Source organism: Parasteatoda tepidariorum, chromosome 2, assembly GCF_982258835.1.
Source record: "Parasteatoda tepidariorum strain Cologne lab strain chromosome 2, Ptep-v5.0, whole genome shotgun sequence".
NCBI classification, from domain to species: Eukaryota; Metazoa; Arthropoda; class Arachnida; order Araneae; family Theridiidae; genus Parasteatoda; species Parasteatoda tepidariorum.
Window position 1 is genome coordinate 107,553,923 of NC_141756.1, and position 144,179 is coordinate 107,698,101.

A 144,179-nucleotide genomic window follows, 5' to 3' on the forward strand; every position below is an offset into this window, starting at 1 on the left:
ACTTAAAATATAGGAGTAGCAGCAGTCTCGGAAATATGGCCTCAATAGTTTGGACCCTTTAATGTTAATTTTACTTTTAGCGTATTTCGCCACATCTCGAAAAATATTTAAGCAAATTGAAGAATTTTAATTATAATTATTAACTTAGTTTAGCCAAAGATAATTCCATACAACAAATATTTTTAGTGAAAACTTATTATTTTATTTAGTAGTAAAAATAATTGAATTGTACGGTATACAATTTTGACATTATTTTAAAAATTGTATTTTTGCCTGGAAAAATAAAAAATTTGAACAAAATTGATGGAATAATTTCTAGAGAAAATAAATTTTAAAAATAAATCTTCTTCAAAATTTGATTTTTCAGAAACTACTCGAATGATTTCGTTAAAATTTTACATTTAGAAATTTACAACTGCATTCTTTAAAATGATCCAAAAACTTATATACCTTACAATTCAATAGTTTTTTTGACTATTACTATTAAATAAAAAAAATTATATATGCATACTAAAGTTATATTATACATTGAATCCTTAAAAAAAATTTTATAATTATAAGCAAAAACTTTTCAATTCGCTTAAAAAGTTCTCAGACTAAAGGTGAAATACATAAAAGGTAAAATTAACATTCAGGGGGGTTAAACTTTGGACGGGTCTCTTGACCAGACTATTGGGACTATATTTTCCAGAATATCGCTAGGTCCTATATTCTAGGAGTCAAATTCAAAACCATCAACAAAAAAAGTATGTTCATACAGAGAAAATACATTTATGTGTGTGACTTAAAACATCCTCTGCACTACTTAATCAGCATATTTGAGGTCACCCTCTTGAACCATTAAGATTGAGTCCTAAGAGGTGAAGATCCGATCATATTAAATCAAAAGCTATTCAGGGTTGTCCTTTTTATTTTGCGCACTATACATAAGGTAATTTAATCAAAATCTTTTATATAAAAATTAACTAAAATGAGTCATAAAATAAGGAACATAAAAAGTTTGCTATGCTACTTCAAAAAGAAAGAGTTTGCTTTTCTTCTCTACAAAAATTAATGATTAATATCTCATAAAATGTATAAATTAATTTAGAGTAAATAATTTAGTTGAATTCTGAATAGATAATTGTTGGCTGACCACCAAAAATTCGAGAAAGTATGTTTAAATTTTAATAAAAAAAAATCCTATGAAAACAATTTTTTTCTAAATTGGAATGAGAAAAAGCTTTTAGAATTTAATTTAAAATAGACAAATACATAACTTACTTCTGACTCAAGAGGAACTGGTAGAAGAAGGAGGGCTGGGATTAAAACGTTGATCCGTCAGAAGAGAATCAGTGTAGCTCACCTGCCGAGAAACAAAATGTTCTCAAGCAATGAATGTCAGATGCATAAAAATACAATTTGAACAAAAATATAACCTTCAGAACAAGAATACTTTGAAATAAAAAGCATTTTTGGAGAATCACACTATCTTATATTCTTTTGGTTTTATTATTAGCCAGTCAAACATTTATAACAGTAACATTTCCTGTATCTTGCAAGACAAATTAATTATGAAATTTGACAGCCTTATATCAGCCACCAAAGCTTCATCTAATGCTCGCCACAGCACATATACTGATAAAGAACTGTTATTCATAGACTTCAGAGATAAAATTTAACATGAAATTAATATTTAAATGCAATATAGTGTTTTTCTTTCCTTAAAAAGAGAATAACTTCATGAAACAAGAAAGAAATTGAAGTAGTTATCACGTTGTAAAATAAATAAAATACTACCATAGCAATTAAAAAATAATTCAATGTATTAGTAGTAAACTCCTTTCTTTCTTTTTTTTTACAAATAGATCTGTAAGCTAACAAATATCACTACTGATGTCATAATGTCATATTAAAAATATTTGAATTGTCAAAATTAAATTCAAAACAATGGGCAATGCTTAACTAGTCAGAAAATTCTATTTTGTTTGCTTATCCCGCTTGAACAGTTCATAATAGAAAGCTATAACACTGACCTTCTTAGTGCTTTAAGTTATAAATATGCCAAATTTCCTAGCTGTTGGTACACAGACTTAGCATGTCTTTTGTTTAACATAGCCTTAGAAAAAGTTATAAGAGATGCTGGCAAAAATACTCTAGGTACTATATTTAATAAATCAGAGCAGATTTTAGCTTACACCGATGATGTAGACATCATCACAAGATCTAGGACTGCACTTATGATAATGTGGAGAAAACAAAATATATGTATTGTGGTATAATGGGAAATACCCATAAATTGTTTGAAATAGATTCTTTTAAATTTGAATCTGTAAAAAATTTTACTTATCTAGGATCAGAAATAAACTATCATAATGACATTAATCCTGAAATCAGAAAAAGAATAATTGCAGTCAATCGCTGCTTCTATGGTTTAATATCATAGTTGAAATCTCACTTAATGAAAAGAAAGACGAAGATTTCACTTTACTTTATTAGGTATTAATCAAGTCAGTTTTGACTTATGATTCAGAGACATGGACTTTAACAAAAAGGGAAGAAAAGTTATTAGCAACCTTCGAAAGAAAGGTCATAGGAACCATCTTTGGCGCTATCCTCAATAACAACAACTGGAGAAAAAGATATAATTTTGAAATATATAAGATCTTTAATAGTGATGATATCATTAAATCTATTAAACTAAGTAGAATGAGATGAGCCAGGCATGTAGTGAGAATGAGCCCAGAATGAACAGCATTAAGAGTCTTTAATGCAACCCCCTCCAATAAAAGGCCAAGAGGAAGGCCCAAAATGAGATGGAAAGACTATGTGGATGAAGATTTTACCATCCGTTAAAGTAAGGAACTGGAAACCAATTGCTGGGAGAAGGGCAGAATGGGAAAAATGAGTATTTACATCATATTTACTCCGTTAATCACAAAGCTAAGGAACTAATAAAACTAGGAGTCTTTATTACTTAGAATTAGAAAAAAGTTTATAGAATCATTCTATCAAAATAAGTGAACATGAAAATATTTAGAGTAAAGCTGTTAATTGTTTCAAAAATTATAGAAAAATGTAGATATTTTAAGTTCAATGTGAGCTTTTGCAGCTATCTTGAATTTACAGAAGAGGTCAGAGTGGTACAAAACTTAAACTATGCTATCTTGACAGGGAGGAGTAGTTTTTGATGAATTTGTTCATGTCAATAGAACCAAAAGTTTAATACTTAATGTGTTAAGCATCTGATGCTGCTGTCTGGGCAAGTGAGGTAATGTTTTGTAAGTTTCCTTTATTCTAAATTGAACACGATCAAAAGAAAATAAATAATTAAAAATTCTGTTTTTAAATCCGAACCAAGTTTTTGGTGCCAGAACAGAATTTGAAGACATTCAAATAGTCAATGATAAAATAATAATTTCTCTCAAAAGACAAGAGCTTTAAGAACCTTATATTTTAATTTGCACTTCTCAATGCATAGCTGTCAAGCGAAGTTATGTATTTTTTCATGTGCTTTTTTTTTTTTAAATAATATCAAAAAAGGCAAGACCCAAAAAGCTAGACTTTAAAATTTAGAAGTAATAAGATAATGATAGAAGAAATAAGTGTGTAAAAAAATACAATTTTACGCATTTGTGTGCTTAAAATTGCTATTAAATAGGTCCTGCATATTGTTTTGTTCTGAATATAATTTTAAAAAAAAGCCAAGAATACAAAACTAAAAGTTTTCATATAAAAACTTTTAAATTACCATTTATTTAAAAAAAATTAATTAATATGCATCAGATATAAAAACAAGTAAAAGTATTGAAGTTTGGAAGTTATAAGGGTTTTTATATGCAAATAGGTTTAACTAAACATATTTACTTTTTATGCACAAGTTTGGATTTAGCAATTTTTACTGTACTATGATCATTTTAAGAACTCAACGAACTTTCCCAGGGTGTGTAGCCAAGCATCTCAAAAATAAGTGAAAAAAGTACTTTTTAAGCACTCAAAAAATATTTTTAAGTCCTACATACATTTACAAAATGTGAAATAATTTTTAAAGACCTTACATGATCCTGATAAAATAACTAGTTTCTAACAAAGAACTCAAAATAATTATCATCATTACTTTTCCTCATATCTCATAAGGATAGAACCCATAGCTTGTCAAGATAGGAACACAAATCCCCAACTTTCTTCCAGTTGGCTTTCTAAGTAATATAAACATGCAGTACCTAGCTATTTTACAATACCTAGACACTTTAATAGATGCAGACATTTTAAAATAGCTGCAACTGTTTGGAAGGTAGATACTTTAACTTTACTGAGCACTATGTATATATACTGTATTAGATTATTTCTTTATATAGAAGCTCCCCTGATTTTGATGTACTTTAATTTAGGACAAAATAAACATATGCCAAACATTTAAATGGTTTAATAATATCTGACTCTTACTAAATAAAATTATCCTTTTAAAATTATACATTTAGTTAGTATTTGAATACGGACTTATAAGTTTAGAAGTCTAACAAAAAGTTTTTATAATGAAAATTTAGGGTCAGTCAGTTTTCAAAAAAACTTTTCTTTTGAAGGTCGATACTTTTTGCAAAACAAGCTTATTTTACTAGTAAAATACATGATTATTATAATTTTATGCTGGAATATTTTCTTAATATTTTATTTAAAATCATATGAACGATTATCTTGACTTGAAAAATAATAGACTGCACTTGAGAAAAAAAACAGAATATGTCATACAATACAGACTTTATAGTAGGCTAAGGAAAAATTAAAGAAAAAATAAGAAATTTTCTTTTGAACAGCAGACATATGCCTAACTACTTTTAAAAAAGACAAAGGGCAAACTAAAAAACATATAATTTGGTCTACTGAAATATATAGAAAAATAATTTATTGATTTGCTGAACAATTAATTTGAATTTCTCTGTTTTATGATTGTTTCGAAATTGAAAGTTTTTCCTGATATTGCAGAATCAATAAAACTCATAGTTAATGACTCATATCAACAGGTAAAATTCAAACATATATAGCTAACAATTCAGATTATTCTCATCAAGAATCATATAAAAGTATCAGTAGAATAAATCGAAATAATCATTTTAATGGTAACCAAAAACAAATTGGAAAAAAAAAACTGATGGGTAAAGTTTAAAAAAAATCAATTCAGCATCTTCAATCTCATGTTTTTCTAAAACAAAACAATTTGAGACTATAAAACAAAAGCTTACTAGAAAGTGATGATGCAAATCAAGTTTATTATGGGGATTGATGGACTGAAAGAAAATATTAGTGAAGAAACTATGTTTTGTGCCTCTTACAGAAATCAAGGCATTTGAGTTTGGATAAGCAATTATACAACAGTATCGGAAAAAGTCCATGAAGCTAATGTGATCGTATGGAATTGCATGAGAACAAATGAAGATGATTTCATTTTCCAACTAGCCCCACATCATACATTAAAATATTTTAAGATCTCGCTTAACACAAAATTACAATGCCACAGTAGCAAGTTATTACCAATTTCCCAGATCTTACCCAAATTTTTGGATATTAAAGAAAAAACTATAAGAAGTTGCTCTAATAAAAAAAGTTGAGCTAATGAAAAGCAATAGGACTACTATGACTTGCCAAACACTTGTTTATTCCATGCAACATTGTTTATATGCAGTGATCAAAGTTAAAGGTGATGGTAAAAAATAAGACACTTTTTTTCCACCTTTTATAAATGAATTGTAGTGTTTTTAATGAAATATTTTGGATCACATACAATTTCATTCTTATGTTTTAGTTCTTTTAAAAATAACATTATATATATATATATATATATATATATATATATATATATATATATATATATATATATATATATATATATATATATATAAATATATATATATATATATATATATATATAAATATATATATATATATATATATATATATATATATATATATATATATATATATATATGATTCATGCATTATTGGAATTAATTAAGATCAAGTACTTGTATAAATACAACAAAAAATTTGCTCCCAGGGGTATAATTATTTTATTATGAGGTATTTAACAAAAGGAACAATCAACATATCACAATTTTGACCATAATAAGTAATTAAAGTTAGTAGTGCAAATGAAGAAGCCATTTTTTAACTAAAACTTTTCTTCAAAAGCAAATTTTGTGATTTTAACTACAGTGAAACCTCCTGTTATGGACACTCCTGCAAAACGGACGCCTCTCAATACGGACATATTTTTAATTCCCCGGGAATCTTCTATGAATAAACCATTACGTACATTCTCCGCAAAGCGGACACTCCCGTAACCGGACGCGGACAGTCATTTTGGTCCTGAAACGTTGTTTTTTATCTCTACAAACCGGACACTACTTTTTCTAAATAAATTGCAAGCTAAGAAAATTCAACTTTTCACCATTTTTAAAGCATGTAAATAAAACTTTTTGCCTTATCCATAACTAAAAATATTGTTAAGCTATTTCACCAGCGAAAAATCAATCTTTCTCCTGTCACCTTGCCTTATCTTTGTAAAGAAAGGAGAGAAAATGGTACTGCACTCCTGAAATAATTCTGACATCGGCATCTTTTGATCTTTTCATCTGGACCACACAGGTTATGAGACCCCTCAAGTTGAAATTGCTTTTCTCAATGCTTCTTCCCCATTGAAAATTTCTTTAATTTTCTTATCAATTTGAAGACTGTATTTAACACAACTGGGGTAAAAAAAAAGAAAACAGAAGTATAATCTTTGAGATGTTTATATAAATGAAACATTTATTCAGACACTTGATAGCTGATCAATTGTGAATAATCATCTCCATAAGTACTCATGACTTACAGGTATGCATTACTTTTTTTTCTGTGAATCATAGGAGGTTTATTTTCCAAGAAGGTATTATCCATGTTCCCTATCAAATGATAAGTAGGTGTAAGGGGATGTGAACCTAATTATTGAAACGGACTGAGGACAGTACGCTCCTATTTGGTATCATATGTCTAACTTGAGTATCTATGCTAATAGGAAAATTATATTTATTTATCTGTAGCTACATCCAGAATTATGTATTTATATATAACTTCTTTATATATTCTTTTTTATCTTTCTTATTGTTTAAATAAATATTCTTGTAGATATTTACAGTATCCTTGTAGATATTATTTAATAATTTCTACATCTTTGAGAATATTCAAAAAACAATTTACGGTGTTAAATTTCGTTATTAGGGTACCCTTCCCGTAAACGGACAACTCTCATAAACAGACAAATTTTTTGGTCCCATGAATGTCCGCTTAACGGAGGTTTCACTGTACTTGGTTTATGTTAATGTTAAACTAAATACTTTTTCGGTAGAGAAAAACCTATTACTTTTGCTCAAGAGTACGTAGAAAATCTGCTACAAAAATAATTTTATTTAAAAGCAGACAATATAAGTTAGTGATATAGAACAAGTAATTAAAGATCTAAAACATATTTACAAATAAATCCGTTTTCTGAGTAATTACTTAATTAACAGAAAAATTATTAAATTTCGCATAAGAATTTTGAAAAACTCAATAAATGCTTTTATGAAAAAATTTATACTAAAAATAAACAATATTAAACAACGAGAAATAAGTTTTATTTCTTTGAGAATTCATAATTTATCTAATTAAAACTAAAGTATTTTATTTATGTAAATGTTAATACAGTAGAGAACCATTTATCCGGTATCCAGATAACCGGGAAAAATTTGATTGGTTTTCCCGCCATTTTAAACTAGAGCGATTATGAAAAAAAGCAGAAATTGAACTCATCCTTGAAGTTGAGTAGAGGAAAATGTAAGGAAGGGGAGAATTTTTTCCCCGTTTACCCAGAGAAACTTCATTTCCTCCGTGACCTTGAAGGCAGGGAAGGGAGGAATGTTTTATTTTCTTCTTTAGGCCGTCAATCAAGCTCAAGGGTGTGGCACGCTGATTTCGTTTTCTGTTTGATTTACGAGGGGGGTGGGGAAAATGCATTGCATGCATATCAGTGAACAGAAGATGAAAGAGAAAAATATATTTATCTATTTGACATCGATTAATAAAAATAAAATCTTTTTGTTCTGAATAAATTCTCATTCTTTGGAAGTGTGGTATCATTTGCAAGTTTTTATTGATGTGGAATCACATCTGCTATAATTAAATATTGTGTTTTTATCAACAAAAAAAAAATAAAAGAATTGTTTATTAATTTAAACATAGGATTATTTTATGAAGCAGATTACAGCTTTGTTTTTCTGATTCCACTATGTTTGATTTTTTTTCTTTTCACGATAAATTTCGCACTCAATAAATTACTTCTTTTTATACATAAATTTTATCCTTAGGTTTTTTTTTTAAAATTCTGTTGATCTTGCCTTGTTCCGGGTTTTAATATTTATGCTAGTGCCTTTTTTAACTATCGGTTCGATAATTTTCAAGTGTTTTTATTTAGATTAATGTTTTCCTTTTATTTTATTGTTTCCCCTGTATAATTAGGTTTGAAATATATTGCGTTATTTAACCATTGGTTTTGTTTATATTAGTTAATTTAGGAATTGTTATGATTTAAAAAAAATAAATACGAGAATTTTGTATTTTTTAAACTTGTTTTTCTTGTCTAAACTTGCAATTTTTTTTATTCTTTTAAATGTTATTTTCCTACCATTTTTTTTCTTTTTAAAGTTAGGAGTGCCTTTCTTTTTTCTCTTACTTTATGCATTACACTTTTTCCTTGTAATTCGGGTTCGATAAAACATTGATTAACGACACTTTTTGGTCGATCCAGAAAACCGGGAAATTCAGACATCCGGGATGCGATATTCCACTATGACTAACTCTGGGGCACTTCTTCGCCAAACTGCGCGATAACTGCTTAATTGTTATGCGCGCATATCTACGAAAGAGTCTGTGGCAACCCTTCACTGTAAACAAGGAGCATCGTCTTTTTAAACTTGATTATCGTTTTTATTTTTACTATCGTATTTATTTTTATTTAATTTTTCCCTTCTATTTGAGCTTAGTGTTGATAAAAGATGCAAAGAATAATTGTTTGGTTGAATACCTGATACATGCAGAAAAGATGCAGGCAAATATTTGGTAACCAATTGCGACTCGTAAATTCTATTTCGGCCAAAATACTATACATTGATTATAGTTTAAACAGCTTTTTAAATTAAAGCATTCTATTTGCAAGTTTTCCAAAAGATATTAAGTATAATTACCACTTTATTATAAATGTTAAATTTTAATAACGTAAGAGAATATACATCTTAGAAACAACTTTTTACCATGCTATTTCTTTTTCCATTTTTGCACATTTTTTCCCACAATATGTAAATATTTATTATAACATTGGGTAAAGGAAATCAGATGGTTATCAAATTTATAACTATATTTAAAATTTAATTAATTTAATATGCTTTTGTATTTAAAAATTAATAAACACTAAAAATTTATTATGCATAAATACAACTGTAAGATTACCCACCACTAGATGGCGCTACAAGATATGAACAAAACTTAAGAATTAATTAAAAAAGAATCTCTCTCGTTTTAGCGTGGTGTAGAAAGGATTAGAATGTTTTGGGAAGGAGAGAAGCGTTTTTGACGATGTCATTTACAATTATTGTTATATACTTAATTTTATGTTTGTGATGTAGCATAATTAGGTGTTTAAATAAATTTGTTTTATGCCAAGAAAGGTTTAGCGTGAAAATTATTTCACACTATGAAAATTGGAAAAGAATCTGCAAGTTTTACTACAACCCATGGATTTTGTTGCTCAAAATACATCAATTGATATCGAAATGTATTTATGTTTGACCAAATCGAATATATTTGGTTTTTGAGGCAAATAAGCAAAATAATTTTTGCATTATTACTATTAATTCTAATTTACCATATCTTTTTCACTTCATAAATTCTAAAAAAAATGTAGTTTCTCAGAACATAATCAAAGCCAAATGATTTCAAATGTGTTTTATAATTAAAAATTCAAGATAATCTAAATAAATGAAAAAAATTAAAAAAGCACTTTTAAAAATGCATGTGCATGAGAGAAAAGAATTCTCATTTCATTTAAATTTTAGTACATAATCATTAAAATAAAATGTACTCATTGAATTGCAGCATATTTAGTATTTCTCTCAACATTTTGTGGTTGTCTAAATGCTACACCATATAATTAAGCAATATATTTTATTTGTGAATCAAGTTCTGTTTAAAAATTTTTACTCTTTAAACAAAATTAAACGTGATCGCACCCTAATTAGTGTATAATTACAATATTTTATGTTTCACCTAAAGATTTAAAAAATGTGACTGACCCAGTTTGAACATTGTAGGTTAATACAGTGGAACCCGCTTAAAAAGTTCCCTTTTAAGAAGTTATTTTTTAAAAAAACCAATTACCATAATGTTAAATTTACTTTTATAAGAAGTTTTTTTCCCGTTTAAGAAGTTTCCACTCCTAATTTCAATTTTTTAAAATTTTATTTAAAATGTCTTATTTAGTTTTAACTTGCCCTTACAAACACATGTATGGGTACTGACCACTGACCTTCATCACTCCTTTGTTACAAAGAAAGGTGACTTATCAGGAACAGGTGTGAGCAAAGGAATGTGAACCTTTAGATGAACTATGAAACTGATAAGAATGTAGGGAATAGCTTTGTCATTGTGTCCACCTTAAATGAATAGCCTGGTGACTCACGAACTTCACTGCTGTCCACACCCATTCAATAACTGAAGAGAAAGATACATCTAAACATTTAGCAGCATTTCGTTGAAAATTTTCTTAGTGTAGGCGCTTATTGTTATCTTAAAAATCATCATAAAAAGTTTGATTTTTGTGGAAAATGTCCTGTAAAGGCATTAAGCGTAAAGCTCTATCTATTGATGACAAAGTAAAAATTTTAAAAGCTGTTGACAGCTATCCTCAATTAACACGAGTTCAAATAGCAAAAAATTTAGATCTTCCTGTTACTACGTTAAATGGCATTATTGCTAAGAAAGACATCATCTTAAACTCTTCTTGTTCCGGTGCATCCCAGAAAGTAAAAAAGTGAAGAAAGGAAAATACGAAAATATTGAAGAGAAACTGATGATATGGTTTAAACAAGCAAGATCCGCCAACATACCTGTCAACGGAACTCTTCTTAAAGGAAAAGCATTAGAGATTGCGGAGAAATTGAATGTTGATTTTACGCCTTCCAATGGATGGATTGATCGGATGAAAAAAAGAGCTGGTCTAGTTTATAAAACAATTAAAGGAGATTGTAACAGCGTTGATTTACAAGAAGCTGAAGAATGGAAAGCTAAATTACCTGAAATTATTTCAGGGTATCAACCAAAGAACATTTTTAACATGGATGAATGTGGACTGTTTTTCAATCTTTTACCAGATAAAACTTTTGCCTTTAAAGGTGAACCCTGACATGGCGGAAAAAACAGTAAAGAACGTTTGACAATTTTAGTTGGGGCCAGTATGAATGGTATAGAAAAATTACCGATTTTAGTTATCGGTAAATCGAAAAAACCAAGATGCTTTCGAAATGTTAAGTCACTGCCTTGTGATTATGACAGTAATCAAAAATCCTGGATGACAATTAAAATTTTTGAAACGTATTTGAAAAAATTAGACAGTAAGATGCGAAAAGAAAAACGAAACATCATAATCTTCGTAGACAACTGCGCTGCTCATTCCAAGGAGAATAAGTACACTAACATCAAGTTGCAGTTCTTACCACCAAATTCTACTTCTGTTCTACAACCAATGGATCAGGGAGTTATTAAGGTATTTAAGCAGCATTATAAAATGCGACTTGTGAAACGGATGCTGGAAGGACTTGAAAATACTGGAGAGCTAAAAAAAGTCAATATGTTAGAAGCGATTGAGTTAATTGTATCAGCATGGGAATTAATAACACCATCTGCCATTGCTAACTGTTTTCGGAAAGCTGGATTCTCTGACGGAGATACAACTGAAGAATATCTCTTAGAAGCTGAATATGAAATATCAGATGAAGACGAAGAAACAAACGTAAATTTTGTTAATGATTGGAAGTCATTCAAAAATAAACTTAATTTCACAGCATCGTTTGAAGAATATGTATCCGTTGACGACGAAATTTTACCTTGTGATATGCTGACATTAGAGGATATTTGTGATGTTACAAATGATACAGAAGAATTCAGTGAAACTGAAGAAGATATTGCTAAACCACCTAGCTTTTCTGATGCCAGGAAAGGGCTGGATACTTTTAGGAAATTTATTTACACTGTTGAAAATGTACCCCCGGAAATGTTTAAATTTTTACAGCAGTTGGACAATTTTCACTTAAAGGTAGGTGAGAAAAGACTAAAACAAACCACTTTACACGATTTTTTCTCACAGAAATCTAGTCAATTATTGTAACAACGTATATTACATTGTATGAAACAAAAAATAAAGTAGGTTACTTTGTTTTTATTTATTAGCAATTTTTTTTCTAAATGAATATTAAAATTCAATATTTATTTCATTAGGCTGAGAATTTAATATAAGTTACACAATTTCAAATTTTTTAGTTTTTTATTAATGTGTTTTTAAGTTTCACCGTTTAATAAGTCGTTTCTTTCCACTCCCTTGAAAAACTTCTTAAACGGGTTCTACTGTATATGGGAACCATACTGCCCAAAACAGAAAATATTAGTTATTAAGCAAATTCACTTAGGAAAAAATGCTTAGTGACTGTTCACAGGATATTAACTTTCTACTGGAATGAAATGTTGATAATTTCATATTAAAACGGTGAGACTATACTAAGAATCGTTGGGTTTTCTTTTCGAGGAAACCCATTGTTTCTTGCTGGTAAAAAAAGTTGGTCGAAATTAAAATAAAAACTAGGCAAAATTTAAGACACTGAAAGCAACCATAGCGAAATAATTCGTTATTTTTCTGCATTGAGTTTTAAATTAAAGTAAAATAAAAATTATTACTAAATGTATTAGTTTATCCTTATTCACCATTACAGTAATTTGGATTGCATTTAACTCATTTTGAAGACATTTTTTATTCAGATTTTAATTACTTTTTATTATTAATATGACTAGTAACTAATAAGTAAATATTTAAATAATTGGCATAGATAAAATTGTTCGTATTAATTCAGGTCTTATTTTTGATATTGATGAGTTATTTTTTAAATTGCAAAGAAGAAATCAAGAATAATTTTCAACAACTGATTGAAATATGGATATATTAGCCGTAATTTTTTATAAAAGGTATGGTAATTGTTGTTTAGGTTTAGTGCTAAACTTCTTGATATTAATTATTTTTGTAGCAAATTTATAATAAAAAAATTCAGCATTTAGTTCTAAGCGGAAATATGATTCTATAGATGAAATCATAAATGGTAGAAATGTTTATTTATAAATATAATGAAATTGCATTGCGCCACGTAAATACAAACATATAGTTGTATAATTAATTACTGCTCCATTTTTACGTTACTTGAATTAAAAAAGAAGTTGCGTTATATGAAACAATTAACGTGAAACTAAAACATACGAAAAATAAAATTTATATATCTTAAGTAATTTTATTGCTCATTTAAATTAACAAATTTTTGTACAAACGAGTTCCACCGATCATTCCATAAACAAACACTACTTGCACTCGTATAAAAAAAAAATAATAGCGGTTGAAGTTTGATCTCCTACGATTCGAGAAAGCGTGAGATTCATTGATTTGGCGGGTTAAGAATTCGCACGCCAAACAGTGCCCCAGAGTTAGTCAAAGTGGAATATCGCATCCGGGATAGCGATGGTCCCGAGCATCCCGGATAATTGGTTCTCTACTGTATAACTGAAAAAGTGCTTTTTATGAATTAATTTTTTTTTTAAATGTGTGATATACATTTTGTAAGTTGCATCATAAGAAAAGAAAGTTATTTTGATATTAGTAACTATATTAAATTTAACTAAATTTATTTGTAAATAGGATAACATATTAAAATTTCTTTTCTTGCCAGAAGAGATTCAGAATATCAAAATTGTACAATGTTAAGAGAAATTTAGCAGAGTTTAAAATGAAGATCTTATTTTGCTTATTTTTTAGGTACTGACAGAAAAAAAAAACTAATTAGTTTAAAAAAACTATATTTTCTCAAAGTGTAAGTGTATTTTTGTTTTCATAATTTTCATTCGATGTTCGATCAATATATTTTGCTTTCCTTTTTTAAATCAAATGAATTTAGAATATTTGCATAAATGTTTAAGTTGTAATTTTAACTACTTTAAGATCTAAATGTTGTAATTTCAATTAGGATCTTTTACTTAGTCTTATTTAAAAAAACTGTAATATTATATATTTTAATATATAATAAAAGGATATTTGGTTCTTTAAAAAAAGAAAAAAAGTCTTACATAATACAAAAGTTAGTGATTTCAGATTAAGTTATTTGTCAATATTTTTTAACTACATAGTAAACTCCCGATTATTCTGGGAGTAGAATGGGCCACAAAGTGCGAATTAGCAAATTCATGCATAATCCACAAAGAAATTAAAAATGACACACATCATCAATTTTTTTAAAACATAAATGATCCATTTTTAAAGGTTCACTGGTTGTAGGCACAAAATATACGAAAATTTTCAGAAAATGCATATTTTCTATGCGATGTTATCTATTTTCTTTAAAACAGTAAATAACTTTTCAATAAAATATCATTTAAAATATTTTCTATGTTATTTTAATTATTTATTTATTAGAAAAAATTTATGATTTTTGTGTGTTTTTAAAGCATTTAAGTGAGGAAACAGTAATTACATTTTCTTATGCAAAGGCAATTCAAAACTGTAACTAAATTTTTGTTTAAAAAGTTTCTTCATTGCTAGTCATTGATTTGTAAACTTCAAACTATTATCAACATTAAGTTCATTATGAGATGAATTCCTAATTGACTATTGACTTAATTTAAACATTAATAGAAATTATGCCATTGAGTAAAACCTTTTTTTAGTTGCTTGTTCATAGTCATGAAAAGTATTTTACTCCATCTTGGCAAATAATAGATACATAATAACATAGTTTATTTTTTAAAATAATAGTACTTAAATTAAAAATTATTTAAGACTGAGAAAGACTGTTTTAAAATATAATTTTGCTATTCTTTTTTTAAAAAATCCTGCTATTATATCTTTATTAAATTTCCCTTCCTTAGAGTTATTAATTTTTAGATATGCAGAATTCTGAAAATGGCACAAAAATTAAAGAATTTCTAAAAAAATAAGAAGAAATAGTAGACATCGAGAACATTTCAAACAATATTTTTCAAATGGTATCTAAAGTAAAAAAAAAAAATTTAAAAAATGAGTCATTTATTTAAAAATAAAGAAAAAAAATATGTTTCAGAATAAAGGAAAAAAAACAAGACATATTTAAGTAATTAAAAAAAAAAAAGCATTTACTATCTCTTAGCTCTGTAGCTAAAATATGACGGGCTGCTACAAGCAATTCTTTGCGCAAGTGAGTCACTTCTTGAGGACATAGATACAACAATCCTATAATTCCTTTAGAAAACTGAGAGGAATGTTCACTCACAAAACAGAGGAATGTTCACAACATTTTACAAAAAAAAAAAAAATCACAGTTGGGTTAAATTATTATTTTAATTTAAATTTAAATTAAATTTGCAATTAATTTAAGATGATATTACTCAAATAAACATAAATACAGTGCATGCTGCCTATTAAAATCACATTCGTTTTGAGAACACTTGATTTTAAAAAGCAACAAATTTTAAAAACCAAAATGTAGGAAAAAGTTAAACTAAATTAAATTGATTAAAAACTAAATTGATTACTACATTTATGTTTTATTTTTACAAAACCTACATTTGACACTAACATGAGCTACATTTTTTAACTTATAGGAGGGTTTCAAAATATTATATTTGATAAGCAAAATTTCAAATTAAAGATTCACCATAGTTTGAAAGCATATAAGAGTTTCTAAAACATTAAATATCCTTTTCTTTTCTGTAAATAAAATTTTAAGAAATCAAGAGTTCTTCTGAAATTCATTCTGAAATTCATTAAAGTTAGATTCACCTTATTGTATGATTCAGGATCCATGACATTGAATGATAGGCATTTTACAATTTTTCTTAGCACATAAACAGTTTTCTTTTGGATTCCTTTAGACTCCCTTTTTCTTAATTTTTTGCAACTTTTGCCACTCAATTTCAACACAAAATACAATTAATACCAGTAACTTTGTTCATAGAGAACAGACAAAAATTTATTCTTCATACATATTCAAAACTTGAGAAAATAGATAATTCTAATCATTCAAACAAAATAAAGCAAAGTTTTTCATTGTTTTAAACAAAAGCCTTACAAAATTTTGTCTTTACATAACAGTAATAATTTTATTAGAAGATGGTTTTTACATAGTTTGATATTAAAATGATTCCGTTCTTGCAGAATTAATAGCAAAAAGCAGCTAATTTTACAATTCAATGATTTTATAATTGGAGGTTCCTGTATTAATGATACAGTTAAATCACAGTAGTAAAAAATAAAATAAAATGCTCAGAAATTTTTTTTATATTCACAACATAATAAAATTAATTTAATAATCAGAAAAATCCCGCTAGTCAAAATAGTTCTAATAAACAAGTAACTAATAAACAAGTAAGCAAGGAAATACCGGTGGAGGGATTAACCAAATATATCATCATATCAAGCCTTTCCTTTACCTAGCTCTAAATATGAACATACTCCATTTTTATTTTCATTAGCTTGACTTTTAAATTTATTTTCTTTTTTAATGAATTCTAGATAATATATTTTGCAATATACTTTGCACATTATCTCTGTTTAATGTCTAAAGAGCAAATAGTTCAGCATCGGAGCTATTTATTTTGTTAGCTAAAAATCTGATTCCTAATCAATTGTGCAGAATTTTTTTATCATATTCTATGTCTTATTATATAATATAATTACTAAAAAAAATTCTAACAGGCAATTGATATGTTAAATGCAAAATTTATTGAAAAATTGACCAGGAAAATTAATTTTTCAACTAACATTATTAAGTACTCAATGTAAAGACAGTTCCTAAATTTGCTTGAAAGTAATCCCCCAGTTAACAACAAATCATACATTCTTAAATCCTTAACATGTAGTAAAGCATTCTCACAACAGCCTGTTGTAGGTCAGGAGGGTCATACAAGTTAAAACTCTACAATTCCTAACCAATGGCATGATTTTGTCAATGTTAAGTACAAGTTGCTTTTACTTCTTGAATCTATTCCCACCCTAGCACATTGATAGCTTGGCACATTTAACCTCTGAGTCGATTCTCAAATAATTTCTGTGAGTATTAAATTGTCTTTTAACATGTTCAGGTTCACATCAGCCATCAGTGACCGACACTGAACCTTTTGTCAGTGACCGGTGAGGGACAATGTTAAATATGATATAAAACAAAACAAAAATTAACATTGTTTTAAGCAATTACAGAGAACTTATTCAAAATTTGCTTAAATTTTCTTTATTTAAAATTTGTTAATAGTAGTGTGCTCAACATTGTTATACCACATTAGAGTACTTCTGAGCAGCAAAGGGATTTCCTTAAAAATACAAGATAAAAAAATTTTTATTAAAAAAAATAAAGAATGATTCTTAATATATTAGTCATTAACATACTCACTTGATATATTCTAACAAAGTAAGCCAGAAAAGATAATGTTTTTATCTGTGCAGGCATAAGGTCAACATAAACTTCTCTGTTGAAAGATGGATTGCTCCTAAAATAAAACCAAACAAAACAAAAAATAAAATTTCTACAAACATTCTGCATTTTGTCTGCTTTTTTCCCAAAGAACAAATTAAATGTATAAAATTTAATGTTTAACTTTGTCCCACAGAGAACATAAAATTCCTTCACAGAAAACAATTGAATAAGTAAAAAACAATACTGAAGAATTTTATTGTATAAAACCACTCTGACTTGATCATTTGGTATAAAATAAGTAAAAAAGAAAGACATTAAGGTACATCCTGCATGCAAGTAGTTAATTTAAAAAGTTTCTCTCTATATTTTCTGCAATATTTTGACTGTAAACATCATAAAAATAAAATGACAAGCGAGTCAAGGATAAAACGTTCCTTGAAGCTTTAGACACTATGTTCAGGGCCATGTGGCAGAATTTTTTCTGACTTTCTGCGACAAACCTAATTAGAACCAATATCTTTCTGCAAGACATTTTTATCGTTATAAATGTATGTGTAATGAATTTATAATAATAGATGAAATTCGTGTTTATAAAATAAGTCTACATGCATAGAATAAAACTGTGTAGATTTTTTTTTTAATTTCATAATATAAGTTTACATTTCTTAATAAGTTTAAATTGTTTAAGTATAAATTTGCATAATCTTCGATAATAACGAAAAGTTATAAATGTATAGATCTGCAGACAAAAATGCTTACTAGAGCATAAATAAAGATTAACCAGAACCTGTAATAAGATAGAACTTATAGAAATAGCTAAGAATGGACAAAAAGATTAAATTTATCAAACAAGGTAACTGAATTTGAAGTATCAGTTTAAAACGGTATGATGTAATGTTTCATTATAGTAGTTATATCAGGTACAGAAACAAATCAGGTGAAAAAATTAATATTGAAGTTGAGTAATCAAAATAATAAAATAGTATTGACTATAACCGAATTCTAAAAGCAAAAAAATTAAAGCAATGTTTGTTTCAATTTTTTCGACATCTAATTAATTAGATTAATATTGTACTTACTTATTGAAAGATTTATTTCTTAAAAAAAGGAGGTAAATAAAACTTTTTTCGTGATCAGATTAAGTTTAGAACGAAAAAAATACACAGCGCTTGTGATTTTGCACTGTATTGTGTAAATATATAGCACTGATTCCACACGAAGTATGCGGAAGCAGTTTCCGACTCAATATGCTCAAGTCTATTCAACATCTCGAAACAAAATAGTCTTTATCAGTACTGAAACATCGGTACTAGAGCCATACTCATTGGATGCGATTTTTTTCGCATGTGTATGGAAACCTGTTTGAAAGTGACCAGTACATATTTTTCACCAATCTGGTTTTCATTCGCATGCTAAAAAATCGTAGATAGTGAGATATCTTTCAGGCTTTATTTCATTTATCGTTAGATTGCATTTTTTTGCCGACGATTTAATTCAAAGGATATAGGCATTTTATCTTTAAAGTATATATATGTATAGTTATTTTTCACTTTTTACCTTTGACTGCTTCTAAAATTTCTTGATTTATTGGAAATGCTGTCTCATCCTTACTATCGATATCACTACTAGTAAGAATATTTTATTCGAATCTAGAACGTTTTATTTTTCAATATTAGTAGCGTGGGAAGCTTCTTTTCTGTAGCTTTCCAGAAAAAAAATCTCTGACATCGCTAGATGTTGTCGACTTCCATCTTATTTCTTTTTCGGAATGCCGCCTTGAAAAATCAGTTTTCAAATTTGTTTTAACTATTGTGGCTTCACAATTGCAACAAATAACCTTTTTGCTAGACATGATTTTTTTTAAAAAAAAAAGAATCTTTTTACGCATGAAAATTTCCACATAAGTGTAAAAAATATAAAATGCTCTGTTTTCTTAAAAAAACACAAAGCAAATTACTGCGCCAGCGATAGAGGCCGAAGTTGGCAAATTTCCAAAAATAGCTTAATAAAGGGGGAAAAAATTCTCCCCTTTTTATCCAGTAACTGTTTGTGTTGGAGATTAAGGGAGAATTACGAGCGCTTTCTCCTTCCGCGGTACGCTAGAAAAAAAAATATTTAAAACAATTCTGTAAGAAACAATTTTGCAGAACCATTATTGCTTCTGCAGAAATTTTTTCTTTCTGAAGAAAATGTTTTTTTTTTTTATTGGTAAAACAGCTTCTGTTTCTGTAGAATTTTTTTTGAGAACTTTTGTTTGTCAAACCAAAAAATTTTTATTTCCCAAATAAAAAAAATCTTTCTGCAAGAACTCAGTTGCTTTCTGCGGCAATGTAGCTGTGTTTCTGCCACGGGGGTTCAGGGACAGGGAGCTTTTGGAGCTTGCTCCAAGTCCCTTCAACCGAAGGGACTGAGTAAGTAAACAATCTGAAAAGTAAACAATCATTTGACAGTTGACTTTTTGAGTGATCCAGTTCATATTTTTCACGTGACATCATTATTGTACATTTAATAATTCTTTCAACAATATTTTAAATAATTCTATCAGAAAAAACAAACAACAAGAAAAAAAGTTAAAATTTAAAAAAATAATAAAATACAATTTACGATTTTTGGAAATCTAAGGAGCGTACATACTGATTCTGGCTTGATCCTTCTGTTTAAAATGCATCAATCAAATTTTCATTTTCTAAGTTTCAAATGAATTTTTATTTTTCTGAAAAGGATAAAATAAAAATAAAAAACTGTCTGAGTATCGTTGAAAATACTTGCATAAAAAATTAAAGTTTATTTTCAAAATATTTTAATTCAATACAAAATTATTTGTTAATAAAAAAAATTTAATAACTCTAATTTTTAGCTCAAGATTAAAACAATAAAAAAATTCTGTTTGTGAATTGTATTGCTAGAATACCTAAGAGCAAGTTCCAAAATCTCCAAGGCAGAAAACTAACCCAAAGTAAAAGGACACAGGTAATGCTGTAAGTTAAATGTCTTTTCAATGACTTGGGTAACAAGGTTGTTTTTCAATTTTTGTAAATTATTCAAATTGAACATAATAAAAACTAAGTTTGAAAAGTAAATTTCCAAATTTAACTTCTTTTTTTTATAGCTTGAATATGCAATTAAAGATAGTTAAGTCAGCTGCATGTTTTTAAAAAAAATTATAAAACATTGTAAATGTAAAAAAAAAAAAAGTTTTATACAATCTGTAATCAAAGGAAATTGTATGTAAATCTTTAATATTTATTTAATTTAATATTTATACTGTAGAAGATTAACAATGCTTGACTTTCTAAACAATATTTTACTTTTCATAAAAATATACCTTAAGATTGATTTAGAAAAAGTTCACTCTTAAAAACTTTGCATTAAAAATGCAACAAAAAAGCTAAACAAATAGAGGTAATTCAAAACTGTGGGATAAGACATAGAACAAAGGATTAAAACTCTCAAATAAAAACTCTAATTTCTTTTCCAATTATTCTAAAATAGTACAGTTACAAGTCAAAATCATAGGTAGCTCCATAAGCTCTTGTAATTAAGTTGTTAAATCCATAAATTAAATTGATACAATTTAATCATAATTGAAAAGTACATTCTTAAAATCAAAATTAATATTTTCTTTTCACTTCCAGCCCCTGCTCTTATAATTTACTTATAATTACTGTTTTAAAGTTAGAATATATTCCCAACTAAATGTTGAATCTTATTCTGTACTGAAAGGGTTCTGTTTTAATTTAAATCATTTTTAACTCTACAAACTTTCTATAAACAAAAGAATTCAACTTGCATTTATTTCATTAACTAGAATATTTATTTATTTTTTTAATTAAATTCTAATTAATATTTTCTATTCAAAATTAATATTTTCTTTTCACTTCCAGCCCCTGCTCTTATAATTTACTTATAATTACTGTTTTAAAGTTAGAATATATTCCCAACTAAATGTTGAATCTTATTCTGTACTGAAAGGGTTCTGCTTTAATTTAAATCATTTTTAACTCTACAAACTTTCTATAAACAAAAGAATTCAACTTGCATTTATTTCATTAACTAGAATATTTATTTATTTTTTTAATTAAATTTTACGAACGTTAAAAATTTTTGATGTTAAAATGGACTTTTGCCTTATGTAATATAATAAAAAAAACAACATGGATTTTCCTATTTTTTTTTTATTTATTTCCATTTATGTTTTTTTTTTTAATAAATTAATTCTGATTCTGTTCTTTTCCTGGGTAATTAGTTTTTAATTTTAAACAATTAAGAGTATTCAATTTTATTCAAATATATTAGTATAAGGTTAACTTATAAAAAGAATTTAGTGCCTAGAACAATGATGTTTTTATAACAATTACTACCTATAATTGTTGCCAACATGTCTGTCTAAATTATTGGTCACAGATTGAAGGACTAATTCAATACATAGAAGAGCAATATGATGTGGCACTTTGCAATATGTTTTTATAACAATTACTACCTATAATTGCTGTCATTATGTCTGTCTAAATTCTTGGTCACAGATTGAAGGACTAATTCAATACATAGAAGAGCAATATGATGTGACACTTCCCCGCGTATCTTAAACTTTTAACACACCTACAATGTACTATTTAAAATATAAATGATAATATTTACACTATTTATACCTTATTAGCAAGAACGGCTTTATAAATGGTTAAAACAGTCAAAAACTGACGCATATCAAAACCTTGACAACCATAGAAAGAACTGATTTTACTTTTTTCTACATATGAGAGCAGTCAAATAGTAAGATCTCAAACAACTAATGACAGCTATACCTAACACTTTATTGTTGTGGGGGGCGGAGTTATCGACCAAGCCAACCGTCATCTATCAAAAGGTACCTCGTGATAGAATCAAGTTAGCATGCTTTATATACTAGTGAATGATGTTAAACTTTTGTAGTGGTAGTTACGCCACAGTACTCCCCCACCAGAATTTAATCAGGGATATAATTCGATGAACAGATCTCACTAGTTGATGTACTTGTGAAAGACCGGGAGAGAGTCACCGGACTTTTTGAGTGCTGAATGTGAGAGGTGTATTAACATCACAGTCGAAGTCGCAGCTCCTGTGTTGCCATTAGCAGTCGAGAGTATGCAGGCGTTGAGAGTGTAGACGTTGTGTGAATGTTCGAGACGAGACTGAGAAGCAACAGCGCAGGAGGTGAATGATGCATTCACAAATAGCAAGTCAACCGTTCAATGTGGACTGTCCATCGAAGTAGGCGTTACCGTTAAGAGATTGCGAAGTGGGTGTTACTTGCGTGAGCAAATCACGTCCGAAGGTCACCAATGTGGGGGGCGGAGTTATCGATCATGCCAACCTTCATTTATCAAAAGGTACCTCGTGATAGAATCAAGTTAGCATGCTTTATATACTAGTGAATGATGTTAAACTTTTGTAGTGGTAGTTACGCCACAGAACTGATTTTACTTTTTTCTACATATGAGAGCAGTCAAATAGTAAGATCTCAAACAACTAATGACAGCTATACCTAACACTTTATTGTAAAGGAAATTTGTACACGAAATACCTTAGAACGTCCGAATTTTTTGTATACGAAATACCTTAAATTTATTTAATCAGATGATAATAAAGAAGAATCTAAAGTAGGTTCACGAAGAGCTCGAAGGAAGGGAAAATAATTACTTAAGTGGTATCATTATTAATAATCTTTAAAAAGATAGTTTAACATTTCACGCCAATATATCCTATTACAACAACAAAAGCTTTAAAAAATTCTAAGATAATAAAAGGTATTAAAAGAGGGGCAATTAATTAAATAATATGACGACAACCTGTAATGTTTCTGGAAATTCGCTAGAGGATATAGTAGACCATTAAAACTGTAATGTTTTGCTTATTTCTACCCATTTTATGAATGAGTTAAATTTTAATTAATGTCGAAATCACGTGAGTTAGATTAAAGCGAATATTGTCTTCTACTACCATTTTCAATTGAACAACTTGGTTTTTGGGGGAGGGTCTTTAGTTTCAAAATATTGGTACTATACAATAAAAAGTTCCCTGTTGGATTCCGTGGTAGCATGTTGTATTTGAAGAAGAGCCTCAGAGCTCAAATAAATCTTGATAGGCTAAATTAAGCTTTACCTATTGAAACGCAGTGCTATAAGCGAAAGCAGAGAGCACGCCGCACTTTATATACTCAATACTATACAATAAATAAACACACAGTTCGTAATATTTTCATAATACATAAGCTATAATAACTAAACTGATCTGTTTTGTGTAATTATTATATATGTTAGTTTTGACGAGTTTGAAATGATAAAGTTTAATAGACTGCTATATAATATTCGCCCAAATCAATTAAGGACGTATGCTGGTTATGGACAAATACTTGCTGGCAGAAAGAATAAACGTCGCTCTATGCTTTCCAAGTTGATTGATAATAAAGATAAAAAGTTGGTACTCATTTCTAAATCCTTTTATACAGGTTTCGAACTCTCGAGCTTTTCCCCCCTTTTTATTTATTGTAATTATAGAATATTTATATGTACATCAAATTAGCTTTTTCTTTTGTTAACTACAATATATATCTATTTTTAAACAAAATTTTTACAATTAATAATGTTTTATTTCTTAATTTTTAACAATGAGAGAAACAAAGATGTATCTGTTCCAAATACCTTTGCCCATCAGCTGCAGGGACCATCTTGTGATGGAATGCAAGAAACTTTTATAAGCATTTTTCAATTATAGATACAAAAAATTTGGTTAATACTTCAAATAATTTTTTTTATCAGAGAAATATCTATAGCATTTGGGTAAATTATCCAATTAATATTACACATAAATGGTATTTCTAAGGACATTGCACTGTTTTTCTATTTGCTAGACTTATAGTACTATTCTTTTCTAGTTTTAAAATGCACTATTTCAGTTAGAAAAGAATTGTGGCAGAATCGCAGCGACATTGTCACAGAAACGTTACAGAGTTCTTGCAGAAAGAATTTTTCTTCAGAAAGTAAAAAATTTTGGTTCTCTTTCTTTAAAATAATACTTAAAAGATGCCTTTTTCGCGCATCGGAGGGGAAAGAAATGTTCGTAATTTTTCGATTCTTATTTGAGAAAAATGAAAAATAAAGAACGTTGAATCAAAAAATTTTCTTCTGCAGAAATTTTTGAAAGATTTTTTTTTCCCTTTCAGAGGGGAAGAATACTTGTGATTTTTTAATTTTGGTTTTCTTTTCTTTCACTGATTTTATGATTTTTAATTATTTTTTTTATGTGATAATGATTTACGAAATGCAAAAAAGAAATAATTAGTGTGTTATTTCTTTTACAAAATGGGATAATATTGCCGAGATATTAGAATATAAAAAATATTACATATTCATTTTTAAAAAAATACATTAAGTTTTTGTCATGTATTTAGCCGTGGGAGGCTATGTTTACGAATTATCACACCTACGCAATTGAATTGGGGCTTTCCCTCTAAAAGTTTCAGTTTAGTTTTCCTCACCTGTTAGTGTTGCGTTAAGACGCATCTTCTGTATTCTAAATGTTGTAAATTAAATAGTGTTATTTAAGAGTGTTATTTCCTAAACCCCCACGCTATGGGACAGTACAATTTTATTATACCCTAATAGGTTTTTCTTTGTGAATACAGCATTCCTGTTACTTTAAATGTCATTAATAACATATGCATTATTTATTATTAAAAGTATCTTGCTGAAAGATATTAGTGCTAGAGAGGTTTGTCGCAGAATGCCAAAAAATTCTGCCACAGGGAATAAAATATTGTTTACTCTGATCTTTGCTATGTGCTTAATCTTTTTTTTTCTTCTCTTCATATTTTGTTACTTAATTTTTTATGCATACTTTCAGCAAAAAATGGTATTTGAATTTTATGTAAAAGTTGAGTTACTTTCCCCTTTCATATCATTCAGTTTACTAAGTATATAAGATCAGTGATTCTGCTATACTTTGGAAATTGTGGATCTTTAGGACTTCCATCCTTCTGGGTCTCTTTATATTATAATCGGGAGTTCTATTTAAGATATAAAATTTCATCTTCTTTATCTACCTATTAATATTCACATTTGTATTATTTTATCTATTGGTAGACAAAAGAGAGAATTTCAAACCAAAATAGAATTATATATAAACAATTTAGGCTTTTACTTAGAACTATCAAGGCTATTAATTAAACTATCAAAGCTTTTAATTAAACAATCAAGGCTTTTAATTTATATTATTTTATCTATTGGTAGACAAAACCGGGGATTTCAAACCGAGAAGAATTATATTTAAACAATCAAGGCTTTTAATTAGAACTAGTCAAACATCTGCATTAAGGAAAAGTTACAAAATAATTTGATACTTAGTATTATGCTAATTTTCTCCTTCATCTAAGAATAAAGGAGAAAAGGAAATTTTGCTCTATGTATATGTGTGTTCAAATTCATTTATCAGTAGGTTCATCCATTAGTATCGTGAGGTTCAGTGGTTTTTCAAGAGTTCAGAACATCAACTCATCAATGACATCTGTTTAACAAAAAACAATTATTTAGTTTCAAATATGAATTTGTATGTTGACACTTCCGGGTCTGTAAGATCTCTGCTTATTACTTGGGCTCACAGTGACCTCTCGTGGGGTTTTACCAATATGTTTAATCTTTGGTTTTAATTTTATCTCTATAAATCTGTTGGCGCTGTCTATTTACTGCACTAGAAAATTATGCATCCTAAGAGTCATGTCTTAACCAATATTTTATATGCTCCCTTCACGATGTTGACGCTTTATATGTAGGCGTGCACAACCTTTTTGAGTGAAGGGCCACTCGCACAGCAAGTAGATTAATAAAGGGCAGAATGCATATTTAGTCATGTTAGCTTGAAATAGCAGGGGTCTGTATAGGTTTTTCTGAGATGTACCTATTTTGGGAAAATTTAGACATAATTTGTGAAAAATTTAAAATTATATTAAAAAATCAGCACAAAAATATGAATTTATTGTTTCTTACGGGATACAAAAATAAAATTTTAAGAAAAAGTATTTTATGAAACTTTTTTGATATTTTCTTGAACAATGCTGATTTAACGACTGCCAGAGCGCTCAGCATCATAAGTGTCCATGTATAAATGCAGTGTATTACTCAATAATAGTTGATTTCCCAGGTGAAGAGTCTCTATAACACTTACCAAATCACTGTTTTGCGCCAACAGCAATTTTCTTCATCTAACCAATGCTTAATCTGTTCATGAAATTCTTTTATAGCCATTGTTTCAAAAATTTAAAAACTAGTGTCTCTAAAATCACTTGCAATCTCTAAAGTAATTATCAGAATATCATTTTTTATCCATGATTATTGAAGATTAAATTAATAGTATTTGCTTATGTTACTTGGCTGTTGAATTTATTTTGAACAACTCTGAGCAATGCAAAAAGAAAAAAAAAGATATTTGGGGCTCTAAGCTGCAACCTATTCTGCTTATATATAAATCCAACCTTGTGCGTCATTTTTTTTTTGGGGGGGGGGGTCAGTTCAGATCAAATTTTGAAGGGGATTTTTCAAAGGGTGTAACGACAAACAAGTAATTAAAATCATCTACAACTATTTTTGGGATAAAACTTAAGGCAATTCATAACACATTCCAATCTAAATGAAAAAATAAGCTGTTTTTATAATTTCAATCCCTCCTTTGCTCTTTCTGATATCAGTTATGTAGTGGGTGAGAGTTCAAAACTGTTTTTTTTTTTTTCTCTCACTTGAAAATTAATTTGTGACTCTTTATGAGATGTTATTACTATTTCTATTTTTTCAAATGCGAATGATTTCTTAAGTATGTGCCAATGATTATAATTATGTATTAAAAGTGATTTTAACACCTTGGACGTATGTTTCCAAAATGGTAATATCAATGCATTTATTTTTCAGGTTTAAGTATCTTCGTGTTATCAAACATTGAATGTACACTGGTAGTTACCATCTACTAGTTATGAGAAACACAAAGAAATAGCTATTGTCCTGAATTCTATATCCCCACGACTTAGGTATCACATATTGTCATGCAGAAAAATATTTGTTGAATCTTTTTGTTAAGAATCTCTGTTATGTACTGAGCTTTGTAACGAATTTTTGTTGACTTTGTCTACCGTGCTCTTAAAGTTAATTATAGTTCTGCCTTTTAAATTGTGACTTTTTTCATTTTTCTTGGCAAAAGAATTCGAAAAACACTATTAGCTACCAGCTGATGATAGTCAAAATTTTGTATATAACCCTATCAAGGAGCCGTGAGTGAAAGACTTATTTCCACAATATTGATATTAAAGCTGCTTACTGTTGGTGTAGTTTTAATAATTGGAAAATATGTCAATATAATACTCGATACCTATATTAGTATATTTGGGATTTATTACATGACATTTTAACATTTGAGTTGTGTGCAAAATACATTTATCAATAGCAGCCAACTAAACCCGGAATTTTAAAAACAGATAAAATTCTTATGAGACCTTGATAAGGACTTTGGAGCATGACTATTTCTCTATCTGATCTTTGATTTACTGTTTAAAATATTTATAAGTAGTGATGAATAAAAGATTTCTTTTAATTCCAATTCATTAAAATATTAATATACTATTTAGCTGATAAATTATTTTTTTATTTCAGCCAATACATATTGTTAACAGGGATTAAGCATCATTGTTGTCAATAATAGTACTGCAATTTTTTATAGTTTCTCGAAGCGAATGAATACCTTTACTTCATTAATTTTGTCTTTTAGTACATGGTTTATTTCTTTTATTTCACTATGCATATATTACCTAAATTAATTAACAATCATTGGCGTCAATAATAGCATGTCGATTTTTCATTTTTCTCCTAAACGAATTAATACCACTATTCTATTAATTTTTGCCTTAAAATACTTATATTTTTTTCATATATTTTTTAAAATACTCATGTTTTTTTCATATATTTTTTAAAATACTCATATTTTTTTCATATATTTTTTAAAATACTTATATATTTTTATTTATATTTTTTATCTAAGTATTTTTTTTCTTTTCATTTCAAATACTGTTGATTTTAAATCATTTACTTTTACAGAAACACGTTTTAAAAGAATTGGTATAAACGAAATAAGCACATGGTCTGAGATGACTTTAGGAATACTAATATGGTGACATTCTCTATTCATGCTCTCACGTTAATGTTGAAGGTATCTGATAGAGCAAATAAAAATAATTAAATATTAAAGTAGTATAATAAATTCCCTTTTCTTGATAATCAAATAATACTATAAGCTAATAAATATTGCTGATGTTATCTTTAAAATATTTGGATAGTTAAATTGTCTAAAGTTTTTTAAATTTTTTTTTTTATTTCCAATGGCAGGGCATAAACAAGAAATAACACAGAAAACAAATGCAAAGACAAAACAGGTGAATAAATAAACTAAACAGAATGAATACCGATGCGGTGCAAGTGTTCAGCCAGACAGTCATGGCCCGTTAGGAAATTGTCTAAAGTTAATTATAAAATAATGGATAACGCTTGGTAATAAAAATAATGGTAACTCCTGTCATCTTTTATTTTCAAAGTTTTAATTTTTTCATTTTCATAAATTTGTATTTTAATTTATGGGGAAAAATATGTAAAAATTTACCATATTTTTGTGTTCTTTTTTTAATATAATTCTTATTTTCACAAATTATGTCTACATTTTCACAAAGTAAGTACTTCTCATAAAAACCTAGACAGACCACTGATATTTTAGTTCTCCTACAAGGAAACACTTTATGGTATTTGGCGAAACAATTTACTGTCCAGGGAAAATTTGATAAAAATTCTCCTATTACTGCCAGAAAACTGATTTGTTTGAAAAGATAAATATCTTCAATATCATTTAGATTGTTTTATTGTTAATGTATTATTTTTTAAATAACAAGAAGAAAAAACAGCTATATTTAATGGAAATATATTTTTATAGATGCCACGTCTTACTACTTGCTGGTGATTTATCTCCCCTCCTTAGAGACTCTGGGACTATGAACAGTCGACTTGTTCCAACTAATTTAACTTGGATGAAGGTTTATTTTAAATATTCTTTTTAATCACAATTTCTTATATGTTGTTTTATTTTATAACCATCGTTGAACAGCCGACCACCCCTCCATAGCCTTAAAATTTTGAACCCAGAAAACCTCCTGGATCAAGTATTGGGAGAAACTTTGCCATCATGAAAGACTTTTTACGGAACTAACCCGCATTTGCGGGTTAGTTCTGTAAACCTCCGGAAAATCCCGAAGCGGAAAATTCCGAAAACCTCCCACGCTTAACCTGACGGCAATGGGATACCGCTGAGGATATTTTACATCAGCACTGCGGTTAGTGAGAGCCGGATACAGAATTTGTATTGATCAGCCATTGCTGGAATTCTAACCTGCTTCACCTCATTGGCAGGGGAACGCTCTATTTACGGAGTCACCCTGGCTCAATTTCTTATATGGTGATAAATTCTTTTTTTTTTTTTCTACTTATAATTTTTTGAAGATCAATACGAGTTCCGCATCCGGCTTACACTGACCAGTGCTGACTTGAAATATCCTCAGTGGTAGACGGATCATGCGTTAAGAGTCCCCTTGCTATCAGGCTAACCGTGGGAGGTTTTAGTAGTTTTCTTCTCCATGTAACGCATATGCAGGTTAGTTCCATCAAAATGTCCTCCACGGAGGCAAATGTCTCCCAATACTTGATCCAGGAGTTCCCTTCTCTTCTGAATTGGGTTCAAAATTACAAGGCTATATAATTGAACATTAGTGGCAGGGTTTGTTGATTTAAATCAGCTTGATTTAAATCACGATTTAAATCATGATTTAAATCAACAAATTTTTTTTTATATATATTGATTATAAAAGTTAAAAAACAGTGTTTTAAATTATTGATACTTTTATTATTTTCTTTTCTTAGTTTCAAAATTTATTTTAAATAAATTGTTGCATTAATTAATTTTAGTTAACGAAATTACTTTCTTTCTCGGTGTGTGTTAAATTCCAACACATTGAAAATTACATTTTTAAGAATCTTTTGATGCTTGAGATTGAAAGTACAGATTAAAGTAAACGTTTAATACTGTCTTAATATAGACTTGCATTGCTGTAGAAAGTAATTATTAAACATGAATTTTTTCGAAAAATAATGTAAATATTGTTCATTAAAATTCTACCCTTTAAAAGAAAAAACGTGGAATTATAATGTTCATTATATTTTATTGGTGGAAAATTTATATTTCTGAAGCTTTTTTAAAAGCATATTAAAAAGAAAATACCTAATTTGCCAAAAATAGAAAGAAAAAAAAAGGCCAATAAATTCAGATATTTTTTTCCTGATGTAGTGTCATTCTTCCTTTTCAAACTCTTTCAAAGTCTATTTGAAGCAGTAGGGTTATTAACTGGTGTTTTTTCTCATAATATGGTATTACAGTATCTTTGACATCTAATTTTCTATAAAGAAATTTTGTGAAAAAAAAATTCTTATGAGTACATAGATTTTTAAAAAAAAAATATTTTTAGCTTAACTTATCTATTTTGATATAGAATTAAAAGTGAATATTTTAATATAAAAATATGTAGATTAAATATTTATTTTTTGATGAATGACTACATTTATGAACACAATCTGTTACATTTATTTTGTCATTTTAAAAATCAAGCGGGAAAAAAAAGAAATTTTAAATTAAAATTATGGTTTGCTAATTGAAACTTTGTTTTAATAGTTAAAGTACAGGGGTCTGTCCAAGTGAAATTTACTACTGTTTACCGGTACCTGCACACATTTAATTTTAGGTAAAACGGTAGAATAATTTCACAAAATACTTTTTTCTTAAAATTTTATTTTTGTGTCTCGTAAGAAACGATAAATCCAAATTTTTAATTTTCAAAAATTATGTCTAAATTTTCACAAAATAGTTATTTCTCAGAAAAACCTAGACAGACCCATAAAGTATTTGAATTTTCTATTTGAACTAGTCCTTAAATTTCAATCATGCATTTGTTCCAAAATGGTTGCTATGCATTCAAAGCTATGTATTATGATGAAAAATTATTTTAGTAAGTTAAAATATTGTTCTTAATATTGTTATAATATAGTTTTAATATTAATTTAATTTTGATTAACCATTTATAAAGTTTTTTTAGTCATAAATTAAAGTTCTTACAGTGTATTTGAATAAAAATCAAAAAAATCTGATTTAAATAAAAAAATCTAGTTTTTTTAATTTTTTTTAAAAAAATTTAAAAAATCGCGAACCCTGATTAGTGGTACCGAACCCAAAATTTGGGTCAGCTGTTCAATGACGATTATAAAATATAAAGTAGTAATATGCACTCTCAACCATCATCTTTACTTTTGTCCACAAGAAACTATTTTCCCGCATATGATTTTACTGCAATCAGCTGATAACTTCAGAATAAATCAAAAAGGAAAAATCAATTAAAAGCTCTATTTGCATAAATATGTCTAACTGTAAGTGTGTTATGCATCCTTCATTTGATCATTTTTTGTCAAATTTATTTGTAATTATTAAAATTAAATTTATATATTTAATTGTTTTTAAGTATAGAAACAGTAGTTTATGTATTTCTTTTGCAGTAAGTAAAATTTAAAATATATAACCCACCTACTCACTAAAAAAAAGTATAGTGATCTTAATACACAGCTCTCTCGGCTTCTCACAAAACAGCAATGAATCCGTTCATCGAATTCTATCACCAATATAATTCTGGCGAGGGAGTACTGTAGTGCGTCTACCACTACAAAAATACAATTCCAATTCACTGGTATATAAGACAAATTAACTCGATTTTATGTTAGGGGTACCTTTTCATAGATGAAGGTTGACATGGTCGATAACTTCTTTCCCCACAGTCTTTTTAACTATCAATAAGATATTAATTCTCTATTGCTGTTCAATTTTATGAATTAACATAATAAAAAACATTTCAAATTCAAGCAGGAGTGATTATATTCCATGTTTTTTGTATTATCTATCCAGGTCTAAAACCTAAGAGCAGGGCATGTGATTTTTTCGCGGAATTCTGCATATATCAAGACCATTGATTAACGGACTTCAGCAAATAAAATTTATAATCTGACGAAATTTTCATCACACTCTAAAATGTCAAGTAAGACTTAAGCTGTACAATCTAAAATATAAATTTTGAAACCTTCGCGAAATCACGTTAACGAGACGTTTTCATTTGCATAATTTTCCTGCAATTTTAAATTTTTTTTCGTTAGTCGGATTTTTATCGTTTTTAATACTTGAAACTGTACTGAATTCCACTAATACGGTGATTCGTATTCACGCAATTTTAATATCAGACATCGATTTTCATATTTTACTGTTTTAAAAGTTACTTACTGTTCATCGTATTTACGAGATTTAAAAATCATATATCGCAATTCATATTCATGTGATTTAAAAACCCAATATCGCAATTCGTATTCACATGAGTTTATTATCCATTGTCTTAATTCATATTCAAAGGATCTAAAAATTATGCATCATGATTCATATTGACGCGATTTTGAAACCCAATATCGCGATGCGTATTTTCGCATTCTTAATGTCCAATATCGTGATTCTTATGTGATATTCTTTATTGGTAGGTAATTTAATTATAATTTTGTTCAAAAAATTATTTTAAATATGAATATTATATAAATTAACACTTTCGCTACCGGAACGCCCGAAACGCCTCGTGAGCTAGACTGCCGAAAACGCCCGAAGTGCCCGTGAAACTAGTTAGAGATTCTTCCCCCTTTTCAAAAGTTGACACACAATGAGGGAGGTGTGGCAGTAATCGTCCTTGAAGGTAATTTACAAAAAGGCGAGAAAGTAGAGGGATTTTTCAACAAAAGTTTGTTTCATATCATTCTGCTCTTGTAAAGTTGTTTTATCTTGTCTTTTTTATATAAACGAAAATTTCTTTTCGCCGCAAAGGTCTTTCGAACGAAGAAATAATAAAATAGTTTTGAATGATGAGACAGATGAGTCTGATTTTAATGAATCAGGGTGTGAAGATGAATTCGATGATGTATCACCAACTGAAACTACTTTTGCCCCTAACGAACTTTTTCTGACAATACTTCTCAAGAAAAAGTTAAATGAAAAACTTTATTGTAAAAATAAAACAAAATTCTCATAATCTTATAATTTATAGTTAAGAAATTTAGTATTGTTTAACTTTGCAGAAAGACAGAGAGAGATGTAGAAACAAATATAAACTCAAAATTAATTTATCTAAATTATGAAGTTTTCTACTTCTTTTTATCAGACCTGTTTTGGTCACTTACGTTGAAAAGAAAATACTAGAGTAATGGTGTCAAAGTTTTTTTTTAAAAAACATTAAATTACTTAGTTATTGTGTCTTTAAAAATATATCAATTGTTCAAAATAATTAACTGCTAGAAATTTGCAGTGTTTTTAGAAAAAATAAATAACAGTAATTTAAAAATATATTATTAGTTTTTCTACAAGACTGAAAGATTACTAAATACAATTAATCATAATTCTATTTTTAAATATGAAAAAAATAGGTAAACATTATTTTTTTAAAATTAAATGGTAGGTTTTAATGCCTTCCAAAATGGTTTTTATATATATAACAATAAGATCCAGGAGAAGAAACTGCTTTGATGGGTACCGAAACTATTCTTTGGAATTTGAACTTTTTTCTGCATTTGTAGTTCAACAGCTGTAAATCATAATTCACGTTGTCTTGCTGTTTATGAATGCCTCGCTATTTTCACCTTTTCAATGCTTGTTATTACTTAGGTATTGCACTTGAAGCTGCAACGACCCATTTTTTTATTGATCGTTAACACCTGGTCTGAGAGCAGGAATGTTTACTAGTGGAGAATGCGTTGGTGTCAAAACTCTTAAAATAGTTAAATCTCCATGAATTTATTTATTTTCAATATTAAACGTTATCTTCCTACGGAGGGAATTCTTTGCTGGAGGATAATCGGTAGTTAACTGTAATTTCTCATAAACTTATTCTTTCCTTCATAATGAATGTTCTATATTCAGCTGTCAGACCACCCAGATATATTACAAGTTATTCATTCATTTCTGCAGAAAATAAGCGTTATCAGCATAGCTTCTAAGGGCTATTGTTATATGAAAAATGACATGTCATATTGTAGATTTTCTCTATTTTTACTTGAAGTTTAGACTGATATCTTTGTCATCAAAATTATGGTGTGGTAGTGTAAGAAATGTCTTCTATATTCCTCTTTTCTTTCAAAGAAATGTCTTGTCACCCCACCCATGTCACCACACCATATGTTGATAAACAAATGCCAATTTCCAACTCTTCAGTAAAATGATAATATTTTTAGTCCCGTACTCAAAAAGAAATATAATTGCAAGTAAAACGAGACAGAAAGATAAATCTGAGTCTAGAAGGCAGAGTTGAAATAGGAAGTAATTGTGTTCGCTAGCATGGGTAAAGAATAACTGCCTGGCTGATTAACGACGGGATTGGAGGTTAAAAAATTATGCATTAAATATAGTAGTTAAATATGAATTATTAAATATAGTCATTAAAAGTTTTTAAAAATGAAATTAAAAAATAATAATAATAAGCAAATAAAAATTTTGAGATTGTAAATATATATATATATATATTTTTCTAAACTTTGGATATATTGTTACATAGTTAAACACTTATTTTGTTTGCTTGTAAGTCACTTTTTTAATTTAAGATAATTTTTCAATGATTAGATTTTTATTAAATTACACATAAACTTACTTTTGCCAAATGATTAGCAATTATTTATTACAGTTTAAATGCAGTTTTATTGTTTTTATTATGAATATAATTTTTTTAATCAATTTACTTAATTACTCATATTTATTGCATTTTAATTTTTATTTTTTACGACAATATTTTAAAAATTTGTGAGAAAAATGATCAAAAAGGAGGAGGACACGTGGAAAAATTACAGCAAAAATGGATGCTTCAAAAAACAAAATAAGATATTCAACAAAAAAATATTGAACAACAGATTTTAATAAATATAAAAATTGCAGCTTAAAGAATTTTTCTGAAATACTATAAAAGTATTCTGGCAATACTTTTATTTTATTCAATAAAATGTTTTTATTTCTACAAATTACTACATATAATCAGAGCGCATTAAAAAGGATACTTGGAATGCAAAGACTAAAATATTTTTATATAAATTATGGAAAGACAGATACAAAATTTGGCATCTATTTCAAATGGTTTACTTTCAAATAATTAAAAATTAGTTAAACGATTTAGATTATTTACAAGACCCTTATAACAAATAAATTTATTTATTATTATTCCTTTTAATTTTCAGATATCAAAATTTTTTCCCACTCATCAAACTCAAACTTACATAAAAATATACTTTATAGATAAATGATTTATTTGAAAAAAAATTGTACTTTTTGATTTTTTAAAATTTATAAAGAAATATTATACTTAAAATATTATTGTTAAAATAGTTCTTCGGCATTTTTTAAAATTTTTTGTGCAAGTTTGCAAAATCTTTTATGGTGCAGCGCTAGAAGGAATATTATTTACAAATGAAAGTTTCACGGAAATGACTTTAGTGTAGGCTAAAGTGAAAAATAATTTTTTTATATCTTGGGGTGAAATGAATAGTTTCTGGGGATAAAATTTTTAATATTTTCAGAGCTTTATTAAATAAAAAGAAAAGTTTATCTTATTTCAAATTGTAAAATGATATAAAATAAGACACACATTTAGGTTGAATGAATATTTTTAATACTATCACCAAATTAATTTCTCCTTAATGACTGGTGTTAATTTTAAATGTTGGTTTCTAAGAAATTAAAAGTTTATTTTTCAATCATTTAAGTTATTGAATTATATTATTTTTTACTTTACAACGAAAAAAAGGATTTTATTTGTGCGAGAATATCATTTTCAATTTAAATGCTTCATTTCAAAATTTTATTACTGGATTGCATGGAATTACATACTAATTTTCAATACAAATGATAAAATTTTTAAAAAAAATTGAAAGCATTTATTAACATTTTATAAATCTTGCTAAGTTAGCGATATTCTTGCTTCAAATAATGTCTTTCTTCCCTTTGAGAACCTATTTTGGGGATATTTTCCCAGGTGAATAAGAAGAAGATCAGTCATTCTGTCATTTCGGAGTACGTTGTGGGTTGGGTCGCTCGGTATTCAAAGAGTTAATATCTTGTTATCGAGTTTTTGTACACAAAATTTTCAGGGTTTTTCATTTTGCGTCACAATCTCTTCTGTTAATTTAATGTCAGTCGTAAAGGGAAAGTATTACAGACCATTTATAGTTATTACTGTAATAAGGTTTTTGTATTTTGATGACAGTAAAAATCTCTGAAATTCTCTATATGTAAAATGTTTAGTATATTTTGCGACAGTTATCATGAAATTTATATTATTTCATGAGGTCTACAGGATTTTTTCCTGTCCATGTATTTTGTTAAAGGTATCAGATGTATATGAAGTTATTGCATATTATGTATATTTCAGGAAAGGCTCTTCTTTCCAATGCTTTTCTTTTGCCCCAGTGGGAAGGCTTCATAACCTTTCTTTGCCTGAGAATTCATCTTTATCCTACACTCTGCACATTGATATGTCAAGTGTCATGAATGTCTTTTTGAGCCAGTTTTATCTCTTACTTGGCTTGCTGAATGTTGTAAGTCTAGTTCATTTCATTTATTATTTTTTAAAAGTCTGAATAGGTATTAAGAATTTTTTAAAAAACTTAATCTTAAAAAAGTTACCAATCTAAGGAAAGCAGACAGTTTCAAGAAAGAGTGTGCCAAAAAAATTTGAAATTGCCTAAAAAAAGTTGCATAAATCTGAAATGCATAGCTGCCAACTCAATTGGATTTTGCCAGTTTCTACTAGTATAGTAAAATTTTTCTGGTTTTTGTGCATTTTAGAAAATTACCTGAAATTGGGTAAGTTTTCTAAAAAAAATCCCTAATAAAATAGACTTTTTGCTTTCTAAATTAATTTAAAAATCTTTTAACTTTCTTTGATTTAAATGACTGTTGCTACTCCACATTTGGATTTTTACAACAAAAAAAAAATAATAAAAAATTAACATTCCTTTAAGAAGATTGAGAAATTTAAATTCATGAAGGAAGTCAGAGGAATTAGAAATTTCATAGAAAAAAAACAAGTATTATTGAAATTCCATAGTCTAAAGGGGAACAACGTCTCCATAATCTCAAATTAAAATAATTTTAATTTTTCATCAAACGTCAAACAACTGTGGAAAAACTCTAATATTTTCATTAATTCCTTCCTTCACAGTGAGTTAACAAGAATTGCGTATTTCGAGTCACATATAACCAGGGTTGGCAAGTTTTTGACACATGACAGTTTTTACCGGTTTATACCATGGTTTTTACCGTCATGTCAAAAACCCATAGTTTTGATGAAACTGTATTTTAATTTGAGTTGAACTGCTTATGATTTAAAATTAATTCATTTTTGGGCAATAAAATTATAAAAAAAGTTGTTAAAAGGTATTTAAGAACAGATTTTTGCATTTTCCCAAAATGATTATATCAAATCATACTATTTGAAGTAAAATATTAGGATACTAAACAAAATTTTCAACATTTCCAAGCATCATTTTGTTTGGCATATTACATAACTGAAGAATGTCAAGTCATTCCTGACTTAGAGTTTGTTAGTAGTTGCAAGTTTGAAAGTTTTGTTTAGCTTATTTCTAATATATAAGAAATGCCAAATTTTAAATTCTTTTTTTAGTTCTTGAATTTATTAATAGTTCCAAGTATTTTTGCTTGTTTGTTTATTTCTAACAATTAAGAAGTGCAAAATTTTGAATCCTTTGCAAATCAAGCTATAATGATAAAAGTTAAGTATCGCTATTTTCAATAAGTATGTTACAATATTTCTGTATGAATGTATATCCTTCTATAAGAATACATGTATATAGTTGCACAATCAATAACAATCATTTACAACATTCATTTATAAAGGCAATTAAGTGAAAATAATATATTGTCCGCTATATGCCATAAATTAAAGAAAACAGTAGGTTTTTGACAGTTTTTACCGGTAAAAACACGGTTTTTACCACTGTCATGTCGAAAACCAGTTTTTGACGGCAAAAACCCAACCCTGCATATAACTAATATTTAAGCTGGCCATTATGAATAATATATAATTTATCACTTTGATCACACTTTCACGTACGAATGTACACTCGTAAATCAGTGATGGTATTTCAAAGGACAGAAACATATTTTCGATGTACTTAATTTCTTAGAGGAAATAAAAGAGCATTAAACACTTAACGAAATCGCAAGTATTTAACAGTTTTGTATTTCTTAAATTAAATATTCATTGTCGAGAAAGGCATAAAAAATTGAAAATCAAATGAACAAATTAAAAAAAAAAAAAAGAAGTTTTTGAATAACAAACTGACTCATGTAAATATGAATAAATATTTTTAAATAGTTCTTCATGTTTAATATTAGCCAATTTTTTTATTCTTAACCATTTTGTACATAATGAATTCATTTCTCCAGCAAAGTTCAGTTCCTTAGAGTAGGGAAGTAACCCCGTGGCGACTCAGCAACATTGTCGCAGAATGATACCGAGTTCTTGCAAATTGATTTTTTCCTTTGGGAAGTAAAAAATTTTGGTTTTCTTTTCTGTGGAAATTTTCCAAAGATTTTATCTTTTCCTCAGAATTATATTCAAAAGATGCCTTTCTCGTGCATTGGAATAGATAAAAATACTTTTGATTATGCTCATAAAAGCTTATGCTCATTTGAGAATATTAAAAAAATAAAGAATAATAAAGTAAAAAATTTGGTTTTCTTTTCTGCAGAAATTTTCGTTCTATTTTTAGTGCAGTTATTACTTATTATTTTCTACACAGTTTTTGAAATCCTATATTTTTAATTCGATATTTATTATAACAACTGAATCTTAAAATGAAAACACGCATTTACTAACTCCTTTTTTAATAGTCTGATTCGCATGATTTATTTTTAATGTGATGAGGGTATACAAAATGGACAAAAGAAATAATTAGTGTATTACCCCCCTACAAAATGCGAGAATATCGCCCATAATATTAGAATAAAAAAATATTACGTAATAAGTTAAAAAAATTCTTTTATCCGAATTTATTATTTTTTTTTTAATGCTTCTGTTACATTAAATTAGTAACATGTATACTTGTTATTATTAAAAGTATCTAGCAAAAAGATAGCCGTAGAGGGAAGTAGTCATTACATTTAAAAAAAGTAGTTGTTAACATTTGTAACAAAGTAATTGTAAGTGTCGTAAACTACAAAAATAATGTAGTTTTCCCAACTACTAATTAAATTATTACAAAGATATTGACACACAAATTACAATGAAGATAAAAACATGCATCAGATTTTAAGTAAACTCGGTATTAAAATGTCTGTAAGAAGATGTAGAATAAAAAATAAAAAAATTGAACTAAAAATTTCTAATTTTGACTTAAACGAAAGGTAAACTCTCCTTAAATTGGTGTTTACTTAAAAATTTTACAGATATCAAACTTAAATTAATAAAAAAAAAGATACTTTTTCTTTATGTTGTTTCAATCTACGCTGTTTTGTATCCTCTTGACAGAATCATGACGACATCGTCGCAGAATATTACCGAATTCTTGCAGAAAATTTTTTTCTTTGTGAAGTAAAAAATTTTGGTTTTCTCATCTGCTGAAATTTTTGAAAGATTTTATCTTTTCTTCAGAATTATATTCAAAAGATGTCTTTCTCGTGCTTCTGAGTTCGAAAAAAAAATGCCTTTGAATTTTTTATTCTCATTTGAGAATAATGAAAAATAAAGAATAATGAAGTAAAAAATTTAGTTTTCTGCTGAATTATATTTTTATACATTTATTATTACTGATTTTCACGCAGTTTTTAAAATCCAATATTTTTAATTTATTATTTATTACAATTGAATCTCAAAATGAGAACATGCATTTAATAATCCCTTTTTGATGAGTCTGATTCGCATGATTTTGCTATTGATCTTTTTTTTCGATAATTATAGCTACGGATTTCACAATTTTTTATTATTATTTGTTTTAATGTGATAATGATATACAAAGTCCAAAAAAGGAAATAATTAGTATGTTTTTCTCCGACAAAATGCGAGAATTTTGCCCATAATATTAGAATAAAAAAACTATAACTCAATTAAAAAAAACAAATTTTTTTATTTTATCCAAAAAGTTGAGGTTTTTTGTCGCAGAAAGCCCAAACCAATTCTGCCACAGGATTTTGTATGCACCCCAATGATGGCAAGTTTTCTATAATAATGGCCAATACAGAACATAACCATTAATTTAGTATCCATAAAACTGAAAATTTAGCTCGATTTTCCCCCTATTTTGAACTTGAGCCTTAGAGAAAATGTTTCGCATCCTTGAAGTTGAGTAGAGGAAAATGAGGGTTTGTCAAGAGAAAACTTCAACATTTCTTCTGTGACCTGGAAGATCTTTAGATCAAGAGAGGGCAGGTAAAAGACATATGTCTTATTGTCCCTTGTGTATTGGAAAGATTTGGTGGTTTTCAGATTCTTATATACTGGCTGATAATTTGAAATCCTTAGCGTGGACACTTTTTTCTGATATTTTTGTGCACTCACAATTTAACAACTTCAAGTTAGATCGTAAATTTTAGTTTAGATAAAAAGGAATATTACGATAAAGGAATGTATATGTTTATATACATTTATAAATAGAAAACATTATCTCTTTTCAGGGTGATCTTAAGAATGAATCCTTTTTAGAACTGACTGGACCAATTATTCGTGAAAGGGTAAGATTATACAATGCTGTGATTCTTTTAATTCGCAGGATTCTGTGAATCTGGAAACCGTTGATTCCAGGATTTTCGGGAATGAATAATTTATATTCCAACAAAATTTTCTCAGAGTTCTCCTTATCTAAAATTTAAATTCTGTCACTTGTGCAAAATCTCATTAATGAGATATTTATTCTCCCCTTACCAATACCTTCTTTTTTTCTATAATTCACGCACAATGACTTTTATGCAGCTTTGTAACATAATTTAGTTTTCTTCCTGTATAATGATATTCTATACAAAGTTGCTTAAATGCCTGATACTTAGAGAGTTATTTATGGTTTTAAATCTACTGCCAAACGAAATTAGATAAACTATTTAATGATCTGTCCGGGATAAATTTACTACCGATTAGCTGTACCTTCACAAATTCTTGCAAAGCCCATTCTCTTTGCAATCTATGGAAAAGAGGAGCTTTTCTGCCAGCTGCCTTCTACGAAAAGTAGCATATGTTTGGTCAGATAGTGCAATGTAGTAAGCCTAACAGGTCATTTATGCCATATCGAAGTGAGCTTTTTTAACAGAGTTTTTTATAATGAAGAGATGAGGCTCTCCCTACAAACTTTACAGGAAGTCAAAATTCAAACATTATCTTAAATACTATTGTAAATTTATTCTAACAGACCTTTATTTTTCATGAATAAATCATTTTTTTTTGTGAAACTTTTTTCTGTATGACCCAGTAGAAAATGTTCTCATAATTAAAATAACTTTTAGTACTAGTACTATTAACTGCATGTTTTTATAAAATCAAGTTGAAATTTAACTATGGACAACGATTTTTATGGATTTTGAAATTTGGATAAAATTTTTTGCTCAAAATTTTACAATAGCAAAATTATTTTTGAATATATGGGGGAATATATATAGAAATTTACCAGTCATAAATGAGTTTTATTTGTAGTGACAAATTTTGAAACTGTTTTCTTATGTTACCATATTTTTGTGTTGATTTGTTAATATAATTTTTAATTTTCACAAATTATGTCTAAATTTTCACAAAATAGGTACTTCTTAAGAAAAACCTAGACAGACCCCTGCTATTGTGACAAAAAATGTATTTGAAACTGTTTGCAAAGAAGTAATTAAATTTATTGTTGTGTTGATGTTGACTGAATTGTTTTTCTCTAACAATCTATTATTTTTGTGAAAAAAAATTTTTTTACTTGTATTGAATAAACTTTTTTCGAGTATTGTGTCTAAAATTTAATTACAGTCAGACCTCTATTTAACGAAATCGCTAAATCCCGAAAAAAAGTTCGTTATATGGAAAATTTGTTAAACAGAAAATCATCTTTTGAAATACTTACACAACGTAGAATAGGTTTTAAATTCATGGATACTTGAAATAATTAAAATTGCAATTGATACACCTTTATCTTGTAAATTATTATCTATTATTTATTTTCTATATCTTACCCATAAAAGAAATCTGCAATGAAAGTAAGAATAGAACAAAACATTATCCAGTGTTATACTATCATGCTACATATATTTTCCCCTGAATAAAAATGCTAAATTTTTATATATTAAAATTATTGCTGCATTTATTATAAATGTAATTTTAAACATACATTTTCACATGCATTCTTAATTTTAATTGCTATTGATAATGTCTGTTAATTTTGTCTGAGTTTTTTGTTTGAAAAAGTGTTTTTTCTCATAATAGGTCTCACATTTTTGTAATGTACCAAAAATTCCTTCAGGCATATTCTCCTCAAACTGCAATCCACGTTGAATTGTTTCAAATGATTTTAACATTTCATCATATGAAGGTTTGCTAATTTCTTCATCATTTCCGTCTTCCTCACAATTTATAGCTGTATTGTTTTTATTTTTCACACAGTCCAAAATATCTGATTCAGTCAATGTTTCGGTGGTATCAGCTTCAGAATGAATAGAAAGAAAATCATTTATCCGTACATCATCATTAATTTCGATGTTCTCTCTTAGTTGTACCCACATTTTTTAAATTCCTCTAAAGGAATATCATCCTCGTCCCCACTTTCCAAATTCTCAGCATTGACAAAGAATCCAGCTTTAGCAAAACTGTTACGAATGGTACGATCTGTAACATCATAGTTCCATGCTTTGGAAATTTCTGTTATGCTTTCTCACAAATTGATCTTTGGCATTGATTGCTTATTTTCAAGCGCAGTGATAACTTTTCATACAATTCTTTTGCAGTAGTGCAGTTTAAAGTTTTGAGTCACCCCTTGATCCATTGGTTGTAGCTTCAATGTAGTGTTTGGAGGCAAGTAAAAAACTGCAATGTTTTTCAGTTTTTTGTTGATTTCCTTCGGATGGGCAGGGCAATTGTCGAAAATTAGAGCAATTTTGCGATGCTCTGCAATCATAAGTTTGTCCAACTTTTGAATCCATTTTTCACAAATGTCTGCCATCATCCATGATTTTTTGTTGAATTCATAATCAACCTCCAAAGATTTTGTGCCCTTAAAACATCTTGGACTTTTGCTTTTTCCTATAATTAAGGATTTTAATTTTTGATTGCCTGTCATATTTGCCCCTAGCATGATAGTTATTCTTGCTTTGCTGTGTTTTCCTCCAAAGCATTTTTCATTTTTAAATGTTAGGGTATTTTGAGGCAAACATTGAAAAAATAAAGCTGTCTCATCATTATTAAAAATGTTTTCTGGCTTATAATCTTTTAAAATTTTATTAAGAGTCTCTGCAATCCAACTTTCACAGTCCTTATCACTGACGTCATTACTTTCACCAGACATAACTTTTCCTACAATTCCTTGTTTTCTTTTAAACTTGTCAAGCCATCCACTACCTCGAAATTCATCGTGTCCCAATGCCTTTGCAAATTGCATTGCTTTCTCGGTTATTAAAGGTCCAGAGATCGGCACGTTTTTATCTCGCATTGCGTGTATCCACTTCAAAACTGCCTCATTCTCATCTTCATAGACACATGTTTTCAAACGTTTTGAAAAAGGATTTGGTAAATCATTGTTTTCAATCTTATCATGGTTTCTTATTATCGTTGATAAGCTTCTTGAAGGAATACCAAATTTTGATGCAATATCTTTTTTTTTTCACACCTCTATCCACTTCTTGAAGAATTAAATTTTTTTCTTTAATGGTCAGGCACTTTCGCTTCGACATTTTGCAGCCGCAAGAAAAGCAACAAGCAGCACTCTGATCACCAATCTAAAAACAGGAGGCGATTTTGAGAACAGAGCTCTACTGAGTGAACAACAAGAATGTTGAAAGTTTTTTTAGAAAGGAAGTGAACAGTGGGGGTGGGGATAATAGGACATGTCAATAAGGGACCAGGGACCACACACTTTGATGACCCATTCCCTTTATCTTCTCTGCTCATTTCCTATTCAAGGAATTTGACCCTTTCCCCCCTTTTCTAGAGGCGTTGCATTTCCTGTATGAAATGCAAACAAAAAGGGATAGGAATTTTACTGCTTTCTCTAAAAGTTAAGGGGATGCAAAAATCAGTTCAAGGTCATTTCCCCCATAAAATGCGTTAACAAGCTAATAATTTTCTCAAATATTTTGGGAAATGAGGAGAGTAGATCTCAAAAAAAAATCTCGTTAAATAGAAAATTCACTTTACTATTTGGAAGTTATTTAACGAAGAAATTTCCGAAATGTTCTTGGTTCCACAAAAAATTCGTAAAATGAAAGTTCGTTAAATAGAAGTCCGACTGTGGTTATATAAGTCCTTTAAGAGGGCACCAAACAGTGGGGGGGGGGGGATTTTATCGTACATTTACTTTCTCATTCATTACTAATTTAAAAAAGAAAAATTTAATTCATGCAAATCTAAAGTAAGTTATGCAGTTTCAACTGCTGATAGAAATACTTCAAAATATTAAAATGCGAACAAATTAATAGAAGAGAACTTCACCAATTGCTTAATCCTAAGTTATCTTCTCACAATTTGTTTACATTTGTGTATTTTAAAATTTTCTTTTCAGCATCTGAAACTTCATGGCTTACTCAAGGTTTATCTGAACTCACTTTTTCTACACTTTAAATTTCAAATTAGTAATGAATGAGAAAGAGAATTTTTCCTTCTTTACTAAAGAGCATCCTCTTAACTAAAATCATAAAAATTGGCCTTTAAAATAATAACATATTATTTTTAATAGGAATTTACAGTATTAAATTATTGATTTCGAAGGTGCTTTTATGAATAAATCTTATACTTAATTGTAGTATTGTTTTGTTTTAAAAAAATAAATATGTTTGCATATTAATAATAGTTTCTTTTTAAGGAGGATTTTTTGTTCCGCAAAAATGTTCAAGAACAGATATCTACATCAATGTCCTCACTTTCATCCTTAAGTCATTTGTTACAAAAAATAAGAAATATTGTCATTCATGATGATATTGGTCAGAAGGTGAGAGGAACATGAGATATTCCTATGTAAAGAGTTTTTTTTAATTATAAAAGATTCTTAATTATCCAAAATGAGATATATTTTGTGCTTGCCAGAAAACAACATGAATGAAGCAGAAATAAAGTAAAGAAATGAACATATTATAGTTTTGGCTCTCTTAACAAGAACCATGTGTATATCATTTTATCCTTGGTGACTTTATGTTTGAATTTAGATCACTGTGGATAAAATAATTGACATACTATAGTTTCGTTTCCTGGTAAGAGAACCAAAACTATAATATGTCCATATCTATACTTTATTTGTGCTTTATTAAAGTTGTTTTTTGGTTTATATTTAATTTGGCCGAATAAAGAAAATATTTCTTTTATCTGCACTGTTTAATTTTAACTACCTGTGGGCATACGTTCAGGGGTAGGAGATGACTGTAAGATCGGTCACAGATCTCGTCGCCATGGTCGTGGAAGTGGCAGCACTTTATTTTCACACACTGTCCCATTTTCATTGGAAATATGATCAATTAACGCATCAAATCAGACCAATTTATGCTTTTAGTTTATCTCCAGTTTTCCAGTAGTTGAGCCTGTTATTTTTCAACTTGTTTAATAAATTCTGCAAAATGTTCAAAAGTTAGTTATTGGCCTATGTCTCATAGTTTTGATGTTTAATGGCTGAGACTTGAGAGATTTTGCGAGGTGTGCTCGAAGGTGTAAATGAAAACAATAACTGGAGATTTAACATTGAACTGTACAAGATTTATAAGCAACCTGATATTATTAAATACATAAAAATGAATGTGATTCGAATGAGCAGTGACAATACATTAAAAAAGATATTGCATTTTAGACCAAGAAAGCACGAAGGCCGCTGGGCTGATTCGGTGGAGTCAGTTCTTGCAATTAATGAAAAGAGTTGGAGATCAAAGATAAATTGGAAGTCGCTATGGAGAAATCTTTAGAGGAAGGCATTCGCCCACATTGAGCTGTCTTTCCAACTGTGATGATGTTTTTTCTAAAGTTACTGTCATGTAAGATTCTTCTAGAAGTAAAGACATGTGTTGTTGGCTCAGACACGTGTCTCAGTTATGTGTAGCTATTAGTATGTTCTGTTAACTTTATCATCTAAATCATTTGTTTCATATTCATCAAATAATTGTTTATTTCTGCAAAAACATTTTGTTTCCTTATTTCAACTACTGCTTCATTTACTATGCAATTTTGTTGACTGATGAAAAAAAGTAATATCCAACAACAGTTTTGAACGGCTTCGTGAATCCAAACGTAAACATTTTGAAGTTAGCATATATTAAAGGAATTTTCAACATTCTGTAATTTAACCAATTTCTTTAAGCCGTGATGGCCCAGGAGATAGAGCGTTTGCCTTCCTATGAGGTGAACCGGATTCGAATTCCACATCCGGCTTGCAGCGGCCACAGTGCTGACATGAAATATCCTCAGTGGTAGATGGATCATGGATTACAGTACCCTCGCCATCAGTCTAACCGTGAAAGGTTTTCGTGGTTTTCCTCTCCGTGTAACACAAATGCGGGTTAGTTCCATCAAAAAAGTCCTTTTATGAAAGCAAAAATTCTCCCAATACTTGATTCAAGAGTTCTCTTCTTTTCTGGATTGGGTTCAAATTTGCAAAGCTACGTAGTTGAACATTAGTAGGCGTAAACCCAAAAATTGGGTCGGTTGTTCAGCGACAGTTATATTATAAAATAAAAGTGATGTTATAATCTCCATAACTGCCAACTTTCACTCATTCCAAAAATGGATTTTCCAAGTGTTAGTAAAACAATTACTGGAAAACAAACTTACTCAAAAATATATTTATATTTTTACCAGAATGAAATTTGCTATTGTAAAGATCATTATGCTTTGATATATTTGTTGTAATTATTTATATGCAGTGGTGGTAAAACTCATTTATAATTATTATTATAAATCAAAAAGTTTAATGGAATAACATGCGTTTCGCTTCCTCTTTAAATATGAAAATAAAATCTCCCGGGAAAATCGGAAAGAGTTGGCAGCTATGTATCTTTTTCAACGTCATTCCTTTTTCCTACTCTATGCTTATCGTTAGTGATTGCAGCTTAAATTTTCAGGCACAAGTTCCTGTGTTAAACTCGCTCATCATGATATGACAGATCAGCTCGTTAAGTTTGATATTAACCTTTTACCCTGTGGCAGAATTTTTTTGTTCTTTCTGCGACAAACTTCCCTAGCACTATTATTTTGCTTTCAGATACTTTTAACTATAACAATTACTAATTTAAAGTAATAAAAACATTGTGTTTGCAGAAGAAAGTATAGAATAAAAACGTATAAAAAATTTTAATTGTAAAAGCAATATTTTTCAATTCTAATACTATATGGGATATTCTCGCATTTTGTCGGAGGAAAAATTCACTAATTATTTCCTCTTTCGAATTTTGTAAATATTCAGGGGTCTGTCGAGGCCAAATTTACTACCATTTAGCGGTACATTCACAAATTCATAGAAATATGTAATGTAAAAACTGGTAATTTGGATGGTGAGTTTATGCATAAGAAAGCTCAAAGCTGAAATTTCTGTGTGAAAGAAATGATAAAGTAAGTTTCTACAAATGAAAGTTTAGTAGCCTTTGATACTAAAATGTTTTTTTCTTTTTTTTTTAAAGTATTTATAGAAATGTGATATTTTTAACTTAACTGTAAGTTTATATATATATATATATATATATATATATATATATATATATATATATATATATATATATATATATATATATATATATAATTTTGAACCTAATTTAAAGGTTCTTATGCTAAACTAATTTTTTTAGTTGAAAGTACTAAAATTAATGCATACATTTAACTTGAGAAAGTCAGTTTTCTTTCAAATATTCAAATTATTTGAAAATTCGAAAGGGAAATTTTTAATTTTCAAACTTTTGCAAAGATCTTAAAATTTGCGAGATTTTATGATTTTTAATTATTTATTAATGGATGTATACTGCCTTGTAATCTTGTAATAAGAACTCCCCCAAACAAAGAGTCTGAGATTTTCTGTTATGAACTAGAGCAAAACAATTTGTAACAAAAGAGAATTTAACATACGGTTTTTAAAATTTTTAGACAAAAAACCTATGTCAATTAATTTGGGAAATTCCACGGGCTGCACATTTGTTAGATAACATAAGTAAAGAAAATTTACTGGAGGCAAATAATGGTCGGTTGTAGGTTACTGAGTTTTATGATTTCTAAAACATTACAAATTTGTTATCGAATGAAATAAAGTTAGAGTATGATAGTTTATTTTCTTTTTACACATTTTTGTTATTGCTTCAAATAATAAAATAATGATAATTTTTTTTTTAAATAATACTGTACAAAATAAACTATAGTATTACAGTACAAAATTATAAAAAAAATTATATTAGAAAAGGGATAAATGCATTTTCAGTCTTAATGTGAAGTTTGACATTGTTGTGAGCAAAAGTATCAGCATCACGTGCAATTTTCTCAGCTGCAATTCTCAAACAGGGTTCCCACGGTCCTTAAAAACTGCTTCATTTTTTATTTCGGATACTAAGGGCTCTTTAAAGTACTTAATTTTGGTAAAAGGTTTTTAAAAGTCCTTAATTTTTCAGCCTAAATATTTTGAACAATGGGAACAAAGCAAAAAGTCGTTCTTTTGTCTCCTAGAATTAGATCATGTATCGAAGGGAGAGAGTTTTCGAGAGAAGTGTGTGTGAGGGGGCGACAGGCATGGGGAAGAAAGCAAGTTCGTTCATTATTATATTCTGCATTTTGCTTAGAGTGAAGCATTCTAATAGAAAAAAATACTGCATGGACAAAGGGGACTCTTGGAAGAGATAGTGCTTTTTGTTAAGGGGGGGGGCAGTTTTAGGGTAAAGTAGAACTAACCTTCAAAAACCTCAGATTTATAGAAATTCAATTCTACTGGTAACGCCTCATTATTATAGTAACTTATTAACTTATCGTAACGAAGTAACATTCATTAACTTATAGTAACGAAGTAAAGCCCTGAGAAAAGAAGTATCAGAATTTTTTTTTAACTAGAGTCTATATCAAAAACTATTTCCAAAAATTTTGAAGAATTAAATAACTTTGTAACTGTAAATTTATAACTGTAAATATAAGGTAACTGTAAATTTATAGAAAGCAGTAACATTTTTTAAAATTCATGATTTTATTAGAAATTAAACTGATCAGTGATAAACAGGATTTAAAAAATCCCAGCCCACCTAGGTTTTCCATCCTAAACCTGGAGTTCATTGGATTTTTAATGAAAATACTGCTTTTTTTTAAATACATTAAATTTTTTTTCCTCAGTACTAAATAAGAATACATGTTTTGCTTCTAACAAAAAATTTAAATATTTGGTAACTATTTATAACTTTTGTTGTAATGTAATTTTTTTTAAATTAAAGTTTTAGATTGTTATGCTGTTATTTTTTATATCTTAGGGATAAGCAGATTGTTATATAAAAGTTTAAATCTACTCAATAAACTTTTTGCTTTTGATGTCGATTAGAATAAAATTCAAGCTTAGATTTTAATAATCATTTTATTCAGTTAACATTGCAACTTAATATGCTGTTTGTTTTTTTTTACTTAAATTTTTAATTAACTTTTGATTGCTTTAAAATTTGTTCATGTTTTTGGCCAGATTGTTTAGTAATATTATATAAAATTAATTCCTAATAACAGTTTTGACTGAAAATAATTTTATGTAAAGCTGTTTAGTAATAATTTCAAAATGGTTAAGTTACATATGCTTTTCATAATATTTTTTTACAAAACTTTACCTGATAAGATGATATTACAGGTTTACTTTATAATAAAAGTATAGTACTTTCAGTTTTAAACTGTTAATTAAAAATGAAATATCAAATCATAATAATAGTAGAGAATAATATTAAGAATGATAGAGGATTATAAAGAAGTATTACTAGTAAATACCTATAAGTGATCAAAAAATAAATAACTTATCAGTATTTGTTAGTTAAGGAACCTTACCAATTTTTTGACCATAGAAATGTATTGATACCTTTGAAAAGTCGTTCTAGACCCTTTCATTTATGTGTTTCACCGAGAACTAATAAAACACATTGGTTTGAAAAGTAAAAATTTTCTCAAACGTAATTATATTTTTATTTAATAAAAACTTTCATAAAAATATTTATTTAAATGATTTTTTAAAAAAATTAAATTAAGTCTAATAAACAAAAGGGGAATAATTTAAGGTGCTTGGATGTTAGTATGGCATGTTTTTACTTGAAATAGGACTTAATTTAACATGACATAGTAAGAAAACTACTCTCATGCATAACTCTAATTCAACTTTTTGTTTTAATTCCTTTATAAATGAAACATTTTATTAATGAAAAAGAAAGAATATTTTTGGGCATAACTGAATATTTTAGCAAACTTGGCCCACAACTGAATATGTGATGCCTATCTAGTAGCAAAGTATTGTTGTAATAATATTTTCATTGTTTCTCCTAAATTTTTCTATTTTCTCTTTTCTTTTTAATAATATGAAAAGAATTGCAAATCTTAATTTTGACACTTAATTTTACAATTCAATTTAATGAAATTATTAAACTTGGATTATGAATATTCGATAAATGTCTTCAATCGGAAAATATTTTTAAAAAAACCACAACTCTGGTTTGCAAAAATTGCTTGCTTCTACTTTGGCAAGCTCTGTTAATTAATACAATTATTTCATTACTTACATTATAATAAAATTGTTTTCTGTTATTTTTTTTTTCATTTATTGAATTTTGTTTTTAGGAAAGTTAAATGATTCGCCTTGTCACTGGTGGGGTATAGGAATATTTGATAATAAACAATACTATTTTTAAAGCTCTTAATTTTTCAGAAAAGTCCTGAATTTTTTTAAAAAAAAGTGCTTAATTTTTGCTTTGTTAAAAGAGTTGGAACTCTGAATTATATAGTGAACATATAATGGAATGAGAATAAATATTATAGATATTGATTGTACATGATATCTTAATTCATACATAATTATTAATTAAATATAATGAACATCTCTGCATGTTCAATAAAATCTTTAACTATTTACTTGGAATGCTTAGAAACAAACATTTAAAATTTATTATGTTTTTTCTTTATTTCAAAAGCATAATAATGGTTTAATAAAGATAAAAGTTGATTTTTTTTTTGTACTTTCTAAGACGTATAAGAAACTCACACATTGAAAATAGAAATGAACATACCACATGCTTCAACAGATATGTATATTTAATTTCATGAATGTATACAATGCATCTAGAAATTACATTCATTAACTATAAAGCTAATTATATTGTTTATCATGCCTTACATTTTTCAAAAAGTTATTTTATCAACTTCATCATTATGCTATTGTACATTTAAAAGGCATAAATATGACTAAGATAGTTATTCTCCTCATAATCATTTAATTTATTAATACCTTTAATACTTTTTATACCATATTTTTTGTTTCGTACATATAAGAATGCATGTAGAATATATTTAAGAAATGCACTCATCTTTGGGCGAAATTAGATCATTTCATGGAAAAACCTGGAAAAAAAACCAATTAGCCCCAAACATAATAAGGTCTTTTCATATAAAAGGAAGCCACAGGGACTGGATTGTGAACCCAGCCAACTACTATCCTCTTAAGTTATTTTGTACTTTTCAACTCATAGCCTGGTTAGGGAATAAATTGTTTGACATTCGAGTTTTATTAAGACTTGCCTTTTATTTCCACCGCATATAAGCTGACATGGCTGGGTTTTTGCAAACCAGCCAGCTACCATCCTTTTAAGGGTTTTTGTACTTTTAAACTCCTAGCATGGATAAGATATGAATTGTTTGACATTTGAATTTTATTATCCCTATCTTTTTATTTCTGATTACTATATCTATTGAAACTATGTTTTTAATGTTTTTGAATTTGATAGAAGCAGTAGCAAAAAAAAGTAAACAAGAAATTGCTGTTGAAATGAACCTTTCTGAAGCTGCATTTCTTGCAAGATTAGGAGGATACTTTTGATAATGGTAAATAATTATTTGTTCACTATGACTTTTTTTTTTTGTTTATTGCTTGATCAAAACTGTTGGTAGATTTTGTATTTTTTTAAAAAAATTCTATTTCTTTCGTGCTCCTTGTTAAAAAAAAATTCTTTTTTACTCCAGATATTTACAATAAATTTGCTTTTTTAAAAAAAATTTCATTTCTGAAGACCAACTACCAAACATTTTTTTTCTAGAAATTTTATACCATCGTTTCATTTTTATGTACGCAACATTAGTGCTTTTTAGAAACAAAGAATTTTGCATTAAACGACCCAATTTAAATAATCATCAAATGATTTATCAAAAAACTAGATTTTCTCATTCTATATTTTTGATTTTTATGATCTTTTTGTTTTAATCCAAGGCTCCTAAAAATGTAAACACTGCTTTCTTTTCAATTTTATGTACATGGTAAATTAAAAACAAGATTTGCATGTTTAAATACCGAAACTAACTTTAAGGAAACTTATTTATTTATGGTTTTTAACAAAAATTCAATTTCATTACCAAGGGTAGGAGAGATGAGCAAATGCCTACTTGGTCTAATCTTATAATAGCTCTATCACAGTACCATCTTTACACATGGCACACCCGAGCAGTACCCAGGGGGTGCTTGAGAATCATACTTTTTATAAATTGTATTAAAAATAAGCAAGAATAAACAACATTTTCTTATATATTGTGTGAAATAAATATATTCTATTGTATAATATGGGCATTTTATTTATTTTTTCTACAAATAGTAATTGATTATCATGCAAACACCAATAATTTGAATAGTTCCTCACCAAGAAATATATATTTATATACTTGTTCAAATTTTCAATCGTTAAAATACTTTTTATTCCTCCATTCAATTTAAAATACATTTTTTTTTAAACTTGTGAATTTTTATATTTTTATGGAGTTTTTTCAAATATTAATTCATTAATTAAATTTAATGAATTAATTTTAGTTTTATATGGGAAAAAATTATAATTATTTAATAAAAAGTAACTAAAGTAAGATTTTTCTTTGTTAACCTAAGTAGGAATTGACTTTATTTTGTGTATTAAACTACTTGTTGAATAGTACTACTTGTTTAGGAATCGGTTCAAGTATTCATACTTAACAGTATTTGATTAAAAATGGATGCTATTTGTATTTGGGAATTCAATATGTGTTTTTTATAGTTTATATGTATGTGATTAGTTAATTAGTAGTAATAATAAAATTTGAAAATGAGAATAGGGGTCTGCCCCTGGTGACTGGGTAAAAAAAAACTTACTATTTTTGCTGTAATAAAAGCTTTTTTAAATTTAAAACAATTTTAATCATGAAGTTAAAACTGCAAGTACGAATTCTTTATTGCCTTTTTGTGTGAAGTTTAGATAATGATAATTTCAGGTTTAGATAATGGCATTTTCTCAAATGCCGTTTTTTGGCATGTGTTACTTTTCTTGCCGGGGTGCGATATATATATATACAGTCAATTCGCTATAACTCGAATATTACTATAACTCGAATATTACTATAACTCGATTTTTTTATGAGGTCCCGACCCTTTTATCTTCAATTTCATATTAATTATTCTCTATTACTTGAATTTTACTCCCTTTAACTCGATTGTTTTGGGATCTTTTAAAGCAAGAAAAAAAAACCTAGGAGATGATATCGTGCCCCTTCCTTTGCAACACACACACAATGTCTTTGGCACTCTTCATGTAGAAGCTAAAGCTGTCCCTCTTGAAGTATGTGAACAGTGGTCAAATGAAACGTTACCAAATTTACTTCAAGGATACAGTGAAAATGATGTTTTCAATATTGATGAAATGAGTTTATTTTTTAAATGTTTTCCAAATAAGACTATGATGTTGAAGGATGAAAACTGCTCCGGGGGTAAAATGAGCAAGAAACATTTGACTGTCCTAGTAGGAGGAAATGCGTCTAGGACAGAGAAATTGCCCTTACTTGTTATTGGAAAATACCGAAATCCCCGATGTTTCAAGAATGTAAAAACGTATCCTTTGGATTACAAGTCTAACAAAAAGTCTGGGTTAACATCAGTTTTATTTGAATACTAGGTAAGAAAATTGGAGTGCATGTATTTTTGTTCATTCAGGGTTTGTAAAAAGTGCTTAATTTTCTATTTTTTAAAAAGAGATTTTTTTTTTGCTGTGTCGACTGTTGTTCTAAATTACAAAAAATGCATGGTTTAGACAATTTTCTCTGCAGTATTTATCAGAAACTAGTTATTTTATCATGATTATGTAAAAGGTTTTGAAAATATTTCTAAATTTTACTGATTTTTTGTTTATAAATTAAGAACTTTAAACTATAGGGGAAAACAATTTTATTACTGCACAGATCCTAATTATGATTTTTTTTTTGGGGGGGGGAAGTGAAAATATTTTTTGAGTGCTTAAAAAGTACTTAAAAGGTGCTTATTTTTGTTGGAAAATCTGGCTACGCACCCTGTTATTGCATTATAAAGATTTTTTTTTCTGTAATAAGATTGAAACCTCATGAACAGTTACTCATCAAATTTATGAATGTGGCCAATTTTATTGTGAAATGTGACATACCAAAAATAAAATTCATTTTGAACATTGAGAAAAGATTTGCAAGAAAAGATTAAGACCTCCAACTGATATGCTCGAAAAGAGTGCCAATACAGATGCTGTCCTTGTCTCCTAGGTCAATATTTTGCTGCATTCTTTCCATGCCCTTAAAATATAGTGGTAAAAAATATGGCTAGGCCATAGCCCCACCTTGTCAGAAACTTTCACTGAACATTAGATACTCTAATAGAAGATTCACTTTTTGATTTATGGCACTTTTTTGCAAAATCACCTAAGGATGAAATTTGTCAATTTGGTGATTAATTTAACTGATAGAGAAATGTAATAATTATTCAAAACAATTTTTGACATCCTTGGAAGTATAACTAAAAAATGCTTTGAGATGTATTTTATTTTATATTATTTTATAACCGTCGTTGAACAGCCGACCCAATTTCATGGGTTTACGACTACTAATGTTCAACTCCGTAGCCTTGTAATTTTGACCCAATCCAGAAGACAAGGAAACCCCTGGATCAGTACCCCCAGAGGTATTTATTTGTTATGGGAACATGGAGGACTTTGACACTCGACAGATTTAATGTGCATCAGTCACCATTTACTACACGGGGAGTCTTCGGCCGGCGAGGATCGAACCCACGACCTCTTGGATATGGGCCCAGCGCCCTACCGACCAGGCTATCCCGGCCCTTTGAGATGTATTGTAGCAATCATAATTTTTTGCAGTTAGTGGTAAAAAGAAATTTTCAGGTACTTTTTTTTATTGATTTTTGTACCAACTTTAAACAGCACTTTAATAATTGATAATAATAAATGACTGTAAATATTTTTTTGTCAAAATAGTACAAAATGGGAATTAAAAATCTAAAGTTTAAGCACTCATTAAAGGTCTTAATTTTTCAATCAATGAAGACACATGTAAAAATTTTTTTACTGTATACAGTCCATGGCCAAAATTATTAGACGCACTATAAGATTCGATGTAAAATCTTAATTATCAGGTGATACTATACAGCTTTAGTGTTTTTATGTGACTGAAACACTTTTGCACTTGTTTACATTCGTGTATCAATTGGTTAACATTGTAATGCAATGCATTTAAAGTAAATACAAATAGGAAGTATATAAAAAATGTTCTGAATTAAAACCCATTATATGTATGTGTAAATATAAAAGTATTGCAACTGGTGCAAAACATATAATTATTAAAAAGCTACATTGCATCTAATAATCTGGTCTAATTATTATAATATACTAATATAATACCTGATATAATAAATGTTCTATATTTATATACTAATATATTGTCTAATTTATCCAATTGATACACGAACGTAAATAAGTGCAAACTGGTTTCAGGCACGTAATAACAATGAAGGTGTATGGTATCACCTGATAATTAAGATTTCAACTAGAATCATACAGTGCGTCTAATAATTTGAACAGGGGCTGTATAGCAACTGTATATGTCCATATTTCACTATTTTCGAAACATATAATTATATCAAATAGGAGATCTGTCCCGTTTGTAATATGGCAAAATATTTTTTATACGTGTTAAATTTTTATGTAAAAAAAATCCTTTTTTTTTAACTTATGAAAATAATAGCAATGTCAATATTTTTTTTTTAAAAAAAATGTTTTTTGTATTAGCTATTTTAGGTTTTTCTTATGTTGAGATTTATTTGTGAATTTGTAATATAAAGTTAGTTTTACTATAATGCTTGAGGTTTGAAATTTTTTTGATCTTTTACTAGGTGTCTGAGAGGAAGCTACCGCCTACACCTCCTAGACAGCTTACTGTATATGAGAAGCTAATGGCATCTATAAAACAAGAACACAAGTTAAAACCCACACCCACAGCCTCTCCTGTGCCTGAAAGGGTAGGAAAGAGGAAAAGTAAGCAGAATTATGGTTTTGTTTTGAAATAACATATTAAAAGAGTGAATTATTTATGTTACAAAAATTCAATAAAATCAATATACTACCCAGATAGCAAAATAAGGTTTATTTCCAGTAAGCAAAAAACCTTTTAATGCAAACCTAAAAAGGTTTGTAATGAGGTTTGCAAGTAAACCTTCGAACCTTAAAACGAGGTCTGCGACAATCTCCTCTATTCTACTCACATTAACCTAATCCAAAACCTTGGAAAACAACCTTCTATATAAAAACCTTAAATCGAGGTTGTCTTAGGGTTTTCAAGCATGAAAAAAACCTTAATTAAAGCTAGTCACTTTTAGTTAATCACTTTTTGACTCGCTCAATTTACGACGATGGTATCGTAACGCAATGTAATGTTTCGATTGTATTATTGGCAGTTACTGATATTGATTTTCAGTTGGATTTTAAATATTCCAATATATTTCAAACAGTATGGAAAATTTGAATCGGGCATTTGAGTATTTGCTTTTTAGGGCAATAATTCTATAGAAATTTTGAGCAGTTATTAGTATAGATTTCTCCATAGTTATTAAATCTTACATTTTTTATTCGATAACATTTCGATACAACAACCTAATCTTGAGAAGAAACCCCTTTTTAAAGAGTTCTATTCTCGTGATTTTGTCCTCTATCTTTTTTTGGACAATTACCACTACGGATTTCATGATTTTTAAATTTTTTTATTGTGATAATTATTTACAAAATGCAAAAAAGGAAATAACTTAGGGGGGGGTGGCAAAATGCGAGAATACCACCCATAATATTAGAATAAAAAATTATTACATGTTCAATTTAAAAGAATTCTATAGTTTTTTTTTTTGTAGTTGTAAACAAAGCATTCTTGTTATTTTAAATTAGTAACATATATGTTTGTTATTATTAAAAGTATCTGGCAGAAAGATATTAGTGCTGGACCATTATGTCCCAGATAGCTCTAAAAAATTCTGCCACAGGCCTATTTTATATGTTAGAATCCTTATATTATTAGGTTAAAATGTTCTTCAAGAAAAACAGTTATAAATATGTATGTTTTTGTATATTTTATTTTTAGTTGAAACTTCTCGAACAAAACTAGAGGACACAGATGATACGCCACAACCACAAGGATGACTTATTAAAGCAGACATTAGTTTAAGGTTTTTCTTCAAGTTACGAGGCAAGTATTTATCAGTATGATAAATGATACAAGATAAAAAAAATTTTATAGAACTTCTAATTCTTATTAATAGAAAGAAAAAAATTAGACCTTAAATTTTAACTATGGCTTGATATATACTGACAAATAGTTTTACATTTAAGTTTCCTGACTTTTTTTATGCAGAAATAAATTTTGGAGAATTAAAAACATAGAAGAGATAAATATTTTTGTTTTAATTTACTTTCATTTTGTATTGAAACATTTCAGAGGGAAAAAAATACAGTGTGTGAAGAATTGAACTGAATTGTAATACAAAATGGATAATACATTATTATTAATGACATGCATGAAATTTTGATATTAAAAACACATTTCATTAAAAAGTTAAGAGATATAACTTATGGAGCATAGGAACCTTAATCTGAGAAGAAGTATTTTTAAATATGTTTGTATTTAGAAAATATATTCAGGTAAAAAAAATATATTGATTTGATTTATTGAGATAAAAAGAAAGCGAGCATTCCACTTAAGTATTTCAAATTTCACCTAAGTTAATAATCATGCTAAAATAAGTAAAATAAATGAATGAAAAGAAAGTCTCCTTCTGAAACTTTCTATCAAATGTTTTTAAAAATAAATTCTACAAAATATAATGTAAAGTCATTCTTTTATATTTGAGTGAAAAAAAAGTTACTTTACAACTCAATTAGAAATCAAAGTTAAGCATTTTAATGAAGAGCTAGATCTATAACCTGTTAACTGTATTAGTTTAAGAAATTAAATTTAATAGCACTGCAATCTGTACTGTAGGGTTCATATCAAATATAACACATATGATTTTCACTATTTTTTTTTTTAAATTTTATTCCCAAATGCAATGATCTAGTTTTGATAGCCTAATTGCATTTTATTATTGCAAAATAATTGAGCTGTAATGCAATTCGATACCATAATCTTTTCTTATGAAATGTTTCATTAAATATAAATTTTTTTTTAATATTTTCATACAAAAATTATTTAGCGATATTTGCATCTGGGTTTTTCAGGACAAAAAAAGACATATTTTAATAAATGATAACTTACTTTATCTTATATAAAACATTACCTTCTGTGATGAAGCTCCAAATTTATAAGTGGAAAAAAAAATCAGCACAAATTTTTATTCTAGTAAACTTTATTACATAGTATGCAAGCCTAATTGCTCGTAATTACACATTCTTTGAAATAACGAGCTGCAAGATTGATACTTATGAAGTGAAATTTTATCATTAAAATCAAAGTTTAATAACATTTTAAACAAACAGCACAAGGTATTTACATTATTTACAAAATAATTTGGCCTTTTACATCAATGTATTTTCAAGTGAAGAGAAAACTATAGAAATAAGTATTTATTTAAATTGGTATTACAACTACTTGTATTTACACATTTATTGAAATAGCAAGCAACAATATTGATATTTATGAAGTGGAATTATATAAATAAAATCAAAGTTTATTACATATTAATAACATATTAAAGAAATGGTACAAATTATTTACATTATTTACAAAATAATTAATTCAGTACAATCAATAGCTTGACCTTTTACTTCAATGTATTTTTAAGTGAAAAGTAAAATGAAAATTATTCAAATAAGTATTTACTTCTACCTTTGTTTTAAGATTTAGAAATATATATATGTTTCAGTCTCACACAATGGAGGGCAAAGAAAAATGACAAATTTAATAATTAATAATAGTAAAAAATAGTTTTTAAAATTTATATAAAACCTAATTCTCCAGCTGACATTTTCCCTCTGAAATATTAATTAATTCTCCAAAACTCATTGGGAAAGCTTATTATAAAAAACATAATTTCCAATTTAAAGAAATTCTATATTTCGAAAACTATATTTATTACAACTACCAGTATTTACACATTTATTGAAATAGCAAGCAACAATATTGAAATATTATGAAGTGAAATTATATAAATAAAATCAAAGTTTATTACATATTAATAACATATTAAAGAAATTGTACAAAGTATTTACATTATTTACAAAATAATTAATTCAGTACAATCAATAGCTTGACCTTTTACTTCAATGTATTTTTAAGTGAAAAGTAAAATGAAAATTGTTCAAATAAGTATTTACTTCTACCTTTGTTTTAAGATTTAGAAATATATATGTTTCAGTCTCGCACAATGGAGGGCAAAGAAAAATGACAAATTTAATAATTAATAATAGTAAAAAATAGTTTTTAAAATTTATATAAAACCTAATTCTCCAGCTGACATTTTCCCTCTGAAATACTAATTAATTCTCCAAAACTCATTGGGAAAGCTTATTATAAAAAACATAATTTCCAATTCAAAGAAATTCTATATTTCGAAAAAAATAATAATTTTGTTACTAGTAAAACATTTTAAAGTCAGTTAACCTTAATTACCACAAGAGAAGCAGATTCAAAACAGTTATATTTCACAAGTAATTTAATTAAAAGTACCAAAGAGAAGTCACATTTAAAAAAGAAGACATATATATTAATTTCAACCAACCTGAAGTATAAACCACAGGATACTACTCAACTTAAATTTATTTGAATTTAAATAATTTTATTAATTTAATTAATTCAAATTTATTTTGAATAGAAGATTGCAGAAAAATCAGTAGCACATAAATTTCTCATAAAAAAAAGTATTTGGAAAAAAATTAATAATAAATGTTTTCAGAAATTAAAAATAAAAATGAATAGTAAAAAAAATTAATAATAAAATTTTTATAAGTTACCAACTATATCACGCATAGCACAACTTTTACTGCTCATTCTAACTATTTTTTTCAAATCCCTATTTTTCTTCATTCCAAATATTTTTAATCTGAAGCTGACAAAACGTTGAATTATCTTTAATTTTATATTGTGGCAGGAGGGTAAGTGATTAAATGGGATTCAAGACTCCGAAACAAAATTTCCATTCGATAAAATAAGTTTAAAAAGATATTCTCTTTGACAAAAGTTAAAGCATTTGATTTATATTGTTTAAGGTATACTAATTGGGAAAATGAGGCGGAAACATTTTCATCACTAACAATGTGATTTAAACATACTGCACAGCTGGTGTTCAACTTTTTTATTCTGGACATTATGTAGCCTGCAATATTATAAAGACAATTCATTTCTAAATTGCTTAATTTGGAAGGATTTTTGTCCCAATCTTTTAGTAAGACAATCTCTTTGTTTTTTTGTAAGTCAGTTGATTTTTTTCTATTTTCTTTATTTACTATGGATGTGGAAAACAATTCCAAAAATCCTGGTACCAACTCCCGATCATCATTCTCATAACTGCCAGAACAATTTTTAAAATACTGGGAAATGCAAATTAACTTAAGGTTATTTTTGAACTGCAAAGCAGTTGGTATAACTTGCTTTGATCTTATTAGGCTAAAGAAGTTTTCTACATAATCTTGTGTGAAACGAGAAGTTAAAATATATTTAACATTCATTTCACCAAGAAGAACTGATTGTAATTGCAGCATCGACATAGTTGATATAATGACACCAGTCTGTATGGGTTTCCAAATTATTTTATCTTGATGGTTTACAATTTTTAAGTTTTTGAATAAATTTATGGTCTCGGCTAAAAAAGTTATTGTTTCAAAATACGATTGTTTATTAAAGTTACTGATGGCAATAATGGGATGTCTGGATGTCATTAAAGTAAACCATCTATGTACATGCTGCAAAAACCATGCAGTAGTTTTTAACGTTTCATCTTTTTCTTCCTCAGCTATAAGTTTCAATGCACAGCTTACTTCGTGTGAAATAACAGCTGTTGCATTTGAAACTTTCATTTTTTGAAAATGATTGTTTTCCAAGTGCCCTAACGTTAATTTTGGTGCTAATTTCAATTCAGCATTTTCTTGGTGGTAAAGAACTTTACCCAAATGCTTTGATTGTACCTTAGGATAGGACAAATCATACTTGTTTAAAAAATATTCAGGTAGAAGAAAATACTTATTTGCTAGAAGGCACGAGTTGATGTTCTTTATAAGGTGAGGCACATCAGCCATAAAAGTCAACATCTTTGTGGAATCACAAGGATGGGGTATGGATGATTTATCAACACCGTTTCGGCTGCACTTTATGCCGAAGTCTTTCCAGGTGGCTCTATTTGAGGACCCCATGTCTGTTGTAACATTAACAACACAGATACCTATCTTGTGACATTCTTGTATGATTTCTATGATGATGTTTTTAAAATCAATACCCAGCCCTTTACCATTGCTAAAATAATAAGCAATAACCTGCTTCCAGCGCGTGCTAATTCCTCCTAGCATAAAAACCAAAGCATTTTTGGCTTTTCCTTCTTGAGAGGGGTATGTCACATCCCCAAAGTATGTTCCCGAAGAAGGGTCATATTCAACGCTAGGAGTTATAGCCATCTCATCAATGGCTAAATTACTCAGCTTTTCCTGGCTATACTTAAAGTTTTTCACTTTTACTTCCAAGAGCTGCAAAACTTCTTTCAAAATTCCAGAAGGAAACTTTATGCTTTCAATCCTCCTTTGGAGCGTGCGCTTTGACAGATAGGGAAGATTATTCGCCAACAAAGCGTCATAGCCACTAGTTCCACAAGAAAATTTTAGGCCCAAAGCAGTTTGAATGGTTGTATTAGACCATTTCGATACTTTTGATTGACCAAGCAGGGGTCTGTTCAGACCGAATTTACTACCGTTTAGCGGTACCTTCACAAATTCAACTTTAGGAAAAACGGTAGTTTCACAAATTTAATTTTAGGAAAAACGGTAGTTTCACAAAATACTTTCTTAAAATTATACATTTGTATTCCTTAAGAAATGATAAATCCATATTCTTGCCATATTTTTGTGTTGGATTTTTAAATATAATTTTTATTTTTCACAAAGTATGTCTAAATTTTCACAAAATAGGTACCTCTCAGAAAAACCTAGACAGATCCCTGCCAAGAGTTTCTATTTGGTCTGCGTTAAAAACTTTTTCCAGGGGCTGGAAGTTTTGTTTTAGTTTTCTTTTAAGTTTAAATAGCTCTAGAGATTTTTTTTTCAGTCTAGCTTTTAAGAGTAAATTTGCAGTCTTCAATTTTTTATTTTCAGATTGAGACTTATGCAGCTCAGTTTTCAGCTCACTTATCGTGTCATTTGGTGAAACAACAGTTTCTGTGAAAATTTGAGGGAGTGGTCTTACAATGGGAAGCTTCCTTTTCACATGCAAAGGAGAATAACTAAAAAGTGTCGGAACAGCATTCCTTTTTAGCTTTCTTTTGTCATTTTTTATGTCGAGCTCCCACTGGTCATCATCAAAATGAACCTAAAATACAAAAAAAACTTTTTTAGCATTTTATGCTTAAAATAAAAAAAGATCACTTGTGGTAGGACAGTTATTTGTAAATTGGCGTTTACCTATAAACTTCAAAGTCTTATTATAATTCTCTTTAATTTTTTAGTGTATAATCATAATTCCTCTAAAATATAGTTCTGGTATAAATAGAAATATTTTAGATCCTTACATATTTACCATATATTATACAACACAACAGAAAATATTCAAAAACTATAAGAATTAGGGAGATAATAAAGCAAAATGGTTTATATAGCTAAATTAAATTAGTGAATAATTTGAGTACTTTAAACTGAAAGCTAGATAATCATCAGGAAAAAAAATTGTTTTCAGAATTCTGGAAAATCTACAAGAACCCAAAAAATAAAATAATGCAATAAGATTTGAGTAGCTTAATATAATACGATAAATATAACATAGATTTTCATTAATATTGAAAATTTTCAGTTAGGATTCATATTCTTATACACATAAAAATCATCCAAATATTGATGTAAAAAATGATGTAAAAATATGAATGATGTGAAAACAAATAAAAAATATTAAAAGGCTAACACAAGGAGTAGTTTCCAGAATAGATGAATGAAGAAAAACTTTTAATAGATAGTGATTATTTTAAATTTACAGATAAGTTGACAGATAGAAAAAGTAAAAAAAAAATATATATATATATATACATATATAAAATCATTTGATTCACTTCACTTGGTCACTTATATAATAGAAAAAATCCTCCTTTTATAGCTTTTCAAAAGTTTCAAAAAAAATTTCTTTTATTTGTTTCATTATGCATAAGATTATTTTTCTAGTCCATCTTTTAAAAATGCATTAGCATTTGAAAAAAAAAAAAACTTTAAAAGAACTTTTATATAGCTAGATAGTTTTAAATATATTTCTAGTTTATTTTCAATAAAATTTCAAAACATATATTGAAAATATACAAAATAAATACTAAATTTCTTAAAGTATTTTTAAAAATTCTTTTATTATTTTCTTCAAAAACCCACAAAGAAACTCATGAACTCTGTGCATATGAACCATGAATTAAAATTAAGATTTTTTTTTCTTTTTATAATTTAAGCCAACATATAAATAAATAAGTTAAGCTACTTTGCAAAATGTAATAACTGAAAGTAATGGAAATTATGGGAGTAATGTGAATTTATAATGTGATTGAAACAGTCAAATAAGATAAACAAAATATACTGGTCTCATTAATTATTAAATCAGTTGAAAATATTTGTTTTTATTTAATACCAAATTAACTTTTGTCAATGTAAGCAAAATTTGCTTTTATTTTAAATATATACAAATTAGTAAAACTAAATAGAGAAATTGAAATATGAATATTCTTTGAATTCATAAATACCTATGTTTGTGAATACAGGATATTAAACCTGAACTACAAAAACCAAGGTATTTTACATTCATATTCATACATAATATAACAAACTTTCAAAGCAAAATAAACAAACTAATAAAACAACTAACCTTCAAAATATTTAACACATTAACCATTCTCAAAAGTAAGCAAAACAAATTTATGTCTTAATGACAAACAATTTTATAAAACTTAAAGAAATAAAATAAATAGAATTTTAAATAAATTCATAACTCAACATGAATATTTTTCAGTTTTTGGCGTTTTTACAAAATTATAAGCAACCTGGATATTTTGCATATTGGTAGTTAAGAGAAATAATGCTTATTATAGGAATAGTTCAGATTTATTATTTAAAACACTTAACATTTAAAGATAATAAATTATACTGATTAATTATCTAAAAATCCAATTTTTACTTTCCCCGAAAAGTTAAGTAGAATCTTTCAATTTAAAGAAACTATGTAAAAACTTACTTCACACAAACAGCTAGAATCAGTAGGTTCCCAATTTAAGCGCTTAACTTTAGATGCCCAAAGTTTTCTTCGTTCAGGATCCTTGGGAAAAACTTTTAATTTAAAGCCTTGTTCAGACCTATTACTGGATTCATATGCAGAGCATCCAGGCATTTTGCTAATAAAAGAATAAATAAATAATTAAATAAATCGATACATTTAAAGTTTATATTGAGAAAATACATTTTTTATAAGCAAAAATATAAAAATTTAATACATTATCTCATATAAAAAAAAAATATAAAATATATTGAAGTTATTTCAATCCTAAATGAATATACTAATTGATTATTTAACTCTATCCATTTGCCTAAGAGTAAATACTAAAGTATCAGTAATATAAACTTTAAGATTGTAAAGCACATGTTATTACAGATTTTTAAGAAACATAGTAAGAAAAATTAGCATCTCACATTGTTAAAAAAAAGACTGATGAAAAGACTTCTTTAAATAAATGCTACAAATAAAATATAAAAATTAATATGATTATGTTATTCATTTCAGAAATAATAATTAACAAAACAAATTGCATAATTTATTATTTTTGATTACTTTTTCAGGAAAAAATTATCGCATATTCACCTAAAAAGGTATTGCTTATTTCAACAAATTGTAAACAAAATTTCGATAATTAGTTGAAATTTAAAACAAACGTGCATTTTAAGTTGGTAACGAAAAGTAAACAAATGCTACTTGGCGAACATTGTAAAGCGCCAACATTTCAAAGTAATATCGCCAAACTCTGCACTTCTGAAGTTTTTATAAAAGATGTGCAAATCTTAAAATTTATAGGTAATTTAGATAGAAATTACGTTTATTAAAAGTAAATACATTTATTCTTATGAAATCATTAGTTATTTCATCACCTTGTTCTCTTCACAATGAGATAAACAAAACTTTATATGCACGCAAGTAAGTAATAATAAGGATTAATTCAAATAACTAATAATTATCCAAATTTTCAGCCATAATTTTTACATTTACTGTAACTGTGAAGTTTCTTATTGAAAAAAAGTAAGTAATGAACTTATTACATACCTTTATTAATGCAGAACATAAATTTTTTGAGGCAGCTAATTTTCACTCCATGTTATTTCAATGGCGAATTTTCCACTCTCGCCTCCGGCGGTAAAGTTTTTCTGTCCACCAATCAGGAATCGTTTCACCCTTGTCCACTCTCTTTTACTCTAGGCTCTCTAGGTATTTTGACTATTTTGTGTGAAAAAGTATAAATTGACTTTTCGAAACACAAGAAACATTTTTAAACAGATCTATATATCATAATCTCTATATATCTTCAATTTCATTGAAGATATTTAGAGATATCACTATTGGCAAAAAAATATCTAAATTCATAATTGTAAATATTTTGTAATTTCAAAAATGCATTTTTGAAATGTTTCAAAGTACTCAGTCACTTTTTCAATGATAATATAATTAAAAAAAAAGAAAACGAAAACTAATGAACTTTTCTGGAATGCAATTAATGAACTTTAAAAAAACACATCCATGTAAATAGCACATTGATTTCTCTCTGTTTATTAGTTATGGATTAAAAGCATGTGTAATGAAATATTCTTGCTGCATTTTGTATTATTTTAAGTGTAAAAATTTATGCATTATTTAAAAAGTTACTATTTTTTTAAAAAAAATATTTTTATCAAAAATATTTATTAATGAAAAAATGGATTAAACATAATAAAATATGTACTAAAAAAGAAATAAATTTTTAAATTAATGAAAGTTATAAAAAAAAGTTATGTATATAAGAAACCATTCAGTTTTGTTTTATTCATTGTTGACACAGTTAAAATAATAAGTTAATTGTGTGATTGTTTGAATTGCCTTGGAACCAGTTGTCCTAGAGTTTCTGATATTAAGTGAGCTTTAATGGTACCAAACCTTCCAATTTTACTTTCTAGCCGATAATCTCCATTTCATTCCTGGTAGCAAATTATGTGTGTTGTATATAATATGAATCAGACTGTTTCGTTTTTATTATACTTTTATTAAATAAAAATTAATAAAATAAATAAACTATATACATGAGGAAAATTATTGGCGCTGCTGCAATCACAGTAAACAATGAAAAGTAGTTCATGAGAGAACTTCCAAAGTTGAACTTGAAATACGTTTGATTCTCTGACAGCGATGCAAAGTGGGGTGGGGGCTGTGATAAGGGTAACACACGTAAGCGTACATTTTTAATATCTAACATATTAAGGGAAAAGTCCCAAAATTCTTTATTAACTGTCTATTTTTTCTGTAGAACTATTTATTTCAGTAAGTCTTTGATCTGCAACGCTGCATATAGACAACTCTGTGCTATTGATGTCGCTGTTATGCTTATTTTCTTTCTTCAATAAATTTGTTAAGTTTAATTTTTAAGTTAATCATTGTCTCTTTTTTCATTCTTAGTTTTCATTTCAATAATTCTAACCGTAGCATGTAAATGAAGAACTTAGAAATAATTTTGTTTTGTTTTTAAATTGAATTGTGTTTTATGTTCTGAAATATTATTGTTTTGTTTTTAAATTGAATTGTGTTTTATGTTTTCAAATATTATAGACTGGGGCTGGAGCCAGAACCAATTAACCAGTAGTTTATAACCTGGATTGTCAGTACTGAATAATTGCTGACAGAAACAATGAGAGGAAGTGTATAATCATTTCAGAAGATAACAGAGTTGATTGCCGATATCTGAGGAAAAAGGACAATGAAGATGCTTATCATAACAAGTAAAAAAAAAAAGGAAACTAAAGCTATTATTCGTAAACAGTTTCTAATAATATGTGGGCTTATTTCATGAATTTTTCATTTTGCTCTTACTAACATATTTAATCCATTATTTTACCCATTAGTATCATTAAGTACAACTCCTTCTACTAGAAATTTTTTTACAGCTGTTACTGTCGGATACCTTGAGTTTTCATTGATTACAAAATAATATAAATAAAATGAATTTTTATAATCAGAGTTTATTAAAGTTAGATAAACAAATTTCTTTTTAAATATTGAAGAAAGTACTATTATTTTGAGGAAAATTATATAGGGCTAAGTATATAATGTTATGCTAAAATATTTTTGGAATTGATACTGATTTATTAAAGAAAATTCAATAAACTTATTACCTAAAATTAATTTCATTACATTGTTTAAATTTTATGATTTTTGGAGTTTTATTTAATGAAAAGAATTGGTCATAAACTTGAACTTCTGTGATAAATAACTAAATTCATAAATTCAGTGTTTATCTCTACAAATAAATTTGATGAGAAATGATCAAATGAATGAACACATTACACACAAGAGAATATAGCTCCCCAGTGTTAGGCTATTTTTTTCCTCCTTCTTATGCTAACCTTAACTGTTACGCACATTTATGTAAACAAAGCTTGTCATTGTTATTTTTTATACATCATTATTATTTTTTGTATTTTTTGTAGCTCTTAGTAGATGGTTGCATAAATATTAGACAATTAGCGAAAATAGCTTCTGAATGGCATTTAAAAATAAATTATTTCTTTTAAGTATATATATACAGGGTGTCTCAGTTAAGCGTTTCAGAACTTCTAAGAGGAGTAGGGGGCATCCTGACGACTCGAAATCATATAGCAATGTGGGGTCGGAAATGCTTTCCTGAAGCGGTGACGTACACAGAAGCACCATAAAGAAAAGAGACAGTAAATGAAAAATGTGTATTTTAGGTTTTCACAATTATTAAAAAACAATAGTTTATCCTATTAGTTGTAAAACAATTTTTTTTTAAAATTAAACTCTTGATATAGTGTATGAAAATAAGTTATAGTTCGTACAAAAAAATTTTTCTTTACTCACTTGCAATTTACTGAAAGAAAGCTAGGGGGACAGGAATTATCCTCAATAAAGTAACACATAGAGTTTTTAAGATTTAAGTGAAACTTATATACCATAAAAGCTCATATACCACTGCAATTAACCTTTATTATTCTTTAGTGAGAAATGTTATTTGTAACCTAAGACAGGGTATGTAGCATTTTTAAAAAGTGCTTAAAGGTGTTCATTTTTGATTTACAGTTTTTAAATGGCATTAAAAGTGCTTTTTTTATTTGGAGGTTTGTAAAAGGTGCTTAATGTTCTTTCTTTTAAAAAGAGATTTTTTTCTTTGCTGTATCGATTGTTGTTATAAATTACAAAAAATACATGACTTTCACAATTTTCTCTGCAATATTTATCAGAAACTAGTTATTTTGTCATGAATATATAAAGTTTTCGATTTTTTTATTAATTATATTGATTTTTTGTTCATAAATTAAGAACTTTAAAAATAGAAAAAAATAACTTTTATTACTCCACGATGTTTTTGTATTTTTAACTTTATAAAATTCTCCAAAAATTAGTTGGTTATAATTTAATAATAATAATAGATTTTATATTGCACTCTTTTTCTGAAAGCTTTTGTATTCCCTTTAAAAGAAATCTGTGAATTATTTTTCTCAGCAAACCAACCAATCACACATTTTTTTTACAATCGCTAACAGCAATGTTTATCGACAAATTGTTACAATTGTTGCATTAATGCTACTTTTTTCTATTTCATTTTAACTTTTTATAACATATTTTAATTTTAAAAAAAGTTTTTTTTAAGAACTAACTATATACTAATATTTAATTTTACTCTTTTGTTCGTCAATAATTGATATTTGATTCAAAGTTTTGTACCAAAACAATAAAAAATCTTGCCAAATTATCAAAAGAATTTTTTTTTTTCAAGATATGTTAAAAAAATAACATTTTAAATAAAATATTTTATAATATAGACACTTTTCTTGTACCCACATCCTACACTTTATTAGAATAAAGAAACTAAAACCTAGAAATTTTAAGATTTTATCTGGAAAATCTGGAATGAAGAAAATCTTAAAATGCCAACTGGAGATTTGTGTTTTTATCTTGACAGTGGTACAAGATATGGGAAAAAGTTGAAACATTTTTGCATTTGAAAGAACACAAAAGAAAAGCTCCTTGAGTACTTAAAATGATCATAGTACTGCAAAGAGTGCTGAAAAAAATGTAGTAAGAACCAAACATAAAAAAAAAAAAAAAAAAAATTATTATGAAGAAGTATTATCTTAATAAGTCATAAAAAGTTGCATAATATGTAAGCTGGAAGGTGTGGAGGGAACTTAAACATTATCTAGCAAATTAAGTATGACTTTTCTTTTTTATGCCAAATCGAATTAAATCAAAACCTAAATGAATAGGATAAACGATTTAGTAGTTATAAGGGTTATCATGCATAAAAGGTTTAAATGATGAGTTAAACCTATTTGTACATAAAAACCCTTTTAACTTCCAAACTATGAAGCATTCAGAATTCAACAGCATATTTGATAGCAATGCCTGATGTATATTAATTAATTTTATTTATTTAAATAGTGATTTAAGAGTTTTTACAGGTAAAGCTTCTAGTTTTGTATTCTTGGCTCTTTTTTTTAAAATCACATTCAGAATAAAACAACATGCAGAATATTATATCTCACGTGTTTAAATTGCAATTTTTAACTCATAAATTGATGAAATTATGTTTTTCATTCTAAATTATAAAATCTATATTTTGGGTATTGTCTTTTTTGCTTTTCCAAACCACTTCCCTAGACAGCTATGCAATAAAAAGTGTAAATCAAAACATAAAGCCTTTAAAACTCTTGTCTTCTGCTGATCACATTTTGGACTGTTTGGATTTCTTTTGAGAATTTTTTTATTTCATCATTGACTTTTTGAATATCTTCAAATTTTGGTCTAACTCTAGCAACTTGGTTTGGATTTAGAACAACTCTTTTAATTATTTATTTTCTTTTGATCATGTTCTATTTAGAATAAATGTTACATACCAAATAATACCTCACTTGCTCAGGCAGCAATGTCAGATGCTTAAATATTTATAAGTCTAAATTTGCATTATTTTTTCAATAAACCACATTAACTTCTAAACTTTTAGTTCCATCGATTGGGATTTGATTTCTTTTTTTCGATTTAACATGAACGAATACACCAGAAACAATAACTCCTTTGTCTAGATAGCAAAATTTAAGTTTTGCACTACTCTGACTTCTGTAAACTTAAGATAGTGGCAAAACTAACTCAAAATATCTGCATTTTGCTTTAAAATACGACTTTTGTAACAATGAACTGGTTTCCTCTAAATATTTTCATGTTTTTTCTATTTTGAAAGAATGTTCCTAGATCCCTAGCTTTGTTCCCTAGTTTTGTGATTAAACGAGTTAATATTATGTAAGTACTCATTTTTCCAAACATAAAAGTTATTTCAAATTTCATTAGCTATGGTCTGATCCTTATAATTAATATCATTAGAAAAAGAAATTCTCTCTATATATAAATGAATGTCTATGTGTCTTTTAAAGATTCATAAATCAGCCATCTGAATTTGGAGCATGAAGAAGGTCACTGTCATTATTCAAGCAATCTATGGCAAACTGTTCAAGCAGAATGAGCCAAAAAATTAAATAGAATTTTCTGATTGGTTAAGCATTGCCCATTGTTTTAAATTTAATAAAATTTTTCAAATATTTTAAAGATGACATCAATAGTGATAGTTTTTAGCTTATAGGTCTAATTGTTAAAAAAAAAAGGAAAGTTTATTGCTAGTGCATTAATATTTAACTATTTTTTTAATTGCTATGTCAGATAAATTCAATGAACATTAATGGTAGCATTTTATCTATTTTTTTATTTTACAACTTGATAACTATTCCAATTTTATTCTTCTTTCTTGATATTAGTTAAGTTTCTTTTCATAAGGTAGAAAAATCACTACATTTAAATACAAAGTTCACATTAAATTTTATCTCCAAGGCCTGTGAACAGTTCTTTCTCGGTTTGAGTGCTGTGGGAATCATTGGATAAAGCTTTGGTGGCTTATAAAAGGCCGGCAAATAGTTACAATTTTTATAAAAAATTAGTCTTGCCAGACGCTAGAAGAATTGCTGTTATGAGTGTTTGACTGGCTGGTAATAAAATTAAAAAAACATAAGGTAGTGGGATTCTTGAGAAATATATTTTATTAAAAAGTTTTTTAACTTCTGAAGGTTATATTTATATTTTTGATTAAATTTGTATTTTTATGTATCTGTCATTCATTATCTTATGTTTCTCGGCAGGATAACGGCACTGATTCGCTTTCAGGATTTGAATCCCAACCCTTCATCTTCTCTTCTGTCTTCTACCAGTTCATCCTGTAAGTCAACTTCTTCCTCTATATCCACAGCTTCAGCCAGACTCAGAAGTAAGTTATTTATTTGTCTGTTTTATTTTATTCTAAAGGCCTTTTCTCATCCTAATTTTTAAAAAAATTGTTTTTAATTGATTAATTCATGCATTCTATAAGATATTAATCATTAATTTTATTAGCGAAGAAAAGCAAACACTTTCTTTTTGAAGTAACAAACTTTTTATATTCTTTATTGTTTTATGACACATTTTCAGTTAATTTTTACATTAAAGATTTTAACAAAGTTGCCTTATGTATAATGGACAAAATAAAAAAAAGAACCGCCCTGAATAGCTTTTGATTTAATGTGATCGGATCTTCACATTCTAGAACTCAATCTTGATGGTTAACCTCAAATATGTTGATTAATTAATGTAGACGATAATTTAAGTCACATACATAAACATACTTTCTCTTAATAAACATACCTTTATTTCGATGTACTCGAATTTCTTACCCCCAGAATATAGAGTATAGCTGTATGATGGAAAATATGGTCCCAGTAGTCTGGTCAGGAGAGCGGTCCAATGTTTGAACCTCCTAATGTTAATTTTGCTTTTTACTCATTTAACCCTAAGTAGGACTTTTTAAGCAAATTGAATTTTTGCATACAATTATAAAAATTTTTATCTAAAGATAGACATGCAAACTAGAACTTTTAGTATATATCTATTATTTTTTATTATTTTACTTAAAAATAGTCAAAAAAAGTATTGGATTCTAAGGTATATAATTTCTTAGATCATTTTAAAGAATTCAGCTTTAAATTTTTAAAATACAAAATTAGAGCGAAATGGGTTGGATAGTTTCTGAGAAATCAAATTTTGAAATATTTTCAAAATTCGATTTCTCAGGAACTATTCTACCGATTATGCTCTAACTTTTTATTTCTCCATTCAAAAATACAGTTTTTAGAATATCAAAATTATATTCTTTACAATTCAATTTTTTTTTGCTATTATTAATTAAAATAATAAACAATAAATTCTCACTAAAAGTAATTTTTGCATGAAATTATCTTTCGCTAAATTATGTTAACAGTTGGGTGTATTGTGTGTAAAATTCTTCAATCTGCTTAAAATTTCTTGAGATATGATAAAATAAGTTAAAAGTAAAGTTAAGATTAAAGGGTCCAAACTATTTAGACAATATTTCCCAAACTTCCGCTACTCCTATATTTTAGGTGTCGGAAATCCGAATGCGTCGAATCAAAGGTATGTTTATTCAGAGAAAGTTTGTAATTTCATAACTTAAAATATCGTCTGCCTTAATTACTTAACATATTTTATGTCACCCTCACGAACTATTAAGATTGAGTTTTAGAACATGAAGATCCGATCATTTGATCAAAAGTTATTCGAGGTAGTCCATTTATTATTTTACGTACATATTCAACATATTTGCGTTAATTAAAATAAAGTGAAGAAGCTGAACATTCTCTGAAACTTTATTTTAAAAAAAATTCTTGAGTTTTTGCAAAATGCGTAAAAAGAGTTATAAAACATGAGCCTCTGCAACTTTTGAAGGCTTCCCTGACTAAACAATTGGAACAATTTTTTTTTATCATATGTATTTTTTTTAAAATAGTTTTGTAAAAAATCTGCCTTGGCCTGAAAACTTGCAAGTTTGATGTATGTTTCTGTGTTGTCAATGTTGTCAGGGGATGAACTTCTTTTTTTTAAATTTATAATTAATCATAACATGTTTTTCAAAATGATTTCTGATCCAAATTATTTGCTTTTCATTTGATAAAAGTGGTACTTTGTCTTTATAATTCATCTAGATTTTGAGTTTGATAACAAAAAATAATTGATTTAATTTGTTTAATAATTAGTTTTTTTAGTGGTATTAAGAATTTTAACTGTAGTATTGTTAAGTAATATTAAATATTATTTATATTTTTTTAGAGTTTAGGTCTTTAAATGTGAAAAGAACTTTTTAAACAAAATCTGATTGAAAGAAAGTTTTTAATATTTAATATATATCTCTTTTTAACAAATATGGTTTTGATGAACCCTGCTGAAGTTCTCAGATGCTTCGCTCTAGCCGCCACAACCCTAAACATGATATTACCTGGTATAGTTTTTTGCAATGCTAGTAAATTGTTTGTTTGCTAAAACTACTTTGACAGAATGACCTTAACTAATAATTTTGTTAATTTAAAATTAAAGTTCTTTTTTATTAAAGTTTTAATCAATCTTAGCATTTATATATAATAGTAAAATAGTCAGGTTCATTTAGGCTCTGCATTCAATAAATTCAATAAATAATATTAACTTTTTTATTATTACTGGTATTAAGAATTTTGGTCGCAGTTTTATTCTTAAATGATAGTTAATATTTATACATTTTATTAAAATTTTGATCTTAAAACGTGAAGGGAGTTTTAAAAAATATTTGATTGAAATTAAAAAAATTCCAATGTTAAATCTGTATTTTTTTAAACAAAACATGATTTTAATATTGATAAAACGTTTCGCTCTGGACTACTAAAACCCAAAGCATTTAGTTACAGGTTTTTTTAAAATTAATTTTTATTTATTTATTTATTTATTTTTGCTGTATAAGTAAGTTAATTATCTGTTTGCTAAAAGTTACTAATACAGAAAAGTCTTAACTAATAATGTTGTTAATTTGTATAACTGAAAAACTTGACTGATAGTTTATATTTTCTCAGAATTAAGAAGGAACTTCAAAGACCTATAAATTAGTGTAAAATTCACCTCGTTGATTACTTATTTTTATTTTTTAAACTCTTAAGAAAGCATTTTCATTCGTTGTTTATTTGATTTGATTACCTGATTATACAAAATGCCAGTAAATTTATTAAAATTGTCTTTCTTACTTTTCGTTCAAAATGAACATTATGAGACTTATTTAATAAATTTAAAATTTCTTATTTCTTGTTTCACTCAACATGAAACCTTCGAGCATTGTGATAAAAAGCTTTATTTATGCATAAAGTTCAGTCAGAGCAGTAATTTATAATTATTTAATTTTAAAAAATAAATAAATAAATTCTTAAAAATTTAAGAGTCGCTGTTTCAATGTTCGGCTTTTTTACAAAAGTGAAAAAATACTAATCATGAAGGAATGAATATTACTTTCAAGGTGATGCAGAGCAATAACCTCTTTCAATTATGAATAATTCTAGACCAAAATTTGCTTTTATAAAATTTTAGACTTCGCGATTTTTTTAAAAATGAGCTAGGTTTAGCACCCTCGATTCTTAACGAATAAGATTTTTAATGATATTGTTACTATTACTTAAGTAAAAAATAATTTTATAATTTTTTATATATTTGTCTCCATCTGGTATATACTATCTATGTCATAAGCTGCTGATTTTACTCAAATCACTCATTTATATTAAGCAAAAATGTTTCAAGTATGTTCTTATTAAGATTTTTGTGCGGGAAATAACTCATGATAGTCAAAATGTAGTTATTCAGAGATATACTCATGATAGTTATTCAGAGAAAGTATATTTATGTATGTGATTTAAGATATTGTCTACATTAATTAATAAGCATAAATGAGGTCACCCCCTCGAGCCATTAAGATTGAGTCCTAGAAAGTGAAAATCCGATCACATTAAATCAAAAGCTATTCAGGGTGGCTCTTTTTTATTTTGTCCGCTATACATAAGGCAACTTTGTTAAAATCTTTAATGTAAAAATGAACTGAAACTGTGTCATAAAATAATAAAGAATAAATAGAATAATAGAATATTTTCTTTTCATTCGCCTTGTACGAAAGTGGTTATACAACTAGCATACATATTCTGATGTGTGATTTTTCATTCCTAAATTTTTACTGCGGGTACAGTTTTTCATTTCTTATAAAGGCAAGATATATATATTTGGGAACTACAAATGTTCATAAAAGATTACATTTGTTTTAAAGCTAACAAAGTCTAATTTTATAAATCTGTCAAAAACTGTTCTTATCATTCTTTGTCATAAATCATGAATAAATTCGAAAAATTCAGTTTTAGTGAGTTGTTTTAAATCTCTAAAAGTATCAAGAAAAAATAAAATGTTGTAAGTTTTTTTCCTATAAAGTAAACAAAGTCTGAATTTATATCACTTTTCAGATTTGAATACATATTATTTTATTTTTACTTAGTATTTGAAAGTCTTAATGCCCAAATAATGTTTATTTCATAAAATTCTGTTAAAATTTGGCATTTAAAAAACTTTAAATAAAACAGTGACAATTAAACATAACAAACAAATTAAACATAAATAGTTTGAAAACAACCAATTTAGTATCATGGATGATAATTATAGCGGAAAAAATGTAATGATGGATTCCTATTTGAAATCTAACATCTTAAATATACTAAGGAATAAAGGACAAAAAATGCCAGAATGTGTTTTAAGTTTAATGTTGAAATGTGCATGTTTTCTTACAAATGCATCTTTTACTGATACATTTTGCTTAAAAAACTTGAAAGTATTTGCTCGGTATTGTTGTTGTTGTCTATGATGCACAGAGCAAACCATTAAAAATTAATTTCCTTTGTGAAGTTTTTACCCAATCTGCTAGGTATTCCTTCCCCCCCCCTTACTTTACATTTTATAATCTCTTTTTTCGTGGGTCAATGTAAATTTTTTATGATCTTTCTTACAAATATATATATATATATATATATATATATATATATAATTTTTTTTCATGGAAGTATATGATAAAGTAACTCTCTTTAGTAATTTGGCACTGAAGCATTCTTCTTGGATCTAAAAGTCATTGCTCTTGTTAACTTTATTAATCAGTAATTTTTTTTTTATTTGCAAATTTTATGAATGAAAATTTTAATTGTTTTATTTTCTTTCATTTAGAATTTGATCAAGTAATGCTTTGTAAAATAAAAACATGTGTAACAGTTAGAATGCCTCTTGACATACTTTTTTTTTGTTAGTCCAAGGCAAGGAATTTAGTTTTGCTACATTAACAGTGTTTTTTAAAGCTCTTTCACAAAGAAGATTATAAAGTTAAGCCACAGCCTTACACTCTAAGAGAATTTACAATTATATGCACTTGTGAAGACGAAATTCAGGTGTGGTTGGAAGTTGTATGGTATAATTGACTAATTGAAGATAGTGATGAAATACAGGATAATGAAAAATGAAAGTTGAAGATGAAAACTAAATCATAAATTATAATAAAACTTTTATTTAGTAGTATTTGTAGAGCTGAAGATACAAAAATCATATTTTATCAATAAGACTTTAAGCTAAATAAATTTTGCATAATAATATTAATAAGGACAGACCATAGGAGTTAAATCTCCCATTACCTACTTAATCAAAAGCTAAATTAAAAAGTAATTGAATTTTTCCTCACAGACAGTTAGAATCATGAGAAGAGATCCAAGGTTGGTGATTTATTGAAAAATAACATGGCCGAAAATAAAGCCAGTCTCCCATAATCAATATTAGGTTTGAGTCACAAATCGCCAGCAGGACTGTGAGAATTACTATAACCGTGTAACTGAAATATATTTGTGGTAAGAATTTTAAGAATAAAGAGTTATAAATTAAAAAAAAAAAATTCTATTAAGTGCAACAGTGAATTAATGAGTCTGCATTAGTATTGAAATAAAAAGTTAGCCGTTACATTGATCAATGAGAAAAGAATAAAATATTTTATATTCGCTATTTATAAAAATTAACTAATTGATTTAATTTAATTATAATTTGATTAAGAATGTGTAAAAAAGCAAGTTTCAGAAATTAAAGAAATTTTAAAAGCTAGAAAATATGTAATGTCCATTGTGGCATCACAACACTATCTTGCCTTAGTGAATTATCCTGACCATAGAATGAGCAAAAAATTTAAATATTTTAAAAGTTATTCAGCTTTTTTAAAACTGTCAACTTAGAGAAATTTTTCTTAATGAAAATTATTTAAATCGAAGACTTATTCTTAGCTCAGATAATGTAGCATTGGAATAATTGTTCCAGTATTAAAATGTAAAACCAGTTTCCCAAAAGTGACTTTTCTTCATATTGATGCTTTACTTCGTTTTCAGAATAAGCATGGATAATAATATTGGCTGAAGAAAGGTCAAATATGAGTGTCGCTTTCATGTGTTATAGAGGACAGGGAAAACAGTTTTTTTTATAAAATACCTGGAAAATTCCTACATCATACCTAGAAAATAACCATTCCCAGAATTTCCAATAACAGTAATCAGTGATTGAGATTCGAATTAAGTAATTCTAATGTTTATTACAATTATTTTATAAAATTCTACTTTTAAGTGAAACTTTTCTATGTATCCATTCTCATTCAATTATATGGTTTTGCTCACAAAATCTAATTTTTGACATAACGAATAAAACATATCAAAGTTTTCTGATAAAAAATTGCATGGTACTGGTATTAATAAAATATGATATGAATTTCCATTGAAATTTATCTGATATACCTGGAAAAATCAGGGAATTTTTTTCTGAAATTGAGTGGCATCTAGGATGACCCAACAGTTGTTGCAAACACACAGCAGTTATAAAAATAGCTTATTATTCACACAAAAAAGGAGCTTTATTTCATTTGATGACCGAGTCTTTAAAAAATATCCTATAACTTATTCCTATGGTCAATGACTCTTTGAGATGAATAAAAAAAATAATGGAGCGATTTTAAATGATAAAAAATAAAATCAAACAAAATGCAAAAGTATTAAAAATACTTATCAGCATTTTTAATGAGTTTCCATTTAACATTAAATAAAATATTAAAATTCAAAATTATTATGCAAAAAATGGCCAAAAATTTAGCATGTAAAATTATGTATACAATTCAATGTACTAAATTTAAATTAAGATTGTAAAATAAATAAAAATTATATTGTATTATTCTATTTTGATTTCTGTCATTAAAATTCTCAAACTGTCATTACCATTCTTATACAAATTTTAAGATGTATGGTAATGATATAGTTTAAGATGTATGGAATTTGTCCTACACCATAGCTACCAACTCTACTGGATTTTGACATTTTTTTCTGGATAAAAATTTTCCTCGTTTTTGTACATTTTTGAAAATTCTCTATAATTGAGGGAGTTTTCTAGTAAAAAAAAAAAATCCCTATTAGAATAGAATTTTTATACACTTTATGTCTCACTTGAATATTTAGATAAGTATTATGAATACATAATGAAGTGGGTCTCACTTAGAGTAATCAGTTTAAAGCTTTCCTATCTTTCTTTTTCTTTGTTCTAAAAATTTCAGTTTCTTTTTATTCAGAACACCCTTTTTAAATTATAAAATCTTTTAATTATCAATGATTATTTACTTCTCTACTGCTATTTAAAATTATGAGTTAACATGAAACTGAAAGTTTCGAATTCATATAATGTCAATCACAAATGAAAAATATTGCAGACCATTTATGTATATTAGTGTAATAAAGGTTTTGTATTTTGGTGACAATAAAAATCCCTAAAATTCTCTATCTGTAAAATATTTAGTATATTCTGCCGGAAACCAAATATTGTTACTTTTGTAAAAACTTTTATATATTTTGTACAAAGACTTATCTAGTATAAACTAATAAAAAACAAAAATTTACAATAATATTAAAATCAACTCATAAAGGGTAAGGATGTTAATGACAGCAATAAAAATGGTTCAACTTACTTTATTATTCAATATACCTAAGCAAGATTGCTAAATATTTCCATACAAATATTCTTTTTTCATTCTAAATCAGCTGCTAATAAGAATAAATGTTATTTGAGTTACTAGTGGCCATGAAACTGTTGAATGGTAAAGATGTAAAATGCTGGGAAGTCAAACTTAGTGCAAAAATATTTTTAAAATGCAGCGAAACATAAAGAAACAACTTAGTTTTAAATTTTTAATATATGTGGTAATCATAGTTTTTTTTTTCATGATCCATTTTAATTTTTATTTAAAGAATGGATAGAGCACCTTTTAGTATTTATATTTATCCTGATTAAAGAAAGGTAGTATGTAGCTCTGTAATTAAAATAAAATATTTTATTTTTATTTTAAACTTTTAATATTTAAAAAGAGAAATAGAAAATTTTCATTTCATTATATTTAATAATTTTAATTTAGGTTTTATGTTCAACAGTTGAATACACTGTCTTAGAGATGAATCTAGTCTAGTTAAAAATTTGTTTTTATATTGCTATTAGAAACTGTTTTAAATATTGAAAATAATTATTAGGGAAAATTTTTTATTTATTAAAAAATTCAGTTATTTTATTTTGATTTGAAAAGCACAATGTAAAATACTATTGCAAATTCTTATAAATGCATATTTTTTTCATACTTTTTTAAAATTGTTGTTAGAAAAATTATATATTTTTTTAAAAAATTTCATTTTTCATTTTTTGACATATTATTTTAAATATAATTACAGATTTCAAAAAATGTTTTTTTAAAAAAAAGCGCTTTAAAAAGTTTCAACTGTTGGAGCTATTTTAACTCTTCCACAGAGCCCTAGAGTTCCACGGAATGTCATTTGGGAACCATTGTTCTAGAGTGTGATCCACGTATATATAGTTAATTTCGCAAACTATTTTTAATGTATTTCAAGATATTTTCATTGAAATCCAGCCAACTGAATCCATGAATTGTATCATTAAGAATGAGCCATAATTACGTTATAATATAATATTAATAAATTAAAATAACTTGTATTTCAAATGGTTAACTGTGAACAATTTTGATTACGGACAACTTGAGCTGAGATCCTAAAGCATTTGTACTCAGTTAAAAGTTTTCATAGTACTGCCCAGATATCTTGTGTTCTGTCATTCTAGACTTGTTCTATGTCAATTTATAAAAGAGGTATCTGTGCACCTGAAAATCATGGAAAGTCACAGATTTCAGTATTGAACAAAATTTGTCATGATTTTAGTTTTTTTTTTTTAAATCATAGAAAGTCATAGATTTAGGTCGCCAAAAAAAATCTTATTTTTTAAAACTGAAAATTCAGAATATTTGAATTAGTAACAAAATCCCCACTCACAGTCATATTTCATTAAAATATAAAATGTTTTTTTTTCCCTGTTCTTTATTAAATTATGATGTTCTTTCAAAAAATGAAAGAAAGAACATCATTTCTAGAGGGAATTATCTTTTAAACTTCAGTGATTTTTTTTATTTATGTATTTATTATTTTTATTTTACACTTTTAAAAAAAAATTTGTAAAAAAATCGGTAACTTCAGTAAGTGAAAATTTCTTCATAAAAATTTCTTGAAATTATTCATGGAAAGTCATGTATTTGAAAATCTGAAATGTATAAAACAGGGCACTATAGAACTTCATTATCATTCTATAATTGTAAATCTATGTTATAAAAAGGTAATAACAGTTTACTTTTTATTGCAGTATATGTATCGAGAGTCCTGTAAAGAAGCCAAGTCTGAAACGTCTTCTGAGAAACGATACAAGAAATAATTATATTAATGTTATTTTTTTCACCTATTGCAGAATATATTGTACTTATTTTCTAAATATTTTAATGGCTCTGTATGTAATAAAAATATAATTCAATGCGTGTTCTCCTTTACTTCCAAAAACAAGTTTGTCAGAAATTACTTAAAGAAAAAAAACATATTTTTTAAATCTAGTTTTATTTCTTTCGCATTTATTAAATCAAAGCTCAGATAAAAGTTATATTATTTACTTAATAATAATTAATTAATAACAATGTAACTAAAGAGCTACTGTTTCTAACTTAAACTGGTTAAAATTAATATGCAATTAATACAAACTAATCACTGAATAAGGTTGTTATACATATTTGCTTTTAATCAAGTTCGACACCCTCATTATTGTGTGGATCGAAGGTTCGGGTTTGTCCTTAAGATATCGAATGAGGATTCATATCTAAACTATTTATATCTAAATTATTTCAGTTATAAGCTCCTTTATTTTCAAATTATTATTGTCTCACAACCCTTCGCAGACTGAGCCAAGATGGTTACCCTCCCGCACACTGAAGCCAGTGATGCCGATGATCTACTGGGAACCGTGTCTTAACGATAAGCTCTAGTGCGACAACTAATTATTATTAATAGCTGCCTTTGAGGGGTCGAACACTAATTTCTTTATAATTTTTGGATCAAAAGAGGTTGATATTAATACCAAATCCAAGGATATATGTCAAAATTTTCAAAAACATAAAAAATATTTATTAAACGTTTTCTTATTTTGTCCATTTCACCCTAGATACTGGTATTGCTAAATTCAATGATGATGCAAGTAAGATATGACGCGGGTTTAAAAAAAAAATCTGTACCCTTCATTTAGTGTCTATTTCGGTTATTGGCATTGTTCTCTTTTGTTTCTAATTTTTATTAATTGCTGCATTTGAGGGGATCATTTGATAGATACATTAATGATTTTTAATTAATTTTTGGTTCACAAGGGAACTTCTTTGATATTAATCCCAAATCAAAGTACCGGTGCCAAAATTTTCAAAAACAGATACATATGTTAAATAATTATTGAAATTTATTTTGTCCATATAATAATAGGTAGTTGAAACAGGTGTCACTAAAATAATGTTGCATTTATGATATGAGACGAGGTAAAAAAAAGTATGTGTTGCCTACATTTAATCTGTATAAAAATATGGTTCTATACCTCCCTCTAATATTAACCTATTATATTCAAATTGGACCACATATTATATTACCGGATAATAGTGTACCCCAACAGAGGAAATAATAATAGATTTTGTATCAGGTACACAATGTGGCCCTGTAGTTTACTATGTATGTATATCTAAAATAGTATTCTGAAAAGCTTTAAAATTAGGAAATTCGTCTTCTAAAGAGCTTTAAAAATTCGAAGTCATTTTTCAATATAACACAAGGCCCGATATCAAACCTTAATATTGACCCATAATATTTTAATTGGAACACGTATTATATTACCGGGTAATAGTGTACTACTTAGGGTCCAACTTTGAATATTAAACCATGATAGTAAAGGGAGTTAGGGGGTCTCGAAATTTGAATCTTACTCGTGCCATTTTATTCTTTTTTTTTATTATTCCATTACGCTTTCATTGCTGGATTTCACACACAGAGTATCTCACACATGCTAGAATATCCAAAATGTTGCAAAAGGAGTCGGAAAAAGAGCAAATAAACTGATTTTCCTGGATTTTTCCCATTAAAAAAAATCATTTCCTACTTGCAAGACCCTCCAGAATATCGAAAAGCACATAAAAAAAATAATATAATTTGAAATAAAAAAAAAGAAAATTTGTCGGATCCAGGGATTCGAACCCAGTACCCCTCCCTCTTCCAGCGAACTTGCTTGTCTGGTGGCCTACCTTCCAGTCCACGTTGAAACGTGAAGCCTACCACAACTTCGCTTCAAAAGCTCTCTCCTCTCTTCTTCGCAATATACCTTTAGGGGCCCACTGTGACCCCCCTAATTGGCCAATAAAAATTCTATTCAGCAGCCTTGTTTGGACCATAGTCCCTTACTTAGGGTGCGAGATTGAAAAATATACCTTGACATTGAAGGGAGCTATTGGGTCCTGAAATTTGAACCTTTCTCGAGCCATTTTATTTTTTTATTCTTTTTTTTATTATTCCATTACGTTTTCTTTGCTGGATTTCACACACAGAAAACACATTACGCATGACAAACTTTCAAATATATTGTAAAAATAATTAAAAACAATGCAAAAAACCCATTTTTCTTGGATTTTTCCAGTTTTTACCGATTATTTGAAATTTTCCCAATTTGAAAAAAATATTTCCTACATGTAGAACCCCCTAAAATACAGAAAAATACAATAAAAAAATAATATAATGCAAAATAAGCAAAAGAAATTTTTTTTTTCCTGAGTAGTTGCCGCAGCAGGGATTTGAACCTGCGACCTCTCACCCCAGTCGTGAGTTACTAGTCCGGTGTCTTGACCACCACAGCACCCAAACACGTGAAACCTGCCACAATTTGGCTTCAAAAGCCCTCTCACGGTCAGCTGTGCAATTGACCTTTGGGGACCCTGCAATTGACCCTGCTCCCCCTAATTCACCTACAAAAATTTCCTCCTAGAGTATTGTTTGGACCATGGACCCCTACTTAGGGTTAGAGTTTGAAAATTATAACTTAATATTAAAAGGAGTTAAACGGCTTCGGAATTCGAACCGCATCCCATCTTTTTATTTCATTTTTTATTATTATTCCATTATGTGTTGTTTAACAAAGAAAGAAGCAGGATTTTAATTATAGAACAACGAACGCAGGATAAACTTTCAAGTATATTATAAAAATAATTTTAAACAATGCAAAAAACCAATTTTTCCAGTTTTCACCCATTATTTAAAGATTTCCCCATTTAAAAAAATTATTTCTTACATATAGGAACCCCTAAAGAACTGAAAAACACAATAAAAAAATAATATAATGCAAAATAAGCAAAAGAAAAAAAAAAGAAAATTTTTGAAATGTTGCCGCAGCAGGGATTCGAACCTGCGACCTCTCACCCCTGCCGTGATTTACTATTCCGGTGTCTTGACCACCAGACCACTTGAACACGGGAAGCAGGCCACAATTTCACTTCAAAAGCCCTCTCTCGGTCAGCTATGAAATTGCCCTTTGGGGACCCCCCCTGCTCCCCCTAATTCACCTATAAAAATTTCCTCCTGGAGTATTGTTTGGACCATGTACCCCTACTTAGGGTTTGAGTTTGAAAATTATAACTTAATATTAAAAGGAGTTAAACGGCTTTAGAATTCGAACCGCATCCCATCTTTTTATTTCATTTTTTATTTTTATATTATTATTCCATTACGTGTTGTTTAACAAAGAAAGATGCAGGATTTTAATCATAGAACACCTTACGCAGGATAAACTTTCAAGTATATTATTAAAATAATTTAAAACAATGGAAAAAACCAATTTTTACAGGATTTTTCCAGTTTTCACCGATTATTTGAACTTTTCCCAATTTAAAAAAATTATTTCTTACATATAGGACCCCCTAATAAACTGAAAAACACAATAAAAAAATACTATAATGCAAAATAAGCAAAAGAAGAAAAAAAAGAAAATTTTTGAAAAGTTGCCGCAGCAGGGATTCGAACCTGCGACCTCTCTCCTAGCCGTGAGTTACTATTCCGGTGTCTTGACCACCAGACCACTTGAACACGGGAAGCCGGCCACAATTTCACTTCAAAAGCCCTCTCAAGGTTAGCTATGAAATTGCCCTTTGGGAACCCCGCCTGCTCCCCCTAATTTACCTATAAAAATTTCCTCTTAGAGTATTGTTTGGACCAAGGACCCCTACTCAGGGTAGGAGTTTCAAAATTGTAACTTAATATTAAAAGGAGTTAAACGGCTTTCGAATTCGAACCGCATCCCATCTTTTTATTTCATTTTTTATTTTTATATTATTATTCCATTATGTGTTGTTTAACAAAGAAAGATGTAGCATTTTAATCATAGAACACCTTACGCAGGATAAACTTTCAAGTATATTATAAAAATAATTTAAAACAATGGAAAAAACCAATTTTTTCGGGATTTTTCCAGTTTTCTCCCATTATTTGAAGTTTTCCCCATTTAAAAATATTATTTTTTACATATAGGAAACCCTAAGGTACTGAAAAACACAATAAAAAAATAATATAATGCAAAATAAGCAAAAGAAAAAAAAAGAAAATTTTTGAAAAGTTTATGCAGCAGGGATTCGAACCTGCGACCTCTCACCCCAGCCGTGAGTTACTATTCCGGTGTCTTGACCACCAGACCTCTTGAACACAGGAAGCAGGCCACAATTTCACTTCAAAAGCCCCTTCACGGTCAGCTATGAAATTGCCCTATGAGAACCCCCCTGCTCCCCCTAATTCACCTACAAAAATTTCCTCCTAGAGTATTGTTAGGACCATGGACCCCTAATTAGGGTTAGAGTTTGAAAATTATAACTTAATATTAAAAGGAGTTAAACGGCTTCAGAATTCGAACCGCACTCCATCTTTTTATTTCATTTTTTATTTTTTTATAATTATTCCATTATGTGTTGTTTAACAAAGAAAGATGCAGGATTTTAATCATAGAACACCTTACGCAGGATAAACTTTCAAGTATATTATAAAAATAAATTTAAACAAATGAAAAAACCAATTTTTTCAGTTTTAACCCATTATTTGAAGTTTTCCCAATTTAAAAAAATTATTTCTTGCATATAGGACTCCCTAAAGAACTGAAAAACACAATAAAAAAATAATATAATTTAAAATAAGCAAAAGAAGAAAAAGAAGAACATTTTTGAAAAGTTGCCGCAGCAGGGATTCGAACTTGCGACCTCTCTCCCCAGCCGTGAGTTACTATTCCGGTGTCTTGACCACCAGACCACTTGAACACGGGAAGCCGGCCACAATTTCACTTCAAAAGCATTTTGACGGTTAGCTATGAAATTGCCCTTTGGGAACCCCCCCTGCTCCCCCTAATTTACCTATAAAAATTTCCTCCTAGAGTATTGTTTGGACCAAGGACCCCTACTTAGGGTAGGAGTTTCAAAATTATAACTTAATATTAAAAGGAGTTAAACGCCTTCGGAATTCGAACCGCACCCCATCTTTTTATTTCATTTTTTATTTTTTTATTATTATTCCATTATGTGCTTTTTAACAAAGAAAGATGCAGGATTTTAATCATAGAACACCTTACGCAGGATAAACTTTCAAGTATATTACAAAAATAATTTAAAGCAATGGAAAAAACCAATTTTTACAGGATTTTTCCAGTTTTCAACCATTATTTGAAGTTTTCATAATTTAAAAAAATTATTTCTTACATATAGGACCCCCTAAAGAACTGAAAAAAACAAAAAAATAAATAATATAATGCAAAATAAGCAAAAGAAAAAAAGGAAAATTTTTGAAAAGTTGCCGCAGCAGGGATTAGAACCTTCGACCTCTCGCCCCAGCCGTGAGTTACTATTCCGGTGTCTTGACCACCAGACCACTTGAACACTGGAAGCAGGCCACAATTTTACTTCAATAGCCCTCTCACGGTCAGCTATGAAATTGCTGTTTGGAAGCCCCCCCTGCTCCCCCTAATTCACCTATAAAAATTTCCTCCTAGAGTATTGTTTGGACCAAGGACCCCTACTTAGGGTAGGAGTTTCAAAATTATAACTTAATATTAAAAGGAGTTAAACGGCTTCGGAATTCGAACCGCATCCCATCTTTTTATTTCCTTTTTTTTTATTATTATTATTCCATTATGTGCTGTTTAACAAAGAAAGATGCAGGATTTTAATCATAGAGCAACTTACGCAGGATAAATTTTCAAGTATATTATAAAAATAATTTAAAACAATGGAAAAAACCAATTTTTTCGGGATTTTTCCAGTTTTCACCCATTATTTAAAGTTTCCCAATTTAAAAAAAATTATTTCTTGCATATAGGACTCCCTAAAGAACTGAAAAACACAATAAAAAAATAACATAATGCAAAATAAGCAAAAGAAAAAAAAAGGAAATTTTTGAAAAATTTATGCAGCAGGGATTCGAACCTGGGACCTCTCACCCCAGCCGTGAGTTACTATTCCGGTGTCTTGACCACCAGACCTCTTGAACACGGGAAGCAGGCCACAATTTCACTTCAAAAGCCCCCTCACGGTCAGTTATGAAATTGCCCTATGAGAAGCCCCTGCTCCCCCTAATTCACCTATAAAAATTTCCTCCTAGAGTATTGTTAGGACCATGGACCCCTAATTAGGGTTAGAGTTTGAAAATTATAACTTAATATTAAAAGGAGTTAAACGGCTTCAGAATTCAAACCGCACTCCATCTTTTTATTTAATTTTTTATTTTTTTATAATTATTCCATTATGTGTTGTTTAACAAAGAAAGATACAGGATTTTAATCATAGAGCACCTTACGCAGGATAAACTTTCAAGTATATTATAAAAATAATTTTAAGCAATGGAAAAAACCAATTTTTCCAGTTTTACCCCATTATTTGAAGTTTTCCCAATTTAAAAAATTATTTCTTACATATAGGGCCCCCTAATAAACTGAAAAACACAATAAAAAAATAATATAATGCAAAATAAGCAAAAGAAAAAAAAAGAAAATTTTTGAAAAGTTGCCGCAGCAGGGATTCAAACCTGCGACCTCTCTCCCCAGCCGTGAGTTACTATTGCGGTGTCTTGACCACCACACCACTTGAACACGGGAAGCAGGCCACAATTTCACTTCAAAAGCCCTCTCACGGTCAGCTATGAAAATGCCCTTTGAGAACCCCCCCTGCTCCCCCTAATTCACCTATAAAAATTTCCTTCTAGAGTATTTTTTGGACCATGGACCCCTACTAAGGGTCAGAGCTTGAAAATTATAACTTAATATTAAAAGGAGTTAAACGGCTTCGGAATTCGAACCGCACCCCATCATTTTATTTCATTTTTTTTAACATTATTCCATTATGTGTTGTTTAACAAAGAAAGATGCAGGATTTTAATAATAGAACACTTTCCCCAGGATAAACTTTCAAGTATATTATTAAAATAATTTAAAACAATGGAAAAAACCAATTTTTACAGGATTTTTCCAGTTTTCACCCATTATTTGAAGTTTTCATAATTTAAAAAAATTATTTCTTACATAAAGGACCCCCTAAGGAACTGAAAAACACAAAAAAATAAATAATATAATGCAAAATAAGCAAAAGAAAAAAAGGAAAATTTTTGAAAAGTTGCCGCAGCAGGGATTCGAACCTGCGTCCTCTTACCCCTGCCGTGAGTTACTATACCGGTGTCTTGACCACCAGACCACTTGAACACTGGAAGCAGGCCACAATTTCACTTCAAAAGCCCTCTCACGGTCAGCTATGAAATTGCTGTTTGGAAGCCCCCCCTGCTCCCCCTAATTCACCTATAAAAATTTCCTCCTAGAGTATTGTTTGGACCATGGAACCCTACTTAGGGTAGGAGTTTCAAAATTATAACTTAATATTAAAAGGAGTTAAACGGCTTCGGAATTCGAACCGCATCCCATCTTTTTATTTCCTTTTTTTTTATTATTATTATTCCATTATGTGCTGTTTAACAAAGAAAGATGCAGGATTTTAATCATAGAGCAACTTACGCAGGATAAACTTTCAAGTATATTATAAAAATTATTTAAAACAATGGAAAAAACCAATTTTTTCGGGATTTTTCCAGTTTTCACCCATTATTTGAAGTTTTCCCCATTTAAAAATATTATTTTTTACATATAGGAAACCCTAAGGTACAGAAAAACACAATAAAAAAATAATATAATGCAAAATAAGCAAAAGAAAAAAAAAGAAAATTTTTGAAAAGTTTATGCATCAGGGATTCGAACCTGCGACCTCTCACCCCAGCCATGAGTTACTATTCCGGTTTCTTGACCACCAGACCTCTTATATGAAGTTTTCCCAATTTAAAAAAATTATTTCTTACATATAGGGCCCCCTAATAAACTGAAAAACACAATAAAAAATAATATAAGTCAAAATAAGCAAAAGAAAAAAAAAAGAAAATTTTTGAAAAGTTGCCGCAGCAGGGATTCGAACCTGCGACCTCTCTCCCCAGCCGTGAGTTACTATTGCGGTGTCTTGACCACCACACCACTTGAACACGGGAAGCAGGCCACAATTTCACTTCAAAAGCCCTCTCACGGTCAGCTATGAAATTGCCCTTTGAGAACCCCCCCTGCTCCCCCTAATTCACCTATAAAAATTTCCTTCTAGAGTGTTTTTTGGACCATGGACCCCTACTAAGGGTCAGAGCTTGAAAATTATAACTTAATATTAAAAGGAGTTAAACGGCTTCGGAATTCGAAACGCACCCCATCTTTTTATTTCATTTTTTTTAAACATTATTCCATTATGTGTTGTTTAACAAAGAAAGATGCAGGATTTTAATCATAGAACACCTTACGCAGGATAAACTTTCAAGTATATTATTAAAATAATTTAAAACAATGGAAAAATCCAATTTTTACAGGATTTTTCCAGTTTTCACCCATTATTTGAAGTTTTCCCAATTTCAAAAAATTATTTCTAGCATATAGGACTCCCTAAAGAACTGAAAAACACAATAAAAAAATAATATAATGCAAAATAAGCAAAAGAAGAACATTTTTGAAAAGTTGCTGCAGCAGGGATTCGAACCTGCGACCTCTCGCCCCTGCCGTGAGTTACTATTCCGGTGTCTTGACCACCAGACTTCTTGAACACGGGAAGCAGGCCACAATTTCACTTCAAAAGCCCCCTCACTGTCAGCTATGAAATTGCCCTATGAGAACCCCCCTGCTCCCCCTAATTCACCTATAAAAATTTCCTCCTAGAGTATTCTTAGGACCATGGACCCCTAATTAGGGTTAGAGTTTGAAAATTATAACTTAATATTAAAAGGAGTTAAACGGCTTCAGAATTCGAACCGCACTCCATCTTTTTATGTCATTTTTAATTTTTTTATTATTATTCCATTATGTGTTGTTTAACAAAGAAAGATACAGGATTTTAATCATAGAGCACCTTACGCAGGATAAACTTTCAAGTATATTATAAAAATAATTTTAAACAATAGAAAAAACCAATTTTTCCAGTTTTAACCCATTATATGAAGTTTTCCCAATTTAAAAAAATTATTTCTTACATATAGGGCCCCCTAATAAACTGAAAAACACAATAAAAAATAATATAAGTCAAAATAAGCAAAAGAAAAAAAAAAGAAAATTTTTGAAAAGTTGCCGCATCAGGGATTCGAACCTGCGACCTCTCTCCCCAGCCGTGAGTTACTATTGCGGTGTCTTGACCACCACACCACTTGAACACGGGAAGCAGGCCACAATTTCACTTCAAAAGCCCTCTCACGGTCAGCTATGAAATTGCCCTTTGAGAACCCCCCCTGCTCCCCCTAATTCACCTATAAAAATTTCCTTCTAGAGTGTTTTTTGGACCATGGACCCCTACTAAGGGTCAGAGCTTGAAAATTATAACTTAATATTAAAAGGAGTTAAACGGCTTCGGAATTCGAAACGCACCCCATCTTTTTATTTCATTTTTTTTAAACATTATTCCATTATGTGTTGTTTAACAAAGAAAGATGCAGGATTTTAATCATAGAACACCTTACGCAGGATAAACTTTCAAGTATATTATTAAAATAATTTAAAACAATGGAAAAAACCAATTTTTACAGGATTTTTCCAGTTTTCAACCATTATTTGAAGTTTTCATAATTTAAAAAAATTATTTCTTACATATAGGACCCCCTAAGGAACTGAAAAACACAAAAAAATAAATAATATAATGCAAAATAAGCAAAAGAAAAAAAGGAAAATTTTTGAAAAGTTGCCGCAGCAGGGATTCGAACCTGCGACCTCTTACCCCTGCCGTGAGTTACTATTCCGGTGTCTTGACCACCAGACCACTTGAACACTGGAAGCAGGCCACAATTTCACTTCAAAAACCCTCTCACGGTCAGCTATGAAATTGCTGTTTGGAAGCCCCCCCTGCTCCCCCTAATTCACCTATAAAAATTTCCTCCTAGAGTATTGTTTGGACCATGGAACCCTACTTAGGGTAGGAGTTTCAAAATTATAACTTAATATTAAAAGGAGTTAAACGGCTTCGGAATTCGAACCGCATCCTATCTTTTTATTTCCCTTTTTTTTATTATTATTATTCCATTATGTGCTGTTTAACAAAGAAAGATGCAGAATTTTAATCATAGTGCAACTTACGCAGGATAAACTTTCAAGTATATTATAAAAATTATTTAAAACAATGGAAAAAACCAATTTTTACAGGATTTTTCCAGTTTTCACCCATTATTTGAAGTTTTCCCAATTTCAAAAAATTATTTCTTGCATATAGGACTCCCTAAAGAACTGAAAAACACAATAAAAAAATAATATAATGCAAAATAAGCAAAAGAAGAACATTTTTGAAAAGTTGCTGCAACAGGGATTCGAACTTGCGACCTCTCTCCCCAGCCGTGAGTTACTATTCCGGTGTCTTGACCACCAGACCACTTGAACACGGGAAGCCGGCCACAATTTCACTTCAAAAGCCCTCTCAAGGTCAGCTATGAAATTGCCCTTTGGGAACCCCCCTGCTCCCCCTAATTTACCTATAAAAATTTCCTCCTAGAGTATTGTTTGGACCAAGGACCCCTACTTAGGGTAGGAGTTTCAAAATTATAACTTAATATTAAAAGGAGTTAAGCGACTTCGGAATTCGAACCGCACCCCATCTTTTTATTTCAATTTTTATTTTTTTATTATTATTCCATTATGTGCTTTTTAACAAAGAAAGATGCAGGATTTTAATCATAGAACACCTTACGCAGGATAAACTTTCAAGTATATTATAAAAATAATTTAAAGCAATGGAAAAAACCAATTTTTACAGGATTTTTCCAGTTTTCAACCATTATTTGAAGTTTTCATAATTTAAAAAAATTATTTCTTACATATAGGACCTCCTAAGGAACTGAAAAACACAAAAAAATAAATAATATAATGCAAAATAAGCAAAAGAAAAAAAGGAAAATTTTTGAAAAGTTGCCGATTCGAACCTGCGACCTCTCGCCCCTGCCGTGAGTTACTATTCCGGTGTCTTGACCACCAGACCACTTGAACACTGGAAGCAGGCCACAATTTCACTTCAAAAGCCCCCTCACTGTCAGCTATGAAATTGCCCTATGAGAACCCCCCTGCTCCCCCTAATTCACCTATAAAAATTTCCTCCTAGAGTATTCTTAGGACCATGGACCCCTAATTAGGGTTAGAGTTTGAAAATTATAACTTAATATTAAAAGGAGTTAAACGGCTTCAGAATTCGAACCGCACTCCATCTTTTTATGTCATTTTTTATTTTTTTATTATTATTCCATTATGTGTTGTTTAACAAAGAAAGATACAGGATTTTAATCATAGAGCACCTTACGCAGGATAAACTTTCAAGTATATTATAAAAATAATTTTAAACAATGGAAAAAACCAATTTTTCCAGTTTTAACCCATTATATGAAGTTTTCCCAATTTAAAAAAATTATTTCTTACATATAGGGCCCCCTAATAAACTGAAAAACACAATAAAAAATAATATAAGTCAAAATAAGCAAAAGAAAAAAAAAAGAAAATTTTTGAAAAGTTGCCGCAGCAGGGATTCGAACCTGCGACCTCTCTCCCCAGCCGTGAGTTACTATTGCGGTGTCTTGACCACCACACCACTTGAACACGGGAAGCAGGCCACAATTTCACTTCAAAAGCCCTCTCACGGTCAGCTATGAAATTGCCCTTTGAGAACCCCCCCTGCTCCCCCTAATTCACCTATAAAAATTTCCTTCTAGAGTGTTTTTTGGACCATGGACCCCTACTAAGGGTCAGAGCTTGAAAATTATAACTTAATATTAAAAGGAGTTAAACGGCTTCGGAATTCGAAACGCACCCCATCTTTTTATTTCATTTTTTTTAAACATTATTCCATTATGTGTTGTTTAACAAAGAAAGATGCAGGATTTTAATCATAGAACACCTTACGCAGGATAAACTTTCAAGTATATTATTAAAATAATTTAAAACAATGGAAAAATCCAATTTTTACAGGATTTTTCCAGTTTTCACCCATTATTTGAAGTTTTCCCAATTTCAAAAAATTATTTCTAGCATATAGGACTCCCTAAAGAACTGAAAAACACAATAAAAAAATAATATAATGCAAAATAAGCAAAAGAAGAACATTTTTGAAAAGTTGCTGCAGCAGGGATTCGAACCTGCGACCTCTCGCCCCTGCCGTGAGTTACTATTCCGGTGTCTTGACCACCAGACTTCTTGAACACTGGAAGCAGGCCACAATTTCACTTCAAAAACCCTCTCACGGTCAGCTATGAAATTGCTGTTTGGAAGCCCCCCCTGCTCCCCCTAATTCACCTATAAAAATTTCCTCCTAGAGTATTGTTTGGACCATGGAACCCTACTTAGGGTAGGAGTTTCAAAATTATAACTTAATATTAAAAGGAGTTAAACGGCTTCGGAATTCGAACCGCATCCCATCTTTTTATTTCCCTTTTTTTTATTATTATTATTCCATTATGTGCTGTTTAACAAAGAAAGATGCAGAATTTTAATCATAGAGCAACTTACGCAGGATAAACTTTCAAGCATATTATAAAAATTATTTAAAACAATGGAAAAAACCAATTTTTACAGGATTTTTCCAGTTTTCACCCATTATTTGAAGTTTTCCCAATTTCAAAAAATTATTTCTTGCATATAGGACTCCCTAAAGAACTGAAAAACACAATAAAAAAATAATATAATGCAAAATAAGCAAAAGAAGAACATTTTTGAAAAGTTGCTGCAACAGGGATTCGAACTTGCGACCTCTCTCCCCAGCCGTGAGTTACTATTCCGGTGTCTTGACCACCAGACCACTTGAACACGGGAAGCCGGCCACAATTTCACTTCAAAAGCCCTCTCAAGGTCAGCTATGAAATTGCCCTTTGGAAACCCCCCTGCTCCCCCTAATTTACTTATAAAAATTTCCTCCTAGAGTATTGTTTGGACCAAGGACCCCTACTTAGGGTAGGAGTTTCAAAATTATAACTTAATATTAAAAGGAGTTAAGCGACTTCGGAATTCGAACCGCACCCCATCTTTTTATTTCATTTTTTATTTTTTTATTATTATTCCATTATGTGCTTTTTAACAAAGAAAGATGCAGGATTTTAATCATAGAACACCTTACGCAGGATAAACTTTCAAGTATATTATAAAAATAATTTAAAGCAATGGAAAAAACCAATTTTTACAGGATTTTTCCAGTTTTCAACCATTATTTGAAGTTTTCATAATTTAAAAAAATTATTTCTTACATATAGGACCCCCTAAGGAACTGAAAAACACAAAAAAATAAATAATATAATGCAAAATAAGCAAAAGAAAAAAAGGAAAATTTTTGAAAAGTTGCCGCAGCAGGGATTCGAACCTGCGACCTCTCGCCCCTGCCGTGAGTTACTATTCCGGTGTCTTGACCACCAGACCACTTGAACACTGTAAGCAGTCCACAATTTCACTTCAAAAGCCCTCTCACGGTCAGCTATGAAATTGCTGTTTGGAAGCCCCCCCTGCTCCCCCTAATTGACCTATAAAAATTTCCTCCTAGAGTATTGTTTGGACCATGGAACCCTACTTAGGGTAGGAGTTTCAAAATTATAACTTAATATTAAAAGGAGTTAAACGGCTTCGGAATTCGAACCGCATCCCATCTTTTTATTTCCTTTTTTTTTATTATTATTATTCCATTATGTGCTGTTTAACAAAGAAAGATGCAGGATTTTAATCATAGAGCAACTTACGCAGGATAAACTTTCAAGTATATTATAAAAATAATTTAAAACAATGGAAAAAACCAATTTTTTCGGGATTTTTCCAGTTTTCACCCATTATTTGAAGTTTTTCCCATTTAAAAATATTATTTTTTACATATAGGAAACCCTAAGGTACTGAAAAACACAATAAAAAAAATAATATAATGCAAAATAAGCAAAAGAAAAAAAAAGAAAATTTTTGAAAAGTTTATGCAGCAGGGATTCGAACCTGCGACCTCTCACCCCAGCCGTGAGTTACTATTCCGGTGTCTTGACCACCAGACCTCTTGAACACGGGAAGCAGGCCACAATTTCACTTCAAAAGCCCCCTCACTGTCAGCTGTGAAATTGCCCTATGAGAACCCCCTGCTCCCCCTAATTCACCTATAAAAATTTCCTCCTAGAGTATTGTTAGGACCATGGACCCCTAATTAGGGTTAGAGTTTGAAAATTATAACTTAATATTAAAAGGAGTTAAACGGCTTCAGAATTCGAACCGCACTCCATCTTTTTATTTCATTTTTTATTTTTTTATAATTATTCCATTATGTGTTGTTTAACAAAGAAAGATGCAGGATTTTAATCATAGAGCACCTTACGCAGGATAAACTTTCAAGTATATTATAAAAATAATTTTAAACAATGGAAAAAACCAATTTTTCCAGTTTTAACCCATTATTTGAAGTTTTCCCAATTTAAAAAAATTATTTCTTACATATAGGGCCCCCTAATAAACTGAAAAACACACTAAAAAATAATATAATGCAAAATAAGCAAAAGAAAAAAAAAAGAAAATTTTTGAAAAGTTGCCGCAGCAGTGATTCGAACCTGCGACATCTCTCCCCTGCCGTGAGTTACTATTGCGGTGTCTTGACCACCACACCACTTGAACACGGGAAGCAGGCCACAATTTCACTTCAAAAGCCCTCTCACGGTCAGCTATGAAATTGCCCTTTGAGAACCCCCCCTGCTCCCCCTAATTCACCTATAAAAATTTCCTTCTAGAGTATTTTTTGGACCATGGACCCCTACTAAGGGTCAGAGCTTGAAAATTATGACTTAATATTAAAAGGAGTTAAACGGCTTCGGAATTCGAACTGCACCCCATCTTTTTATTTCATTTTTTTTCTCACATTATTCCATTATGTGTTGTTTAACAAAGAAAGATGCAGGATTTTAATCATAGAACACCTTACGCAGGATAAACTTTCAAGTATATTATTAAAATAATTTAAAACAATGGAAAAAACCAATTTTTACAGGATTTTTCCAGTTTTCACCCATTATTTGAAGTTTTCCCAATATTAAAAAATTATTTCTTGCATATAGGACTCCCTAAAGAACTGAAAAACACAATAAAAAAATAATATAATGCAAAATAAGCAAAAGAAGAACATTTTTGAAAAGTTGCCGCAACAGGGATTCGAACTTGCGACCTCTCTCCCCAGCCGTGAGTTACTATTCCGGTGTCTTGACCACCAGACCACTTGAACACGGGAAGCCGGCCACAATTTCACTTCAAAAGCCCTCTCAAGGTCAGCTATGAAATTGCCCTTTGGGAACCCCCCTGCTCCCCCTAATTTACCTATAAAAATTTCCTCCTAGAGTATTGTTTGGACCAAGGACCCCTACTTAGGGTAGGAGTTTCAAAATTATAACTTAATATTAAAAGGAGTTAAGCGACTTCGGAATTCGAACCGCACCCCATCTTTTTATTTCATTTTTTATTTTTTTATTATTATTCCATTATGTGCTTTTTAACAAAGAAAGATGCAGGATTTTAATCATAGAACACCTTACGCAGGATAAACTTTCAAGTATATTATAAAAATAATTTAAAGCAATGGAAAAAACCAATTTTTACAGGATTTTTACAGTTTTCAACCATTATTTGAAGTTTTCATAATTAAAAAAAATTATTTCTTACATATAGGACCTCCTAAGGAACTGAAAAACACAAAAAAATAAATAATATAATGCAAAATAAGCAAAAGAAAAAAAGGAAAATTTTTGAAAAGTTGCCGATTCGAACCTGCGACCTCTCGCCCCTGCCGTGAGTTACTATTCCGGTGTCTTGACCACCAGACCACTTGAACACGGGAAGCAGGCCACAATTTCACTTCAAAAGCCCTCTCACGGTCAGCTATGAAATTGCTGTTTGGAAGCCCCCCCTGCTCCCCCTAATTCACCTATAAAAATTTCCTCCTAGGGTATTGTTTGGACCATGGAACCCTACTTAGGGTTAGAATTTGAAAATTATAACTTAATATTATATACATTATATTATATATATTATATTAATATTATATAACTCTGCATGTAGAAAAAGAAAGGTGTTAAAGAAGTTGGTCTCAATCAGTAAGTTAGTTATTTTTAATAATCGGTTTAAAAATTCATATATTATAGATACTTAAATTTTTTTGTTTCGATTATATAATAACAGAATCGAAGTTTCAAACTAATATTATACACTATACAGAATTAAACAGAGCAATAACGTTTTCAATATTTATTATTAAATTTGCTTTTATTATTTTTGTTTAAAAATATGAAAACACAAAAAGTGTTTCTATATTTAAATAGCTACACTCCAGGCGGGGAATAATTTAAATTATTGCGTCTGCAATTATTTTCTTTTCTATCAAAATGTTAATATTTTAGTCATAAAATTGCAGAAACAATTTTGAGAGTTATTCAAAAGAAACCCGACAATTAAAAACTGAATTAAAGAAAAAGGGAAGTAGGGAGAGATGTAGAGTTTGTTGCTTTCTGCTTCAAAGCTAGCTTGAAATGGCTTTAAATTAGTTTCGAGGTTCGTCAATAGATGACGCTGCTGACTATAAAATTTTTGTTAAATGTCAATAACTGCTTGTGGTATTCACGTATATTTTTATTTTTACGATTACACTGGATATTAGTTGCTTAACATTATCCGACTTTTAAATCCGATTTTTCTCAGAATCAGCTTTCGTGGACAAAAACTCTTTTCTCCCCTTGGTCTTCAATTGTCTTAAAAATTGCAAAAGTTTAGCTTTATTAGAAAACTTAGGTAAAATGTGAAATTAATTCTGTACGATTTAAGAATATTTCATACTTCTAAACAATAAATAAAGTCAACTTAATAATTATTTGAGTAAGATTATTGGACAGAAATATAGGATAAATTAAGCACAATAAACTGTTTAATAAATAGTCGATTTATAATTTTTTTATTAAAAAAAAAACAGTGATGAGGATTCTTATTTCTATATTTCATATTTAGTTGTTTATATTAATAGTTTATATTAATTTCATTGAAAATAACTAAACTGAAAGAAAATAATTAAAATGACTTATATCAAAATAATGTAATTAATTTTATAAAAGATAATGCAATTGGAAAATAAATATATTTCTATTATTTATTATATTTACGGAAATAAATCATTGTAATATTGATTTAGTATTAAAGAAATGCATTTAAAAAAATCTGCAGGCTCTTTTTTTTAAATGATTAAAAACGAATCAAATTAAATATAAATATCTTATTTACGCCATTCAAAATAAATAATAATTGCAAAGCTTTCGAAAGGACTGGTAAGTAGAAACCACGAGAAAAAGAAATAAAAAGCTGTTGGCAACACCACACCTTCTGCTTGAACAAAGTAAGCTATAAGCTTATTGCACATATAAACATAAATATTTATTAACAAAGTAAGCTATAAGCTTATGATATACATAAACATAAAGTCTGACATACGTCCCAATGCCAATAAATGGCTACCACCTATTTTCTATTTCCTTGTTTGTCCATTATTTGAGGCGAAATGTATGCTTGTAATAAGAATGAAATGCAAACGTAAACTGTTCTTTAAAATTGTAATTTCCTGACTGTATATGATTAAACTTGCAAACTATGCAAGTTTTGAAAAAGTTTCAGATGATTTAAACTTAAAATTTACAAGTGCGCTTGTTTCAAGTAAAGAGAATTAATCATGATTTTTCTTAAAGTAAATTTTGACTAATGTTAAAATACTTAATAGATAAGTTCCTAAGATAGATTTAATCCTAAATTTTCGATGAAACGTATTTTGAATTGCTACTCTAGCCTATATATTATTTTTAGTATATTATGAGAGTTTTGTTAATTAATTGGTATTTCAAGAGAGTTTGTTTAATTTTCTTCTTTTAAATTTGTATAAAATTTTTATAATTAAGGTTTTCGTGTTGCACTCAAAAATGATGATTGTTAATTATTTAGTTTAATTTCTTATAAATATTTTAGCGTTTGATTTTAATTGTCTCTTTTAGCATTCCAACACAATGATTTACTCGAATATACTAAAATTTTAGTTTTATCATTTGGATAGCTTTGTTTAGAATTAAAAACTATTTTCTGCTATTTGGTTGCATAGGTTCTTTACAGAATCAATTCCATTAAAACAAGTTTAAACTCATACTTAATAATTTTTTTAGGTTATATGTGTAACCATGCGATTTTTAAAAAATATTGTGGTTGGTATGAAAATTAGTTGATGAAAACCATTTTCGTTTTTATAAAGAAAATAATCATCTAAAAAGTATGAATATGACATCTTTGAATTGTTTTGTACTTGTTAATTTTATTATATTTTCATGCTTCATGAGAAACTTTGAAATAATACATGCTTGAATTTAAAAAAAAAAAAAAAGAAAAGAGCTATTGTTTATGAAATGTTAATATTTGTGCTTATAACATGGGTTTAAAAATCAAATGACAATTCAATAATGTGCTGCGCACAATATTACAGTAATCAGTATCATGCTTATGTTTGGATACCATCACATAAATTTTTAAAAATATTTTTGGGACTGATTATTAAAAAGCAGATTGGAAAAAATAAAGGAATTTATATGTAGCTTACAGATTTTCTAAACTTGATTTATATTTTATTATCATTATTAGTATTTATGGGAATGTTAATTAAAATATTAATAGATTGTAAAATGTACATTCTTTTAGAATATTCAAAGGTTAAAATGTATTTTGTCCTAAAATTTCTGGAATATTACTTGGACCATATTAAAAATACTTAGCTCATAGGGATAATACATTTTTGTTGTAAATGCAAACTATGTTATGTTAAAAAAATTTTCTTAACTTTTGTTATTTTTCCAAAAAATATTAATGCCATTTTCGGAAATGCTATTTTGGAAATACTTTTATATATTTGGAAATGCTATTTTTCAAATATTGTTAGAAATAATTTAGTTTTTTTTAAAAAAAATTAATATAATTTAAGATGTTTTTTACTCATATTAAATTTGCCTTTGGATTTAACTCATTTTAACCAGCTTAAACTATTAATCTATTAATTACTAGCACACACGCACACAGATATATATTAAATTGGGCCTTTTGTAAAATGAATGTATTGCTATAGGCTACCATTGACTTTTATTATTTTCATTGAATTATATAATAAGTAATCCAGCCAAGAGGAAACTGATGGGGTTTCTGCTTCTTCAAGAAGAGCAAATAAAGAGAATAGTAGAGCAAAGTTACAATAGATTGTATACTTGACGTATACTTCTTTTTATTAAACATCTGTATTTTTATAATAATAAATAAGTAATTAATATTTCACTATTTTCTAATAATTTATTTATTTTGACCGACTGACAGCTCCACTTTTAAAATGTTATATTTTATTCTGCAGTCTTCTCTGCATAATAAAATTGTTTTCTTTATGTTATTAGATAGGGAAACATTTTCTCAGTTTTGCCCATTTGCAAAACCAACAATGAAAAACCTTTATAGTATATCTAATTTTAAATATAAAATTTTTAAGAAATCACATTTGCTTCAAAGATAACTATATCTTTGGAGAAAAGTATGGATAGCTTTTCTATAATTATAAGTTGGTATGGCTCAGTGGTTAAAGCACTGAGCTACCATTGTGAAAAAACTGAGGTTCAATCTCTAGCAGCAAAAGTAAAGGCAGCTTGTAGGTATTACTGACCATATTGCAACTATTATGTTGTTGGCTACAAAATTGGTAAATTGTAACCTTCTTGGCCTTATTAAGTCACAAACAACTCTTGAAGAAATTTTTTTAGGGGCTTTCTTTGTGTAAAAAATAGAATCTTTCTTAAAAAATTGTCATTATGTCACATATTTATTTCATTTTCTTTCAGCATTTAATAAACCTTTGAAACAAAAAACATGAAGGATCCAAAGAGCCATATTCAAGCTTTGGCCATGGTTGCCAGCAGTGTTACCGTTAATCCTCATATTCCAATTGGTCGTTATTTTAGATCTGGTTCTGAAATGCTGAAAATGGCAAAGATGTATCACGATGAAGGAGAACTAGAAAATTCTTTTATTCTCTAAACTAAATATACAACGTAAGTATAACTATTCGTTACATTTCTTTATTATTAAAAGTTCAAAACTTTATTTCTTTTGACTGTAGATTCTTGGAATTATATATGCATATTTATAGTTAAACTTATTTATTGTATGTAAATCCTATGTTTAATGTGGAATATTTTTAATAAATTGTAAGTTTAATGTTTAAAAAACCTTTAACTTTAAGGTTTTTCATCGCTAACTTGAATTTAAAAATTTTCAACGAATTTCTTGATAATTATTTATTTAAAGCTGTTTGAAGAAAGATAGACATCTAACTGTGGGAATTTCATTCATTTAAAATTATGCAGGGTGTGTAGGGTTTTTTAAAAGTGCTTAAAGGTGCTTATTTTTGATTTACATTATTTAAAAGCTACAAAAGGTGCTTTTTTTTATTCGGGGTTTGTGAAAAGTGCTTAATTTTCTATCTTTTAAAAAGAGGTTTCTCTTTCCTGTATCGATTGCCGTTCTAAATTACAAAAAATGCATGATTTATCACGATTTTCTCTGCAATATTTATCAGAAACTAGTTATTTTGTCATGATTATGTAAAGTTTTTGAAAATGTTTTTGAATTTTATTGATTTCATGTTTACAAATTAAGAACTTTAAACGAGAGAAAAAAGTAATTTTTTTTACTGCACCGATCCTAATTATGATTTTTTTTGTAAAGTGATTCAAAATATTTTTTGAGTGCTTAAAAAGTACTTAAAAGGTGCTAACTTTTTGTTGAAAAATATGGCTACCACCCTGTTATAAAATATCCCTTTTGCTCAATTTATTCAAAAAATCTATGTGTATAAGAATATGAGATTCTTCATATATCCTCTCATAAATCACACAACCACTTGAAATCACAGTGCTATTTTGTTTGGTAAGGCATTGCGAATGGTAATTTCAGTATTTAGAGAAAGTATTTCTAATATTCAAACCATCTTAGAGATTTTTTACTTTGTGTCTATTATCCATATGTTTACTCACCAAAGATATGTTCCGATCAAATGTTTGCAAAAACCGAGAGTAACAGGAAGAAATAATTCTATCAACAAGATTCTCATTTAAAGGCACTAAAGTTGTCAAAAAGTTGAAATTTTCTGAGTTTAATAAATGCTAGTAATAATATATTTTGTGTCACGTGTGTTATACATTCAACAATTACCTAGTAGAGGCAAGAAATTTAATCACAAAATAACTCACATGTTTTTTTCTCTCTTTAATATAAATGAAAAATAAAGGGAAGAGATTTTTTAATACTCTCTAATATTTATTTTTGATAGTTTTTGCCCAATCTTGTTTCACAAGAATTTTGATTCAATCAGCAAATTGCCTCATTCCTGATATTTTTGTTGTTGGCAAATTTTATTTAATATTTGTATATATGCATAGCTCAATTCGTAAAAATAGAGGTTCTTTTTATTGTTTTTTATTCACATTGAAGAAAATAATGCTTCAGTTATTTTGTGGTTGAACTTTTTATTTTCTAGACAAGTTTAAATACTGTGGTCCAAAAAAAAAAAAAAAAATTGTACAAAAGGTGGTACTAAATATATTTCTATATATTGTAATATCCTGCACAGTCAACAAGGAAAATTTTTTCTTAGTGACAGCAACAGTTACGCTTTAGTACATTATATTTAGTTTTCAAAATACCTGCCATGACTTATCAATTATTCAAACATATGTATTTAAGAATTTATGCTTTTTTATGGTTGCCAAAAGTCTTCCCGGTTTATCTATTTCCCCCTCCCCTGTAAAGTCTTTTACATCGAGTCATTGTAAAATCTTTTACATTTTAAAGCAGCTATGCTTTTTTTGGAATTGCATTTTAATGCAAATTTAAACAAAAGAAACTTTAAAGTCTTTGTTTTGTGAAATATTTCAGATGGACTAAGTTTTTAGTGATAATTTTCCCCAACTTTTTTGATGTAGGAGATTATAATCTTTTGTTATTGCCCATTATCATTATTGTCTTCCTGGTTTATTGATTTTCCCCACTCCCGTAAAATCTTTTTTATTGATTAGATATATATATATAAAAACTTATTGTTTTTCTTAATTTTCTTCGTGTTTTTCTGTTTTTATTTATTATGATATATATATATATATATATATATATATATATATATATATATATATATATATATATATATATATATATATATAATATATATATATATGTGCAGTAAAACTTCCGTTAAGTGGCCATTCTTGGGACCGAAAAAATTGTCCGTTTACGAGAGTTGTCCGTTTACGGGAAGAGTACCCTAATAACGAAGTTTAACGCAACAACGTAAATTGTTTTTAGAATATTTTCAAAGATGTAGAAATAAATAATCCACAATAACTATCTACAAGGATATTTATTTAAACTTTAAGAAAGATAAAAATATTTAAAAAAGTTTGATATAAATACATAATTTTAGATGTAAACTGCTGTTTGTAGAAAATGCAACACCATGAAGGAATCATCAGAATCAAATGAAATTCGCAGCAAATGTCAATTATAGGATATTATGCAAATTAATAAAGTTTCAGAGCCATCGCGCGTGCGTGGCGCGCGCAGCGCCCTCTGAATTGATGCTGAAAGCGTATAAATAAAGTGCTGTAGCGGGACGTTGAAAATAGTCTATGATTATTTGTTAGTGGCAAACGTTTAGTGAGACCTGAGTATGCCTCCACGACGGAAGAATAAGAAATTCAAGCAACTTACGGAGTTTGAACGAGGGAGGATAATCGGCCTTCGAGAAGGAGGATTTTCCTATCGCGCAATAGCAGCTCGTATGCAGCGGAACAGTTCCACAGTGATGCGAGTTTGGAAGCAGTGGACCGACGAGCACCGAACAACTCGAAAAACAGGCACTGGACGACAGAAGGTGACGTCAGAGCGCGATGATCGACACCTGCTCCGCATGGCGGTGAATGATCGCACAGCTTCCTCCAGGCAGCTGGCAGCACATTGGTCTACTGCTACAGGTGTACAATTGTCGGCTTCGTCAATTCGTCGTTGTCTGCTGCGCCGTGGATTGCGTGCAAGGGTGCCATTATACAGGATTCCCCTCACGGCGGAACATCGACGGCTGCGTCGGCAGTGGGCTCTTGAGCACAGAGACTGGCGAGCTGATTGGCACCAAGTTGTCTTTTCAGATGAATCACGCTTCAATTTGTGGACCCATGATGGCCGTGTTCGTGTTAGACGTTATGCCGGTCAACGCTGCCTTCCTGAGTGTATTATTGAACGACATAGTGGTCGAACACCCGGAGTTATGGTCTGGGGTGCGATTTCGTTTCATGGACGATCCAATTTGATACGAATTGAGGGTAATTTCAATAGCAACAGATACGTCCGTGAAGTGCTACAGCCCGAAGTCGTTCCTTTCCTTCAAGGCATCCCTGGAGCTATCTTTCAGCAGGATAATGCACGCCCACATGTTGCGCGGACTGTTAGAGACTTCTGTTCAGCACAACGCATGCAACTTCTTCCTTGGCCTGCTTATTCGCCGGATATGTCGCCTATTGAGCACGTGTGGGATATGGTTGGTCGGCGTCTCACTCGTGATCCGCGTCCTGCAGTTTCCAAAGACGAACTTTGGTTGCGCATACAAGCGATATGGAATTCTCTTCCTCAAGCAGATATTCAACATCTGTTTGACTCCATGCCACGTCGTATAGCAGCACTTATTGCAGCGCGTGGTGGCTGCACCAAATACTGATTTCGGACGCTTAATTTGTTTCTTTTGTTTTGAAAATTTCATCATTTATTTGTATCAGTACAAGTCGTTTCTGCATTAAATTTCATTTGATTCTGATGATTCTTTCATGGTGTTGCATTTTCTACAAACAGCAGTTTAGCAACAGATAAATAAATATAGTTTTTTTACTAGCATAGATACTCAAGTTAGACATATGATACCGAGTAGCTGCTTTCAGTTTTTAGTTGGTTTTAATTATTAGGTTCACATTCCCTTACACCTACCTATCATTTGATCAGGAACGTGGTTAATACCTTCTTGAAAGTAAACCTCCCAGGATTCAAAGAATAAAAAAGCAATGCATACCTGTAAGTCATGAGGACCTATGGAGTTAATTATTCACAATTTATCAGCTATCAAGTGTCTGAATAAATGTTTCATTTATATGAACACTTTTGTTCTCTTTTTTATCCCAGCTGTGTTAAATACAGTCTTCAAATTGATAAGAAAAATTAAAGAAATTTTCAATGGGGAAGAAGCATTGAGAGCATTTCAGATGTCATTTCAACTTGAGGGGTCTTATAATCTATGTGGTCCAGATGAAAAGATCGAAAGATGCCGCTGTCCGAATAATTTCAGGAAAGCAGTATCATTTTCTCTCCTTTCTTTACAAGGATAAGGCAAGGTGACAGAGGAGAAAGATTGATTGTTTAGTAGTGAAATAGCTTAACAATACTTTTAGTTATGGATAAGGCAAAAACTTTACATGCTTTAAAAATAATGAGAAGTCGCATTTTTTCCCTTGCAATTTAAAGCAGAAATAGTTTTTTTTTCTGATTTAGAAAATGTAGTGTTCGGTTTGAAGAGATAGAAAATAACGTTTCAAGGCCAAAATGACTGTCCACATACGGATATGGGAGTGTCCGCTTTGCGGAGAATGTACATAATGGTTTATTCATAGAAGATTCCCGGGGAATTACAAATATGTCTGTATTGAGAGGCGTCTGTTTTGCAGGAGTGTCCATAACTGGAGGTTTCACTCTATATATATATATACACACACATATATATCCAGAGATTCAAATTTAATCTTTTGTTATTGCCCCTTATCATCTTATTTGCAAATAAAAAAAAATGTGAAACAATTAAGAAACAAGAGGGCTTTTCAGTACTTTAAAGACAAGCACTTGAATGCATCAGGAGAATTTCATGTGTGTGATTAGTATCATTTTGTAGCATTTTGTGACTTAATTCAGTGAAGAATATTGTTTGACTTTCATTGTAACTTTCCAGGTAATAAAAGAAGAAAAACTTTTTAAAACCTACTTTTTTAAATAAGACTTTTGTAATTTAATGATGACAACCAGTTTCGCTATTCATTAATTTTCATGAATACATTTTTCATGAATTTTTATTGTCTTTTATGTTTGAATAGCCTATTCATTTTTCATTTTATTTGTCTATAAAATATAAAAACTATGTATATATTTATATTTTAATAAAATATATTTATTTTAACACAAAGGTTGTTTGTGGAGCAGATACCTAAGCATCCAGAATATCGGGCTTTAACTGACAAGGATAAATTTGAGACTACAAAGGTAAATTTATCTTATGTTGCATTTATTTTAAAAACCATTCCACTTAGAAACATTCCTTTTTTTTACCACTTAAAAATTAAAGTTTAGACAGGATATCATTTTGCAGATATTTTTATGAGATATAATTTATAAACCTGCATTCCCTGGAATAAAACAGCTGCTGATAAATTTCATTTAATTTAGTTGTTAGAAGTTTTACTATCGTTATTTTTTTTTTTTTAAAAAAAGAAGGTGCATGTTTGAGCTACTTTTCTTATTCCTTCATCTAAATTGAAGATTTTTAGCATTATTCATCAATATGTATATTAGCCTTATACGAAGTATATGTATTATACGAAGTATATCCATTAAAAAAATATTATCAAAATACATGTTTCTTTAACAAATAAGTTATTAAAAGTTCCGTTTTTTTTTGAATAAGTAAACTATCCAAAGATAATGTGAAATTATTGCTAAATCGTTTATTGCTAAATTGAAAATTTTAATAACTTTGGTATTTCGGTAAAATTTGCATTTTATCAGCAATTAGCATACAATATTGTATATAATTACTCTACAAATATTTAGATGATTATTGCTCACAATTATACAAATTACAGAATAACCATACTAATATTTCATGAATTCCAACTTTTTTACCTCTGAGGTTTTTTAAGAATTTTTAACCCAGCCAATTTAAATTAGATTATTGCCTTACAAGAAAAATCCCTTTACTCAACATAGGAGAAACTCTATTTCATTGCAAAACTTTTGCCATAACCACTTCTTGTAAATGTGATTTCTATAAAGTTTTACAAAAGAAATCTTGTTTGGGTGAAATTAGATTTTTAAAATTTGATGAATGCCTGTTTGAATCCTTGTTTGTGAAATGCTTGCTGTTTGAAAAATATTTAACCACAATGCTTTAATGAATTAAAAACTTGTAAAATAAACTATGAACATACACATTTTTTTTGTTGACAAAATGCAATAAGGCACGTTGCCTAGTGCATGAACCAATGATGCTATAATCTAAGTTTGTTCTTTTAAATAAAGGTATAATATAGAAAAGATTAAAAATCAGATCAATTTGTTTAGTTTTCCTTTTTTTGTAATAAAAATATTATGTTAATAATCTCTACATTATAATGCAATTCTATGAAGCACAATTCTCCATAGATCATATTGATTTTGCAGGTATAAACAATGAAAATCATATTGAAGAAATTTCTGATAGTGGTCATGAGCCATACTATTCACTGTCTGCAAGAAAAATTATTTGCTAAGTGTGATCACGATCTCTAAAGCAAATCAACATTGATACATTTTTGATGTTAATTCTAATGTTCTTGATTATATAATTTTAGTTTTTTTTCCATGCAAATATGAAATACTTAAGTGCACATGTTTTAAATAATTTGAATTAAACTAAAAATTCTTTAAAAACGTTCAAATGTTATATTTTCCAGATATATGTAGCAATAGTTAATTGTTTAGCTTAATGTTGATACATGAAATGATCTAGTTAGCAACAAAATTCTGTATGATGTAAAGCCTCGTGTTCCAAGGTTTGCATTATAAAGGCAGTCTAATGCATCTTCAAATGTACTGTTTAAATTGGTTTAGAGTTCAAACTGCACCATATTCCATCGTTCTTTGGAATTAATATTTATGTTTCAGATAAATCGTTGTTCATTTAATTTAGGGGTGTACAACCTTTTTGAGTGAAGGGCAACTTGCACAGCAGGTTGGCTAATGAAGGGCCGCACATGTATTTAGACATGTTAATGACAAATGTAGTAATATTTATTTAAACATTAGCATTCCATTTTTTTATCAATAAACTTAGTAATATCAATAACGTAGTATAATGACTCATTCAAAAATAAAAAAACTTATACTTTTTTTTTACAAAAAAACCCTACTATTTTTATCATATGAACAATAGATTTATCAAAATAAATAAACATTGAAAAAAAGAAATGTTTTTTTTTATCATATCATGCAATACGAAAATTTATTTTAGAATTAAATCTAATAAATAAAAAAAAAACTGCAATGCCCACAGAATGAAAGTAGGAAAAAGTTTAGTCATAATTAAGTAATATAAATTCAAATTAAATATTTTAATTAAAGAAAATTTATAGGTTTTAAACAAAAGCCTAAAATAAAAACAAAACTGTGATAGTTCAAAATAAAATTCAATGCTTATTTTGTAATGTACTTTATTATTTTGTTTTATTAATTATTAGATTTTTTTATATTGTAAGCATTTTCCTTTTTTTTTTTATCGAGAAAGATCACTTAAGCAGCAAAAAATTGAAATCTAAACTACAAACAGTGAGCAGTTTAAAAACTCACGTTTTCTGCCATTTTATGAATTTCTCAAGTTGCAATAACATTGCATTTAAATTAGGGAGGAATGTAACGAGTATTTGGCCCTTCTGTGAAAAATTCAGTTGGTTGAATGATCAGTCAAATATTCGGCAGAATTTTTTTAGAAATGTATTTTTCTAAGTTTTTTTCTATCTTTGAATTTTTATAGATATTACTTTTTTTAAAAAAAAAATAAATTATAATCAGACAAGTCAAGTTTGTCATTTTTTCGATACTTTGAGAATTGAGAAGGATTTTTTTTTTCTTCCATTTTTTGCTGTTTTTATTATAACACAGCATTTTATCAGAAGGTCTCATACTATTAATTTATTATCACTCTTTTCCTGTACTGTAATATAAATAACCAGTAACATAGAAAAGTGTGATTTTCAGTATTAAAGTTTTGTTTCAGGAACTAAGAAAAATTTGTTTTTTCTGTTTTTCTTTTTTTAGGCATTTTCATTATGACTCAGCATTTTTTTTAAAAATAAAGTTACTAGTAAAATTTATTTTATAGCAATATTTTTTCCTCTAAAATTAAGGCAATGAGAAAATTTTAAATTGAGATTTTCGGCATAAGATTTTCATTTAAAAAATTAAGAACGTTTTTTCTATCTTTTTATTTTCTTTAAATAAAAAAAACAAACTTTTTTTAGACGTTTTCATTATAACGCAGTAATTTTTAATAGCATTTCTGTTGACTTAATTCTTTTTTCTTGACTTTTTCTGGTAAATGAAAAACTGAGATGTTCAGCTTTAAAAAAAATTATCAAAAATTAAGATTGATTTTTATGTTCTCTGTTTCGTTTTTCAACATTTTCAAAAACGTTCTTGATTGGCCTTATTTTTTAGTGTTAATTTATGAATCCGTTTTTCCAGGAAATATTATTCTGAGCATTGAAATTTTAGTTTCAGTGTTGCTATGCTGCTTAAAGATTTTGCTATTTGACCCCAAGTGTACGGCATTCAGTCGATTTTTTCTACGTTAGGAAATAAAAACGAGGGAAAAATAACTAGGATTTACGATAAAATTGTACCGAAATACCGTATCAAAAAGTGATTATTTAATTGCGCGATTAACAATCACGTGTCGTAATAACATCATGGTTAAATAAAGGGATCGTCAAAATTATGTGGAAAAGTATAGAAATAATTGTGAAAAAATATATTTATGCTGAACTCAGCACGAATAAAGCGTGTCAAATGCATGATTTAAAATTTGCATGTCGTAATAGAATAATTGGAATTTTTTATAATACGTTGGAACGCATAGCAATAACTGCCAAAAAAAATTGTTGAAAGAAAAGAAAGGATTGCAAAAAAAGATAAAAAATCACTTAGATTTAAGATGAAATCGTGACAAATAAAGTGCACAAAAAGCGATTATTTAAATTTGCGATCTGAAACTCGCGTCGTAATAAAAATACGGGATTTTCAAAATCATGTAGAAAAGCGGAAATAACTGTTTTTAGAAAAATCATTTATATTTACGATAAAATCGACTTAAAGAAAACGCGTTAAACATACATTTGTACATTTACTAAATCTGTTAAAATTGATTGTGTCAAAACGTGATGACTTAAAAGTGCGATTAAAAATTGCCATTTTTTAAATTTTTTTATTGTGTTTAGAAGCTCTCGCGGGCCGCACTTCAGTAGTCGAAGGGCTGTATTTGGCCCGCGGGCGTGTATGCACCTTTTTGGCCAAATCAATGGACAAATTATTTAATTGAACACTAGCTATTTTTTCATGAAATTTGTTATATGTTTTTTTATTTACTGAACTTTCAACTCTTTTGCATCATGAAGACATAGGCTTAATCTTAAAGGGAATAATTACTCATTTTCAAAAATTCGAAATGAATAAAATTTGTAAAAAATATACATCACAGTGTTAATAAATTTTTTTTCACTGAAATGGTGTTCGTACGCAAACTTGACCGGAAATGAGTTAAAGCAATCAGATAATAGAACCTGAACATGCATAAATCGCAAAATTTTACATTGAAATCATTTTTTTTAGATTGAATTCAGCTTTAGTTACTTTTTTTCTGTAGTGAAGCTAATCTTTAAGGTAGATATAAAAAATTAACGAAAATTTTTTTTTTGATGTATTGAATATGACAACCAATTTTTAAATCAAAATATATTTTTAGAAATATAAAGAGATGTTTTCAAAATTAAAGGAGCGTGAAGTATGATTAGAAAATGTTAAAGATAAGCAAATAATGCTTAAAAAATTTAAGTTTTTCCCCCAGAAATTTAAATTTTAGTTAAAACACCCCTTTTGACTTTCTCTTAGACCAATTGTTAGTGTTTGTAAACTTAAGAGTTAAAAGAAAAGTGATACTTGACTTCGGTGATCTGCTGGGAGCCATGTCTTAATGATCAGTCCACTGCGTGACACTCTTCAAAGGTATTTCCCTCTTCAAAGAAAAGATAAATTACAATTTAATTACAAAAAGGAATATTTTTTAAGTATTACATTTTTATTATTAAAAATAAAAAGTAATAATTTATGTCATTTTCTTTAATCTTCTACGTTCTTTAGCTTTTGCTCAGAGAAGTTTCGCTACTATTTTCCATACCACCTTTTCCATACCACGCTGTCAAAAAGCACGTGAACCCAACTAGCATAATGGAAACTATGAGACACCCTCTGCAAAAGGTCCAAACTGTGATGGCATGTCTGAAAAACCTTTAATGCATATTTTCTCTCCCTTTCTTAGTGCTTCTCTATAAGCGAGTGTTTTGTTTTAGCCCTTCCCTCAAGAAATAATCATTTACCCTGGTTATGCTTCACATCTCTCCATTCGCGAATTTACCCTAAACAGTGAGAATGCCCCTTGAGGTTAAACTACTTCACTGATCATATATTTTAAGATTAAAGAACTCATGTAACAGAAATAGAAGGTCAGAAACGTAATACTCAATACTCAAAACAAACAGAATAAAAATTAGGCAGAAAATTTAAAGTTTTGTTTGTTTAAATAAGCTTCGAGAAATGAGATTAAAATTTTCTAATTTTGAAAGACTATGAAGAATGGACCTCATTGAAGAGATCCTTATCTTAGGAATTCCTTTAAAGAGCATTAAGCATATGAATTATCTTTAAAGAACATTAAGAACATGTTTACTTTTGATGAAGCTATATGCTTGGTTAATTTTATTTCCACCCACTAAATGTTTAAATTAGTCATGGAACTAATTTAAATGTTTAGTGGTATGCCATGCTTATTGTATTTTCTACTACAAATTACATTTTTAAATTTTAATCGCAAATTGCATTGTAGTAATTTTTATAATGAAAAACTGTGAAGTATTAATACTCAAACAAACTCTTTGATTCTATGCTATGTAAGTTTTATAATTCTTTATAAAACTTTAATAATGCAAATATAGTTATTTAAAAAAAGAAATGTTAAAAAAATTTAACTTTCTGTTATATAAAAAATTGTAATTTGTTTAAAGTCAAATATGTTTATGTACGGATGGATTGCTAAACAATTCTATTTGGCTATTTTTAGTATCAGCCATTTAATTTAATTTGTTTTGGTTTTATTCAATTTTTTTTATGTCCTGGAAAAAATAAGTTTTTTCCTGTAAATATTCCTAACTAATATAAAACCAAAATTTCTTGATAATCGTGAATAAATTATTTTTTACTATATTTCCATTTTTCTCCAGAAGGACTCTCTTTCAGCTTGCCCTTTGATTTTTGAACCCACACATTGTATGGTGAAAGTTTTTTTTTTGTTTTGGTAAATTCTTGTAATATACCCTTAACAATTGAAACCATTAGTTTTGTCACACCTTGTATATTACTAGCAGCTATGTAATTGATTAACTTGTTCGCAGTCACAAATTCCTGCAACAAAAGTTTATTCAGCTAACTTCATTTTGGTTGTAAGAGCCAAATTTTTTATTTTTTTTTAAAAATAAAACCTAGTTTTGTTTGTGGATATGAATAATCAAAGTTTATTATTTTTGTGAAATATGACTAATTTATATGCCAATAATACTTGCTTCTGTAATGATGCTACTTAAATTAAACATAGGTTGTTTATTTTTTTTAAAATTTCTTTAAAAAAATGTGTGTTATTGAGGTATGTTTCACCTTTTTATGGGATTGACAGATTTGACCCTGACACTTCAATGATCTCAACAGAGAATTAAACTACCACTAATAATTTTATTTGTTTAACTGCAATAGCTTAGCAATTTTTGGGCATTTAATTTCTAAAAAAAAACTGGCAAATTCACCATATAAATTCAAAATAAGTTTCAATCATTTTACTTACCTAACATATGTAAAAGACATATATTACCAGCAGTAAGTTCTTTGCAAACACGTTTTTTAAGCAACTCTCACAAGTAAAAACGTCAGATTATGTAAACAAGGTATTTCTGAGAGTTTAAATAACTTCAGCTTATACTTTTCTCAAAAAAAAAAAAAAGAAAGGAAAAAGCTCAAAATCATTTTTGAAAATTGTACCCTTACTGATAATACTAATGATCATAAAAAATAAAAGTAAGGAATTTTAAGGAGTAACACAATAGACTTCTTTATACAATCTTCCAAGTTTTGTATAAAGGGCTTACAGATATAATAATTTAAAATTTTTGATATTTTCAAAACAGTTATTGTTTAAGAAGTATGTCGATGAATTAAAAATGTTGTGAAAAAGAAAACAAATTTTAAAAAACTAGCTATGTTTATTAGAACTCCTTAGACTGCACCAAAACTATTGCTGTTCAGAAATGAGATTTATCTATTTACATCATGATAACATCATATACAGGCTTGAGTTTTGTATTTTGAAATAAAAAAGTTAATTTTTGCAGTAAATCATCTTTATAGGAAAAACAACAATTTGTTTAGTTTCTATGGACTTTTCTCCTTTCTTTTCTTAACATTCTAGTTGAAAACAATTAAATTACTAAAATCAACTCTTGAAAATAAAATATTTCTAACATTTATGTACAGTGTTTATGTTTTGTAAATATATTTGATTTTAACGTATCTTTCTCATGGTCAACGGAAAAGAAAAAGATCCTAAATACTTTTTATATTTTCTTTTTAATATAGTATGCTAAGAAACACAATATTTGTTCAATATATCTCTACAAATAGTTCACAGCCAGTGGCTCACAAAATTTTTTTTTTCTTTCTCCAATGCCCACCTGTGTTAACATTTTTGTCAATTCAGGCATTTACCGGGCAGATTAGTTGGTCTCTCTTTCAGGGGCACCATATTAGGTGAGCCAACGTTTGGCACACAAACATTTATTTCACGTTTTTCAATAAATATATTTATAATTTTTAAAATTAATGTTTATTTTACTTTAACTATTTACCTATATTTTTAATATTTCAATTCAAACTAATTTTTTATGTGTTTAAATTAGTATATTTTTATAATGAATTCTAAAAACTTTGAACATTTTTTTTAAAAGTTTTGAAATATTTTTCATAAAACTTTTTTTTAACTTTTTAGTACTTGTTTGTTATTTCTTAATGTGATCTATTATTTCACTTCATTTTTAATATATAACTGTGTTTGTGTCAGTTTTCCCCCCTTTAATATTATGAAATGAAAAAAAGGTATTGTAATTTTCTTTTATTATACATATTTGCCTCAAATTTTGCACTTTTAATTTGTCTCATACGTCTTTCAGACATATAATGAAAAACTAAAATTCAAATACTAGTTTTAATAAAGATTTTTCTATAATATTTTAATTTAGTGAGATCCTTGCTGCACAGAGATTTTATGTTAGGTTCCAATTTGGTTAGCTTCAGTCTCAAGCATCCCCGTTGTGTTATATCCAGATGATTTCTTTTTTTAACCGTAAATCATTTACAGCACTAAATCCAAATTTAGCTAGATATGAAGATGGAAACGGTAGCAATGGTTTCTTGCACATTTGGTTGATTTCGGGTATTTGATTTCTGTTTCCTTACAAAGCCATGCCATCACTCCCTTTATATTAAATAAAGTTTTGACTGACTCATCATTTTGCATTCCTGCGAGTTCTTCTTGATACTGCATATTTGATATATCACACAAATCCACTAACTTTGGCAGCATCATCCATGTTGGAAAATCAATTTGTTTTAAATCAGAGAATCTTTCTTTTAAATCAGCCGATAGAATTTTCAGATGCTTGACAATAACAAGTAAAGCGGTATTATTTACTTCACATTTTTGGAGCCAATGAAACTGTTCAAAGTTTTTGCTGTTAATATATATCTGACATAACTCAATAAGGGTAATGAGACCAACTATCTTCGCTTTTGCATCAACAAGAGTTTTATTTATTCCTTGAAGTTGCTTATTTAATATAATTAGTTTTTCAAAGATATCGGCTGAATAACTCATAAATGCTCTATCATCGACTGTTAACAGATACTTCATTTTAGGTTTGTCGCTTAAAAAATCACTAAGAATATCAAACAGTTCCATAAATTTTTTCGAGCAGTTCCCTTTAGAGAGCCATCTTACTTCAGTGTGAAGTAAAAGTCTCACATGGTCTGCATTTTGTTCCTCACAAAATAGCTTGAAGAGAAGTTCTCATTTGGCTTTAATATCATTGATGCACTTTATTACTGAATGTAGTACTTCATTTAGAACAGGCAAGATGTTTCTAGCTACCAAGTTTTCCCTATGAATAACACAATGCACGAGAATCATTTCTGGATTCTCATCTTTCATCAATTTTAAGCAGCCATTTTTCTTGGGAGCACCATCTGCAGCACAAGATATTATGTATTTATTGGTATATTATTGACATCTATTTACTTTTTAGCTTATTATATATATCGTTGGAGGTAATGGTGCTTTCTAATATTTTACAAAACAACATTTCTTCAGCAGAATGCCCTTTATCAATATATCTTACGTAAGTCATCAATACTGCCACACTGTCTATCAAAGTTGATTCATCCATTTGCACTGAGAATTTTCTTCTTTTCATCTTTTCAACATGTTGTTTTTCAATATCTTCACTCATTTCGCGTATTCTTCTGCTAACAGTATTGTTACTGAGTACTTAGTACTTGGCATAACTTTTACAGCTTTATCATCTTTTTCAAGAACCGTCTTAAGTGAAGCTGATATTGACGGTTTTTTAAAATTCTCTCATGTCGTATGATTTTTTCCAGATTTAGCGATGAATAAAAAATAGTAAAAGGGTTAAACTCGTGTAGAGTCCATTTTCCAAATGCCCCCCTTAACAATCAAATTGCCCCCCAGTGGGGCGTGGGCCCCACGTTGGGGAACACTGCTCTAGACCCTATTCTGTTCTTCTTTATCAAACAGACTTAGGAAAATTTTTCGACTGTGAAGGCAAACCTGAGAAGGCTGCGTTTTCAGAAAAGGTTTCATGAAACGTTTTTAAAATTGCTTAATTGATCATTCAGTCTGTTTTAAACAATAGATTTATTTAATTGTAATTTTCAGCGGGTTGTGCAAAAAAAGTTGAATGAGTTTAATTTAAAGATTGTGCCAATTTATTTAATTAACCTCATTACACTAAACCATTAAAAAAAAAAAATTCGTAACACTTCACACAAAGTTGGATTGTTTTTTTTTTTTTACTTTAAGGTTGATTAATACTTTTAATCATTAAATTGTTACATTAATAACTGTGTTAATAATTTGCCAATTTGTTCAAAGTTAAAAATTGCAGTGCAGGCCAATTTTTATTCAAAAAAATAAAAATGAAAGAAGTTAATTTTAAAGTGTGTTCATCAATAATTTCTGCAGGAAGTTGTAACTAACTTTCTAGAAAATATTTATGAATATCTTTTCAAAATATTATGTTCTAATTTAAACTTTGTCTTATAGTATTTGTTGCAATGATACTTTTTTATGCTAATATGCTTTATTTTGATACTACATCAATATTCTCAAATCAACTAATATTGCACCTTTGTATGGGAAAATTTGTTCACCAGATTAATAATTTTTCAAAGTGTTCTTTTTGTGCTTTCTTCATTGTCTTTATGCTAATTTATTCTTTTACTGGATTGTTATTAAATTGTAATAATGAATTGTTTACAGACTTATTCTGAAGCTTTGTGTGATATTTGGAACAATATGTTTTAACTAAATGAAAGAAGAAAAGAAAACAGCATAATTATTCATTCTAATCCAGTTATCTAAGGTATCAATTCCTTTATTATTTTAAATATTATGAAGGAAGGGTGGTGTAAGACTCGATAGTGGGGTGAAAGTGGGTACCTTGATTGTGTCAAAATTAATTTTGTTTTTAAGTGGGCAAACTCTGAATTGCACTTTAGTAGTCTTAAAGATCCACCTATCATATTGTTGTTGATTAATTCAATGCATCTGTGTAAATAAGTTATGTCAACTTTAATGTTCTTTTGTTTTTTGAATGTCATGGGTACCAGAGCAAAGTTTATTGCTTCTTCCAAGAACAAAAACTTTATTTTCATAATTTGTGTAGTTTTTGAAGACTCTTTATGCAAAATTGTAGTTTATGTTTTGATATAAAATATTCCCTGCAATTTTCTCTTTAAAAAATGCTATATTTTTCGTAAGGAATTTCGGTCAGGACCCCAGATGTTTTGTGCCCCGAGACAATTGTTCCTCTCCCCCTCCCTTGAGTACAGTCTTGACTACATCACATGTAAATTGCTTGCATAATTTCCCTAAATTACATTATAAAATGGAAATATCTGCTACTTTTTCATTGAAATTCTCCTATTTCTAAATTTCCCATTCCATCTAAATTCCCGAGTGATTTGATTTTTGCTAGAAAAAAATCGTTTATAACATAAGTTGTACATGTGTGACTTTTCAGGAGTGTTGTCTTGTACAAAACAAAACAATTAATATCTGACAGTTTCTATGTTGAGCAATTCAGCTCCAACACCCTTTGAATCATAGCTAACCAATCTTTCCCCACTCTTCCTTATGTATGGGAATGAAAAACTATGATATTGAACTAAATTTATGTATTATTTTTTTAATTACCCTTTTTTTAATAAACTTTTATAATAAGCAATTTAATAATATCTCATTACCATGTATATTTTTTTCCATAAAATTATAATTCTCTATTTAGGTTGTGCAAAAAATTTTGTGGATAAATTTACAAGTTAGGTTATAGTCATTGAAAAGTTACATCACAAAATCACTTATGTATGATCTTTTATGATGACTACTTTTTGTCATTCTGATAGCACTATAATCTGGTCACTATAAAACAAAGATGGCAAAGCTACGACACTGGTGCCACTAGGCGTACAGATGTAATGGTGGCACACAACAAGTGTACTATAAATTGCTTTATTTGCTTACATTTACTGCAAAACATTTTTTAAAAAAAAACCCCTTTAAGACTGGCAACAGCAAAGGTAGATTCAGAAACGAGTGTGAGCATTGGTACCATTGTGTGCAAAAGTTAATATGCATTTATTTTATGATCTTTTGTCTGTTCTAACTAGAATTCTTAAAGTTTATGTCTGGATGGGCTTTAAAAAATTGAGCTGAGTTAATATTCCCTGAGCAAGTTGTTACAGGAAGTAGAATCTCAATAGGACAAACTTTTTATGTTGCAGACAAATTCTTCTCAAATTTGAGGAACTTTTAGATGAAATTTAATTTTTCATATAAAAAAAAGAATTTACTTAATTTATGGGTTCAATTTAACTGTGTAATTTCACGCTTTTTTAACATTTGCAGCACTATCAACTGATTTAACTTAAGAATTGCAAAGAAAAGTTTAAATTGAAAATATATAGTTTGAAATCGTAAGATCCTTGAAGTGCAAATTAGATATATTAGGGGTGCTACGCCTGCGCCCACGGCCGGATTATCCTATAGGCACACTAGGCACGTGCCTAGGGCCTACGAAATTCAGGGGCCTACGAAAAACTTGGGAGAAAAAAATTTATTGACCAAAATAATTTAGGTTTAAAAACAAGTGTATTTTGCACAAAATTATGAAGATACAAATAAAAATATAATATTTTTCGGTAATAAATTATTTTGCAGAATCTTATGATCTAATATATTACTTTTTTGCGATTTTTGGATTCAACGAAATCTTGTATTATGATGTCGAATTCCAAACTACGCAAAATGTCGTATTCAATAGACATAAGTGCGAGAGATGCCAAACGATCTTGATTCATTGTTGAACGCAAATAATTTTTTATAAATTTTAATCTGGAGAAAGATCTTTCTCCTTCTGCATTTGATCCAAGAATCGACAAATATATTCTTAATGCAATGTGAACGTTAGGAAAAGTATTCAGAAGTTTATCTTTAATTTGAGCCTTCAACATTTCTTGTGCAGATTTATGCTCATACAAATTTGAAAATAGTAAAAATTCATCTACAAAGTTTTCCTCTAAATCGGAAGAGTAAATTTTCACCAAAAAATGGTATTATCGATATCAACTGCAATATCGGCAGTATGTCGGTATTGCAGATAAAGTTGGATAAACAAATTCGTAAATTAAAACCCATATTAATAAAAATGTTTAAAAAAAAATATGCAAGAAAATTTTAGCGGGGAAAGAGGGGAGGAATGGGGGGGGGCAAAAACGGCTATGCCTAGGGCCTACGAAAGGTATAATCCGGCTCTGTGCCTAGGGCCTACGAAAGGTATAATCCGGCCCTGCCTGCGCCATTTGCGACAAACTGAGACAAAACGGCATAACTGTGCCATTTTGCGACAAACTGAGACAAAACGGCATAACTGTGCCATTTTGCGACATTCAGCTCAGTTTCTGCCAAACCTGCGTCATTCTGAGACAAAACGTTCAAAATTTGACAAACCTGAATTCTGTTTCAAATATTAATCCGCATCGCCGTGAGTCATTGGAGAGCATTTTGCCGTTCACGCCTCCTAAATACGTAATTTAAATGTCAGAAATTCCGTTTGGCAAATCAGCTATTGGAATGCATATAGAATATGCGTTTCGTGTCTGCAATTGGATTATGTACAGCAGTGAGTAGCAATCAGTATCGTATGCACGTGATCTTGTAAAAAAAGAGGGTATTCTTCCCTTATACTATTGGTTATTATCTTGCTTTTTTTTTCTTAGGGAACTGTACAGTGCACATAATTATTCAGGGATGAAAGACTTTCGCGAAAAGCGGAAATCCGCTTTTTTCTCCCAATTTTTAAAATTTCCGACCATGTTCCCAAAACTAGACTTTTTAGGGAGTCCAATTAGAGAAACCCAAGCCGCCGGAACGATAGTCGGATTTTCGCGACTTCCGCTATAGAGTGGAAAGGAGTCTAAGCGTTTAGACTCCTAGCGTTAGAAACGAACCCCGATATTTGATTTTTTTTGTTTGGCTGATTTTTGGAATTTTAAATATTAGGAACTGCGCTGGAATATGCTAAAATCGCTATTTTTAATCAGACGATTTTAATATCAATCATAGATTTTCGTATTTAACTGATTTAAAACTTACGTGTTGCGATTTTTTTAAGCTATTTAAAAATCGTACTAGCAATTCCTATTCACTCAATTTAAAAATTGAATATTGCAATCTGTATTCTCGCGAGTTTAAAATCCAACGTCGCGATTCGTATTCACGCATTTTTAAATCCAATATTGCGATTTGTTATCACGCAGTTGTAATATCAGATCTCGTTTTTCGTATTTGTACGCTATCTAAAAATTACTCATTGCAATTCGTATTCACGTGATCTAAAAATTTTGCATCGTGATTCTCATTCACATGATTTAAAAATTCAATATCTCTATTTGTATTTTCGCGTTTTTAAAATCCAATATTGTGATTCATATTCATGCGATTTTAAAACCCAATATCGCAATTCATATTCACGCGATTTTAAAATCCAGTATCACGATTCTAGAAAGAAGTAGAAATAAGTTTTTTCTTGAATTAGTTACTGTGAAGATATGATATATTTTTCTACAGTTGTTGCACTTAAACAATTACTAAGTGAGTTCATAATTACATTTTATGATTGTATATTTAGCTATATAAATTAAAAGAACATGGTCATCTAACTGATCTTGTGAATGCAATAACGTACAATGTACTAGTCAATGCCAATTAACTAAAAAGTTTACTTTTATACTTAATAAAGGATGCAAGTCATTTTAGAAAGAAAAGTATATTTATGTGTGTCTTTTTAAATTGCTTATAATAGTTTTTATATATTTCTGTTTTGTTATAAAAATGTATATATGCTAATTTTTGGCTATTAAGTGCTCCCTAAAATTTTCTTGAAAAATTCCTACCTAAAATATTTCAAAATTTCACTGCACCTCCTGAATTCTATCAAAGAGTGTTTTTTTGTGTTATTTGCATTTTCTTAAACTCTCATTATTTAATTACTGAATTTCTCTTTTAATTATTGAAATCTGTAGACCTTCCATTGTAACTGAATAGTTATATATTTTGAGATGAAATTTGAGCTCAAAATAAAATGGGTATTTTCCCTTTTGAATTTCTGAAACTAAATAGATATTTCTTTTTAGAAAGTTAACACCATTATATTTTAAAAAATAAGAAAGTTAAAATTTACTTTGTAAAATTCTGGAACAGATACTATTCATTGGCATAAATGATAAATGCAATATATATGAAAACAACAGAGTCCATAAAACAATTTTGTGGACTCTTATAATCAATCATATGCTGGTTTTTTAAAATCCTAGCAATAGTGAATGTATGTATAATTGTAGTACTCCTAGTATGCTATTAATGGTTTTATGGATCCTGAAAATTATCTTTATATTGTTATCAAACTGATCAATAATCATTTTAGCTGAGATAAACTGAGTGAAAAAAATAATTTTAGCTGAGAAAAACTGAGCCAAAAAGAGATTTTAACTGAGACGAAATGCAATTTCTGGTGAGACAATTTGATATTTTGCGAGTAGCACCCCTGATATATATTCTATATATAAATATTCTTGATGTATATAAGAGAAATTGAAACAAAGAACTTTAAATATTTCTTTTTGCTTAAAAGACATTTGGAATAGAATTGACAACCAGTTACGCCGATTTATCTTCCAAAGGCAGAAAAATATTTTTAAGAGCTGTTTGGATTTATTACAAAATTCAGATGAAATATTATCAATGCTATTTTCTTCATTTTGAAAATTTTAGAAAACATAACAGTTTTGCTTTGAGATCTCACTTTGCTGTAATGAAAGATCATAAAATGTCACTTTTTTGAGTGGTTTGATATTTCGGAAAGGAAACTGATAGAATTTTAAGAAAATTTTATATAGGTGATTAACTACACAATCTTGGTGAAGTATTAGAAGAATTTGAGAGCACTGATTTGAAAAATTGAACTAAAAAATCAGGTATTTTAATCCTTGGAAAATTGAATATTTTAATACTTGTTTTTAATGTCATATTATTTATTTGTTTATAATGTAATATAAATGCATTTTGAAATGTAATAAGTGCATTAAGAAGGTATCTTAAATTGAAAAAGATTTTTTTTAGAAAATGAAAAATAAAAAATAAAGGCAGATTAAAATAATATTTTGAGTTGCATTGATGCATTTAATTTTCCATGCTATAAAACAATTAAATGCAAATATTATGCAAAATTAAAATCTTTTAACATTAGCTAACTATTTTTGTTCGCTTACAACAGTGAGTGCCTTCTCCAGTACAGTTTTAAAATCTTATTATTAAATTGAAATATTTTCAAAATTTTTTTATTCAACTTATATCTGATACAAGTTAATCCCTAATCAGCAAATACAGTGATAAAACATAATTCGATAGTTTAATATCGCAGCAAGTGTTTAAAATGAGTTTTAAAGCGAAATACAATATGTGGTACACTTAAAAATAACAAACCAAAACCATAGTTTCATTGACACACTGATAAAAAAAAAGACTCACTATCCTTGTTATTTATAGCTTAATTATGAAATATGTTTTTCATGGACCACTTTTGAAATGACCTTAACTCTAGTGAAAAGATTTGTTGAGATTTAAAAACATTTAAGTTTTAGAAAAAACTCCTTAACCATTCATTTTATGAATTTTGTCATGAAAATTTCTTATTTGAAATTTTGATTAAAGGCTTTAAAATAAAGAATATTTGCAGAAAATCTTTATTATTATTTAATAACAAATGTATGGTATATTGCACATTTACAACATCATGAGTATGCTAAGCATGTTCTGTTGAATTCAATTTAGTTCTTATTCTTTGTGCAACCCACATTTATCACATTTAAAATGCATGCTGCCTTTACAGCTAAATGGCTGGACATTTGAACACAATTTCTAAATAGCAGAAACAGTCAGTCTGTCTTTCAGGTTATGGAAACGGATTTTACACACTCTCTGTAATTCCTTATTGAGACCCGAAGGCCATCTGTTGGACATTAGATGAACATTTTCAAATTCAAGAGAATTGATTCAAATATGATACACAATGAACAAAATAATTGTTTCATTTATATTCATAGGTATTGAAATCAGTGTTATAAATTTACATAAAATGATGGGTTAAAATGCTTTAAAATATAATTAAAATAAGTTGTGGTAGGATGTAATTGCTTTATAACTAATAGATAAGAAGTCAAGTGTCTACTGATAGGGACAACTTTTTATTTTATCTTACATCAAAGAGGCTGCAATTTATTGTTAATTAACTGTTGATTAGTCAAGATCTTAAACTACTTCCTTCTATTCTATTGAAAGTAGAATTTCTTAAAGTTCTTGAATTATCATTGATAAAAGTAATGTAAATCTAGAGGGTCAGACTCAGTAGCCACTTCAACATTCCAACATTCTTCAATTAATTAGACATGAAAAAATTATTTGTAGATATTTTGTAAATTGTAGGTTTGATGAAAAAATCCTTCCATCGCAAATGTTGAAGGGATTGATTCACTTTGACAAGAAGAACTGTTAGACCAATTACCATGGATTTTCCATAACATAATTTTACCTCTTACTATGAACTAATTTTTATCTCTCCAGCAATTTTTTTACTGATACGGTACGATTTTAAAATGAAAAAAAAAATAATAAGGTTTTTTTATTCCTTCTAATTTAAAAAATCTTAATTTTAAAAAAAATATGTGAAACACTTTTAATCCACTTTTGAAAGATCACAATAAAAAATATTATTGAGCCAGGCATGCACATTTATTCTTATTGCGATTCTTTCCTATGACTGAAAGAATTCACAGGTTACCTCAAACTATTTATTCAAATGCACTCTGTGCATTCTATCTTTTTGCTAAGTGGCAAACACGCGAATAGATTCTTTTATCTACAGAAGAGAAAACTCAAAAGTATATTTTAAGTGTTTTATTTTGCGGATTTTGAGTTGCGATTATTTTTATTTTGTGAATTTGTAATTTTTTAAAATTTGTTTGTGCTGGTTTTAGAAAATAACATTTCACATTATTGAGATGGTGTATTTATTAGTTATTGTATATTATTGAATCGAGGTTATATATTATTGATTTCTAAAAATATGTAAAAATAACCATTCATTATGTAACAAATGACAGTGCTTTCAAAAACTTAGACTCATATCATGAAGAATATCTATGCCTTGTCAATTCAAAGAAATGAGAAAATATTGCTTATTTGTACTTTTTCCTAACTTTGTGATTTGAGTAGTTGAATGATTGTTCTGGTAACTGAATCTTCTTTTTTTTAAATTATTTTAAATACAAAATGAAAATTTAAGACTCCTATTTTTATGTCTTTTTTGTAGTGTATCATTGTATCATTGAGCAATATTTTAAAAAAATATTAGATTTGTCAAAATGTATATTTATTATATAATTGCTAAAAATATTCATGATTATTATTGAAAAACGTTGACAATTGGTTTGAGTCACTGATAATTAAAGTTGTAGCTTTAAAGAGCACAATTAATTGCAGTTACATTTCATTCTATAATCATGCTAGATGTGAGAACTGAATAAAATAAAATATAAGGCATAAAAAACAGTGTAAAAATAAATTATTTAGCATTTTCTGTAGTTTAAAAAATGCTTTTCTTTTATCTTTACTTCAACGTTCCCTTTTAACAAATTAAAACTGTTATAAAATTAAGTTATCTGTAGTCAACATTCACAATTTTAATCTGGTTATGTTATATTTTGGCAGGTTATTTATTTTCTGACTTGAGTCTATGAAGAGTTTTAGACAGTTTAGAAGATCCTTGCTGAAGGTGTGGTTTTTTTTCCTCTATCTTTTGTGATTTTATCACATTAGCCTTTTTCCCTCAAAAAATATTTTACTCATTTTCATTTTCGAAAATGATGAAGCATGCACTTATTAATTGGATATGCTGAAAAATCTGAAAGTTTTGTTGTTTCAATTTATACCAAAAATTTTTTGTATTTATTTATTTTTACCTAGCTCAGTCAATGTAACTTTGAAATATTTAATTAAAAAAGTATTTCGAGACTTTTTAGAACCTGGAGTAGTGTTTAAAAATGAATTGTTTTGTTGGAAGTTTACACTAAGTGTCATAAATCATAAACAATAAGTTATAATTTTTAAAAAAAACCCAAACTTGCTGACAGTAATGATGAAAAAATCACTTTGTTTCATTGAAAAAAAACCTGATAGATAGCGGTTACAATTACAAAATTATTGGTTCAAAAGAACCCTTTAGCAAATGTTTGATATATATATATTTCTTTATTGCAGATAGCTGTACAGTAATCTGTCAGATAGTTGAAACGTTCATATTATATGGGTACATCATTTTAATAATCTATATATATTAAAAAATTCTGAAAATCAAGAATTTTTTAACTGTAATGATTTTTATATGCAAAATCAAAGCAGCCTACTTTAATAGTAAAATATTAATTTGTAACCCCTTCATTCATTAACCAATGATTCAGCTGTAAAATTTCTTAATGTGACTAAGGGAGTTTGATATCTATGTTAAAGTGTAGGGGTTTATACTAATAAATGAACGAAATAGAATTTTAGGTGAAGAAAAAGGGGTTTTACTGCTACATTCTATATGGAATGTAGTGCTTTGCTAATTACTTTCATTACATACTCGGTTAGAATACTACTGGATTTGTGAAAAGAAAAAAAAATGGGGTAAAAGTCTGGTGCATGATTCAATATTAAATCTTGTTATTCTAAAAGGTGAAGTGCTTCCATAAATAAAAAATAAAAAAAATTATGTGCCGGTTCGTTGAAGTTGAAGTATACAGCTGAAAGTGGTTCAGATAATCTATATACAACTCTATGACTTTTATGTGATTTTTAAATCTTTGCAGCTTGTTGTAAGACAGATGAATGTCATACCATGGATTATGGATTTTTCTGTTCTTGATGGAGGCTGGAGAGATCTTGCAAAATCAAAGTTTAGATTAAAAAAAGACAGGCGGATAGATTTGATCTGTGAATCTGCTATTGAAGCTAGTCGTTCAACATTATCAAGTAACAATGCTCTACAAGATTTTTGCTGTTTGTTAAAATTAATTGCATGTTTATTTTTATTAAAATATTGCTTCAAAATATTTTTAGGTTCCACATCACACTTCAGGATGCTTTTCGCTGATATTTCTTAGTATATGTATGAAGCAAGAAGGATGCCAAAATCTTTTTTGTGTCAACATGTGTGTCCACAAATGGGTAGAAGCTGAATACCCAATTTCAATTGAACGTCTTCAAGTATAGTAGTTTTCATTAATATTTGTATTTTATAAACTATAAGTTTTTTATATGTGGCTCACTTTATTTCACTAGTAGTATGCCTTATTATATCTTACTTATTACTGAAACAAAATTCTCACTGGTCAAGAAAGATCTAGAATTGCCAGAAATATTTATTTTTGATAAAGTCATGAAAAATTGCTTCTTTTTCAAAACATCGAAAGATCTTACAACCAATCTGGAAAATAAACATTCTTAGAATTCACTGTTGTCATAAGTAGCTAATGAGGTTTGAAATAAATATACATGTATTATCATTGTAATAAATCTAACAGCAACCATTGTAATAATTTTTCTAGTCAAACATTCCTTTGCAAAATGGTTGTTTTATTTTTTTAAATTCAATCAAATTAGATTATAGGTTTGTGCAAATATTTTTTTTTGCAACTTATTCAAATTCCTTGCTAGATTTAATTGTTACTCTGCAATACTTTTCACTAAGCTGGCAATCAATATATATATATATAATAACAGGGCTACATCCCTGTTATCATAGGTTATGTTTAGCTCAAATAATTCAGTCGTGAACCAATTATTCCTTCATTAGTTTTATTTACAGGTAGGCTGGTGGCTGTAACATTTCACATCCACTCTCCACAAGGGAGGGGGTAGACAAAACTCCGGATAGTTTCGGCAGATCTTACATGGAACACATAATACAGTAAGGGTTATGCAAAAACCATTGCTCTTGCATTATATGCTTACAAAAAATAAGGTAAAAAGCCTCAGTCTTTGTTTACCTTGTAACCCTCTGCATTAAGGAAAATCATTTAATTGCTTCCTAATATGGAAGTGAAAGAGGGAAAGATTCTAAAAATAACTCCTTTGAAATATAAATCTAATTATTATTCAATGGTATGTAGAAATAGAATATCTCCACACCCATTCTTTACCAAAGACATTTTATGAAAAGAGTTTTAATGCTTTTATTAATACAGAAGTATTTATAATTTTTGTATTATATATCTATATACACTGACGCCTGGTGGCTGAGCAGTAGCGCTTCGCGTTGTTGTGCCACAGGTCCCTGGTTCGATCCTCGGGAAGGGCAAGGTCGACTCAGCCTTTCATCCCTTCACTGGGTCGATAAATGAGTACCAAGCATGCTTGGGAACTAAACACTGGGAGTTTCGCGTTCGGCTGACCACCTACCCGGAACATCTGCTCCTGCACCCCAGAGCCCAATGCTCAAGAAAACTGAGATGGGCACAGTAGGCCTTGGCCCTCTATGGGCTGTCGCGCTGCTGAGTTTAGTTTACACTGGTGGACAAAATTAAGAGATGGAGGACATTTTCCCAAATATCTCAAAAAATACTGAATATAAATAAATGAAATTTGGTATGGATATAGCTTATTCCATGATAATATGCAAAACAAAAATGAAAGTGCCATTCACTGGCAAGACCTCTTTCCAATAAATCCAATGTAATCTGAACTTAAGGATAAAAGATGACAATAAAAGTGAGGCTTGTACAGTGTGTGTTGCCTCTAGTATGGTGTATGGTCACCCCTGACAGTAAATAACTATTGTCCTCCCAAAACTATACCTTCCATTTCTAAGTTTTGATCCTTTAGACTTAACGGGAAGACTCTATGTGATCCTCATGAAAGATCAAGACTGGCTGTCAAAAATTTATTTAATGAAATGTTCGTCAATATTTTAAAGTGTCTACTTTGTATTAATTTTTGAGGTGTCAAAAAATTAAAGACTGTCTATAATCAGTTAATATAAAGTATTGAAACAATAGGAATATCAAAACAGATTTTATTGGGTTGCTTCTAAATTAATTTTGTTTTCTCCTAACCCGAGCAGGCCTGATCTATTAATGTTTTGGCCCTGTCAATGACATCCTGGTTGTTATTATGTTATTACAATATGTTAATAAATTTGAGATTATATATATTTCAATTTTGTGTTAACTCATAACTTTAATGGACAATTCTTACAAAAAAAACACAGAAAGGAATTACTTGTATCATTTAGGGTGGGCCTAGAAATAGGAGGGCTATAGGCTTGGGCCGCTCAGGCCTTCTGATAAGTCAGACACCGAACAGGGTACTTAATTTTAATTATGTTTTTTCACACCAACTTTACACCTAAACCCCATAATCATTATATATTTTAACAGCCGGAGATAGTAACTCTTCCTTGTGAGAAAGTTCGATTAATTTGACTCAGTAGTTTTTGGTTGGTGCCCTTACAAGTGCGGGAAGTGAAAAGCAAAATTGTCTGTATATTTTAATTTTTTATTATGGAAAAAAAAATACTGTTTGAGTATGAAAAAATTTATCCAATGTGTATGGAGAAGATTTTTTGGCATTACACCAGTGCCAAGGCTAGTTTGCAATATTTTTATTCGGCAAAATTTCAAGTAAGATGCAGGAAGAGTTTTGCCAGTTTAAGCTGATGAAGGCACAATAAAAGACATTAATTGATGCAAACCACTGAATAACAACTTGTGAGATTGCTGAAAGATTACATTTTTTGAAATTGAGTGTTTATGATGATTTGAAAAGCCTAAAGATTTATCTTAAAGCTTGACATACGGGTTTTTCATGTTTTCTTGGAAAGTAGTTTTTGCCATCGCTTTGACACCTGAAATTTGTTTCGCAAACATGAAGAAAATCATCCATTTTTAAGTGCATCACTAGGAACATGAAATGGATTGTGTACAATAATGTTCCAGTCTCTACAAAATGTTTTAGATGATTAAACCTTTACTTCAAATAAGAAAATTAAGTATCACTTGGATCAGTTTTTTACCAGTAAAAAATAAATATTATGTGTGCATAGAATCATGCTATTGTTGGCAAAAGGTATTGAACTAAAATGATTTAAAAAAAAATTTATAAATGATTTTCAAAAATATTTATTCACTATTAATTAATTGGTGGACAATTAATCTATTTTTGCTTCATAGCATGGACATTTCTTTAACATACACGTTTTCAGATTTTCAGTTACAAATCATTTATCACACAAAAGTTATTCCAATGATTTCCTTTATTGAAAGTAAACGTAAAATGTAAACTACTTTTCTTGTAGCTGTTATTTTAAAAATTTAAACAATGGTGCATCAAACTATGAGATTTTGTTTGATACCTCAATTTTAGTAAATAAATAAAGAAAATAAACGAATGGAACTGTGTGACAAATTTTATTTATGTGTAACCATAATTTAAGTTACATATTTTAAATTATAATTTAAAGAACTTTTGTCATTTATTTTTAAAAAGCTATCTTATTTTTATCTGCCCTCTCCCAATGAAATATTATCCGTGTTGCTCGATGAAAATGAGAGGGGATGTTGTTTATAGGTCATAGAATTTTATTAAAAAACTATCTGTTTCAGAGACTAAATTTTGAAAAGAAGTATAACATTTTTAACGAAATGAAAATTTTGAGGTTACATAAATTTTGCAAAGAAAATGTATAATTCTAAAAACAAATAAATTATCCACTTTTTTCAAAGATTTTTTTTACTTTCAAATGTGTCTCATAAAATAATTTTTTGATAAACAGATTTACAACATCGAATTACTGTTTTTCATAGAATCAACCTCTCTTTTTTTAGTAATTTATAAAATAGGACCCTCCTGTGGTTTTCTCATTTTGTAATAATTATGAAGCAACAATACTGTGAATTCTGTTTTTTATTTAATTACTTAAATCAGGTTGGAAGATTAGACAAAATAATGATAGGTGGATAGTCAAAAACCCTTTGAATGTAGTAATCATTGATAAAGAAAAGACAGTAGGAAGAAGTGAATTTTTATTTCTGTCTAAAAATAACCTTTTAAACTTTAGATTAAGATAAAAGATACAAAAATTTGAAGAAAAAAGATTATGCCAGAAAACTGAGATAAAAACACATATATTGCTAGTTTTGATGTAATAAATGTGTGTTCAGTTATATACTTAGATTATTTTATGAGTAAATAAACCCTTGGTGTATGTGCATATTAGAGTTGAGGAAGTTTTAAATGTTGACTTACTGACCTCTTGGTAGACACTCTAACTAAATGTATCATTAAGAATTAATCTTCTCTGTTGTGGGATTAAAGAAAAATTATATGATTATAGTCATTACATTTTTCGCTGCTAAGTTTCCAGTGCAATAATGTTTCTTATTCAAACTTTTTATTCTTTCACAGGAATGGACACCAGATGAATGTATACCAGAATTTTTTTTCCGATCCTTTGATTTTTTTTTAATTCTATTCATTCAGACTTAAATGGCCTTGGTATTCCATGGTGGTGTGATAGTCCAGATGATTTTGTGGCAAAGTATAGAAATGCTTTAAAAGTTCTCGTGTATCTGATCGACTATACACTGGATTGATTTAACTTTTGGTTATATTCTTAACATTTCTCTTTTAAACAAATGGATTTATGTTTTTGGTGTGTTGAAAATCGTATTCATTTTCTATACTCTGATTTTCAAGTAGCTTCTAGACTAGTCATTATCCATATATATAGGTTTTTCAGGTAAAAATTAAAATAAATAATGTGAGAGTACTAATTTTAACCACAAATAATTTTTTTAAAAATTGTTTGCTGCTCTTTTTCTCAAAAAAAAAAATAAATAAATGAAATCGGAAAAAAGATTTAACTTTATAAAAGCAGAGGTAAAATTTTTACTGATATTATAAACTTTTTGTAACCAATAAAAAAAATTTTTTTAAAAGCATTCTAGAAAATTTTTCAACCATGATTTAAAAAAAAAAATTTCTATTGTTGGGTTATTAATTTTAAAAGGGTAACTTAAATATCCTTACATACTGTTGCAAGAAATCTGGGTTTGTAAGCACTAACAACTCAAACAGTGAAAATTATACAATCTTAATTAAGACTTAGAGACTTTGAATTGTCTAAATTTTTCATGTGATCAACATTTGCTTAACATATTATGTTACTTATTACATTACTTTTTACGTTTTATAAACATATTAAGTTACTTTTTTGAAAAAAATCCCATTTTTTTAATATTTAAATATCATTTTTAAATTTATTTTTCGTATGAATTTTGACCTTTTACTTTAAACTGCATACATCGTAATCCTATGAGACAGATGAGACAAGCTTTTTTGAAAATGTTTATTTTTTAATCTCATTTCTCATTGGTGGGGTCAAAAAAAAGTTTTACATAATATTGCTTAGATGTATCATAATGGTTATTTCTTATTAATTTGCTCTATGAGGCAAATAATGAAAGAAGTTGCTCTTTAAAATAAAAGTATTGAAACTTTAATTCCTAAAAGTTGTATGTTTGTAAGGAAACGAAGGAAGGGGACAAATAAATCCTTTTAAGATTAAAAAAAAAAAAAATAGAAATTAAGGGAAATAATGTATACATTTACTAAGTATTTCAAGATGATATTAGTATAGAAAACATAGAAAGGAAGAACTAAATTCTTGAAAATAGATTATGACTTAGTGCAGTAATATTGTAAAATAATATAGTACCTAATATAGTAATATTATAAAAATTTCCAAGCTGCTGTTATTTTTAATATGCAGAAATCGTAAAAATACGAGGGGGGAGTGTAGTAAGCTGGAAAGTAATCAACATGTATAACCTCATTCTTGAGAATTGCATGTATTTTTTTTATTTGGAACCTATCTTTATTTTTTTAATTATAAAATAATAAAATATATTTTTCGTATCATTTAAATAATTTTTTCCATTCCAATGACAGTGCAAACCCACTTGCAGAAAAATAAGTTAGTTTGCTTTTATTAGTTGTGCTAAAGCATTCAAAACAAATCTTTGAGAGAAAAAAAATTAAAATAATTTTTGGTAAAAGCAAAATATGGATTGAGCTAATTTTCATTTAAATTTAGGTCTATATAGTTTTAAAGTTATCTTCAAATCTGATAGTGAGCTTTAAATGGATGTATTAATTCGTCACTCAACCTGACTGCCTTGAATTCTTGGTTTTATGAACAATCAATGAGCACTGCTTTATACATATTCAGAAGTCCAGCATAGACACAATCTTGGAATTTCCAGATAATTAGTTTTTAACTATAGCAGTAAATATTAAAAACAAAGTATTCTTATTTTGGTTTTATTAACGTTTTAAAATAGGTAATTTTTTTGTTAGGAGCAATGAACTTAATACAGTTAAAAAAATCAAATATGCTTTAAAAATATTTGTTCCATAGGTAATCAAATTTATTTTCTTCATGCGATTTTTCAGACCTCATAACAAGTTGTCTTGAAAATATGACAATATAAAATAATATCAAACACTCTCCCGAATAATATCAAACACTTCAATGAAAAATAATCTTTTTTTGGTGTTAAAAATAAATAATAAATTTGCAATTCAAAATAGAAATAATCAGATAATTTTCCTTACAAATATTGTTATTTTTCTGTTCTTAAAGTTTCAAACTGACATTGTTTTAGTAATGTTGTAATTAGGACTGGGCGATATTAGAAATTATATATCGTGATATATCGTCAGTTTTGCATCGCGATATAGCGATGTATCGCGATATAGTATTTTTGAATTTCATTTACTTTAAGGCACAGAAAGTCAGATTTCTATCAAGACTTCATACGCATATTGATTTAAATCAATTTATAAATTTGAAAATAAGAAAGATATTAAATAAATTGACTAAGATGTACAAATCTTACTTAAAATATTTATTGAAAAAATGTGTGTAGATACAGAATGAAATATTTGCACTTCTTTATCGTTTATAAGGTATAAGCAGTCTTAATTTAAGTTAATCCCTAAAACACCCTTAATGAAAAAAAATATTGTTATTAAACAAAAGCTGATTTTAAAATTTCAAAATATATTTTAATTAAAATAAAAGTTAGATTGACTAAAAGCCGAAGTTTAAAATTAAAAATGTTCGAATTTTAAACTAAAAAGTAAACATAAGATTTGTAATAATTTCTTAAAATTTTCGTTCTCTGAAAGATTTCTCAGTTTAAAAATAAAAAGGGAATTTTATAAAGATATCTAGCTGAAATTATTGAAAGAAAATTTAAAAAATTAAAAAAAAAGTTTGTTAAGAAATTCATTATACATTTAAAACAAAGTGTTAAAAATAGTTTTTTTTTTTTAAAAAAAAGAAATTTTTTTAACAAATTAATATTTGCTTGTACTATTATGCGTAAATAATTACAGAATTATTAAGTTCGATCGTAATGTTCAAATTCTTAATGAAGAATTAAACACAAGTTTTGTTATATTTTCTAAAAATGATCACGCAAATAACAAAAGATTTCTTAGTTTAAAAATAAAAAAATAAATAAAAGTGAAATTTATCAATATATTTACCTAACAGCATAGGAACAAAATTTAAAAAATAAGTTCGTTAAAAAATTATTTGTATGCTTAAAACAAAGAGCTAAATAAATTTTAGGAAAAAAATGCTTCTTAAACACTATTTTTATTATTATTTCATATAAATAATTAAATTAAATTAAATAATGACCGAATTATGAACAAAAAACAAAGTAAGGCAAAGTTTCTTAATTAAATTCTTAAAAATAAAAACAAAAGAATTGTGATATTCGGTAATATATTTAGCTAATTAACTAATAATATAAAACGAAAATTAAAAAAAAATAATGATTTTACTCTCTAATAAAACGAAGTAGTAATTGATAAAAAAAAATGAATAAAATTCGCAAACTTTTCAAATTCTTTTGAACAAATAAAGTTTATTGACTTATGTCCAAAAAATAAGTTTTGTTTTAACTTTATTTCTAAAAATAAAAACAACTCAAGATTTATAAATTTAAAATCAGTAATAGAAGCCCATTAAATTATTAGAAGTTTTATCCGAAAGGTTTTTAATAAATTAAAAGAAAGTAAAAAAATAACCTAACAAATTTATTTACTTTGTAATTTAATTCCTTATGGATGCCTTAAATTAGATTTCCGATAATTTTCACATTTAAAAATATAAAAAAAGTTTTGTCAGAAAATAAATAAAAAACTTACCTAATTAATGAAGAAACTTTTCTTTATAAATTCTTTTCAATAATAGATTGCGTTCAGAACAAGGTTACGACGGCGATCACGCAGTTAATCCCATTGAAAATAATCTACAAGAAACGATTTCAAATCGCGAAGGTGCGAAAACGAACATGTGATATAACGATATAAGGTCTCAAAAGTGATTCTGATTCTACCATCAGTCAAGGCCGTCTCAACATAACGAAACAATATCGTCTTCCACAGCGCGAGTTGGCATCGGAACGTAAGAGAAAGTCCTTGCGTGTATCGCTATATCGTTATATCGTCTTCTTCACTCGACGGCTTAAATCAGATTTCTGATGCATCGCTTGGAATGAAAGTTGCTGTATCGGTTTGCCGATATAGGCGTTAAATCGATATGTCGCGATATATCGATTTATAGCCCAGTCCTAGTTGTAATACTAAAAAATTGTAGCTAGGCAAAGAAAAAAGACTTAAGATGAAATTTTATGTTCAGAATGCGAAAGTTGGTTCACATTATTTAATAGATATATTTAAAGATTTTGAGTTATAGAAAAACATTTAAAGTCTATGTGGAATTTTGGGATGAGATTTTAAAATTCATTTAAATTATAGAACTGCCAAAGGCTGAAATTGCTGTGACTCTATTTAAAAAGTATAATTTTTTTATAAAAAAAAGTATTCAACAGGAAATTTTCTTGATTGTAGCAGAAAAGAGAAAATACTCTTTTCGTTAAAATAATAGAACTTTAACAATCGGCACTTGAAAGCTATAAATCTGATTTTTTTTGTATCTTACTAATTATTTAGGAAAATTATGTGTGAAATAAAATAAAATTTACATAACAAAATTTAAACTAGTACTTCCTTTTGTAAAAAAGATTTTAGAGCATGCTCTTAAATGTGTTAAAAATTATTATAAAATATATATTAAAATATGAATGATGAAGTTCTCTTAAACATTAGTCAATGAATGACTTTTTGAAGAGTGAATGCAAAATTATAGAACAGTCATCTTTATATAAATTTTATTTTAAATTTCAACTTCATGCCTAAAAACTTCAAATTTATAATTTTATTTATCAATGATGAATTAAAAATGGTAGACTTTTTGACATCTAAATTCTAAAATAACATTGATTTAGTACTGAGAGTTCAAATTATATTTTTCTTATCAAAAAAAGCTTATTTCTTTCTTTTATTTATTTTTAAAATTTTGAAATGGAAAAGCTAAGAAAATAGTTTTTTTTTTCTTTTCAAAATGATATAAAATTATTCACGTACACTATATTTGAAAAATGATTTCAAAATTTGAACAAAAGAAGCTTAAAGGTACAATTTTATGTTTGGTGGAATTCAATTTTATTCAGGGAGTTAAAAAGAAGGATCTTAATTAAAATTTTGATGCAATTTAAAAAAAAAAATTTTTGTTTTTTAAAGAATACTAAAATTTTGTAAATGTTTTAAAGTTATTCATTTGTAAAAACCAAGCAAAGATGTTGTAAAACAATATATTTGCAGTTATTATTGTAGTGAAACACTTTTTAAAAACTATTCAAAGCTATTTTTTAAAAAAATTATTCAAACAAGCCCCCTTAATATATGCAGGTCGCGATCTCCTAAAAGTGGCCCTTTGGTCAAGTTAAAAAAAAGTATAATCATAAGTGTTAATGCTTAATCTTAAATTAACATTCAATATCTGGACAATTAATTTTTTTTTTTTTTAAGAAAATTGCTTTTAGCTTTCAAGTTTAGCTGATGTCAAAGAGAAAAAATGTCTGCTTACCATAAGCTGATCAGCATACAAAAATCCAAAGTTATGGAATGGTTCAGTTATTTACACACCTTCATCCCCATAAGTAGATCAAATTTTTATTTTTAAGAACTCCTCGAATTTTTAAGATATTCAATTTGTTTAGTTTTATTATTTTATAGTAATTAGATTTCAGCAGAAAAAAAAATGCTGATTTAATAATATATAAAATGTAAAAATATTAAGTGTTAAGTTTCATTGAACTGTCATTATGAAGAACTAGGGTTCGATCCCCAGTGATGTCTTAAACCCCACCCAGCTTCAGATCGATGGGTACCAGCTTGTCTGGGAACTAAAGGTGACCTGTTCACGGTTTTGACCACATTGCCACAATCATGTCATTGGTCACAAAAATTAAAAACTTGAAATTAAAACATGTTTATTACATTTAAAAGTGCTATTAATTGATGTAAAGGAATTGTAAAAACTTCTAATTACAATTTAAGAAGGGAAAAAAAAAAGATATTTTCTGATATTTCTTTACTTTTGGAATGTTACAATATTAATTTTTTTCAGGCACAGCTATCTAAGAACCACTGCATATTGTTATCTGCAGTGTTATTTGCCTTAATTAAATCCGTGAAATGAAAATAATTAAAAATTTTCTGGTGGAAATTTAACAAAAATACTTTTAGAATAGTAGTATGAATGTTAGTTTTAAAATTTTGATATCTGATTGATAACCAAAATAAAATGTTACAGGTATCTGACACAAACGAGAGTGGTGATGAGGAAGAGCAAGTCCAGCTTTTTTTTGAAAAATTTAGGTAATATAAATAAACATTTTAATTTAAAATAATAAATTTTTAAATTGTTATTTAATTACTATTTGATTAACTTTCAAAAATTTTGACATGATAATTATATTGATTGACATGATGTAAAATGTTGCTTAAGACAATTTCAAATAATAATTTTATAAAAAGTATTTTTGTCTTGAGAATAAATATGTTGAATTGCTCTGGAAATGTTGACTTTTTATCGATTTCAATAATAAAGAAAATGAAAATATTGTTTTGCAAAGAATTTATTGATGTAGTTTTCTAGAAATTATTTATCAAATACAGTGAGCTTATTTGTGCTCAGAACTAATGCAAAAAAATAAGCGAAATATCCTGTATTACTTTAATGTAATGATTGGATTTTCATTGACTAAAACTCAATCCTTTCCCAATGGAACAAGTTCAAATCTATTTGTATTTCAAATCCTATGTAGATGCAATGCTATTCTGTTCTTAAAATTATAGTTTTTAAAACATTCCAAAACACTCTCACAAATATGGGATGGTCGGGAATTAACGAGAAAGTGCATGTGTCGGACTGGAAATGAAAGCGTTTGATTCTTGCTTGTGTATGTGGCAGTCTGCTCCAATAATGGTTCAAGGAAGTGACTCCAAATATGTTAATTAATTAATGTAGATGATTTTTTAGTTACGAAACTAGATACAAAACATACTTTCTCTGAATAAACTTACCTTTTTTTGGCAAATTTTTAACTTGCCTTCAAATTATTGGGGGTGGTTGTAATCTGAGAATAATGTTCAGGAAAGCGGTCAAAATTTTTGACCCTTTAATGTTAATTTTACTTTTTGCTTAGTTTGGAATGTTTTGAGAATTTCTTAAGTGAATGGAAAATTTTTTTCACACAATTATGGAATTGATCTATCCAGTGGTGACTTCTTGCAAAAAATAATTTTTGTCCCTTATTGATTGTTTTTTATTATTTTACTTAATAATATTTGAAAACACTTCGAATTGTACGGTATACAAAATTTTATTTTTTCTCTTTAAAGACTGTAATTGTATATAGAAACATACAAACTTTGAACAAAATCAGTTAAATAGTTCCTGAGAAATAGAATTATAAAGAAGTCTTTTATTTGAATTTCTATATTTGACCAATTTCATTCAAATTTGGTATTTTATCAAGAATTAAATTTTTTGAATGATGTAAAAATTTGTATATCCTATATATCTTATAATGTTTATCTTATATACCTTACACTTCAAAATTTTTCAACTCTTATTAAATAAAATAATGAAAGAAGACAAAAAATTATTTTTTGCCTGAAATTATCTTTGGATAAACAAATTTATTAGTGTGTGCAAAAATCTTTCAATTCGCTTAAAAAAATTCTCGAGATATGGCGAAATGCCCAAAAAGCAGAATTAGCATTGGATCGCTCTCCTGACTTGGACCAAGCCCCAAACTTTGGACTGTTTGCATGCCAAAACTATTGGGACCATATTTTCTAGATTGTGGCTTCCCCCTATATTCTGAATGTCAGAATCCAAATCAATTGAAAAAAAAGAGTGTTTTTATTCACAGGATATATATACATATATATATACATATACATATATATACATATACATATATATACATATACATATATATACATATACATATATATACATATACATATACATATACATATATATACATATATATACATGTATATACATATATATATATATATACATATATATACATATACAGTGCAACGTCCCATATCCGGACGTCCCTTTCCCGGAAGGATCGATTTCCCGGACACTTTTTAACAATCAAAATAAACAAACATTTCTTAATCTTCCCCTCTCAAAAAAAGAAAAAAAAGAAAGAAACAGAAAAGACCACCAAGTCCGTTGAGGGACCATTAGTGACGCTCCTGTTCTGGAATGCAGGGAAAGAGGGTAATTTGTTTTCAAGAGTCCCCCCCCCCCGCTTCTTTCATATGCAGCTGGCTAGTAAATGAGGCTTTTCCTGGAACCTTTTTACTGTAGAAAAGGATAAACGCGGGAACGTGGAGGGGGAGTAAAAATGGAAAATTTGAATAGGTCTAAAAGGATACATGTCCTTGAGAAACAATGTCCATTCAATATTTAGGAGGCGGGGGAAAAAAAGGGGGTAACATTCTTTTTTTAGCATTGACATGAAAAAGAATTCAAGACTCCCTGCCACTGAAATATGAATTTGACTAACAAAAGTCCTTTTATTCCAAACCAAGAACTAAATTAGATTTCTCCGAAATTTGTTCCTTTTTTTCATGCAGTGCACCTGCAAATACATTATAGGAACAGGCGAATACCTTGGGGAAATGTCTTGCAAAATACTCCGAAACTAATTTCTCTCGCCAAATATCTCGTATTTAAAGCAATCCAACGCGTCACATTTGTTCATTTTTACCGATCTAGCATTTCTGAGTTAAGAATTTGTGATTATCGACAGCTTGCTTTTTTTAATTATTTTTATTAAGTTTTTTGACAAGTTATTGTTTTTTAAGTTTTTTGATAAGTTATTGTTTTTCAAGTTTTTAACTGCATAATTTTTATTAAGTTTATCTAAAGTTTAGTTAAGTTTATCTTATTAAGTTTAAGTTTTCTATATATATAGATAGATAGATATTATACAGGCCTTCAAACTACTATGTTTTGCAAAACTATGCTATAGAGTAGATGCAGTTGACAATTAGAAACTATAGCTTGTTTTGCTGACATTTTAAAAGCCTCCCCACGAGAGAGTCTGAACAAAGTGACTTTCCAAATGAACTTTTGAATCATTTACATGTAGTGGTTTGGAAAATAGCTTTAAACCAAATTTATAAAACAAAAACATTTAACTTAGCTAAGATCACCATCACTGATGGCACAACAGCCCTATGTGGCCTTCTTTAGAGTATTTTTCCATTCCACTCTTTTGCAGTTCCCCAGTTCCTTACTTTAATTACAGAAAAGCTCCGTTCTAAGCAGCTAGTCTATTGTTGTTATTCTTATCTGTGTCTTAACCTTTTATTATATTGAGTGGCACTGAAAATTTTCAAGACAGTTCTGCTTGAGTACATCCTTGCTATCTCCTTCTGTTTATAAATACACAAGTGGGCGACCTTTGTGCTAAAATGCAAACTAAGGTAAACAACGTTAAAGAGTACAAAAATATTATTAAAAGCAATAATATTTTTAATAATATTTTTGTGCTCTTTAACGTTGTTTACCTTAGTTTGTTCTTTCTGTTTAGTCCAATTAATTTTATCATATCATTTTTATATAACTTGTATAATTCCTAGATGTGTCTTTCTCTTCAGACAGCATTGTCTCCACCAAAAATAGTTCTGAGGATTCTTCTTTCAAATATCAAGGGAGCATTTTCAGCTTTTCTTGGGAGGGTCCATATTTCGGAAGCATATGCTAAAACTTGCTTTATAAGTGTTATGTAAAGTTGTACTTTACATAACACTTATTTTATTTTGATTAAGTGGGATTTTAAGAGTCTTCTGAGTCCATAAATGCATTAAATAGCTGCTAAAATTATCTTTTTTATTTTCACTTTTACTTATATTTTGATAAATTACTTTCTGATTCTAAATTGGTGAATGGTATGCAGATTCATAATTTATGGGTCCCATTTAAAAAAATATTATTAGAATTATTGTCATTTGCCACAATTCATGTGTTTTGTTTTATCTTCATTGTTTATCAAATTCATTTTCTTAGTGACAGATTCCAGTGCTATGAAGGATTTCCTAAGTACTTTTGCAGATCTTGCATTGCAGTCTATATCTTCTGCATGTGCCAATACATGTATTGTTCTATTAAAAAAATTATCCCTTATATCAATAGCGATACCTCTAATTACTTTTTCTTAGACTACACTTAATAAGTGTCATGCAAATGAAAGCTTATCAACCACTTTACCACTAGAGGAACAATTTCTTACAAATGTAACCTATCACAAGTTCAGCTCTGCATTTGTGTGTGTATATATATATATATATATATATATATATATATATATATATATATATATATATATATATAATGAAACTGCTAAAATAAAATATAAAAAAAATCTATTTTTAGCAAAGGTAATATATTTACATTTTTATAAATTTTAATTAAAGTAATTTTAATCAGTAATAAATACATAAATAATTTAAAAGATACAGTCAAACTATGGTTCATCCTCACTGCCACTTGTTCTCCCTATGTATTGTGTTTTAACAATATAATTAAATGCTACTCGTATAATCTTAACATTTAGATTGTTTTTAAAACCTGCAGATTGCTGTGTCTATTATCCAGAAATCCTACTGTCATTTTAAAAATATTGATGTGTTTTCATTTTGAGAAGAAAAACAGTAACTTGTGATTCTAATGATGAAAAATAGAATGAGAATTTGTTACAGTTTGGGAAAAATGCCTTAAACATCGCATTTGATGTTTAAGCATCTCATAAGTGTGTCATTCATTTTTGTATCTATTCTCAACAGGAATAAATTTAAAAAATAACACTCATTTAAAGTGCTCCAGTTTTTGTATTGAAAAAAAAAAGAGTTTGTAGAAAGATTATTCTGTATAATATGATCATATGATGGATTTATTCAGTGATCATTAGCTCATATTGCTTAAACACTTTTATTCTCTTATGCAACCAAAACTTATTTCTTTGATTCCACTATCTCATATCCCTCTGATTGTAATTTGATCAGTACTAGCTTATACCATGCAGCTGTAGTATTGGCTCGCTAATGAAGTTGCAGGGTTATCCATCAGTAAAGCATATGCTTCTCAGTCAGCCAAATGTGTTATATTCATTCCCTGCCAATAAAAAAATTCATTTATATTTTTGCAACTATGAATTTTTGGAGGGGAATTAACTGCAAGTTTTTTTTTAAAATTTGTATTTGCTCAGAGTTTTGGTTGCATTTAATTATTTATGTCTGTAAGCATCTTAAATATTACTTGAACTCATTAAATATTTTATAGTTTTAACCAGACTATTAATAAAAATGTTTTTAAAGTAGAAGTAAATGATTATTTCAATTTAGAATGATCTTGTTATTAGAATGGAATGTGTTTGACTTAAGAAATTATTAATTTTAGATTGTTTTAATAAATCACATATTATTTAAGAAAATTTAAGGGCCAAATGAGAAATTAAAAAAATTTTAATGTACCTACTATGAAAATGGATCAAAAAATTTA

The 144,179-nt window shown here is 28.3% G+C and overlaps 2 protein-coding genes and 1 long non-coding RNA gene across 22 annotated transcripts in view; 2 read left to right on the plus strand and 1 right to left on the minus strand.

Moving 5' to 3' along the window:
• Window positions 1–1,271: 1,271 nt before the first annotated feature.
• LOC147815991 (uncharacterized) lies at window positions 1,272–23,662 on the minus strand. Of its 2 annotated transcripts, none has more exons than XR_015431527.1 (4): window positions 23,561–23,662; window positions 20,370–20,448; window positions 17,712–17,808; window positions 1,272–1,345 (listed from the first exon to the last, which is right to left on the minus strand). It is a non-coding gene; the product is annotated as an uncharacterized LOC147815991 (long non-coding RNA). The 2 variants fall into 2 exon arrangements; XR_015431528.1 differs by lacking the exon at window positions 1,272–1,345 and adding an exon at window positions 15,858–17,631.
• Window positions 23,663–23,718: 56 nt separating this feature from the next.
• Window positions 23,719–82,866, plus strand: LOC147815992 (uncharacterized). Of its 5 annotated transcripts, XM_087157978.1 has the most exons (11): window positions 23,719–24,187; window positions 27,668–27,783; window positions 29,727–29,826; window positions 37,321–37,486; window positions 41,586–41,642; window positions 45,944–46,069; window positions 57,473–57,614; window positions 58,708–58,812; window positions 68,623–68,792; window positions 73,215–73,339; window positions 82,702–82,866. In XM_087157978.1, exons 4-8 carry the CDS (start codon window positions 37,424–37,426, stop codon window positions 58,764–58,766), a joined length of 447 nt encoding a protein of 148 aa, XP_087014104.1. In that variant the 5' UTR covers window positions 23,719–24,187; window positions 27,668–27,783; window positions 29,727–29,826; window positions 37,321–37,423; the 3' UTR covers window positions 58,767–58,812; window positions 68,623–68,792; window positions 73,215–73,339; window positions 82,702–82,866. The 5 variants fall into 5 exon arrangements, with proteins under 5 accessions (XP_087014104.1, XP_087014102.1, XP_087014103.1 ...); XM_087157980.1 differs by lacking the exon at window positions 27,668–27,783 and having other exon boundaries at window positions 23,796–24,187; XM_087157981.1 differs by lacking the exon at window positions 37,321–37,486 and having other exon boundaries at window positions 24,050–24,187.
• A 17,549-nt stretch (window positions 82,867–100,415) lies between these two features.
• The window catches only part of LOC147815993 (WD repeat-containing protein 81-like), a 48,712-nt gene continuing 4,948 nt past the window's right edge, over window positions 100,416–144,179 (plus strand). For 2 of the 15 annotated variants that reach the window (XM_087157974.1, XM_087157972.1), the window contains exons 1-7: window positions 100,416–100,650; window positions 102,849–103,058; window positions 108,276–108,351; window positions 118,772–118,874; window positions 126,836–126,899; window positions 128,225–128,371; window positions 138,900–138,964. In XM_087157974.1, the coding sequence (XP_087014100.1) occupies window positions 126,861–126,899; window positions 128,225–128,371; window positions 138,900–138,964 (251 nt within the window). In that variant the 5' untranslated portion in view covers window positions 100,416–100,650; window positions 102,849–103,058; window positions 108,276–108,351; window positions 118,772–118,874; window positions 126,836–126,860. Of the gene's footprint in view, window positions 100,651–101,053; window positions 101,252–102,848; window positions 103,059–108,275; window positions 108,352–118,771; window positions 118,875–122,457; window positions 124,045–126,835; window positions 126,900–127,974; window positions 128,138–128,224; window positions 128,372–130,809; window positions 132,903–138,899 lie in introns of those variants that run through there. The other 13 variants (XR_015431495.1, XR_015431499.1, XR_015431496.1 and 10 more) reach the window with 13 other exon arrangements.

Bases quoted from the DNA above. Each gene is read 5' to 3' on its own strand.
- LOC147815992 (XM_087157976.1), top strand. From the start codon at position 24,048: ATGATAAAGTTTAATAGACTGCTATATAATATTCGCCCAAATCAATTA. The intron at 41,643-45,943 runs GTAAGATTATAC...TTTCTTTTTAAG, and splicing joins GACCAATTATTCGTGAAAGG to GAGGATTTTTTGTTCCGCAA. The intron at 57,615-58,707 runs GTAAGCAGAATT...TTTTATTTTTAG, and splicing joins AAGGGTAGGAAAGAGGAAAA to TTGAAACTTCTCGAACAAAA.